The sequence below is a fragment of the Odontesthes bonariensis genome, chromosome 21, assembly GCF_027942865.1.
Source record: "Odontesthes bonariensis isolate fOdoBon6 chromosome 21, fOdoBon6.hap1, whole genome shotgun sequence".
Classification (NCBI taxonomy): Eukaryota; Metazoa; Chordata; class Actinopteri; order Atheriniformes; family Atherinopsidae; genus Odontesthes; species Odontesthes bonariensis.
In genome coordinates this window covers 9,176,622-9,298,878 of record NC_134526.1, presented here as the reverse complement: position 1 = coordinate 9,298,878, position 122,257 = coordinate 9,176,622, and the positions used below count along the sequence as shown (strand labels likewise).

General features: G+C 41.0%; 5 protein-coding genes across 5 annotated transcripts; 3 read left to right on the top strand and 2 right to left on the bottom strand.

Annotated features, from left to right (window-relative positions):
- Positions 1–702: 702 nt before the first annotated feature.
- On the bottom strand, positions 703–8,387 carry dhrs7ca (dehydrogenase/reductase (SDR family) member 7Ca). Its single transcript, XM_075453669.1, has 8 exons — positions 8,236–8,387; positions 6,673–6,756; positions 5,938–6,103; positions 5,742–5,854; positions 4,791–5,001; positions 4,622–4,714; positions 3,073–3,219; positions 703–2,006 (listed from the first exon to the last, which is right to left on the bottom strand). The coding sequence occupies exons 2-8, from the start codon at positions 6,724–6,726 to the stop codon at positions 1,810–1,812; spliced, it is 981 nt and encodes a 326-aa protein (XP_075309784.1). The 5' UTR covers positions 6,727–6,756; positions 8,236–8,387; the 3' UTR covers positions 703–1,809.
- Positions 8,388–10,625: 2,238 nt separating this feature from the next.
- LOC142371327 (splicing factor U2AF 65 kDa subunit-like) lies at positions 10,626–26,608 on the top strand. Its single transcript, XM_075453976.1, has 11 exons — positions 10,626–10,812; positions 14,099–14,246; positions 15,161–15,264; positions 15,871–16,022; positions 16,103–16,219; positions 17,911–18,049; positions 18,136–18,215; positions 21,933–22,055; positions 22,145–22,231; positions 22,886–23,128; positions 24,223–26,608. Exons 1-11 carry the CDS (start codon positions 10,764–10,766, stop codon positions 24,352–24,354), a joined length of 1,374 nt encoding a protein of 457 aa, XP_075310091.1. The 5' UTR covers positions 10,626–10,763; the 3' UTR covers positions 24,355–26,608.
- A 1,353-nt stretch (positions 26,609–27,961) lies between these two features.
- On the top strand, positions 27,962–51,800 carry LOC142370733 (uncharacterized). The gene is made up of 22 exons (XM_075453166.1): positions 27,962–28,221; positions 30,891–30,968; positions 31,046–31,111; positions 31,493–31,644; positions 31,743–31,827; positions 32,738–32,909; positions 36,189–36,378; positions 38,629–38,734; positions 42,827–42,925; positions 43,629–43,685; positions 43,798–43,866; positions 43,953–44,042; positions 44,137–44,246; positions 44,821–45,331; positions 45,606–45,698; positions 46,111–48,216; positions 48,795–48,942; positions 49,037–49,148; positions 49,770–49,929; positions 50,530–50,631; positions 51,227–51,313; positions 51,409–51,800. Exons 1-22 carry the CDS (start codon positions 28,096–28,098, stop codon positions 51,547–51,549), a joined length of 4,860 nt encoding a protein of 1,619 aa, XP_075309281.1. The 5' UTR covers positions 27,962–28,095; the 3' UTR covers positions 51,550–51,800.
- An 838-nt stretch (positions 51,801–52,638) lies between these two features.
- LOC142371489 (uncharacterized) lies at positions 52,639–65,559 on the top strand. Its single transcript, XM_075454162.1, has 6 exons — positions 52,639–53,004; positions 54,873–56,800; positions 57,438–57,531; positions 58,645–58,694; positions 60,711–60,779; positions 62,405–65,559. The coding sequence occupies exons 2-5, from the start codon at positions 54,875–54,877 to the stop codon at positions 60,750–60,752; spliced, it is 2,112 nt and encodes a 703-aa protein (XP_075310277.1). The 5' UTR covers positions 52,639–53,004; positions 54,873–54,874; the 3' UTR covers positions 60,753–60,779; positions 62,405–65,559.
- Positions 65,560–72,023: 6,464 nt separating this feature from the next.
- On the bottom strand, positions 72,024–95,060 carry LOC142371146 (serine/threonine-protein kinase SBK1-like). Its single transcript, XM_075453757.1, has 4 exons — positions 94,883–95,060; positions 79,421–79,646; positions 74,917–75,119; positions 72,024–74,040 (listed from the first exon to the last, which is right to left on the bottom strand). Exons 2-4 carry the CDS (start codon positions 79,590–79,592, stop codon positions 73,225–73,227), a joined length of 1,191 nt encoding a protein of 396 aa, XP_075309872.1. The 5' UTR covers positions 79,593–79,646; positions 94,883–95,060; the 3' UTR covers positions 72,024–73,224.
- Positions 95,061–122,257: the final 27,197 nt, after the last annotated feature.

Here is a 122,257-nt window from a genome sequence, read left to right as displayed (position 1 = left end):
ACTGACACACAGTCGTTCTCTAATAGGTCCACTAGAGGGCGCCAAACAACAACTATTCGTCATACTTTCACCTCGCAACAAAACCTGCCGGTTTAATTCAACTTTGGGGCCACAATATTATTTATTTATTCAAATTCATAATTTTCGTTTGACATTCGTAAAGATGTCAGAATTGGTTATTTAAATATGTTCTAAATTTATGTCCCTTTAATATTTAAAAACTCTTCTAACCATTTTCAACTGGTTTCAAAGTTGGGTTTAAAGTTTTTGAAAGACATCTGGGTTTGTTACACTTTACTGTTTAATTTATTAAATTGATTTTACTTAGTATCAAAATCTGATCATCTAAGCCTGTAGATATTGAAAATAGTATTAATCTTTACAAATCTCAAGTAAAGGTTCTTTCAAAATAGACAGCCTCATTGCAGAGTAATGTATGTCAAACATTTGGATTATGATATTCTTTATTGATTCTTTCTTTTTTGAAAGCTGAGAAGCTTGTGAATGTATTTGCATTATTTGTATTGATATTATCCAAAAACAGTATATCAACATATTTGTATTTGTAAAATATTTAAAAATGTTCTTTTTGATGGGGAAACAATAGAAAAAACACAACCAACTCTATGAAAGGAGAATTCTAGAAGTTAGAATTATTTAGCTTTTTCAGAAAAGTTCATTAAAGAAACAAAAGGAATCATTTTAAACAAAAGTCTGAGTTTCCGACAAAGTTACTAACATCACATTTAGATCCACACACAAAAGACTGACTGAGAAAAAATGTTTAATTTAATAGGCTGTATTTACCACGTTTTTGGGCCCCTGTTGGCCCCCAACATTCATTTTAGTTTCAAGTCCAACTCAAGTGAAAAAACTTCACAAAAAAGTAACATTTATTCCAAATATGAGGATTTCTCATTACATTTCTTTTCAGTTTCACATCTTTTATTTAAAGCAGTGCTTTTGTAATGAAATAATAAAGAATAAACTTCAGCAGTTTGATAAAAACAAGGAAAACAAACTGACAACAAAGCTGACATTCAGTGGAGCAAATTCCCAACTAGTTTGGGATTAAAGCTGCAGTCTGCAACTCTTTTTCAAGCATAATGCCTGGAACTGTCCGGGGATTCTGAAAGTAGTACATTAAATACCCCAATACAAAAAAAAAAAGAGTTTTCTAGGTCCCCTATATGTCCCGCTAGGTCCCTCCAAAGCCAGCAGGTTTGTTTACAAAATTGCAGACCGGACCGGTAAAAGGTAACCAATCAGGTTACGAGCTGGGCTCTGCTGCCTGTCAATCACCGATTGTGCACGCGCGATACAAGGTAGGCTCGTCCCCACGCTTATTTATCTGGACTATTGAACTTCATTACGGGCTAGTCTACTTACTGTGTCTTCCATGATCGCAAATGACAGGTGAGTTGATGAATGAGGATCGTGTACGGGCATCTGGCGTGCACGTAGACGTGCACGAGTTCTCATGTGTTTTGATGGGGCGGGACAGGAAGTTGAATAACTTTTTATTTTTCGGTTAAAAAATAAGCATTTCTTGCATTTTGCGACTACGGAGGTCACCGTTTTCAACTTCAAGCGTTCTGATAGATCATGTAAACTCTTAAAATGCCAAAAATTAGGACTTTACGTATGACAACAACAAATCCTGCAGACTGCAGCTTTAAAGGGATTATGTGGACAGGTTTTTGGGGTAAATATTCTGTCAGTTTCACACACAAACGACACATTATCGATAAAATGATTAGATTTTCTGCATCAATTTATTGTGGTTTCACAGAGTAGGCAGGCAACATCTTACATCTCCTCAGAGTTCTTCACTCCCGCAGCCATCACAGCAAAAAACACGTTGGGGAAAAAGGATCTGGCATATATGGCCATCTTGGGGAGTGATGGAGCAATGAGCACCTCTTTCCTCTTGTTGTTTAGAGTTTTCACGATCTCAGCAGCCGCCTCGTCAGGAGAAACGCCGAGCGGCTTCTTAGTGTACAACACTGCAGAGAGAGGAGACGTTAATGAAGACATACCGAAGAAAATGGGAAATAGATGCAACGATTAATTGAAAAACATGCAAATATAACTGAACAAAACAGCATATAAGGCAAAAACAGAGTTTGTACAATTCTAAGGAGCTTGAAAGTGAATATTTGGTCTGAGTTCCTTTATTTTCCAACACAGCCTGAACCCTCTTAGACGAGCTTTCTGTCCTTTCTTTAAGGAGTCTTCAGGAATTGTTCTCCAGGCTTCTTGAAGGACATCCCAAAGCTCTTCTTTGGATGTGGGCTGCCTTTTGTTCCGTTCTCTGCCAACATGATCCCACCCTGCTTCAGTAATGTTGAGCTCCGGGCTCTGGGGAGGATTCATCCCTCCATCAGACCTGCTGCCGCTGATTTTCAGCCCACTTCTTGTGTCCTTTGGCACAGCTCAGCCTTTTCTCCCTGTTTCCCTTCCTTAAGAACGGCTTCTTGACAGCCACCCTTCCATGGAGCCCATTTCTGATGAGGCTTGGGCCAACAGCAGATGGATCAGCTGAAGGTCCAGATGCATCTCTCAGCTCCTGTGTCAGGTCTTTGCTGGATTTTTTCCTCTTTCTTAAGGACATCACTTTCAGATCCTGTTCATCTGCTGTTGATAGTTCTTTAGGCCTGACACTTCTTCTTCTTTTGTCCTCCACTTGTCCAGTTTCCTCAAATGTTTTAAGGACACACTGCACACCATGCTGAGATATGCCAAGTTTTCAGCAAACAGCTCTTTGGGAATCACCTTTTCTGTCTGACATTTTTCATACACGCAAACAATTAAATGAGATCAAATGATGTGTCTTTGTGACTGTGAGAAACAAAGAGCTTAAAGATACAATTTAAAATCCGTTCTTTGCTAAATTGTCTGTTATGTGTAGACACAACACTGGTTCATCCCTTGAGTTAGAGGCATTTTTTTTATCCTTGAATGATTCATAGGTCAGTGTTAAGTGGTTGAAACAAAAAAACACATTTAAGACAGTTTGGCTACTAAACGTAGCAGAAAACAAAACATTGTGTTTTCTCAGATTTTACTCACGTGACCAGAGGGATTTCGAAGGCGTCATTTGAGAAGCAGATCGGCTTATGAAGGTGTGGTTGATGGTGCTGACGGAGATGCTGTACTCTTCCACTTCAGCTCTCAGGGAATCAAAGAAAGCCTGAACTGCATGTTTAGAGGCTGCGTCTGGAACACAGGGTTTAAGCCTGACTTAAGCCACTTAAAGGGGAACTCCGGGGCATTTGAAGCGTGTTTCCATTGCTAGAGGTTGTCAAATACTGCCAGTAGGACACAGAGAGGTGCGTATCTGCGCTCCCTGTGTGGAGATCGCTCTGTCCGCACACCCTGTCATGCGAGGCTAATACGTGGTGGCTAAGGGGCAAGCGCTAACCCTTCCACGTAAAACAACAACTTGCACACTGCAGAAACGTCACACCACTTTATAAACCATCCGACAATAAAGTCACAAGCCTTACCATCAAAACCATATGCATGGTTCTCACATTACTGGCATGGGGACGTTACAAAACAACTTTATAAACAGCATGTAACTCACCGGCTGGTTGTAGGCTCGCGCATGTGAAAGCCCAAAAGAGTCGATGGAGAATAATCCCATATTCAAAACAATTATATTCTCTAGAAAAACTGCGTTCAAGTATTTAAAACATTACAACAATACATGCCCAGTAATATTGTTGTAATGTTTTAAATACTTGAACGTAGTTTTTCTAGAGAAGATAATTGTTTTGTATATGAGATTATCGTCCATTGACTCTTTTGGGCTTTCACATGCGCGAGCCTACAACCAGCCGGTGAGTTACATGCTGTTTATAAAGTTGTTTTGTAACGTCCCCATGCCAGTAATGTGAGAACCATGCATATGGTTTTGATGGTAAGGCTTGTGACTTTATTGTCGGATGGGTTATAAAGTGGTGTGACGTTTCTGCAGTGTGCAAGTTGTTGTTTTACGTGGAAGGGTTAGCGCTTGCCCCTTAGCCACAACGTGTTAGCCTCGCATGACAGGGTGTGCGGACAGAGCGATCTCCACACAGGGAGCGCAGATACGCACCTCTCTGTGTCCTACTGGCAGTATTTGACAACCTCTAGCAATGGAAACACGCTTCAAATGCCCCGGAGTTCCCCTTTAAGGTTAGGCAGAAGTCGTCTTAGACATTGGTTAGGTTTCAAAACCTAGAGAAGAAGACTAAAGTTTTGTACTCAAGTTAGACGGCACAACTGATTACCGATAAGATGTGTTGTATAGGCCTAATGTCAAATGTATCAGACGGGAGCAGAAACATGAGTGACAGGCTACCGTATGATTAACGATATAGTAAGTAGATGCAGAGCTGGTGAGAGCTGCATTGCATAGCATGCTCAAAGCAATTCAAGAATTTAGTCTTTTCCAGCTATAGTTGTGGCTCCTTTCACCCTGACAAAGGAGGCCAAGTTACTCAAAGGGAAGGTGGAGGAAATACAAAGGACTTTCACAAAATTTGAGGTCAAAGACCTTCATTCCTTTTCCACTTGCCTACCTAAAGAATTAGGAGACTCCTACCTATTTCCCTTCATAAATCTGTGAACTTACATGTTGTGCGAAAAGGCACGGCTATTTTCCCCTGGATGCTGCTCACAAGGATCAGGTGACCACTTCTCCTGGAGATCATGGAGGGCAGCACTCCTGAAGCAGAGAAACCACCAGCACTGTCACATTTTCACAGTTAGAAAAATGGATTTTCACACTTCCAATAGCCTACCTTTAGCCAGTGTGATGGGCCCAAAGTAGTTGTTGTCCATCAGAAGCTTGTCCATCTCTAAAGACACACTCTGTGCAGGAGCTTTGACTTTCATGCTGCTATTAAAGATGAGAATATCCAGGCAGCCATAACACTCCAGGATCTCTGCGATGGCCTCGGGCATGCTGTCCATATCCCCAAAGTCCAGCAGTACCAGCTTAGGGGGGAATGTCTAAGGAAGAAAGTCAAAGAGGGTCAGGAGGTCTGCAAACCTTTGTAGGAGGTGTGCTGATTTCCCCTCACTTTTGTGGAATATTTCCTCTTTTAATTTATGGAAAATGCACTTACTAGAGTGATTGTCAGCGGAGATGTAGAGATGTTTTGGTAAAATGTATTAAGAGAATTATTTAAGCAGAACTTTATTAAGAATAACTTTTTGTAATATTTACTGAAATTGCAACGGAGACAGTCTGTGAATAAATTAGGTTCCTGTGGCTCTTTTGGTGCATCCAATTGGATTTGCGAATCTCCAGTTTGCCTGAGTGAAAACAGCCAATCAGGGGCTTTGAAGGCAGAGCTTAAGCACAACAGAGAGGGAGGAGGAGGGACTTTTAAGTTGCCAAGCCAAACTTCTTTTCAAGGCAGAGGCTGAATTTGATATATGTTCTGTGATGGCAGTTTGTCACTAAAGCAACGCTTCTTGCCCAGTTGTGCTACGTCTCATGGATGGAGAATGCACAATTTGTGTCCATAAGAACAAACATATTGATTTTTGTTTTCAAGTTTTACTAAAAGACCGAATATCTTGTCCAAATAAAAACACTTTATAACATTTGGTAGAAAATATGAGTGTAAGAATAAGACCTGTTACACTTAATGGGATATTATTTTTACAGTGCAGCAATGGTGCTTTCACCTCCAGTCATGTATGAGTGGATATATGAAATCTTGCCTCAGGTCCTGTATACTTACTGCTGTGGGATCAGAAACATTTGCCAACTCATCCGCAAGTTCTTCAAGCTTCTCCCAGCTTTTCCCACAGAGGATCAGCCTCGCTCCTCCCTTGTGAAACACGGCTGCACATTCTTCACACAAGACACAGAGGAACTGAGAAATCAAGTCGTGCTCAGTGATGCTGTGAGAATCTTCACCTTAAATGATGACCTACCTTTTCCAAGCCCTGACAAAGCATCGGTTATAACCACCACCTTATTGCGTACTGATGTTTTGGACAACAGATTGATAATTACACCATAGAGGTAGAAAAATCCAGCTGTCAGAACAACCACACAGGGCACCAGAAGGATAGTAGTGGTCCATGTTGTGTCCATATTCTGAGGGATAAGCCAAAAAAAAATGGTTTGATTTCATTGTAAATATGCAGGAATTTTGAGGAACCAAGATAAAACTATAGACACACAGACATCTTACAGTTGTCAACTGCTTATCTTAGCTTAGCTTAGCTTAACTTAGACTAAGTAAAACAGTTAAACAGGCGCTGATAAAATCAGTTCACCAGTAAATCTAAAGTTCACTAATTAACAAGTATTTTGGCCTTTATTCAGTCCTTTAGTGGTCTTTAAACATACTGGTGGATTTTTTTTACTGTTTCTTCTCTTTGAGTTAAGCTAAACAGGCAGCAAGAAAAAATAAGAGAGCAAACAGTTTCAACTATTCATCCAAAAACACAACTACTGTGAAAACTAAAGTAGTTTTACTTTATAACTATCAGTGTTGAAGTTATCGTCATGAAAGTCACGGTTAGTCAACAGGTTCTTGTGTTAAAGTATGTTTCAGGATGTAAACATACTTTCTTTAGAGAAAATGAATTGGATTTTGGAGATGCAGATGGGATGAGATGATGTCAAACACTATTTGTTTCTACTGAATAAGCATCTCATACCCAGAGGCTCTGCGGCTCTGTTACATTGGAATCCATCTTATCCTCTACAACCATTTTTCTATCTAACTATGAGTTCTTATGGTTCTGAAACAAAGACAGAGAAGGCATTTCAAACATGTTCTTTCACCAGGAATTAGAATAAAGACAGGATCAATTACAGCACATTATCGGTGTTTATATGTGTCGATATATATACATGCAGTACTTAGATCTTACAGTTTCCAAGGGTAAAATCACCGCCTCAGTTCATTAAAGTGAAGCTACAATTTGTAGAAAGAGAGAAATTTTAAATGGGAAATATTTTCACTGATGTCAAATGAAACTTTTTAACTTTTAACTAAAATTATCAGTAATGTTTCTCAGCTTTCCACATATTAATCTTCATTTTTTGAATTGTGTCTGTGCCGATAAATATTACTATGAATCCTCAAGCTCAGGGCTAGACATGGAAGAGACATGAACTTCCAAAAAAACCTAAAATAAACATAAAACAAATGCAAAGAGACACAAAGACATGTATGGAAATGTAAAAGAGCTACACGATACCAAGAGTGACCGGGGAAACACAAAACAACCCCAAAAAGGCTCAACGACCACACAGTGTGATACAAGAATACACGAATGAAAAAGAGACCACAAATGGCTACTGAGAAAAGGAGAATGAAACGATTACAAAACTGACCACACAGACGCACAGAACCAAGATACAAAAGACCACAAAGATACAACACGGAGACCCAAAACAAATACATGATTACAAACCAACTTCTAAGAAAAATTGAATGATTGCAGAGATGAAAAAATATCACAACTAGACGAAAAATAATGATTCAAAGACTAATTGACAACATAGAAATTAAATTTTGATCCCGAAGTGACACAAAACTAATATAAAAAGAAATGAAACAGCGAGAGAGACTGACTTCAATGAGGTGAATATTATCACAAAGAGATGGAAATAGACGAAATTACAAAAAACACAAATGAATTTGAAATATCTGAGGAGAGAAAGTAAAAAAATCTACAAAGGTATATAAAATGACTGTGATAACTGTGTTAGACTAATACAAAGTTCTCTTTTAGGCTTGGGGTGGTGCTGATAAACCAGAGGAACTGGGGGTTGTTTCCATGTTTGTGTCTGGGGGGGCTGTGATCTCAGAGTCCATCCACCACCACCTAATGTTATTTTTCTTGACCGTGCCAGTTTTCTGTCATCTGAAGGTAAAAACCAACACTCACACGAAGCATCCAAATGAAGATAACCTTTTGGTTTAGGCTTACCGTGCCAAGCACCGGCTGTTTGTCCAAGAAGAGGCTTCTAAATATAAACTGCCACTAAAATAGAGCCTGCAACTCTCAATGACACAGTGGACTCTGCACATTATTCCTCAACATGGTCAGTTAATAAAAGAGCACCCTCCATGCCATTCTGCTCTCTGTGTAGAATAAAACATGAAAGCATTCCTACTGTTTAGCTTATGCATTTTGAATGAGTCACTGGTAGATTAAAAAGAACGGATCAATAAGTAGAGAATCATACATTCATACATACAATCATATTACCTTGTAATAAATGAATCAGCAGCCACCACTTACTGCTTGTTGGGCCTCTGCAGGTAGTCGGGTTTAATTCCTCTCCTGAGGAACAGTAGCTGTACGCCTCAACAGAGCTCCTCCGACATGACAGCCAGCCAGCCAGCAGCAGCAATACTTTGGGATTTGAGGTCTTTTAATAGCAGCACAGCTGAGTCGGTTATTTTCCGTGTATGTTGTCAACATGGTATGTATGTTGGGAGGAGACGGGCTTAAATTGGCTGCAGGAGGGCTAACTCAAGCTCAGTGATCTTATGTTGTAAGCTAAGATGCACAAATGCATCCACGTATACTGTAATTTTCTGTTTCTGCTGATAGAATTACAAAGTCTGTATTTTATATCATTGTCCTTTTATATAAGAAGTACAGCAAAGTGGCAAACTCATGCTTGGATTAAATGGTTTCCATTTCTGAACTGGGTAAACGTACTACTGAATGTGGTTTCATGCACATATAAAGAAGCTATGAGCGTCTTTTTACAGGGTGTCATCCACATCAAGACTAAATTAGGAATATATGGTATTCAGTCTGCAGTTAATTTCCCCCATTATGTGAAGTCTAATTTAGCCCCTGCGTATTATTTCTATTCGCAAAGCTCACACAGTCCGCTTGACGGAAACCTGCCACCCTTTGGATTAAGTGAGACAGTCCCAGAACCCCACAGGCTAAATTGACAGTTTCTGCATCTCAGTGGAAAAACTGATGCAGATGATCAAATTTATATAGTAGAGTCCTTGTGTAGAAGTACACATGGAAACAATGAGTTGGCTTTAAGTCAGTAAAGCCTTGACTTGGATTTGTGCTGTCCTATAAAGTGATAGAAACAGAATTGGTGTGTGTGTGTTTTTAAGTAATCATGATGTCCAAAAACCAGAAGCCTGCCACTGATCTTTACACAGGTGCATGCTTAACAAGAGCGCAGAAAGCAGTGCTGTGTTGAAATTGTTCTGTTTTCCATGGGGATCACAGTCATTTGCCAAGAGCAGAAGATCGTGAATCCCTGCCAGTGAAAGGGTAGACTGGGGTCCAACAAGTCCCAAAGGCAGGAGCCATCACACTTTATCTTTTGCAACAACACAGAGAGCATAAATGTCTTCATCTAAAGATTCACCTGCAGTCAGATTTGATGTACAAAGAGCTTCTCAATAACATATGCGTATCAGTCCACGCAGTTACCTCTTTTAGACATGAGTCTTGGGAACTGATCATTTCTGAGTATATTTTATAACTTAATTGACAAAATTTATTTTCTACTAATTGAACCGAGAGACTTTAACATTCCCATCCTGCATAAGGAGAGCAGAAACTCACCATATAAGACATTTTAAGATTACTGTTCATTTTCCACAAGTCTGTAACTGAAACTCTGGGTAAACAACAATTTCAAAACAATTAAGTATATTTATTGAATAAGTTTATTATAAACTTATGACTATGACTTATGACCAACAGCGTTTTGCCCCCAATATGTGCACACATCCTTTAATGTTGGTAAGCAAGAGTTGGTTTCAGGGTTAGGCAGGTCGAGGCGTTCAACTGTGATTGTTTGGTTTAGTGTGGGTCTGAATTTTCTCGATATTAAAGATTAAAGATTAAAGGTCAAACCCTGGATTAATGGTAGCTGTTGTACGTTGAGGAACTGAGAATTGTGTTGGAGTAAGGAGAGTTTGGGGTTAGGACAATTAGACTTGGTGTAGTCAAGGTAAAGAGAGGTCTGGGTGAGTGGAAAAATGGGGAGACATTCAGATGCGATTTTTAGGTTTAGGTCAGGGATGTCCATCAGTGGCAGAACTTCATATGTCCATGAACATAAGGATGTGTGTGTGTGTGTGTGTGTGTGTGTGTGTGTGTGTCCACAAAGCAATTTATTATTACTCTTTTGTTTTTGCCTGTTTTTTTTCGTGGATCACCATTATTTGATTAAGATGATATTAAGATTAAGATTAAGATTAAGATTAAGATCCAGGCAGATTTTGGCTTACATGTCTCTGATTTTGATTTAGAGCTGCAAACTGAGTGAAACACTTTTTTTTCCATTAAAATTTAATCCACTTAAGGGTTAAGTGCTAAAACAAGAAATGAGGCAGATCAAGTTATAATGAAAGTATTTACCAAATTTTGAGCCGTTATAGTGTATGTACATCTTGAGTATTTATTCTTCGGATTTCTTTATTTATATTTCTCATTTTACTTGTTTCTTATTCACGTTTATAATGTAACTGTGATTTGTGTGTATTAAAACGTTTTCTCAAACCCTAACGTCTAAGGCTTTTACTGTGAAGGGTTAGGCGGATGTGGTGTGTTCACCTAGATTCCGCGGAGGGTTTCTGGGGCTTTTACTGTGAAGGATAACCGGATGTGTTGTGTTCATCATCACTCCGCGGAGGGTTTTTTGAGGTTTTAACTGACATAGCGGACAGTTCGCCTCATCTTCCCTGTACCAGACGCTTCACAGCCGCCGTCGTTTTTTTTTTTTCTACTGCAGCCTTACCAATATAATGTCTGATTTCGAGGAGTTTGAGAAGCAGCTGAGCGAGAATCGACAAGGTGAGTGTTTGCTGTCTGTCTGTACCCCAGTTTGGTCTGCAAGCTAGCAGCGTACGTTGGTGCGCACCGTTAGCTCTTTGGTCAATTTTATGAATGAATAACCCAGACGTGACAGCAACTTTAGCGTGCGCCTTTTCTCGCTATGACTCAGCTTGTTTACCCTGTTAGTGTTGACATAATTGACAGTTAGTTCAGCCTCCGCACAGCCGTCATTAAATCTGTCGAGCAGCTCTGAGCGCAGCCTGGGAGCCGGTGTGTGAATTCACCTGCGCGAGACGGCAAAATGCGAATTTATCTCTTAAACCTCACACCATATAATGATAAGATGATGTCCTCCCTTATCAGTCAGCATCGGATCAATGGAAGTTACTTACATTAATGACCTCAGTTCCAGCATCCCCACCGAAACCTTCACAGAGCAGCAGCAAAGAAAGCTGTTATTTTTTATCATGATTGATAATGATTATTACACTTTTTACTGAATATTTGAATAAGAAAAAAAATATTTCATTTCATTTCAAATGAAATGAAAGAAAATGAAATACAGTAGTGTGTAAAAGCCTTGTTCTATCCCTCATTTCTTTATATTTTGCTTCCACGCAACCAGACATTTCCGTAATCTTTTAGTTCTCCAGTTCTCTCTGAAGGTCTTTAAAAGTTTTTTCTTTGGACATTGGCTGCTTTTTCACTCATTTTCAGTCCAATCCTTGTACCTGACCATTGTCAGAGGAATTTGTCTTTAATTGAAGCCACTGAACATTGACCTGGGAATCATTTAAGCATAAAAAAGGCACTTAACCCAAGGGATGAACCAGTGCTGTGTCAACACACTTAGCAAAGAACCAATTTGAATTGTGTCTTTAGGCACTTTGTTACCAGCAGCCTGTTGTAGCGACTCAGTATTTGTTCCCAGTTCTTTAGTTGCATCAATGAAAAATGCCAAAGATAACAGTTTGACAGACAGAAAATAGTATTTTTGCTCCAACAAGGTGATTCCCAAAGAACTGTTAGCTGAAAACTTATCATATCTCACTCAGCATGGTGTGCAGTGTGTCCTTAAAACATTTGAGGAAACTGAACAAGTGGAGGACAGAAGAAGAAGTGTCAGGCCTTAAAAAAAAAATATATATATATATATATATATATCTACAGCAGATGAACAGGATCTGTCCTTAAGAAAGAGGAAAAAATCCAGCAAAGACCTGACACAGGAGCTGAGAGATGCATCTGGACCTTCAGCTGATCCATCTGCTGTTGGCCCAAGCCTCATCAGAAATGGGCTCCATGGAAGGGTGGCTGTCAAGAAGCCGTTCTTAAGGAAGGGAAACAGGGAGAAAAGGCTGAGCTGTGCCAAAGGACACAAGAAGTGGGCTGAAAATCAGCGGCAGCAGGTCTGATGGAGGGATGAATCCTCCCCAGAGCCCGGAGCTCAACATTACTGAAGCAGTGTGGGATCATGTTGGCAGAGAACGGAACAAAAGGCAGCCCACATCCAAAGAAGAGCTTTGGGATGTCCTTCAAGAAGCCTGGAGAACTATTCCTGAAGACTCCTTAAAGAAAGGACAGAAAGCTCGTCTGAGAGGGTTCAGGCTGTGATGAAATGCTTTTGCCTTATAGAATGTATTTCCATTCATAAATCTTTCCTGGCAATATGAAGAAATGAGTGTTTGCTCAAGACACTTTGCACTGCACTGTAAAAAAGGCCAAACATGACTTAGTATTTGTTTTTTTATTGGTCGTATGTGGCAGGGTTGTTGTTCTGATCTTGAAACATTTAGGAAAGTCGGTGTATATAAGCTGTATTGTATCAGTCATTTACAAACCGATCCAGTGATGGCTCTGCTTCAGTCGTTATGAATCAACTTTCCCATGATTGTTATTGTTAGCAGCAGAAATGACTCTCAGAACAAGTCGGAGCTAAATCATGTTGTTTACACTTTGTTAAAGTCTTTAAAATTGGCCAACTTTTATCTCAGAGTTTCTGCTCCTGTTGTGTGACAATTACACACTTCTTCTTCTTCTCTCCTCAGCTCAGCTCTTTTCTTTTCTCCAGTCTTGCTCCTAAAAAGGCAACAAAATATAGTTAAATTAATAATTTTTTAACCCTAAAAATCACACTCAGACGGAGCCAAACATTTGAACACACCCGGTGTACTTAAAATAAGTTTATATATGATGATTTTTGAGAGCTAAACTAAATAAATTTGTATTTAGCTGATTTTTTTTTTTTTATAATGGTAATCTTCCAGTTTGAGGTAATTCTCACAATCTTAAATATCTTTAATTATTAGAAAAGGTGTTTCCTGGAAGTACTTGTTTTCATAGATGTGGTGCCATGTTAAACAAACCTTCCACAAACACAAAGAAAGACTAAATATCTTTGGCCTTTGGAACAATTCATCTATTCATGCAAAAAAACACATGCATATAATGTGAAATGAACTCTGGAAACTTTTATTGATTCGTTAAAAGGTCTGAGGTGCCACACAGTGGCAGTCCACAGTCATTTTTGGTTCGTAATTCTTTATTTAATATATTTAATATTTTATATTTAATTCCTCTGTACACTTATAAAATTGAATAAAAAATTTTTTTGCCAGAAAATGTATTTTCATGTCTGATAATCCAAAAAATATATCATGTTCGGTTCATTAATGAGTTTTAATAACCTTAAGCATAAAAATTCAAGGCAATTATGGAACAATTTGACCGAAAATAATTCACAGACTGCAAAATAATGAATTAAAGCTATGGTAGGTAATCCTAGAGAGCTAGCAAGAGAGCTAGCAAGATTCGAAAGTGTCCACTCCTCTAAGCTCCACCCCCCCCTCCCCATTCCGTCAGTGCTTCATCCAAAGCCGGTAGAACCGCATGCGCACATGGAGCAGGGAGCCGGCAGAGGGGGGCGTAGGCAGAAAGCAGAGGCATCTGATTGGTTTTTTGTAGGCGACCAATCCGAGATCAGCGGGACGCTGATCTCGGATTGGTCAGCTTTTTCTCAGTCCTGCAGCTGCCACAGAGGTCTGATTATTTTCGTCCCTTTTTCTAAATACATCTTGTATAGATTTCTCTCAGGACAGACGGACCATTTCACCCAGTATTACAAAATGTGTTTCTGAACAGGATTACCAACCATGCCTTTAAGTCTTTTTTGCTCCTTTACTTTTATAATAAAATCGACATCTTTTGATTAACCCACTCCGACATTAAATCTGAAAGTAGTTAATAATAAGGAAACAACGGATGCTTTGTGACATATCCAGATTGTTGTTTTCTTCTACCTCAGAGCGAGAAAGGGAGAGGCACAAAAAGCGGAGTCGCAGCGGATCTCCCGGCCGCGGCGACAAGCATCGCAGCCGAGAAAAGCGAAGCCGCAGCCGGGACAAGAAGAGCCGGGACCGCCGCAGCTCCTCGCGGGACCACAAGAAGCACAGGTGAGCCTCACCTGGCGGGATTTCATCTGAAAGGGTGCCGACTCAGCCCTTCAGAAAGCATTTAGGCCTCTTAATGCACCTTTTGTTTTGTGGTAATAGAAAATAAATTTACTTCATTACTTTATTTATTTATTTGCTTCAGCGCCTATTTGAATGAATTCTACATCACAAGTCGTCTAAATAGAGTTTTTCTGAAGCAGCTGCACACATACTGTGTTCCTAACTAAGACTTTTGAGGGGAACTTTACATAATAGGTCTGAGAGGGCTCTTTCTGTAAAGATACACTTCTTTTTCTGACAGCTGATGACTCCAAAGTCCAAAAGATCGATAACTTTTTTTTGCTTGTTAAAGATTGAATTAGGATAATTTATTCAGCCCTGTTTGTTTGCATACATAGTCTTCTATGATGGGGTATAAGTAACAGAAGCTGGAAATGATTAATGGTGCGTTAGCTGCATTCAAATTTGAAACTTAAGTCATTTTATTTCCATTTGAGTCATGCCAGCGACTATTGAAATATTACTTCACACACAGGAGAAGTGTTGGAAGGGTGAGATTGGAAGAAACACACATCGCCAACAAAGTAAGGCGATAGAGAAGAACTTTACAAAATAAAACTGTTCTTTTCATTACTGATTTGCCGATAGTGGTTAAAAAATGTCAGATAGTTGTCAAAAGGACTCGTTTTCACGAAGGCCGGGCTGTCGTCCTCAGATGAATTATTCTGTGGGAAATGTAAAGAAATTCAGTTCACAGAATCTGCTCATCGATCGTTTGCATCGACCAAAGTAAATGCAACTTCAAATAAGGACTTGGGCCACGTAGTCATAGCAACATTAAAAGGTCGATTGAAAAAGCCGAGACACAGTTCGGATGTTTCACTGAGCTTTATGTGTCTGTCTTCTGCATCCAGCCACTCTCCGAGGCGTACCAGAAAGAAAAGGACCTGCAAATACTGGGATGTGCCTCCTCCTGGCTTTGAACACATCACACCAATGCAATATAAAGCTATGCAAGGTACCCGACAGGTCGTCTTTGCCTGTTTAACCTTAGAGTCCTCAGAACTGCTCACGTTTATTCTGTTATAACTCTTAATATATAGCTCTTAATTCACTCAACTGCACATGTTTCCAGTGTGCATAAATCTCAGTCTCTCTTGCCTTGTGGCCATTTTTGTTTCACAATTTGTCATGAATTTACTTACTTAGTTGGCGAGGAAGCCTTGTGGAACGTTTGCAGATAAAGCTGTGATCTGGTCATAAACCTGGGTGAAAAGTCAAAGCCTGGCTCAGGATTTTCTATTAAAGGGGAAAATCCTGAGGCATCATCTGGAAATGTTCAAGATAAGATGGTTAAGAAAGGGCATGGATGGCAGCTGTGTGTGTGATAGTCTTATTAGGCTTAACATTACATTTTACATGCATTTGCTTATTAAGGCTCAGGTGCTGCAGGCAGCTGTAAAGCATTTATGTGCTCTTTGGGATTCATAAAAACAACATTTTTTACACTTTGCAGTTAAATTTGCAGCAGTTTTCCTCTGAACACAGTGTGTTAGTGGTGTCCTTATATAATGACTTGGTTTGCAGCCTGAAGCGAAACCTTATCTGCTTCATCTTTCGTCAGCGGCCGGTCAGATTCCAACAATAGCTCTGCTGGCAACGTCCACCACCACTGGAGTGGCTGCAGCACCGACACAAGTGCCCATAGTTGGAAGTCAGATGACAAGACAAGCCAGACGTCTCTATGTTGGAAATATCCCCTTTGGAGTTACTGAGGTGATGGCTAACGCATGCAGAAGGCAGCAGTGTGTTTATGTGGAGTCTCCAGTCACACTTTGTGATCTCCGTCTCTGCAGGAGTCCATGGCGGAGTTCTTCAACGCTCAGATGCGTCTCGCAGGTCTCTCACAAGCCCCGAGTAATCCCGTTCTCGCAGTGCAGATTAATCAGGATAAAAACTTTGCTTTCTTAGAGGTAGGTGTAGTGCGTTCATCGTGTTTTAAAACATGCCTCGAGATGTTTTTTAAACTTCTTCAGGAGTTGGGAGCTGGAAAAATGTATACAAAAAGGAAATATTACCAAAAGGAGATGCATAAATCACCGTTTTTATGATTTAAGTGTCAAAAGTTTGAAATAACTCAAATCAAATCTTATCAGATGTGACGACATATATATTATATATTCATTGCAAAAGTCGCTAAAAATGATCAAGATATTATATTAAGATCAATTATCAATTAATCTAGAACCAAGAAACCGTTCTTACAACTGCAGCGATTACATGAAAAACAAGACGGATGAGAAACGTTTGAACTGTGATTTTTTTTTTTTTTTTTTTTTTTTTAAAGAAAGAAAGAAAGAAAAAAGAGAAAACAGCTGAAATCAAACAGTATGAACACATGACTGTTTTTAACCATTGGTAACTGCTCGCTGTAGCATGAATCAAAGAGCCGATTAAACTGCAGGTCAGCTCTCTTCTTAGTATTCATGCTCAGCGTTATCACGATCACTTTTCCCAAACAGGCTTTATTTGACTGAAAACATGTCAAAGACGACCTATTACACGCCCCCATTCCAAGTTGGGACTTTGTGTAAAACGTAAGTAGAAACAGAATGCAATGATTTGCTAATCCTTTTCAGCTTATATTCAATTAAATGCTCTACAAAGATGTGATATTTAATGTTCAAAGTGAGACTCATTTTTAATTTGATGCCTGCAACACGTTCCAACACAAAAAGCTGGGACTGAGGCAACTAAAGACTGGGAAAGTGGTTGGAAAGTTCCACAAGCGAACAGGTTAACTAGAAACAGGTGGATGTCATCATTTGGTATAAAAGGAGCATTCCCGAAAGTCCCGGTCATTCACAAGCAAGCATGGGGCGAGCTTCACCACTTTGTGAACCACTGCGTGATCAAATGTTACCACGAGGACTCAGGAACACTTCGGGAAAAAGTTCGTCGCTACGTCCACAAGCGCAAGTTAAAACCCTGGCATGCAAAGCAAAAGCCGTATATTAACAACACCCAGAAACGCTGCTGGAGCACAGCTTAGGCTGAGTTATGCTGACTACATCTCTGACTTTTTCCATTACTATTGATGAAAAAGCATTGTTCACTAGCATCTGCTGCTAGCTGCTGATCTCACCAAAAGGCGGGGTCTCCCCCCTTCCAAACAGGGCTGAGACCAGAGCTGCTGTGCTTAAACCAACAGGTATTTTGCCCAAAGCCTGACACACACTTCTTAATTAGTGTTATGGGTCAGGGGCCAAAAGAACCATCAGATTGGTTATCAGAAAAATTAAAAAGCCAGGGTCTGTGACGGTGGGGTGATGCATTAGTGCCCTTGGCATGAACATTTACACACATCGCCATCCATACAACGTCTATGTCAGGGATGGATTTGCTTATTTCATCAGCGCAAACCACATTTTCACCATTTTCAGAGTTCTGGAGCTGAACTGACCTGCCTGCTGTCCCATTCGTCACAAAATGGAAACATCTGAAGCATTAGAAATGGAAAAATATATCAAAATGTTGAGCAGCCAAAAAAAAAAAAAAATCACTTGGTTTCATTCAGTTTTTATCTACATTTCGCACAGCATCTCAACTCCTTTGAACACAGTGTTGCATCATACATGTGTCTCACTGCGACTTTGCTGTCCAGTTTCGGTCTGTAGATGAGACGACGCAGGCGATGGCCTTCGATGGAATCATTTTCCAGGGTCAGTCGCTGAAGATCAGACGACCTCACGACTATCGGCCTTTACCAGGAATTTCAGAGCAGCCGGCCTTCCACGTCCCGGGTCTGTTTCTGATGCCTTTTCTACCCCCAAAATAACCCGTTCTGTCATGTGATTTTAATTTCTTTTCTTTGCCTGTTGATGCGCAGGTGTCGTCTCCACAGTCGTTCCAGATTCCCCCCACAAACTCTTCATAGGAGGCCTGCCTAACTACCTTAATGATGACCAGGTATTAAACTGACACCAGACTGCGCAGGTGCACTCATGTTGCCTCACCTTTCTCTCACATGCTGTGCTTTTTGATACAGTGAAACTTGACCAAAGTTTGGTTTAAGTCTCTTAAGACATAAAGAATTGAACATGTGTAATACGGCTTCGTGTAGGAGCCAAAATAGCTGAATTAAGTATGTGTAAAAGACAGAAACAGAGTGGTGTATTTGCACAGTAAAAGCAAAAATAACAACATAGGAAATATAACACTGGATTACTTTTATAGTCTTGTGTTTGTGGATATGACTCTGATAGTTTGAACATAATAGCAAAGCTTTGATTTAGCTGAATCACTGATATGATAACAGTCAGTTCCTCATTAATCATATTTGGATAAACAGTGATGATACATTTCTCATGCTAAGCATACTGATTTAAGAAAGGTAAGCAAAGTCTAGTATATTTACATGAAAATCAGATGAAGTGTCACATACTTATTTCTGTTTCAAAGAAAAAGTCCACATTAAGAATCTTTTAAAATAGAAAAAAAGAAAGAAATATATGTTTTGGACGAGCTGTTATTTGCCTTTCTGGATTTTTTCTGTTGTTTTTTGCCGTTGCTACTACAAACGTGGTCCCACCTCCCATCATATCATCACTCCTGCATTGAGTTTTAACTTGGTGAAATCAGTCGATGATTGAACATGAGATTTATCAGTGAAACATGATAAACACATCGTGAGATAATCGTTAGGGGAATACTTTAGAGCGCAGTAGCCCCCATTTTCACACACCCTATATGTAACATCTTCAGTTCTTCTTCAGTACAGTTTGTGCAGATAAATATCTTGATATTTCTGAAATGTTTTTCTTTCTTCCTGAATTATGAGAAGCAGCTTAAAGGTATTCAAACTGCCCCACAACAGGTGGAAAATCAGAAGTTTAGATCCAATTGTAATGCTGCTACATAAGTGACACAGTCTTGGCCTGTTGGTCAAACAAAAAAACTAAGATGTCCTGATGGAGGCACATTTCATTATCACAATATGCTTTATTGGCTAAATTGTAGTCACTTTCAGTGTAGTCATACTTATACATTAGTTCAGGGACATACAGTAGAAACCAGGATAAAGATAAGTGTTTTTTAACAAACATCCAGCACCTAAATGCAGCCGTCCACAAGGTATCTAACGTTAGTAGAATTATTACACAGTATATTCCTTCTAGTTTGGTTTGAGTTGAAGCAACACCCTACTGATCCGACATACAGCAGGTATACAGCAAATAACTCGTGTAAATAAGATCTGAGCTACCTGAAGGGAAAGATTTGGCCTCTTTACGTGTATTGTGAACCTTAAATTCCAACAGAAGTTCAGACCTCGCCTCATAGCGGTGATGGAGAAGCTTCACGTGCAGATTTAACCCCCTAAAAAGTCAGAAAAAAACTCCAGAAAAGCTTTTTTAACGGTGAAATTCAAAGGTGGACTTTTCCTTTGAGAAAGAGGGAATGTTTTCTCACAAGTTACAGTTTACTCTGAGGTGGTAAATGTTTGTACTGAAAAGCAGATAATTTAATTCTAACTGTCCATTCTGTCTCATAGTTAGCAGAGCACGTGCAGCCTGATGTTTCTATTATTCACTGAGTCATTTATATGAATACTTGCAGTCACTTCCACTGCGTTGATACTCACAGCTCTTTCATTTTTGTCCCCCCACTTTGTCCCCAGCTAGGGGCCTGTAAGATCGTTAAGTCTGCGCTCATAATTTGTTCAGTAGTACTCATCTACTGCTGCCATGCCAACATGTAACACAAGGCAAGTAAGACATTCTGGTCCACACACGGATACACTGCGAGCCAGCAGGCTCCCTTACTGGCTACTTTCTCTCTCCCATCATGCTTTTGAAGCGCGCTTAGGACCCCGGTAGCTTATGTGAAGGACTGCTGATCATTAAGATTTGGTGGTTATTATTGGAGGGGAAGGTTATGTGGGACAGGGGTTTATTTAGGTTATGACATTAAGGTAAGAAGCTGATGTGTTGACGTGCTTTTAGGTGGAAGGAAAGATGAAAACCACCAACTAAGATCCTTTTTAACACCATTTACTGCTCAGCTTGTCTTCCAAATATCTCTAGTATTGTGATTTTTGTGCTACATCTACAGTCATGTAAAAAAAAAAGTACACGTTTCTTTTTAATTTGAATTTTTTTATGTATCAAGACGTAATAAAAAAGAAATAATCTGGTTGTGAAGGGATCTTAAAATGAGGTAAATACAATCTCAGATGAACAACAACATTATGTACTGAACAATAACCAAACCAGAATGTAAGAGCAGTGTCTAAAAAACTTACTGCTTTCATAGGAATTAATCAAATTAACTTGATTAATTGATCCTCAGTAAGTGTGAGAATGTCTATAAAAGCAGAAGTTTTGGTTGTTTGCTGGCCTGAACATTCAGGTGTGTGTTAACACAAGACCAAGGAGGAAAAACGTCAGTGACGATATTAGAGAAGCTGCCCATCAATCTGGGAGGGCGTTATAAGGCCATATTTGGAGTCCATCATTCTACAGAGAGAAAGATTATTCACATTCAAGACGGCTGCCAAACCTCCCAGGAGTGGACTCTACAGGCCTCAGCATGTTAAATGTTAAAGTTCATGACAGTACAGTGAGAAAAAGACTGAACAAGTATGGCTTGTCTGTTAGGGCTGCAGGAGAAAGCCTCTTCTCTCTAAAAAGAACATGGCAGCACAGCTTAGGTCTGTAAAGTTACATCTGAACAAACCACAAGACTTCTGGAACAATGTCCTTTGGACAGACCAGACCAAAGTGGAGATGTCTGTCCGACAGCTAAAGCTGGGCTGAAACTGGCTCATCAACAGGACAATGATCCCAAACACAGCAGCAGATCTACAACAGAATGTCTGAAAAAGGAAAGAAGAAAGGTGTTGCAATGGTCCAGTCAAAGTCCAAACCTCAGCCTGACTGAAATGCTGTGGTGGGACCCTAAGAGAGCTGTGCATAAACCGATGCTGCAAACCTCAATGAGCTGAAGCAACGCTGGAAAGAAGAGTGGGCCAAAGGTCCTCCACAACGATAAGTAAGACTGATAACTAATGACAGTGTAATATATCATGTTTCGTTGGTCATCTGAGGTTTTATTTACCTAATTTTGAAATCTTGTCAGCACCAGATAACATAAATAAACGTTGGAATTGAAGGTGGGTGTACTTTCTTTTTCCCTTGACATATTTATAAATATGTCTCAACATCACTCCTGATATGACTTGAGATCATGAATTACTCGCCAATGAGCATCGTCACCGAATAGGAAGAAAAAATGCACCAAAATTGGATGATTCCAGTCCTTTGACTCCCACCTTTTTCCACCTTTGTTTTCTTTTTTCTCGTTAAACTCAGTAATGATTTAAAATAAGAAAATAATCCTTTGGATTATTGCATAATAAGGGCAAATTTCTTGCACTGCTTTCACCTCTTTTCCTTTTAAGAAAAAAAACATAGCAATGCGAGCTCTACAAGATGTCATACATTCATACAGTGTGTATAAATTACTTGAACTTTGTATTCATTCACATTTACATTTATTTCCAATGTTCAATTGGTTAAACTAATTGTGAGGGTCAAATGGACATTTAGAATTCACTCAGTAGACGAACATATTCATGTTGACGGTGATTCTCAGTCTCAGATCTGGCTGTCTGACTCTTGTTTGCAGGTAAAGGAGCTTTTGACGTCTTTCGGGCCGCTCAAAGCCTTCAATCTGGTGAAGGACAGTGCCACATCGCTGTCAAAAGGTTACGCCTTTTGTGAATATGTAGACATCAGTGCCACTGATCAGGTAACAGTGCCTCACTGTTTCTGTGTGATTAGATCATCAGCTGTGCTGTTTGCTCTCCTGGTCAGAGGTCTGTGTTTGCTCTTCATCAGGCCGTGGCTGGGCTCAATGGGATGCAGCTGGGCGACAAAAAGCTCATCGTCCAGAGGGCGAGCGTCGGAGCCAAAAACGCCAATCCTGTGAGTGGAGGCATTTTACAAAATGGTTCCTGCAGGCCTCTGATTTCTGTTTACTTTCAGTCAGTGTTTATACTTTTGCTATGGTGGGGAATTAGTTAGTTTGAGGTTAGCATTATTTGCTATCTTTGTTCTTTTTAACTTAAACGTTTCTTATATAAGGAGTGATGAAGACCAGTTACTTCTTAGTTGTTTTATATCTATATTCATATTCTTTGCTTGATTCAAAGAAAAGTACCATTTCTTTCTCTCAGTTGGAGCTCTTGTGCAGCTCTGGTACTCTGCAAATGTGCCACAACATTTGTTTCTTTGATGAAAAGTGTATGACCATGATGCAATTTTAGAGTCTACATCTCCCAATGTACATTTGAACAACAAACAAATCAATAGGCTCAAAGTTTGTTCTCAAACTTTATGAGTATTTGAAACTCATCAGCTTTGGCAAAATGACCGAAATAAAAACAGTATTTCTCAGCCTCCTGCATACACTTTAGAGCAACTGAAAACTGCTTCCAACATATTAATTAACTCCAGGGATGCCTCAGAGGCAGAAACAAGCTTTAAGGGGATTCTTTTTCCAGAACAAAGAACCTATAGATGACTTTCATTTTGACATATATGCATAAGCTCATGTGCCTTGCCTTCCTCCACCTGCAGACCTCCATCATAGAGACCCCGGTGACGCTACAGGTGCCTGGGCTTCAGAGGCTGCAGAACTCCGGCATGCCTACAGAGGTGCTGTGCCTTCTCAACATGGTGATGCCGGAGGAGCTGGTGGACGACGAGGACTACGAGGAGATCCTGGAGGATATCCGCGAGGAGTGCTGCAAGTATGGAAACGTCCGCTCCATCGAGATCCCCCGACCCGTTGATGGTGTGGAAGTCCCTGGCTGCGGAAAGGTGTGCTAATGCACGTTTAGACATCTACAGAAAACATGGATTCATTACACAGTTTTAGAATGAATTCGCATCCACCCACTACTGAACTGGGCTGTGTTTGGCTTTTTACTTTCAAGTGAAAAAAACATGGTGGCTGTCGGTGGTGAAAAGAGTAAATTATCATCAAAAATAGTCCCTGAATAAAGTTTGAGCCTAAATCTGCTCTTAATGATGTATAAAGTTGATGTTGAAGAGCTCCTTTTTAGTTTTGTCTGATCCGTTTTTTCGGGGCTCGTCCTGGTCCCACAGAGAAGCTGAGGGAGGCGGCTGCGCAGTACTTTATCAGACTCAGCAGCAAAAACTCATTTCTAATAACTCTCAGAGATATTTTTAACTGTTTGTTTTATTAACCTTTTTGCACTTTACTTTATGAAGGGATGAAAAGTGTGCTCAAATTTCAGCAGCTCTGATGCAGAACGGGATTTACGGGGACTTTCTTTTTAAGGAGATATGTCTTCTCTCTTTCTTTTTTAGCCATGAATTGGGCTTATGTTAAGTACTTATGACTAGTCAGTGTCTCACCCGCAGTAAACGGCCATCAGCGCGCTCTCGGTTTGGAGAAGAGGGGAGGAGTTCTGCCGGGAAAATAAGCTAACAGCTACTCCGAATGGCGCCACCAGAGGAGCAAACGTTCACTATCTGAAACAGCTCAGACCTCAGAAATGTCATATGCAGTGAATGCTACACCACCTCTCTTTTGCACCAGGCACTTCTTTACTTTGCCACTATTTTCTCAACCGAAGAACATCCGTGTTACTCCGCATCATTGCCTGCCCAAACAATCCGACTGCTTATAAGTACTTTACAAAACCCCATTTTAAAACAAGAAGAAGAAGAAGCAGCAGGGATTTTTCAAATCGTTTCATGAGGACTTTAATTCTCGTCTTTTTTAAACCAAAACGTAAGCTGGAAAACGCAGTGGATGAAGCATAAATCTCTTCTTTGTGTAAGCCGTGCGGGTTGCGTACAGGCTTACGCATCTTTGTGTTGCAAGACTTGCAGAATATGTCAGAAAGCTCAATATATGCATCCATTTTTCTTTTTTTCCCTTTCAGATTTTTGTGGAGTATGTTTCTGCTGCAGACTGTCAGAAAGCCATGCAAGCTCTAACCGGTCGCAAGTTTGCCAACAGAGTGGTGGTCACCAAATACTACGATCCCGACATGTATCACAGACACGAGTTTTGACAACCTTTCTTTTTGTCAGCTGGGGCTCAGTCAGTTTCTTTTTCTCCTCGGTTAGCGTGACGTTTAGAGACCACAACCGGAAAAAGACTTACTCCATCATCACCTTAACAAACTGGACTGCAGTGTGTGTTTCTTCAGAAGTGAATTACTCCCAGCTTAGCCTAACACCCAAACACTGAACTCATTCTGAGCTAAAATAAGACTGTAGTATACATTTCTAGTAGAATGAATGTGACATGTATCTAACCTAAAGTAATACTGCCTGACAATGCCAGAGTAGTTGTCTAAGGAGAATGCACTATATGAGAAAAAAACAGTCAAATGTTTAGATTTTCCTCCTGAGCACAAACGTTTATTTCTGGTTTAGATCTAGATTCAAAAAGCCATTTTGATGGTTTTTGTGTGGCTGCTACAAAAAAAGATGATTTTTATTTATCTATTTATTTATTTTGTTTCCCAAAATAATGTTTCCTGCTATATGCTCCACATCTTAATGTTCTTTAACATATAAAATGCTGTTACCTGTACTGCTTATGTAGACCAAATGTTGACTTGTTTTGTCAGAAGCTAAATGGACTTTGTTAGAACAGCCTCAAAGGGAATTTTGTAAATATAAAACAGTCACTTCTGGAATTTATTTGATTTGGAAGACACTCTCCATGAATCAACAAACTGAAACATCTGATTTGATGAAGCTGGATCAAAATTATTTGCACGTTGACGTTTGTTCAACCCCTTCTTCTTTGGATTTACTTATAGCAATACGTAGGTGCTTCTCAAAGTCAAGGAAGTCTCCTTAACGTGGCGTTTCATCAGATCTCACCTAAAGATTGTGCCGATGACAAAGATAACTCGAAGGACCTTAGACGCTTTGTACTCCAAGACAAGTGTCCATTCACTTGTAAGCCGCTTAGGCAGGCTTTATAGTGTTTATACTACTCAAAGACCTGTGCTTAAACTCACACACACCATGGTGTTTGTTCGTCTATAATTTTATCAAGCATTTAAAGTTGAAAAATAACACTGTTAATGTCACATTAACACATGGCAGCGGACAGTCGGTGTGCCAAATAGCCAGTCAGAGTGACGCTACGTCCTTAACACTCTGACAGCGCCCTGATGCCTTGTTTCCACTGGAAGTCCACTCATTCCCCACAGAGTTACTGTACTCTCGGACAGACGGGTGAAACTCCATGCAGTGGATCCTGAAGAGTGGCTGCACCAATGTGCCAAAAATTCAAGTAGAAAACTTCATAGTCGTATTGAGCCAATATTGCTTTTAAAGTAACGGTTATCTGTGTACGGCATGGAGTTCATATAACCCAAAAAAAGAGCATTCGCCGGATATAGTCTGTTTATTACAGACCAAACACGTGTCTCATGAAAGCGAGCGGCTTGATGTCCATAAAAATATGCATTTAGATTAATGTCATTTTGTTTTTCTGGTAAAATTCTTCACATTGTGCCCCAACAAAAGACAGAAAAGTGCAGTTTGCCAACATGAAGGACTGTTACGTAGTCAGCTAACAGCTACTAGCTCTTTAACAGCTGTGGTTGTGTGTTGGATTTAACTGTAAGTTAAACCATCGGACTCTTAAAGCCTAAGATAGCCACGACTTGGCAGGAACCATCTTACCAAGAAAGCACCGTTGACTTTGAGAAGCACCTCCTGTTTAGTAACATTTATTTAAATCAACCTGTTAAAATCAGCTGTCACTGACTGCAAATGAAAAGCTGCTTCCGTCCTAAATAAAGATTTATTCCGTCTGCTACATCAGCCACCATTTTTGTTGTGCATTAACTGATGTACGGTGACAATAGTAACTGAGCTGGGGGGGGCTTAATCAGCAATTCTGAACTATCTGTTGTCAAAATCAGAATAACAAAGCCAAATCAGTCTTCCTGCTCTCGTTCAAAGATAAAGCAGATATTGCACATGTTGAGAAAAGCACCTGTAAGTTATGCAGATGGATTACTGATGAATAGATTTTTAAGCACTTATTCTTTGTTGTTTCGCATCTGATGAAGATAATGTCTGCAACTGAAGCTTTCATTTATTACACAATATCTTTAATCTGCAGAAAACGTGCAGGCTCAGATCCAAACTATCTGAGCAAATGAAATTGGAATGAACTGTCTCCTCTGTGGAACAACTACTGTATTTTATACGATTTTTGGACACCCTAAAGTTATTTTTAGTTTGTATAATTCCTGCCACTGCCATTGCCTTGAATAAATGCTTGCCTCCACTGTCTGGATGCTTGTCTGACTTTTTTTTCAGCAGATATTTGACACAGTAAAATAATACATATTAACTGTTTTATTCTTTACTAAGAAACTGAGTCTGAGACATTTTTAATGATAAATTCAGACATATCTGAGCCAACAGACATGAACTGAGTCCTTAGAATACAGGAAAATGCACTATGTAGTATACTTTATAATAAACATGCATAATCACAAGCACATTAGGCGATCAAATTCACTGCCTTCATAAGCTTGGTTCTCACTCAATGTTTCTCTTTTTACAGTATCCCTTTATTTCTAACCCCATGTATGCTGTGGCCTTTAGAAAACCTGACAAAATGTAGGTTTTCTTTGTTCTTTTCTTTCTTTCCCCCTTGTCCTGTCCAGCATTATGGCAGCATAATTGTAATCTGAATACAGTTTTATGCCAAACACATTTGCTTTGCCAAGGGAAGCTTTATGAATGGAAAGCTCCTCTTGATTCCTAAGTACTGCTTATTTATTTATTTTTGTTATAATACTTTGTATATGATAGTGCCAAACCTGAAAAGGGGGCAGGGAAAGAGGGAGAGCAAATAAAAAGAGAGACAAGACAGAGATAGAAAGAAATGATCAGAGACGACAATGAAAAACGCGAGATGAAACCAAACAATTAGCAGCTATATCTGTAGAAACCAAACAGAAAACATCCTACGGCCTCTGTGGGGAAACCAGGTGGAGAACCATTAGGAGCACCTGCACAGACAAACAAACAGAAAAAAAAACACAAGCAGCAAGTACATATAACAGAACTGTGAATATGGATGGTTTGAAACCACAGGACGACACAACAACTGTATAACAAGCATGTGACTGGGTGACTGAATGTGTATGTGTGCATGAACATGCAAAAATATAGTACAGGTTTTACATGAATTGGGCTCAGTTATGAGGCCACCAGTAGCCCCCACGGAGCACAGAACCCGGGCAGCCTATCACAGGGACAACCATGTATCCACTCAGAAGACAGCAGAGGTTTTCTTTTTCTAAAAATCCCTGGTGCTTAAATAGTTAAATTTGGGGACGCTTGTAATTGCTTTTAATAGACGCCAGGTGGCGCAAAATGGCAGTTTGGTTGTAGCCTAGTAGTAGTGGCGGAATTGTGACCCTTTTGGCTTTCCAAACAACGGGCGATAATAACACCCATTAATTTTACATAATCTTTATTAAATTGTTACAGGTCAGTAATCTGGACATTTGCTATCTTTATTTTGTTATGTTTAAAAAAAAGACAAAACCGGCCATGATTTTCTTTTGTAGGTTGTGACCGGATGTGGAATGGTGATTTATATATTACGTCAGACGACATGACCATGACGACAGTCGTCAACAGATCCGTGTTTGACAGATGTTCAGCCAGGATAAACCGCTTCATTCAAAGCCGAGCAGCAGAGCAGGAGGAGCGGCTTGTGTTTGGATTTTTCACCGTGAGGGAGAGCCGCGCCTGACTGCAACATGTCCGGGGAAAAGGCGACGAGTCCCTGCAACAAATTCCAGGCCAACATTTTTAATAAAAGTAAATGTCAGAACTGCTTCAAGTCCCGAGAACTGCATCTGCTGAGCGACCACGACATGGAGCAGGTACGCGAGCATTTAAAGGATGTAACCGCTGGACCAACAGTTGCCGTTTAATCCTCTGACACCGCGTTTCTGACACCGATTTTTACGCCATAAAACAAATTTCTTTCATCAAAATTTTGACGCAGTTGTCAACTTATGTATAACATTAGCTTCCTTTAGGATTCACTCACTGTTTTTAGCTTGAATGTATGCGAAAACGGTGCTATTTATGGAGCATAAAACGAGTTTCGTCTTTGATTTTTTTTAAATACTTGCCTGTTAATGGATTGATTAATGCCATATTAAGACTGTTTTAGACACTTTTGTTTAAATTATTAGCAAAGGAAGGGATGATTTGACTTTGTTTAGCAAATTAATATTTGGGTATTCTTCCTTTTACACAATGTTATTGAAACGAAGGACCCAAACATGTCAGTCATAGTTGGTAGTTGTCTTTGATAATGTGTCAATTGCAGTTTTTAATTAAACTTCAGATTTTTCTTTGCCATATATCCCTTCATGGATTTGTTGCTGATTATTAGGAGTATAAACTTTGCTTCAACCTACCAAAAAGTGTGAAATTACCATAAACATTGGGGAAAGGGATTCCTTCTAAGGTTTGTTTAAAAGGAACTCCAACTAATAAGACCTTTTCCTACTAAAATGTGTTACTTCTCAATAAAATCCTATAATTTATCATACGTTTCGAACTTCAGAGCCTGCCATAACTTTAATCAAAGCAGCCTGGGTCGATGATGAGATCATCTGGTCATGGTCGATGGCTATCATTTAAAATATTGTGACTTTAACAGGCCAGCAGTCAAGATATTGACTCAGTGCCACATGGTGCTACTTTTGGTTGCAGATTACAGTCAAAAGGCAACGAGGGACATAAAAGCAAATCTTTTACAACTTTCTTGATAACAGAAAGAGAAAAGACGGCCTCCTTCCACATCTTCCCTGATTCATTTTCTTCCTCCGTCAAGAAGAAAATGCTCACAAGCCTCACCGATTCTTTCTCGGTTGGAACGCTTCGAAAATACATTTGCTGATGTACTTAAAGTGTTGAGTGAACAAAGTAGTCTTTCAGACAAAAGACCCCTTTCTACTTTGTTGCATAATTAGATTAAAACCGATGCACCATAAGTAGTCTACGCTGTTGACTGTGGATAGGATTACTCTGGTTAGGTTGTAAAATACGAGGTTTTTGTACTTTGAAATCAAGGAGTATTTGAAGTTTAATCTCACTGTGAGAAGTGACTGTAGCTGTTGGATAAATGTAAAGTGTGCAATGAGTGTAGAAGGTGGAGGAGCCTAAATAAGAAGTAGCAGAAAATGGAAATACTCCAAGAAAGTGCCTTAAAATTGTGGTTATATACAGTACCAGAGCACTTATCGTTGCTTGCAAAGAATGAGTGGAAAATCTTGTTTTTTTTCGTAACAAATTGATCTGTTGATAATTGATCAGTTAATATATTACATTTAAAAAAAGAGACGGCTGCTTTTTTTACATTCCCAGAAAGCACTCAGCTGTGGTTTCGGTCAAAAAAAAAAAAATCTAACTGGATATCTGCCAAACAGTGAAAACGATGAAAGCCGATCCACTCACTGATGAAGTAACCTCACATTTCAGCAGAATGTGTCTTTTATTTATTTTGTACGTATTTATCGTGCATTTCAGCTGCCCTGCAAAGACGTGGGAGCTGCAGGCCTGTCATGTCCAGGTGATGTAAGGACACGGCGTCCTGCATGCCTCGCATTGTTAGAAAATGTCATCACGCTCCGTCCCCATACCTGGCTTCACTGTGCCCTGTAATTTCAGCTGCTCCGACAGAGCAGTCGACCCGGCTCTCAGAAAGCTGGCTTTAAGTGCCCCTGTGTCCTCTGCGTTTTCACATGTTTAATCTTGCAAGCTGTGTGTATAATACTTTTAGAGAAAATCGAATAACGTCAGATACTTGGGTTTGTTTGGATGATCAGGGAGCATATTAAGTAATTTATTTAGTCTGAGTGCTTTTCAGCGCAGTAATCGGTACAAGAAGATCTGCATCTGGAAGCAAGACTTTTGGTTGCTTTCTGGTGTTTCTAGTCCAGATAGTATTGACCTTTAGTTTAGTTACCCGCATTTAACAGTCAAGTGGACAGCAAAGGATGCTACAACTATTTACAGTTGTTCAATTTGTCTGCGTTCAAACACCGTCCCGTGCTCTGATCTGGAGGTCTTGGCTTGGATATTTTGATATCTGCCCGCACCGAAGGTCCACAGTCCATTAGCTGTCGCTGTCAGAGGCTCCGACACCAGGCCGTAGCTGATTGGGTTTACAGATAATCAGAGCAGTCACCAATAATTAGTTTAACTATTTTGATAATAAGATTGAAGATATGTATTAAAGTAAATATTTTCCGCTTTCACCTTCTCAAATACGAGAGTTTGCTGCTTGTCTTGTTTGATGATGATATAAATATTCTACACTTGACAACTCATTTTAGAACACTCATTTGGCCTTAAAGAAATAAGAAATTTCGGTGGATGTTTAGAATCTGAAAGCAACTGAAAGGATGCTTCACCTCAAACCTCGGCTTTGTTGTTCTTGCGTAATGTACCAAACAAACGGCATAAAACCATCCCTCCATCGACTCCCTCCTGGGCACAGTGTTTGGTGAATGCTAACTGTTCACTTTCCTTCCAGGCCAAACCCATCTATGGAGGCTGGCTGTGTTTGGCTCCCGTGGGGACCGACTTTGACAACCCCATGCAGAGGTCGAGGGTAAGACTTTGTGGCTTTCAGCATTCTGTAGAAACCACAGCGACGTGGTCACTTTGTTTCCTGTGTTTTGTCGTCAGAAATGGCAGCGGCGCTTCTTCATCCTGTACGAACACGGCAGCCTGAGCTATGCCCTGGACGAACTGGTAAGAAACGGCTCCGATGGTGAAATTGTAACCAAACACAAACACTGAATTGTAACAGACCTGATGCCCTTACTTTGTATATGCATCTGCAGTGTGTTGGGATCACGCAGCCATCTTTAGGCCAGATGTTGTATGCAGAACCGCAGCAGATGACTTTGGCTAAGCCGGTCCTTTAATGCTACCCCCCCCTCTCTCTCTTTGTGATCCCCTCAAATCTAATTCCCTCATCCTTTCATTCAACACTAAACACCACAAACTGCCTTCTGTTCAGCAGTCATTCATCTGATGTCAGTCTTAGCAGCAGAGCCACAGTAAACATGATTCCTGAATGTGCTCTGCAACCTCTGGCTGAGTGATTTCAATGCTCTGATTCTCCTGCAGCCGAGCACGTTGCCACAGGGGACAGTGAACATGAATCTGTGCACCGACATCACTGACGCTGAGCCCAGGACGGGCCAGAGAAACGCTCTCTGCTTCGTCACCGCAGAGCAGGAGATATTCATCCGTGGTGACAGCAAAGAGATCATTAACGGGTCAGTACACCATCATAGAAAGCTTCCAGGAGCTTTAACGGTTGCCCGTCTCCTGCCTCTGACCCGTGTGATGTGTTGTCTGCATTTGTCTTCACCAGGTGGAGTGAACAGCTCGCCGTCTATCTGCGCACAAACAAACAGAATCAGAAGAAAAAACGTAAAGTCGAACCCGTCGCCAATCAGGTAGCAAAGAAAATGTCTGCTGACTACGTGTGTTGCTATGGTTTCTGCCGTTCTTGTTATTTCACACGTGAACATCAGATCCTGATTTTTTTTAAAAACCTCCAGAGGATGAACCTCTTTTTGTAGGCTGTAAACAAACAAAGGATTTTTGTTCAGTCACCAGAGGAAATGTTAAAGCTGCACTGCCTCAAAATAAGATCAGTCTAACAACTGATTTGCAGAACAACCAATCAGCTTTTTTTGTATTTTTTAGGGAATTGATTCAGAAAAAAATCCAAATTGTTCCAAGCTTTTAAAAGAGAGGGTTTTCTGTTTATCTTTGATTGAAGTAAAGCTGCAATTGTTCATTGCTGTCTAATTATTTTAGTTTTTTTATTGATAAATATGGTCTAAAACAACAGAAAACAGTGAAAATACAATTTTATTTTTGAATGATACAGAAACATAACATAAACAATAACTCAGAATATTTAAATGTTTTTTAAAGATTCTTCTGCGTTCTCGTTGCTCTTGTTTGAAAGTGGAGAGTTATGGAAAAAGAGCAGCAAAGGTCCGCAGGTCACGGCCCAAACCAAGACTCTCCCCCTGACTCAGAGTTATTATTAGTTTTAGATTTTTGGACTCTTGGCTAAATAAAACATGCCCCCCTCCTATTTATAACAGCCTTTCTCCATTGCAGGACAGACGCACTTACTGTAAGTTTATGATGCAGTATAATGTAAAAATAAAGCGCTATGAGGACAGTTAAAAATATCAATGTATGTTTAGAAGAAGTTGTTGTTTTCTGTCTGCGTATCCTCACATGTACATTTGTGGGGGCTGAAAATGTTGTTGTATTAAAGATGCTCAATGTGGAAATGAAAGTAAAAATAAATCAAAGAGAAAATAAAAAATGTGTCTCAATCTCCAGGAGCCCAGTCCAGCAAAGATGGCAGCGACTGATCTGAGTTTCCCGCCCTCGGAGGAAGACTCCGCAGAGTCCGGCCAGTGGCACGGAGAGCAGCGTGCCGGTGGATCAGATGTGACCCCCGTCTGGACCGACACCAACGCAGACCCTCCAGGCCCTGAGTGGATCCCCACAAGTACAGCAAAAAGAAAACACATACGCACATCTCAGATCCCAGCTCTCGTGTCCATCAGCCAATCGCAGCCGTTTCCTGTCCTTTTGCTCTGTTCTAACGTCCTGCAGATGTTCACACAGTTTGAGCTTTTTATTTGTGCTTTTGGTTTAACCCCCTTTCGTAACCAGGCATGTTGACCGGGTACAGGGACTCCCTGTCGTGGGAACTGGCTGGAGGAGTTTGTGTTTGAACAGGAAGTAAACTTACATAAACACAGAGACAGAAACACAGTGAGAGATGTGCAGGAAATTGAGTCTCTGACCTTCAGGCATCATTACAGCCAAACAGCAGACATGATCCATAAAAGACCTCTTAAACAAGTTCTAAAAGGCTTGCTGATTGGCACAGAAAAGGTATTCCTCTCTGCTGGAGATTTGCTCTGTGACAAAGTGGACACCAGCGCCCATCTGGCATCAGACTGACTGCAGGGTCTGCAGAGGTCCTGTAATAACTGTCTGGATTATCTCCTGCTGCCACAGACTACAGGCTGCTTCATCAGAGAGACGGAGGTCCAACACAAAGATCCCTCCGTCTTCTGAATGGTGCTACGGCCGTAGTGTATCACACATTCAGATCAGAAACCGATATTCCTCACCCACCATTAATTGAGGCATATTAAGCACAATATGTATGGAAGTCAACAAATAAGTCACAGAGCAAAACAGTAAATCAGACACTGAAAAAATGTCGTTTTTCAGCCTGATTGCGTCCTAAAGCGTTTACAAGACGAGATTAAGGGGGATTAATTTGCTACGTTTGAACTTAGCAGCTGGATTTCCACATAGTCTTCACTTGTGTAATAAGAACCACCAGTTCTGGAGAACACGCAAGTGGTTAGGTCAAAACGATTTATGTAAAAATCTGCTTTTTGTCCAAGAAGCTTTTCTGCTTGATTGTTTGAGTGCACTGAAAGTAGGAACCATAGAAACCACTCATAAAGACTGGGTGCAGCATAAACCCGGCCTTTCAGATTCAGACAGAACCTGTTGGGATTTTATGACGTCACTCAAAGGCAGTTACTTGCAACACAAAACAGAGGCTTTAGGTGTCAAGTGGCCTTCACTGTTTCCACTGGATTCAGAGGCTGAGAAATAAACATTATAGCAAAAACCGACAGGTTCTGTTCAGGTTTTCAGGCTGTTTTCCAACAAAGTTTAGGGTTTAATCATTTTATTTCATAGTGTTTTTGGTCTTAATGGGTTTAAGGGCTAATTCACCAGGTTGGCGTAACGCAGACTTATCCTTTTTGATTAGAATAAACTTCAAATCATGACGCAGCATGCGTTCACCCTTTCCCAGGTTAAAGGATGAATCACTTTTTTATGGGCCAGATATGTTCTCTTCCTCTCAACTTGTTTGCTTGTCAGTGTTGCACAAACATCTTAAATGTCAAAGACAAGTTTGGATGTGTTTTAGTCAGCATTACTTTTAAACACGTGTTTCTCTTTGCTCTGCTGTCTCTTTGTTGATTCACAATGACGTCACTGTTATTAGTCTCTGTGTTTTAGCTGAGTCTAAACAAAATGATAAATTAGCTGTCATGCAGTTCAACACAGTGCGTGGTTCTGTTGATGTTCCCATAGGAACGTCAGCATTTAAACTCCTGGTTACAACAGAAACCAAACATGGAGGTATCTTTACTGCCTTAATGTTACCTTTTATGCAGGTTTTTTTCTTTCCCAAGACACGTTCCACTTTCATACATTAAAATCTCACATTTTAAAAGACAAAAACAAACTAAATCGGGGACGAAGCTTCAAATGATGAGGATTTAACCTGAAAATGGAACCACTCTGCTTAACTTGTAAATGAATTTCAAAAGGAAAGTTGGTTTTAGGATGAGATGGGAGGGGGGGAGATTTATACCTCCTTTTTTCCCTTTTTTTCAAAGTTCTACTTATCAGCACATATCAGTCTCTCACATGGTTGTGGAGGACCTTTGGCCTTTCTCTCTAATGTTGCTTCAGCTCATTGAGGTTTGCAGCATCGGTTTATGCACAGCTCTCTGAAGGTCCCACCACAGCATTTAAGTCAGGCTGAGGTCTGGACTTTGACTGGACCATTGCAACATCTTGCTTCTTTCCTTTCTCAGACATTCTGTTGTAGATCTGCTGCTGTGTTTGGGATCATTGTCCTGTTGATGGCAGTTTCAGCCCAGCTTTAGCTGTCAGACAGATGGCTTTACATCTGACTCTAGAACACTTTGGTATCCAGAGGAGATCATGGTGGACTCAATGACTGCAAGCTGTCCAGGTCCTGTGGCTGCAGAACCAGCCCAGATCATCAGCCCTCCACCACCGTGCTTGACAGCTGCTGTGAGGTGTTTGTGCTGATATGCTGTGTTTGGTTTCCTCCAAACGTGCTGCTGTGCATTATGAGCAAACATCTCCACATCTCAACATTGTTCCAGAAGTCTTGTGGTTTGATCAGATGCAGCTTTGCAAACCTAAGCTGTGCTGTCATGTTCTTTTTAGAGAGAAGAGGCTTTCTCCTGCAGCCCTAACAAAACAAGCCATACTTGTTCAGTCTTTTTCTCACTGTGCTGTCATGAACTTTAACATTTAACATGCTAACTGAGGCCTTTAGCATTCACTCCTGGGAAGATTGTCAGCTGTCTAGAATGTTTTCCACTTGTGAATAATCTTTCTCTCTGTAGAATGATGGAAATAGTTTGGAAATGACCTCATAAAGATCATTGCTGAAGTCTTTCCTCCTTGGCATTGTGTTAACACACACCTGAATCCTCCATGTTTTTTGTTTTTTTTATACGTAAAACCATATAATTGAAAGAAGGTATGCTTTAGTTTTGACGAACAACCACACATTTACACAACAAGGTTTAGTGCAAGTGAACAGGCTTAAAAGAAGGATTATAGTTTACATTAACACGTGGAGAGATGTTTTGTAAGTACCAAATAGGAGGTGCCCTCTTCATGGTGCTAATGGGAGTAAAAATGAAAGAAATGTAAAACACCACATCTTAAAAATCCTCATCTAAAACCTGCCATTTAAAGGTCCAGTAGAGGTTGGTTTTGCAGTGTCGTATTAAAGTTTTTTTGTATGATAGAAAAAAATAAATATTTGATTTTTGGAGAGTCTGGTTTAGCGGTTTAGTGGCAGAGACACTGGGTCTCAGTGTTCTTTAAACAGATACAGACACAGACAAAGCTATGGTTTCATTTTCCTGTTCTGGGTATATATAACAACATGAACCCTCTCTGTGATGTTTTCTCTCTCCAGGCAACACAAACTCCCACCTGTGCCCGGTCTCGAGCGGCTCTCTGACCTGCACTGACAGTTTTGGCAGCCCGGTCAGCTCTCCTGATGACTCCGCTGCTGGAAGCACCAACACTTGTAGCAACAACCAGCTGGCTGAGACAAACAACATCCAAACAACAGCAAACAACCAGAATCAGGGGGAAGACAGAAGGTAGGAAATTAATCAGGGATGTGGTTACTATTTTTCAAAATAATACACATAAATAAATCCACCGACCTCTCAGTTTGGGAGCAATCTGTTTTTTATTTTCTCTTGTATGTTTGCATGTATTCTGTGGCTAACGCTAACAGCCGTTTAAAGTGCACTAGCAGAGGGGAAATGGGTAAATGTGCAAGCAATTAGCACAAAGGATATCCAATGCCTCCCTGTTCCCCCCCCAGTATGAAGCCGAACAGCCATCACACACCGCTAAACGCCAGATCAAAGGTTCGTGCTCTACCCCTCCATTAGAGATCCGACTGCTGCATTTTTAAATTTAGCTGAAAGAAACCCTCCCAGTTAGTGCCCCAGCAGCCTGTAAACTGGTCACATGAGGAGGATTCATGTCAGCTCTTCACTCTTGTTGCCTTTTTGGGAAACAAAAACACAAAATACTTATACCCCCCCAAATAAGGCCAGAAATTCCAAAAGGCTGGTGTAATTAGATATCTGCAGCATTGTTTCTCATGACCTCAACGCTGACAGTCTGCCTGCTTGTCAGAGAGAGCAGACCTCAGTTCAGGCTCAGTTTTAAGGGTTTCAGCGCTGGCTGGACCCACATGAGGCAGGGTCTGTGTTTGGACTCTGGTTGGACTGAAAATGACAACAAAAGTGCTCACTGTCAGCATGTTGTTCAGTCAGTTTTTCATGGAGAGAGTCAAACTTTTGGATAATAGGACTATATTTACAAAATTCTAACTCAAACAAACAGTAACAGATCCTTCGCCCAGCTTATGAGACGCAGCGGGCTTTATTCTGAAACCTCAGTCTGAGGAGGCCAGACTGTTTAACTGCTTTTGGATGTTTGGAAGACTAAAGGCTAAAAACAAATTAGCAAGGAACAAGTCACAAGTGAGGAGTTATTTTACAATGTTTTAATGTTTTAAATATGTTGAGTGTGACTCGGCGCACTGAGTAACCAGTGTTCTCTGAAGCTAACATGAACAAATAAAAGAGACTGTCGAGGATTTGCAGAAAAATCCTTTACATTTTTGTAAAAGTAATATTTATTCTGCCTTCCACTTTTACTTTTAGTTTCATAAAAGCGTAAAATCGGTTTATTACTATGTGTATGTGCACAACCCTGATGATTCACTATGTGTAATTGGTATCCTCCTGAGACCCGAGCTTTGATGTTATGTACATTTTAAATTTCTCCTGGTTATTTGGAAAGAGCAGGGCCTGATAAGTATAAAACTTTGTCCTTAAACAGGAAGTACTTCTTGTGGAAATCTATGGCCTCACCTGAGTGTACAGGGTCTCAGGATGTTAAGAATGAAATTTCATCTCAAAAGTGATTACAAACAGAAACGTGTGTGTGAATTTAATGTGTTTTTGGCATAGTTTTTTCTTTTTCTTTTGTGATTTTAGAATGATTTCCAGGATTAAAAACCGAATTATGTATCATTTTAAGTACTGATAGTATCAACAAAAGAGAAGCAGTGTTGTTTTGGTGTAAAGCTGCATTTTTAAATGAACCGTGTGTCTTATACCATGTTTACATACCTGACATTTGTAAGCAATTAAAAAAATCAGGGGATCCTTCGGAGGGTTGATTATGAATCCGTGTTTATAAAACTGAAAATATCTCGGAAATGCAGCATGTTACTTCTGCCACTGAGATAACACACACCTTCCTTGTTGGAGACACACACAGTCGTGTGTTTCAGGCTGTTTTTGTGTTAATATCCTGTGTGTTACCGACTGTCACTCTGTGCAAAGCACGTATCATTCAGTCTGTCAACAGCAGCAGCAGCAGTGTTGAGTCTCCGGGATTCTGCTGCACAGGCGCTGTTTAGAGTTCATTATCGAGCTGTCATGCTCAGTGTTTCACAGGTGTTACAGGAAATTATGTAAGGGATCACCTGTGTGTGAGGCCACATAAACAGTGTGTGTTCTGAGGAAGTTCCAGGAAGTTTGACTCCTAGGAACTCATATCTTGCTAGACATCAACATTGGTATTTTCGATGGTATTTGCTTTCCTTCTGAAGAACCGTGCTGTGAATTAATCGAAAATTAAACCATGTCAATATGCCTTATATGTTTATTTATTTTCTAATTATTGTCAGCCATGAACTACAAACAAAATGACCTGTTTGCAGTTAGTTGTTAACAGTGTCAAATGAAGAAAACGTGAGTGTACTCAGTCAGTTGTACTCAGTCAGTTCTTAATTAGTTGTTTGTGTTTTCTGGCCCTGACAGCTCAGCCGAGCGGCTGCTGGGACTGGAGGCCACGAAGAAGGAGCCCGGAGGGGGGGCGGCTGTCTCCAGGCAGGGCAGGACGGAGGCTCGCACCAGCAAGCGAGAGGTAACTACACCACACACCCACCAAGCACGACAAACGCTACGACACAGGCAGGTCGAGCCGTGTCACTCCTCTGCATCTGATTGGCTGATTGGCAGGTCAGACAGATGAAAGAGGTATTTCACGTCAGGGTTTGAACTTGCCCCCTCTGTCACCTTTAATGTGATTAAATGAGTGCAACACTATAAATTCACTCCATTTCTGTAGTACTTTTCCAGTTTTGTTGACCCCTCAAAGCACCTCAAACCAAAAGCCACATTCGCAGAGGGAGTGGGAGTCTCCCAGTTCTTCCTGGAGCTTTTCCAGACCATGGAGCATGTTGTCATGGTTTTCACTGGACAGCGACAATATGTAACTCATGAAACATGTTTTGGTTCTCTGACAGAATCTTGTGCTAGTTGTATTTGCCTTTCATGGTAAGTCTCTAAAGGAGCTTGTTATTTAAGCTTGTTCCCTGATTTATGAAGCATCTCTTGATATTATATTTCAGCCAGTAAATGAGGAACCAGTTCAGCTTGTTCAGAAATGCAAATATTTGCTTTATTTCCAGTAAAAACATGAGATGCCAGATAGATGCCACAGCACGACCCAGAAACCTGCAGTGAGTGGATACTTAAAACCACACTGATCAAAATTCTGATTGGTTTGTGGGAAAAAACAACGTCCCTTTATTTTAAAAGAACTCCCATTTCAGAGAAGAGATAAAAGATCAAAATTTACTTCTGAAATCACATTTATTGTTGTAGCGTCATGCGATTTGTCATAGATTACTGACCTCAGCGTCCCAGAATAAAAACGTATTTCCTGACTGAGCTTGTTTGTTTCCATTGGACAGTAATAACCATGAACAGGTAGTGCTGAATAATGTGGTTTTGTAATTATTAAGATGGGTTACTGTATCCAGCTGTACTGGGCTTGCTCAGGGCTCAGTGTGGGCTGTACTGGTTTCTGTAAGACTCAACTAGCCAGGTGTTCTGGATGAAACGCGTCACTCCAACGTTAAAGCTCTGATCTGATCAAACACAGCAGAGGCCCAGATAAAAATTCCACTCAGAGGCTGATTACATCAGTCAGTCTGTGTATAAACCAGAAACCAGACTTGATTCATTCAAGTGTTTTTGCTCCTTTTAAAGTTTTCATTCAGTCCGAACTGTTGAAAACCAGACGATGAGAGTTTGGCATGAAACGCGTGGAAGGACGATCCCGCTGTGTCGAGGCATGTTTTTCCTCCAGCGTGAGCGGGTGCATGTGTCAGCAGGTGGGAGAGAGTCGCTGAATCATTCAGCGCAGCTTTTCGTTTCTGAACAAAAACTGGTTCTGATGCCCTGAAGGCGTTCAGCCCACCGGCTGCAATCTGCAAGGCGGCATTCCTCTGAACAACTTTTTTCGAGGGATTCCTCAGGAGTCAAGCTAGATTCCGTGGATCAAGAGCCACGGATCTTGTGAACTCTTAACGAGACTGTCAAAGCTCTGCTAAAGCTGCAGTATGACACGATGGCCTCTGTTTACTGACAAACTCAGAAAAAGCTCAGAGATACGTAGAGCCTCCGTTTGCTGTTTTCAGCTGCACATCTGTTTGTGAATCATAGTCACTGTGTGTTGTTGGGCTGGACCCCAGTGATTAAGTTGGTGAGTAAACCCTAACAAGTGTCTGAGTGTTACAGTATAACAAAACATGAATCAGAAACATTCCACAGGGTGATACACAAAGGAAGAGCAACCGTTTTGCATTTTCAGATTCTTCTGTTTCCCAAAGATGATTTAAGTTTGTCAGACTACGTTTCTCTGGTAACATATCCTCCCACACGAACATGATCCTGAGAAGGGATTTAGAAAATAAACCAAAGGAGGTCTTTCAGCATATCGTACAGCACAGATGAGCTCAGATTTTCCACGACTAAGACACGGCAGGCATTACAACAGGTTTTATGACGAGTAAACTCCATCACCTAACAGTCTGGCACAGAGCATTTGGCCTTAGATTTCTGCCTGATCTTTAGAATCCATCCATCCATTTTTCTGCCCCTTATCTGGACCGAGCAACAGTCTGAGACCCCAGACCTCCCACTCCCAAGCCACTTACTGCAGCTCTCCTGGGGGGGACACAGACATTCCCAAGCCACCTGAGAGGGATAATCTTTCCAGCAGGTCCGTGGTCTGCCCCAAGGCCTCCTCCCAGTAGGACATGTTTAAAACACCTTCCCGGTGAGTCATTAGAAAGGCACGGAAAACTCCTGGCTCTAATCCAACAGCTGATTGGTTAAGATTGTAGGTGAAATGCAAGTTGCTTTTGTGAAAATCTCGTTTTCTAAAAAATCGAATGTGTGGGTGATGGTGGGTCTGAGTACTGTGGAGAAGAAAGAAGCCTAAAACGGAGAATTTCCAGCAACAGCATGGAGAATTTGGAATTTCTAAAGTGTGAATGAAATGTACAGAGCTGTAAAGCTCTCTGTTAGACACGGAAGCAGTTTGTCACCAGCTGAATGATCTGTCAGTTGTTTTGGTCTTAATATGTCAACAAGAAAAAGCCTCTTACTAGCAGAGCTGAAAGGAGGGATTTTGCCACCTGTCATAGCGAAGTCGGACATTCTTTGGTCAATAAATCGATCACCCTCCAGTGCTTGTATACTGGGACAAGAAGAGTAGTTTAATTATACGGCCCGTCACGTTGTAATGGTGGGTCAGCTGTTAGAGAGGGAAAAACACAAGAAGCATAATATGGCTGCCGACAAGCCATGTTTCATTTTACAGATTCTGGATCAGGTCTGACAGGACGTGAGTGGTTTTTAGACTTCTTGTAGAGATTAACAGGTGTTTCATGTGTAGAATTTGCTGTTCAACTTTACTTTACTGTCTCCCGCAAGCCTAAAGGGACTCAGGGAAGCTCTGAAAGCTGGACTAACTTAAACTTGTTCTACAGATCCTGGTAATTACTTTTTTTCTTAAATGGTTTTATTTACTCCTCTTTGGTTTACGGCCATGATTTGTTTTATTTTTACCACCACGAACATGCCAGTTTTGCTCTGTGGAGTAAGTGCGTGTTGTTGTTATGACAGAAACCAGACTTAACTTACTCCTCCTCCATCTCCTGTAAGTTTGCTTAATGCCACAGGAGTGAAACGCCAATGGTCTTCAGAGCAGCAGCTGTTATTCTTTGACGCTTTCTGACCCATTCCAGAGGATTTACCTTTTAAATACACCAGCGACACGTTTGACCCAATGTTATGACTTATGTGTGTTTGGGTGCGTTTGTTTTGGTGGCCAGGAGAAGGTCAAAGGAGCCTATCTCGAGATTCCCAGAACATCCTCTTCCTCTCCTCTACCCTTCAGCTTTCGGAGGCTTCTTCTCTCAGCAGAAGATAAGCTCTTCCTGAGCTGTTCAGAGATTGTTTTGAAGGCAGAAAACATCACTTCCACACCCTGCAGTCAGAGAGCTGTGTCCCTCTGTCTGTTGTGTCCTTGGATAGTTTTCAATGTAAATGCAAAGGGGGAAAGAAAGCACAAAGGAGGTTCTGTAGCGATTAAAGTGCTCCTTTTTTTCTCATTAAAGTGGTTATGTAAGAGAGAAGAATGAATCTTTTGAATAGCAGAGGCTCAAGTAAACAAAAAAAAGCACCCTTGTTTCATTTAATGCTGTTTAATCCAGACGTGAAACGGGCTGATACGTACTGTTAGAGCCAGCGTGAAACCTGATCACTTAGCAGACTGACCCTCGGTTGGAAGCATCATTTTAAAATGTAAGACACAAGCTGCATACTGTCAGAGACGATGTACTCTCTGAAATTGTTTTATGCATTCCACATCCAAATCTAATCATCTATGTGCAGTTCACTTGGGATGTGAATAAGAGTTTTACAGGCAGCGCTGAAAAGCCTATTTGACTCCCCGCAGTGCTCTCCAGCAGGCCTAATCCTTAAGATGTCATCTCTGCCAAGCACCCAGCCTGCTGGTTACTCTGGCTGATGGCATGCAGGCTGCATCCTGACTTAGAAAACATTTCACGTATCTGCCTCAGTGAAAATCTCCCCCTGAGAAAAGTTGCTTTTTAATTTAAGCTGTTTAATCGTGACTTTTTTTTCTCTTCCCTATCTGCAGAAACTGCAGTCTTGTGCAGATATGGCCCAGCTGGATGCCCCCCCTCCACAGAGAAGAGCCAAGTCTCTGGACCGCAGGACCTCAGACACAGTCATGACAGTAAGGCACCAGAAAGATTCAGCAAGCTCACATTTATATTTCCAGAAAGCAGCACCTTGATGCCATGTTTTCCCTTTACACACACTGTGGTTCCAAATGGTGCTTTACCATGTTTTACTGGGTTGGGTTTACAAACCGAACTGTGCTTCATTTCTTTTGGCTTATTTAGTGATCAGTTGCAGCATTTAGTTGATCTTATTTCCTTTTTTTGTTAAAAGTCAGACAAACAAATAGACTGATAAAACTCACGATGATCGCCCATGATCAAATTTCATATTCCTTTATCTCACAGATCAAGGAATATGAAACGTCTACAGTCCACAAAAGTGCAAAACAAACTTTTGAAATGATCGTCACATCTGTCCCTCATCACCCCGATCCTCTTAATTCAGATTCCTCTCCTCGCCTCACGTCTCATCTCATTTGTTTAATTTGTGCCTCTTCTTCTCATCTCTCCTTCGTCCTCCTGCCTCTGATCCAGAAATTGCTCTGAGCCAAATATTTTGAATGATGTCTCAATTCCTAAAATGTGCCCGGAGGAGAAAGGAGTGAGGAGAGGAGGCTTTCTGAAGGAGCTTTAAGAGAGAATCTGTGACATCTTAAGGGAGCATGACATCGACCACATTGTAAACTGAATAAGAAATCAAATATAAATGTATCATGCATCTACGTGTCGTAGCCACTCTTCTTATCCTCTTTACAGCCGGATTTGTTGAACTTCAAGAAAGGCTGGATGGTCAAACTGGATGAAAATGATCAGGTAAACTAACCACATAAATGATTAATTATAGTTGTGTTGGTGCTCTGAAGGGTTTCCATTCAATCGGTAGTTTTTAAACATCCTCTTTTGAATGTCTTTTGCTTCCCTCTAGTGGAAGAAATATTGGTTTGTGCTCTCAACTGACAGTCTGAGATATTACAGGGACTCGTTAGCTGAGGAGGTAAACGCATTGTTATTTTTCACCACGTAAAAAAGAGGCCGTCAAACCTTTCTCTGCCTCACGGTGTTTTCTGTGTCTGCGTTTAGGCTTCAGATCTCAAGGGTGAAATGGACTTAACAAAGTGTTACAATGTGTCAGAGTATCAGGTGCAAAGGAACTACGGCTTTCAGATCCATGTAAGGCTTCACACCGACCGCTTCCACACAGCACAGTTTCACTTTAAGCTGCTGAGCTGAACAAGTCTTTGAATCAACTGCTTAAATGCCACAGACTCTGAAGGGCGTCTTCACGCTGTCGGCCATGACCGCAGGAATCCGCAAGAACTGGATCCAGGCGCTGATGAAGAACGTGCACCCAGCGAACGCTCCTGATGTAGCCAGGTAAGCAATCAGACTTTATATTTGTAACGGCTAAAGATATTTAATAATTAACTGATCGAAAAAATGGAAAAATACAAACGGGACACAAAATTTCTAGAGAAAAAAGAAACAGGACTCAGTTTAAAGGATCCTAAAAGCGACACAGGACGCACCACAAAATCTGAAAGGCCAGTACTCACTGAAGCAGAGGGTTTATCTTATTAGTCTGGTTGTCACAATGTAAAGATTGATTAAACAGGTAGATTAAAATCTGTCCGCAAAATGTTGGAGGGGGAGCTGCATCGTTTACAGTCACTCCAAATGTTCATACAGTAAATCTCAAAGGCTCTGAGACGGTGAGAGGACGAGACGGAACAGAAAAACAAAGCTCATGTTCATATTTTCATCCTTTACCTGTCTGTGTCTTACATTGGAGAGATAATGATAAGATAGTGTTTCTCCAACCAACAGCCCAGAAGTTGGTTTCTTAATTTAAAATCATTTAAAAACAGAATAAATCTGCAACAATAAAACAGCAGATGCTTTAGAAAAGGGTTTTGAATGTTTTCTGCGAACCACTTTGATTTATTCTCAGTTTATCTGGCCACCACGTTTCCTGCAGCCCACCTGAGGTCCTGCCCAAACCGGACGTGACGCAGGACTCTGCTTCCTCGGTTGTCCCCACAGAGAGAGACCCTCACCCCAAGCCCAGGAGCGTGAAGGAGAGACGGCAGGAAGGCCACTACAAAACCTTCGACTGGGCCGAGTTCAGGCCTCAGACCAAACCGACGGCGGACGCAGAGACCCAGGAAACCAAACCGCTGCGCTCGCTGGAGCTGGACGACCTGGAGAGACGGAGGAGGCGGGAGGAGAGGAGGAAGAAGTACGAGCGCATGCTGGGCTTCTCTTTCGGACAGGAAGAGAGCAGCGAGAAGATGGCGGGCAGCACTGTGCGAGCACTGAGTCCAAAGTCACAGCAAAGAGTGGAGGAGGAGATAGAGGACTGCTGGAAGCAGGTGGAGAGGGCCATGTTCAGAGTGGAGCGGACGGTGCCGCTGCGCACCGAAGCAGAGGTGGAGGAGATGCTGCACAGCTACAGGAAGGGGGTGAGAGCAGAGGTTACCTTACAGCACACAGCATGAAAGAACTGCACATTCTAAACTTCATGTAGATCATTACTTTCTTTTATTTATTTTTTAACCACTCTGTTCGTTTCTCTACCTTCATACTGTCAAAAACACAGCTTTGAATTGTATTATACCACTTTACTGACAATTTATGGTTGCACTTCTAGATGTTTATAATGTCGGCTTCATTGAGCTTGTTTTGGATGAGAGCGATTTTAAACTGTGTATTAACTTTTGAACTTTTGAACTTGAGGTTGAAGATCTGAAGGTCCAGCTGGCTGAGTCGGAGCGCTGCAGACTCGAGCTGGAAGCTCAGCTCGGTGCAGACGGATGCAGTCGGCAGCAGGTATGAAAATGCAGATGCATGAAATCTGCTTTTCAAGGGTGACAGTTAGTGGAAGCACGGGTACTGCTGGGTATCACCATCAAACTTTCCCAGTTTGACCAACTGAAGAACTCCTTACATTTGTATTTTTCATTGATTACTTCTGAAGACATCCAAACCTCAACTTTACCATTTTATGAAAAGCCTGTTTTTACCTACAATGTATTTTGTAAGTAAAATGTTATTTATTGCTATAAATATGTGTTTCTTTACCAAACTTGAAGAAATTTATAAAAACTTCAGGGATTTTGAAGCTCCGGTGAACTTAATACAGGTTTTCACATGATTTTTTTTTTCCCGGGTAGGTTATCTAAGTTGGAGTAACTGTTAATAATTGTCTTCTTCCTCTGTTTTTCCTCGTACTCGTTCTCAGCTGGAGCCTCCACTTTGTTCTGAAGCAGATCTCTGCACTGCAGACGTGAATAAAAAGCCAGTAAAAGGCTTAAAGGATTCATACAAAACCACAGAGCAGTTTGAGCAGCAGCACATCAGACAGGATGTGAAGGAGAAGCTTCACTTCAAATCATCTTCATCAGAACCGCAGCTTCCCAGCATCTGTTTACAAGAACTGGAGGACTTAATTCCTGAGACAACAGACACATTTTTAGTCTCACCTGCATCTGACAGCCAACATGAACTGTGTCAGACTGATGGACCAGGACTAAACTTTGACGATACCTCAACCCATCCCTGGAATCAGCTGGACAGAGGAGACTGTCAGCTGTTCTCCAGCTCAGAAACAAAAATAAATAACAGTGATTTTGACAGTACTTTGACCCATGTAGCTCCAGACCAGTTGTTACTGAAGAGGCTTTCCCAAGAGGTGGAGCTGCTCAGCAGCCAAAACGTGGCTCTCAACCAGCACAACCAGGAGATGCTAAACCAGCTGACTGAGGCGGACCGTGAGATAGAAAGGCTGAAAGCAGAGCTCAGCAGCAGGTACACTGAACCGCATCACCTTCCTGAAGTGGAACAACAGGGAACGATGAGGTTCGAAGATCTGGAGAAGGAGCTGAGCTCGAAGAACCAGGAGCTCCTGGATGCCCAGATGCTGATAACCTCCCTGGAGGAAAATCTGAAGGAGGCAGAAGTCCTGCTGCGGATGAAAAACCGGGCAGAAACCGAAGGATCAGAAGATGAAAACAGAAACAGCGCAGAGAGAACAGAGGGATACCTGCTGCGTTGTTTTGAGGCTACTGAAGCAAAGCTGACGGAGCTGGAAAGGAAGCTCGAACAGTCGGAGCTGACCCGCAGAGAGCTCCAACAGCAGAATGCAGAGCTGAAGGAAGAAGGGAAAGTTTGCTCTCAGAGAGCTGCAGAGTCTGAAATCAGGAGGCTCCATGAGGAGTTTGAGAGGGAGAGACTGAACAAAGAAGAAAGGAACGGGAGTGTTTCTGGTGAAGAAAAGCTCCAGAAAGTGATAGAAATGATGGTGATGAGGCTGAGAGCTTTGGGGAAACTACTCGAGGTCTTTGATGGGTTGGGTTTTGTGAAAGAAACTGAGGAAGAGGAGGAGAGTCCTGCAGTAGTGAGTCAGCTGAGGTGGGAGGAGGAGCTTTGGGGTTTGCTGTTCAACAGACTGAAGGATGATCCGTCCCAAATGAATGAGCCAGTGGACGTGCTAATGGGGAAGGTGACTGAGTGTTTGATGTTAGAGAAACAAATGCTGCTGGCAGGTCATGACCTGCTTCTTCATTCAGAGGAGGTGAGGGGAGGTGTTATGGGGAGATGTGAGAGCGAGGCCGTGGAAGATTTGGACTTCATGTGGAACAGTGAAAGCTTCACGGCAGCAGAAAGCACAGAGACGAACAAAAGCAGCTTATTGGCATTTGATAAGCAGCTGTGTGAGATGGAGCATCTGAAAGTGGTCACACAGAGGAAAATCTCTTTGCTAAATCAGATCTCTTCCATCAGCGCGTCTGAGCTCGACAGACTGCAGCCGGCTGCGGACAGGCTGTACGATTTTTTCTTTTCAGAGCATCCCTGTCCTGCTTCGGTTTTTCACTCTGTAGCGACTGAAGCGCTGTACTGCTGTCGTCTAAACAGGCTGCAGTCAAGACACAAGAGAGACCTGTGCTGCAACTGTGTCAGCCTCATGGAGGAAAACAAGCAGCTAAAGGCAAGATTGTCAGACTTGGAGGAAAAACAATTGGCCTCATTGGGTGCTATGATTAACACATGCTGCCAGACCGAGGAGAGGTGCCACCACGATGCAGACGCAGAGCTGCAGAGCACAGAGGGAAGGCCTGCAGAGGAAATGGAAATCTGTCCTTCAGGAGTGCAAAAGCTCTCAAATGGACTCTCAGAGAAAATGGATGAAGAAGATCAAAACATTGAGACGAAGCAAATTTCCTACTTGAGAAGAAAAGTGAAGGAGCTGGAGGAGCAGCTGTGTGTCTTAGCAGACAAAATGAAAGAAGAGCTTGATGAGAAGATGAGCGCTGAGCAGCGGCATGAGACGGAGATGGAGAAGCTGAAGGTAGGTCGAGCTAATGCTACAGTGAAACTGCTGTTTCCTCTATTTAAGACTAGCACTAACCTTTTACACTCACAAATGATCTGTAGTTCAGGGAGGATTTTTATAAATGAAATAATGTTAGTTCTGAATCATTTTTAGTGGAATCGGCCTCAGTTTTGGGTTAAATATTGTCCTCTGCTGGCATATCTCTCATGAAAAGTCAGACTAAATAATAATATTTATAAATAAATAGTTTAACATTAAGTTGTTTGATGGAAGCTGGATTTGATGGTCGTCTTTTAAGGATGAGGTTTGTGTTGCCTCTGACCTCTGACCTCTGACCTGTGTCGTGTTGGACAGAGAGAAGCGTGTGCACCAAAAACCAAATGCAATAACCTTCATTCAAGCAGGACACACTGCAGGAGTCTGAGCCAGTTTAAAAGATATGATGCAAACATCAGAAATACAAGAAGAAATCCTGTTTATTTATTTCTCTAAGTGCCCATCAACTGATGCCAGATGTGGTTCTCCGTGTTTGTAGAAAAACGGGTAAAAAGACGTAACGTCACGATGACTGTGAGCGTTTCTTGTGCCTTCAGGCGGCCTGTGAGCGTGGCTTTGCCTCCATGGAGGAGTCTCACTTGAAGGTGGTGGATGAGCTGCACCGTGTCCACCAACAGGAGGTGGAGCGCCTCCTGATGGAGAAAGACAGACTGCTGGAGGAGGAGAGCGCCGCCACCGTCACCGGTGGGTCAGAGTTCAGAATTAAATCTGAACAGCGTGAGTCAGGGTTTCTCACAAGCTGCTCACGGTTGGAGTTCCTTCTTATTCCTTTACGCAGCGATCGAAGCCATCAAGAGCGCTTACCGGGTGGAGCTGCAGAGGGAGCTCCAGAGGAGATGCCAGTCAGAGAACGGGAACGCACAGATGGAGGACATTCACAGACATCACAGGTAGCTTTAAAAACCAGTGTAAAACCACTGATGTAAGGACAACGAGTGAGCTGTCAGTTATTGAAGAAAACATGTCAGGCGTAGGGAAAATGTGCAAAGACATACTTCACACAACACCCTGAAAGATCTGGACCGGTCCAGGCTGCAGAGATGACCTCAAAGCTTTAAAAAAAAAACAAAGGTTTTATTTAACAAGTCACAAACTCTCCTCCTGAGTTCTGTGACATTTGATCAAGAGAGTGACAGACAAAGCAAAACAAAAGAGCAGCTAAGGAGATGAGGCAGTATTGTAGGAACTTTAACTTCTCTGCTATTTTCTGACATTTCCACCTGCTAGTTTCTGTAGCAGATTATTTAATTTATCATTGTCTTATTACAATTTGACCCGCTAAAAGAGAGAGTTGCTCAAATGAATATCTAAACCTTTTGTTCAGTCAATACTTAAAGCTTTTTGTGGTGCAGAACAGTCATTTTAAAATGTTTTGGTAAACAGCCAAAATATTGCAAGCGTTATATTAAAGATCTCCCTATTGAAAGAGGTTTCATCATCAGTATTGTGTGAATTGTCCAGCTTCATACGGAGACGTAGATGAGTCTCATTTGTATTTGTTTTGTTTGAAGGGAGGAGCTGGACTCCTACCAGCGGGAGCTCGACGTTTTGTCCCAGCAGTTCTCTCTTAAATGTCTGGAGAACAGACATCTTGTCCAGGCTCTGGACGCTGAGAGGAAAGGCTTGTGTCTGTGCCAGCTGGAAAACCAGGACCTGCGGAGCAGAAACCAGGTGATGCACGCGGTCCTGTGGTCTCCATGTGCCTGAATTTAAAGACTTGTTTATGTGGAGTTTGGATACAATTACAGTAATATTTAAACAGTTCTCCGGCATGGATTATGAGTTGCTTCTTCTTGGAAAATGGAAGTAAATTATGCTTTGCACCATTTGTTTTAAAGGTGCAAAGCACAATTTAAAGTGTACTGTTTAACTATTAGCCGTCCCTGTTTGTAGTGTACCCACAGATGGAAAGATAATTATCACCGCGTCACGTTCATACAGAAAAATGATGATTCTCAGACAAGTGATGAAGTGTTTTTTCTGATTTATTGGTGCATTTATGGGCATTTCTTTATGCTTTGATGCTCAGACTAAATCAGGTACTGGGGATGTAATCGTACCTCCACACTTTCAAAAAGCCGGGCTGCTCTTGGCTCTGAATAAACCTGGTTTCGCAGTCTTAAATCTTGTGTTTTAAAATGGACTTAAATGACTTTACAGCCAACTGAGGCACCTACTGTATATAAAAACAGACAGTTAGTAAAGTATAGCTCATTCTACTGAATTGGACACACAGAAGCCTGATTGTTGTGATGCTTTTGTGTTGTCCAGGAGCTGAGCGGTCACCTGGCTGCAGAGATCACCAGACTGTGTTCGCTGGCCAAACAGGACGCACTGCCGCTCAGTCAGAAGATGGGCGTGTACGAGATGGAGGTGAGTTTGTCCTCTGAAGCGGAGGTAACTGAGTGGAGTCATGTGACTTCAGGGTCCGATTCCACCACATTCCAGAGAAGCAGTTAAATTAAACTTTACTCCGCTTCGTTTGTATGGGTTAAAAAACTTTGTCTAAACTCAGATGAACGTGAGATGCTCCCAGATTTATCGGGCATAACATAACCCCCCTAACTGATCCTACATTAAAAGTTCATAGATCATCTTCAGGGTGAATCTGTGGATGCTCTTAAATCCAGACTTCTCTCTCTTCCAGAACCTACTTCCTCTCATACTTTTTAATGCAGGTTTTAAAAGTTTGATTAGATATTTCTCTTTTTTGTGTGTGTTTTGTTGTTTGATTTTAATTCAGTTTCTCTTTAAGTGTCCGTGAAATTAGATTTGATGTTTCAGAGTTTGTAATCTCCTGGAAAACTACAAAAAAATGCTGATGAGTCATCCTGGAATTAATTAACTTTTCTTACGAATGAAATATCAGCAAAGCTGGAGGCCGAGCGATCAAATTAGAGGGGCTCCAGACTCTTGCTTCCGTTCTTCACAGATGTGAAGCCGGTTTTATTCAAAGCTGTTATTTCAGATCACGCTGCGAGTGAAGGAGTCTGAGGTCCAGTGTCTGAAGCAGGAAATCAGGTCCCTGAAGGACGAGGTGCAGTCGTCACTAAAGGCGAGCGTCGTATTTGTTTATATTCCAGCTGCCGCGGTCATGATTTTACTGACGATGATCTAATGGTGATAAAACTCGTCCCCGTTTCATCGCAGGACAAGAGGAATGCCACAAAGAAGTACAAAGACGTGTACACTGAGCTGAGCATCGTCAGAGCGAAGGCAGACCGAGAGGCTGAAGAGCTGAGAGAGAACCTGCGACTGGCTCATCAGGCTCTGGGACAAACTTCACCATGAGCCTCAAGTTTCTTCCTACTCCTCTTTATTTTCTCTTTGTAATAAATATTTCTGTGTTTGTGTTTAACAGTTACTGCTATAATAAGTGTTCCTGGTTGTAATATATTTTAAATGTGCAGATATTTTGTCAGTCTGTCACAGTTTGTATGAATGCTGTTTTTTTTAAGCAACTGAATATTTGAAATGAAACACCTTTTCTTGCTAACACTTTAACTTATTTTGGTATTGTTAACTGATTTTTATCAATTAAAGCGTCTCAACAGAAACAATCTGTGTCCTTTCCTTGTACGGAGCTTTTATTTTAAATAGTCCAGAAATCCATTTTCACATGAAATCTGCTGTTTTATGTACAGATTTTTTTTTTTACTGCAGAAGGGAATACTCATACTCACCTCTTAGAAGATAAATGTGACTTCTGAGCAAAAATCTTAAATACCTGAGCAGATTTAGGAGCTGAAGGTTGAATTTTATAACAGCATTCATTTATCTTACCAAACATACAAGTAAATGGTTACCAAGGCTGTTCTTCCAGATGTTTGTTCACAAACTGTGTTGATAGAAGTAAAAACGCAGGGCTTTCTCCTGCTAAAATATGAGACACACTTGTGTGTTTACCCCCAAAAAAGATATTGTTGATCATATCTAGGCTGGTGTATGATCTCATAAAAATACCTGTTGAAGTTTGGCTGAAGAGGCCATGTTGATGAACCCCTATTGATCCTTATATGCTTTAGATAGCAGTTTATTCTCTCAAAGTTCCAGAAACAAATCAAAACTTGAAACAAAAACATTTGATGACCCTGATTAATTTTATTTATTTATTTTGATTGATTTTCTTTTTCTACCTGTTTGCATGTTGTTTCTTTTATAGAGTTGGACACTCGTGTTTATTTACCGCTAAACTATTGGCTCAGTAGCTTTCAGGCTCTAGATATTCGGCATAATTTGCACTTTTATCTTTTTTTTTTTTATTTATAAGGGTCCAAACGTAGCCCTGAACATTAAGGGTGTTTGGGGTGTTGCTAGGAAACCGCTCACCTGGAAGCTTTTACTTTGAAGGCACCCGCTTCACTTCCGGTGTCACCAACATTTGTTCGGTCTGACTTGACTCATTAGGATGAAGGTGTCCATGATGACAACTTTAAAATACTAACTGTAACAAGGATGTCTGACACGACCTGCGATATCTACGTCCGTTAAAATGTTTATGGGCCGGTGTTTCGTCGAGTGTCACCTCCGTTCAGGAGCGGCTCATCGAGCTAACGTCAACTAGCTGCTCAGCTAGCATGAACTCGCGCGGCCACTGCTATTGTTTACATCCAGTGCGTATGATGATGGGCCTGGAGAGGCGTGTTAGCTAACTCCGCTACCCGAGCCACTTCCAGGAAAGGTGTCATCCCCCAGCTCGCTCTGTCAGGACCGGGGAGGTCCATCCAAACCACCGCCGCCTGAGGGGTAAGATGGCCAACGGTTATTAACTGTCACATATATCTTTTCAGGGCAGCTCACATCAGCCTTTCCATCACTCACGGATGGGTTTCTAAACAGGCCTACCTGTTAGAAATGGTGCTGACACAACCTATTAATCGACGAAAATGTTGTAATTATCAGATACCTAAATAATCTAATTTGGTTACCAAAATGTACTCTTTTTTTCGTTAAACAAACTACCATTCTTTGTCAAAGTTTCTTTAAATGAATTTGTTTTGCGCTGCTAACCTGACTAATAATTTAAATTCCTAAATTAAAGATTCAGTTAAGTATTGATTATATAAAACTGCGTTTGCTATTAATGAATATTGCTGAATATTTGCTCTATAGCAAATTAATCCCACATGATCTCTTGCACAACACAATGATTCAGATATTATTTATAAGCAGAAATGTTAATAAAACAGTATGAATATAAATTAGTAGATTAACCTATTTTTTAGGTCCAGACTCTCAATTGTGTGTTTGTTAAGTAAAAATAAAGACAAAACATCACAATTTGCAAATAATTTCAACTTTACTTTTTAATTATTTGCAAATAATTAAAGCAGTAATGATACTTATTACTGCAGTTTCACTTGCATTTCACTTGGTTGTTTGATGATGATAAATGACCACAAAAATTGTGAGATAGTCCTAAACCCTGTTATACTAAACAAAGTAATGTAGTTATTGATTTGGATCTAGTCTAAAATGCTCCTTGTGCCTTAAAAAGTAGTGAAATTACCCTCTTTTTTTTGTGTACTTTCAGAAATTAATTAAGGTTAATCAAGTCACAAATTTAGTTTAAAGAAGTATATGCTATGTTACTTTATCTGTAGGATAATCCTTCTAGTCCATGTGTGAACAGTCAAAGTAATATGATCTAATATGGTTTCTGATCTAGACACACAAGCTGTGTTATTAAAAGGAAATAAAGTGAATACTTTTTGTGAGATAGTGGGCTTCATAAAGCCTTAAAGCTAACAGATAGGACAGTGGTGACATTGGAAATTTAGCTTTAGAAATAATCGCTCATTTTGAATCTAAAAGTCTGAAACTTGAAGCAGTGCGTGTCAGTGTTGTTGGGACGGGGCCAACGACACTGCCAACGTTGTGCTATTCTTAATGAAACACCTGGTGAAACATGTGTCAACAGGTCAGTTTCATGTTTGAGTCTAAAATGTTTGTCAAACGTAAAGACTTCGAGGAGATAGTGACTATGTGAAAGACTGCCGGGGAATGTACTTTAAAAAAAAAAAACGAAGCAGAAACACCACATTGCTCACGTGACTCGTCCCGTGTGGCCCAGCAGCATCCGCGTTCGTTTCACCGTGACGTGCATAAACTTATTTTCAAAGCAGGCAAAAAAGCCCTCAAGCGAGTCTATAAACTATGAGGCAAACTTGAGTAGGCTTGCTCTTATGCACAGCTTCAAAACGCACATCAAAGAACATCAATGGAAACCTACAACTGAACTGTTGTTTGATCAACAGATGCTCTGTCCTCTGGACTGAAGAACCTTTGGCAGATTATGAAGCGAAAAATGCAATAAAGAAGTCCTCAAACTGTTGAGCAGCTGAAATTTTCTGTCAAACGAGAAATGAAAAACATTTCACTTCATAAACTGAAGCAGTTGGTTTCCTCTGTAGCTCAACTCTGTGTTACCACAGGAGGAGCTGCTACAACACATTGGCAATCATTTAAGGTTTTAAACTACTTTCAGTCAAACGCAGGCTTTAGATTATTTTGAAATCTTAGGATATACCCAGCTCCATGACAACCAGATATAATATTGATCACCATGAAGCCTTGGCTCAGATTGTTTGAATGTGTCTCTGTGTGCTCTGCAGTGATGGAAGTGTCCTCTCAGGATCCTCCTCTTATGGCTATGGATCTGTCAAAGAGCTATAACCCCCTGACCCACAGCCACTCTGAAGTCGTGGACCTGGCGAAGAAGCCGGAGTGGTACCACAGACGACCACCGAGCTGCAGCACGGACATCACCGCCGCGTACAGATCCAGAGCCTCGTCCTCCTACAGCTCGCTGTCGGCGCAGCCCGGTCCACCCGTCCACTGCAGGGACATGGAGCAGGGCCCCGAGTCTTTGGGGAGCTACATGAGTTCAACGCTCACTCCGGGCCTCGATCTGTACCACGACAGAGTTCACGGCAACCTGTGGCACGCTGGTTTCTACGGAACCGATCAAAGTGGCGGCCCGGTTCCTGAAAGCAGCGGCGGAGAGGAGAGCGACAGCGGCTCGGATGTTATCTTCCTCGTTTCTTCGGCGAAGGAGCCGCTCTTGTGCGGTTCTTTGATCCAGGACGGCGTGGGGCACATCGTGGAGCCTCTGTCCCCCGCCGTGTCCTCGCTGGACGAAGCGAGAGGCTGTTACCTCCTACCTCAGCCCATGAGCTCGCCCAGTCCCGACAGCTCGTACTCAGAGGACTCCTCGGACAGCTCAGTGGACATTCCCGTGCACCACACCAGGCCCGTAGTCCTCCTGTCAGACCTCAACGCCGTTTACGGCAACCCCGTCGATTCCGCCGTGGATATTTCCAGTGACGACAGCGACGTGATTGAAGTTTCAGTCACGAACGACGAGAAGAAAAGCCGGCGTTGTAAGAAAACTCCTCCTCAGAGCGAGAATGGAAAAGCTTCCCCCACAGAGGTGCGACGCAGTTCCAGAATTAAAAAATCTCCATCGGAAATGCCGCGTTTCACCTGCAGCGTGTCGCGGCACAGCTTGAAGAGACAAGTCAAAAACAATGCCGTGGGTATATACCACGAAAGCTGCGACTCGGATGACTTGATGGAGTATGCGTTGAAGTTGTCCAGCTCAGAAGAATCAAACTCGCTGCCAGATCTGCCACAGAGAGCGAGCAGCAACTCGGAGGAATCGGATGTGGACGTCCAGAGTGACGGGAAGTCTCCTCAGAGGGACCAGCAGCCTCGCCACAAAGCTTTGTGCGCGAAACTCAACAATCACACGCAAAAAAAGCCTCTCACTGTTCCTAAAGCTAAGAAGTTAAGAAAAACCAAGCAGGAGCTGAACTGCAGAATCCCCCCAGAGCCGCATCAGAAGGCCACGGCCATCAAGAGCACAGCGGCAACCAAGGCTGCTCGGCGAAAGAGAAGGCGGCGCCCAAACACTGGACCAGCTGCTCCGTTTCCTCCTAGAGAGCCTGAGATCAAGCTCAAATATGCAAAATCTAAAGAAGAGAAGAAGAACAAGAAGTCGGACCGTTTCTGCCCGTTTGTCCACATGGAGCAGAGGCTGTGCAGGGTAGTCAACTATCAAGAGGATGAGGCGGCGGTCCGCAGCGGCAGAGCACAGCAGCAGAAGCAGGCGGCCTCCAGGTCTCTGTCTGGGTTTGTTCCCAGCACATCCTGCTTCCAGCTGGGTCGGCCCGGCTCCGACAGCCGCTGTCAGTCGGTGCAGCTCTGCTGCCTGTGCGGGCAAACCGCCAACGTAATGGGCCTCGGTGACCTCCATGGCCCGTACTGTCCCGGCTTGCTGGTGGACGGTCGGACCTGCAGGACGGAGCAGCAGGAGGATTTACACAGACTCTCTAATAGCTGTTTGGTCAACTCCTCAGACAACGACTGCACAGCTGCTAAAAGTTTGCTCAGGAAGGACAGCCTCTCTCCCACAAAGGTGCCTCTTCATCTGGATGAGTGCTGGATCCACGAGGACTGCGGCATCTGGTCTGCTGGTATCTTTCTAGTCCGAGGAAGGCTGTACGGGTTGGAGGAGGCTGCCCGACTCGCACAGGAAACAGTGAGTGACTCAGACCAGCTTTCTTTATTCAGAATTACAGATAAAACGCTATGTTTTTTTCCCTTTCATTATTCTGATAAATCTCTGAGTTTTACAGGAGTTATTTTAATCTTTCGTATTACTTCAGCCTTTTACCGACCCTTAAAGACAAGTTAAGACTTGTTTTGGGCTTCTTATGATGGAATTAAACTTCTTTATTACAGTCTTATGGGTACCTTTAACACGTCTCTGAAAGTAAGCCGATTGATCTCCATTCTTAAATCTACTGCAGACACATGGATGACACTCAAATTATTTACAGCTGAAACCTGACCTTAACTCTCCTGACAAATTGTTTTCATTCAATTTTTCTCAGCCTCAGTGAAAGTAGGCTTCTTGTTTCCTGATATTCCAGGATGTCCTGGAATAAGCTCAGTGTTACTTTGGATTCTTTGCTTCCCTCAGACTTAAATCTGTAGTCAAAGTCAGCTTTTATCCACTTACCCTTTGAGCAAAGACTTGACTTTGAGATGTTCCCTCATGCTTTCATTGCTTCCCGACAATAATTTCCCCGCCACATACAGCATTTATTGTACTTTGGTCAACGTTTCTTGTGTTTAGATGTGCTTTATGAGTAAACTTGACTTTTCTTTTTCAGATTTGTTCAGCCTGCCAACAAACAGGCGCAATAATGGGTTGTTTCCAAAAGGGATGCCCCAGAAATTATCACTACACATGTGCCATTCAGTCAGGTACACCATCATAATCCAACATTTAAAATATTATGTCCACTTTTCAAGCCTTTTGTTAGCGAGCTGCCATTGTTTCTTCTGCCTGTTAAAGGGACACTATGTAATAAATTAAGTCATTTATTAGCTCAAATCAACATATTCATTCATAAATTAGTCCTCATTGGTGTAAAATTATCTCTATCAACAATCTCACTTATCCTCCTGAGTGAAGAATAACTTGTCTGTATCTACATAGAGCGGGCAAGCTCTATGGAGGCTGCCATGTCCTATGAAAAATGACGAAGTGCCGAGAGGGACATAAAGCACTTCGAATCGCGATTTCCCCAACGCCAGGCCTGCAAGCGGAAATGACGTCATTGTGACGTCATTTCCGCCGAATGGCTTATTACAGCCGCTAATGATAAATAGATTTTATCTCGTAAATTATCCCACTAATAATGCATTGATTGTTACCAAACTTCTGCCGTAGTACACATAGGCTCTTAACTCACAAAACAAGGCATTAGAAAGTTTGTAAGTTTACCGGGAGTTTATTTAAAAGAACACTTTCCAGCAACTACACACTGCTGCTAACGCTGCGTCGACGTCACTTCCGGTAACTCCCGGAATATGACTAATTGCATTGCTTGCACAACAAAGGCTATGTCAACTTATGTTATCTGACATGTTATCTGTCATCTGTATTTATAGTGTTGTTGTATGTGTGTTATGTAATCCTTTGTACTGTGTGTCTTGATTTCTTTTTGTTTGTATGGACCTTGAGTCTGAAGCTATAGCTTCTTGAATCTTGACACATTCCGCCTGCCGTAGTTCAAGAAGTTGCAACGCACATTTGAAAACGCGAGGCGCTAGAGAGCAAATTCATTCGACTTTGCAAAATAAAATTGCACCACTAGATGGGGGAAGAAATTACACAGTGTCCCTTTAATGTGTTCAGCACTCATTTCTTTGATTATTCTCTGTTTTAACTGCTATAAAATGATGGATGTTTCAGGAGCCTCTGCTTCTCTCGTCTTTGAGGGAAGGCCTGAAAAGGCAAATCTGTATAGATTTGTGTGTGAAGTGAATGCTTATGATGAAGCTCATTTTGTGTGTTTTGTGCGCGTTTCTTAGGCTGCATCCTCAACGAAGACAACTTCTCAATGAGATGTCCAGATCATAAGGTAAAGAGAGGATCATTTGTGTTTTAGCCTGACTTTAGAGCTTAATTAAAAGTTTCTTCAGGACTTCAGGACGTAAAAGTGACATAAAGTGACACCATAGTAGAACACTGACACGGTTTTAGTTATTTTACCTTTATAATAAAGTGAAATCCAGTTGTACAATGAACTTAAACTTAACATTTGGACCATCTTTTGTAATGTAATACATTTAAAGCTCCTCAGTCTGTGGAAACGTCCTCTTCAGGGCCATCAGTGTTCAATAGAAATGTTTAGTTTTGATGCTTTGTGGAGAATCCTTTGCAGACCGTGAAGTCAAAGAATGGCTTTCCTCCTTTGAAACACTTTGCCAAGTCTTCACTACAACTGTCTGCAGATGTTTGTTCGGCCTTCTGCAGAAATAGAAGAATATTCCACTTCATTACATTCAGACACTCCTCGCTTTGTTTTGGGTTGCTGTCTGCCTGCATTTGGCTGAATGTGAGCAGACAGTTTGACTCTTTGCTCTTGGGGATTCGTCCCGCTGCTTCTGTCTTCTGTCCGATCATCAATGATTACTGTTGAGCCATTGCTGCTGGAAGCCACGCCTCTCCTCACATCACGCTGCCTCCATGTTGCAGCTTTGCCGTTTTCTCTGGTATTTCCATCCTGTTATTGTGGTGCAGTTTCTGCCTAAAGAATGCTGTTATTCCTAGAGTCGTCTTCTTCTCTTGGCTTTATGTTTTGAAGGATCCTCTATCTGTTGACATTCAGGCCTTTTTTTTGTTATGCGTTCTTTGTTTTGGTCAGAATGAGCCAGAATGTAGATTTCTAATGGATCAGTTTTGTATTTCAGTCCAAGGACGGCCTGTTTGGTTCACGTTTGTCTCCAAATGCCTGATTAATGTAGAAATAATGATGGGATAGCCCATCCCAGGTGATTTTTCATCAGCATCAAAGAGCTGTAATTAATTTGGATGTAAATGCAGAATAAGATTCATTATATAACTGTAGCTTGAGTATTTTCTTGTGTAGCCAAAATAACTAATTTAGTCGGTCTCAAGTGTTCCTGAGCTTCAGAGTTGTCTCGTTTCAGACTGTGAGGAAAGAGTAGAAAATGAGTATTTACAGTGTAAACACAGCTGAGGAATCCCAAACATGCCAAAGAGCTGGTGACGCCACCATCGAACAAAGAAGAAAGGTGAAGAGAAGAAACCGCACTGGCAGCGAGGTAGAGGTCGTCCTTAATGAAGGAAGCAGCTCGAGTCAACATGTTTTTTTTAGAGGAAAGAAAGAAAGAAGTTAAGAGCTTTATAGGCAGACTCAACTGTGTCACCTGTGGATGGAAAAATGGCTTTGATACTGTATGATAATGGATCTGATCAAAGTGAATCACGTTGGTCGGGACGTGAAAACACTGAACATCTCTAACAACTGAAACTCTTTTTTTTAATAATTATTATTTTGCTTCAGTCAAATGAGTTAAAACCATCTAAACCTGCCTTTATCTGTCACCCCCGACAGAGTCTGACTCGTGGTTTCCTTCTACGTAGCTTATTGTTAGCTTTGATGTTAGCTGTAATGCTAAATCCTCATTTGTAAGTGGATGTGGATAAAAGCGTCTGCTAAATGCATAAACATCTTTAACTTGTGAACTTGTTTTTTTATCACCTGCGTAAATGTGATTTCAGCCGTGAAGCTGAGTGAACTGAGAGGAGAAAGAAGTGCTGCGAGAGCTTCTCTCACCAGATATTACTGAGAAACTGCAGCGTAATGGAAAACCTTCAACAGTGTTTTAGTTTGATCAATGAAAGCCCTGAGTTTCCTTTTTAGTTTGAGAAATGTAAAACTGAGGTTCTTAAATTTAAACTGTGGATCTTAAAGAAGCTGCTGTACATGATTCACAGCACTGTGAATGTAAAGTATTTATCTACACATGGCGGCTTTTTAATTTAATTTAAACACTAAATCAACTCTTTAACTCCAGAGGATATCAACTTGAAAAATGGCATTGAGACTGTTTTTTTCTCTACCCAACAGAACAAATCCTTCACAACCGCGAGCAGACGACACAAGAGATGACACAGAAGACATGTGGGGGCCAAGGAGGTTTGTTCACCACCTCTGCTTATTTCATCCATTGCACTCATTTACGACCTGTCGGTTCTCTTCTCACCAGCCGGATTAATCAGTGAACCCAGCGGATACACACAAACTTTTATGTTTAAAAGCTAAACTTTGGACAAAGTGGAACAACACTGAGTCATTTTAGATGACGTTTGGCTGTGCCGTGATGGACCAACATTCAATGGCGTGGTCACGCTTGTCACATGGTCCAGCTTCAGAGTAACCAGTTTCACGTTTTCCATCTTACTTTTCTGACCCTCTTCTTTCTTCTAAAATAAGTGGATCAGGTGACTGATGTACTTCCTTTTTAACCTCGCACAGCAGCTGTGAGAACTTCCTCTCATCACCATTTGGGGGCAGCGTCGCCTTTAAAGGAAACTCACACAGCTTCAACACTCATATCAAATAAATGCACTCACCGGCCACTTTATTAGGTGCACCTGTTCAATTGCTTGTTAACACAAATAACTAATCAGCCAATCGCATGGCTGCAACTCAATGCATTTTGGCATGTAGAGGTGGTCATGGCAACCTGCTGAAGTTCAAACCGAGCATCAGAATGGGGAAGAAAAGGGGATTTAAGGGACTTTGAACGTGGCATGGCTGTTGGTGCCAGATGGGCTGGAATTAAAGCAGTTCTGAAGGCAAAAGGGGGTCCAACCTTTTACTAGCAAGGTGTACCTAATAAAGTGGCCGGTGAGTGTGTATAGATCCAAAGTCTTCTCCTTTAACTGCAGTTAAGTGACTTATCAACCAGAAAATGAGTTTTTTAAGACCTTCACTTATTTGTAGATCGTCGTCACAAGCCTGCAGTCTTTGCTATGACTGAACTTTACATAAAAACATCACATTCAGATAAATATTCCAGCACAAAAATGGGAGAAAAACCAGGCTTCCGAGTGGAAAGTGCAATCAAACAATGACATTGGTTCAGATGAGAAGTCAGAAATAATCGAGATGAAACTGAATTGAAAATCTCGTCGGGTTTCCAGAGTTGTTTTCCAGTCACATTTCGAAGATGTGACGAAAAAAAGGTGAAATTCAAACGATAGAAATCATAAAAACTTACAAAATGATGCAAAAAAAGGTTAATTTGAGGCGTTGGAGAAGATATGAATCATAATGTGAATTATGACCAACCTGTGAATGTTGGGACTCACCAGCTTCTCTCCAGATATGATATAAAATCCCACATATCCCCACAGATTAGGATTCCTTGTTTCTGTTGTTGCTGTCCGTCCTCCTCTGTGTCCTGCTGTTTGAAGTTCAAACAGCAGGACGCCTTCCGTCTGTTTCCAGAGGAAGTTTCGGGACACGTCTCACTTTATTTCTGGTACTTCTCCGGGCTTTTTCAGTATTTTTCCGAGGAGACGGTCTGTAAAAATAGAAAAAAAACAACAACAACAAAAAAACAGCCTGAACAGCATTAATCTGCCCCCTAGCGGACGTAGTTTTGTAATCCGCCAGATGCATAAACTACACAACCGAGCGTGTGAACTGATGTTGGGGAGCTGGAGCTGACTCAGCAGCTCGGGAGTAAATTGGGTTTGTGTTCCGCAGACGTCCTCGTTGACGTGCCGCTGCTCTGTTTGTGTCGTTTGCTCCAGGTCACTCCTCAGATCTCCTCAGGGTGCGACGAGAGCTGCGTGACTTCACCTCGGCTGTTTGGTAACGCTGATTAATGCGTGTGCCGGAGCAGAGGGCCGACTCGTCACGATGGAACCAGGGGCCGCTTTAGCTCCTTCTAAAGGAGGAAAATGTCCTTCGTTTTGTACCGTTTGTGTTCATTCGTAGGTCTTTAACACAGATAAGTTCCACCCATTGGACAGAGCAGAGATGATGTGTGAACGTGTGAGTGAGTGAGTGAGTGCGCGTGTATTTATTCCTTTTTATGAATATCCTCACCTGGAATAGCAGCATCGTAAAGACAGTTTATTATTTGAACATAATTATAATATCAGAGTTTTATTGATCTCTTGTATAGAATATGTCTTATATGTAAGAGGGTACCTTTTCTACAGTTTTTATACTACTTTTCTATTCCTGTTAGTGCTTCGGTCATCAATTAATTTATTTTCCTCTTGTTGCATGCACCCTCGATGTTTTTCTGCCGTGCACTTTAAAGTATGATTTTATATGGGCTGTTATTTATGTCCGTTCTTCCTTTTCGACTAAAAATGATCTGAATTTAACGTAAGGCCGCTGCGCTAAGCTAGGAGTTGCTTCTAAACGCATAGGGTTTCTGTCTAAATGTAACTCAGAGCTCCACATCCCCCCCCCCCCCCCCCGTTAAAGCACATTTACTTTCAGCTCTGGTGTTGGGTTTGGACGAGAGTTCAACCCAGCAAAAAAAAACAACATTTAGTGTTTAGTGAATAAGTGTTTTTGTAGAGGGATTTCAAAAACTGGAACAATTAAAGGGTCAGTTCAACTCCGTCATCACAGTGTTAAAGAAGTAAAGTCGTGTTGTTTTAAACTGCAAAGCTTTGGAGGTGCACATCTGTACATTAGAACATTAGATTAAACAGAAGTAGCTTCAGCTATTTTTTTTAAAAAATGCTCCTGAGTGAAGATTACTCAGTTAAGTGCAGGAAACTATCACCAGGTCACTTAGATACTGAGTAAAAGATGAAAATAGGATGACTTGCAGGCGACTGCTGGAGCTTTCACTTCTTTTTAGGCAGATAATGACACGGGGAATCAAAGGATGGTTATTGTTTGTGGATATTGTGAAAAGAGTCCTATCAGACTCGCGTATAGATTATTGTTCTCTCTGAGTATGAGGCTGTACGCTGGAGTATTTATCCGCAGAGACACGGCTCTGTCTGTTTTATCGTCTCATTTTGCTGAACAGGACGTTTCTGGGCTGCAGACACCAGCATTAAAAGAAAAAAACAAACCTTTCCATTCTGGATTTAGCAGAAGTTAAACATATTTTCTTTATCTTTAGACATTTGCGTGTACAAATTTTGCCGTTTTCCTCTAGAAAGTCTGCGGTGGTGTGTGTGGGAGCCCAGAAAACACAAAGCAAACACGTTCTAGTGATGGCTTTTCACACTTTTAGCAGCCACCGTACTTTCTCTTTAACACTTGGAAGGGGATGTGGATTCTGGTTCTGCTCGCATTCAAAGCGATGCACTCCACCTTTCTGTGCTCCTCCTTTCTGTGCTCCACCTTTCTGTGCTCCACCTTTCTGTGCTCCTCCTCTCTGTGCTCCACCTTTCTGTGCTCCACCTTTCTGTGCTCCACCTTTCTGTGCTCCACCTTTCTGTGCTCCACCTTTCTGTGCTCCTCCTTTCTGTGCTCCACCTTTCTGTGCTCCTCCTTTCTGTGCTCCACCTTCACGTTGTCGTGGGAACGGAAACGTCTGTCTGAGTGACGCTTTGTGTCTTTTTATTTACGAATGACCGCCGCCTGTCTCTGAACACTTTTAGTAAAATTGGAAAATTTCTGGCATCAACGGGTCTCTTTTTCCTCCGTGTCTGGCAGAAGCAAAGCTGTCTGCTGTCTTTCAGGCTGTCCTGTCGCCTCTGCCTCCATCGTCGGAGGCTCGTCGTCTTTTTGATTGAGCTCCTGGTCTGCGGGCTCTGGTCCGACTCTGATCCACCTGCATTCTGCAGCTGAGTTTCCATGAATTCAGCCTCATAAAAAGGCTTTTCCTCCATTTCTGTCTTTGTTAAATTAGATGTAAAAGCAAATGATTAATAAAAAAAACCTAATTTTTGAAAATCTGCAGGGACCTCTTGCTTTTTTTCCTGCCGATATATAATAATACATTTTATTTGAGAAAAACTTTACATCGTTGTGATGGAGTGACCATCACTAGGGTTGTGGGTGTGTTCTGACTGTCACGCCAATGAGCCTGGCTCTTTGGTGTAGTGGTCAGAGCCCCAGTTTAGTACCCAGAAGGCTGGGGTTCGAGTCCCGGCGGCACAACTCTACTCCCCTTCGCTACAATCGTAAAAACAATCTCAAAGTGCTACAGGAGTTGAACCCATAAAAAAAAAGTAAAAAAATTAAGATTTTAAGGATTAAAATGTCTCTTAAAGAAATGTTTTGAGTCCTTTTTTAAAACCAGACGCTATCGGGTTTTTTTTTGTCTCAATATTTCCCTGAATCTCTAGGAAAGTGGTTCGAGGGCTAAGTTAGCATGACTGAGACACAGTTGCCAAATAGAAAGAAACTGAATCTTCAGTTTCTTGTCTGATTAGGTCTGATTAAGACTTTTTGGGGTAATTTTCCGCATTCTGAGGCTGCCTCCATGAAAATGACGCTGCTCATTGTAACCAACATTCAGTTATTTTGAAGCCCTCCAGCTCCCACCTCTGACTGTGAGCTCAGTGAGGTCTGCACTTCATCCTCTGCAAACTAAACTAAAAATTAACTCCAAACTTTCTCAAAGGACCCCAGAATAAGCTGGACGGTATGCTTTTGTGATTCGGGTGAATTGACCCTTTAGTGTCTCTCAGTAACATCTCGCTGCCTTGTGTTGAAGTCGCTGGACTGAATTGTTTTTAAAGAGAATGTTTTAAGTAACGATCAGTTTCAGAGTTTGGTTTCTTGCCTGTAATTTCTATTATTTGAGAAGCTAAAAGATAAATCCTGTTATTTAATAAAAGTAAACCTGTTTCTTTGTCTCAATATGCAGAAATGGATTCAGTTTCCAGTCAAACTGAAGCGCCTGTAACTGTTTTGTCTGTGCAGGAAAATGGGATCTGCAGTCGTTGCTGCTCCTACACGAGAATAAAAAGTTTTACCACTGCAGGGAAGGTTGTTTGTGTTCTTTATGTGATTACAGAAACCTCCTCCTCAGGCCTGGTCACTCCGGGAGTATTTTAAAGGGATAGTTCGCCTCTTTTGACATGAAGCTGTATGACATCCCATATTAGCATTTATGAACATCTTCTTACCCCCGCTGCGTCCTGTGAGCCGAGTTCCAGCTGAGTTTTGGCGTTGACGAAGGTAGTCCGGCTAGTTGGCTGGGGCTTAAAAAATAAAGCGTTTTGCTTCTCAAAACAATATGCGTTCAAAAGAGTAATACATTTGCATCACAAAATCGTTCCCCAGGAAAAAGTCAGACCTCACAATCGCTTGGCGCTATTTTCTCTCCCTTCGTATCACTGCGTGCTGCCGCCTGCCGACAGCCGTGCCTGTTACAGTGTTTACTGCTCGGTCTGCACTTCGGTCTGCATAGTTTACACAGCCCGCAGTTATACGAAGGTAGAGAAAATAGGGCCAAGCGATTGTGAGGTCTGACTTTTTCCTGGAGAACGATTTTGTGATGCAAATGTATTACTCTTTTGAACGCATATTGTTTTGAGAAGCAAAACGCTTTATTTTTGTGGCCCCAGCCAACTAGCCGGACTATCTTCATCAACGCCAAAACTCGGCTGGAACTCGGCTCACAGGACGCAGCGGGGGGTAAGAAAATGTTCATAAATGATGTTGCTAATATGGGATACATATACATACAGCTTCATGTCAAAAGACATCCCTTTAATAAAAAAACTATCCCTTTAATAGCCAAACCAAATGAATCGGGCACATTTTACATACCCATGAAGCAGTGTAAGGTAAATTATATTTATATTGCACCTTTTAAAACCCAAAATAAGGAACGAGTGGGGGGAAAAAAACAATCCTGAAATGTTTATTTTTTAAACTTTTGTGTAACTTTTCTGATGCAGAAACAGGATCGTGGTCGTACGAGATGGATCGCCGACGCCAACAACTGGCCAGAAATCTGCTTCCTGATGTTTGTTTGGATCTCATTTTCTCACCTTAAAAAAAGCCATGCAGGAGCCTCGGTGCTCTCGGTGAGGGATTTGTCTGTGAAAATAAGGTGACAAGAACACAGAGTTCGTACCAACTCTTCATATTTTATTCATAATTTATGGAGTGAAAATCCTAAGTGCTTGTTTTTAGCTGCCAGACAGAATCATCTGTGTTGTGCAGGTAAAACACAGCCAGAGAGGCAAGGCTCACAAAACAAAACATGACGGTTAAACTAGAATACTGGATGCTAAATAGTACATTTCCCAACTACATTTGTCAAATGGTACTACAGTAGTGATATTTACCCTAAAATGTAACAAAACCACCCACAATGATTGATGTGGATTTATAAGAATCTCAGCTCTCTGTTTGTCATCTTTTGTTTTTGGTTTGTAAAAAGAAAACCCGACAGTCGACTGCACAACAGACTTCCTCCACTTTTTGTGTTTTTGTCATTGTTCTGGGTGTCTTTTTACCTCGAGTACTGTGATGTGTCTGACGTCACAGAACAAAGTGATCAGAAAGAGCGAATCTAGCTAATTACGCAGTAATGACTCTTGCTGAGGTCGTAATGACCCTTGCTGAGGTCGTAATGACCCTTGTTGAGGTCGTAATGACCCTTGCTGAGGTCGTAATGACCCTTGCTGAGGTCGTAATGACCCTTGCTGAGGTCGTAATTCTTGGCAGAATTAGCTGTTTTTTTTATTTGACCTAGTGGCCAGCGGTAGTATTACACTTTAAGTCCTTTCTACATCCCTTTTACACACAGTTTATACAGTGTACATTATGGTCAGTGGAGGCTGTTAACATAATGAATTTCCTGTGAAGCGTCTCTGTTGCTGGGACTGATGTGCTCCAAATCCAAAAATATCCCGTAAGTGACTAACAGCGGAGTGTGTGGGCCGTGTGCTGCATTAGTAATACAGAGCAGTTAGAATCTGAGTATTTTCACACAGCTCTGCTTTTGAGTCACGACCCCACTTCAGTGGAAATAATGGCTTCAACACGTCGCAGCTGTGGAGCCTATATCTGGGAGCATTTTGCACCTCCACCTTTCACATCTTTATCACGCTGCTGTGTTGCCCTGCGGCGGCATCAGGACCCCATGTCTTACTTCCTGTCTTCCAGCCACCTTTTTGAAGTCAGAGTAGTCTCACTGCTCTGTCTACGTTTTATTATAGAGGATGAACAGTATGAGGCAGCTTTTTTAGGGGTTTTATTTAATCCAGTGTCTGCTGATGCTCACGTGTCTTTATTTTACGGTTGGCATGGACACAAACATCTGGAGTCATGACAGTTTTTCCCTCTGTTTCCTCTCATATCTGTTTATTGCCCTCGTATTTCGCCTCATCTCTCCCGTGTTCAGTTCACTCAGTCTGTCTCTTATCTCGGTCTCCTCTGATCACAGTCCTGCCTCGGTATCTTTGCTGCTTTTACAGGTGGCTCAGCACTAAATGCTGCTCAAATCAACACAAGGTAAACATGTAACGGCTTGTAAAGTGGATCAGGAGAACGTTAGACACAGAACATGCAGTTTGTGTTTAACCTGCTTATCTGAAAGGAAAGAGAGGATATACAGTACGGTGCAAACATCTTGATCTACCTTTCACAGACTTTTCTTTTTTAAGTGGTCTTGAGCAATAGTTTTTTTTCTTTGGACATTGGCTGTTTTTTTCCTGCTCATTTTCAGTCCAGTCCTTGTACCTGATCATTTTCAGAGGAATGTGGTTTTTCTTTTATTATTCATCCCACTTAACACTAACCTGTGAACCATTCAGGCATAAAAAAAAAAGGTTCCTAACTCAAGGGATGAATCTGTGTTGTGTCGACACATAACAGACTTAGCAAAGAAGCCATTTTAAATTGTAACTTTAGGCACTTTGTTCCCAGCAGCCTGTCTCAAAGACACATCGTTCCTATTTCTTTAGTTGCATCTATGAAAAACAGCAAAGATAACACAGTTTGACTGACAGAAAATTGTATTTCTGCAGCAACAAGGTGATTCTCAAAGAGCTGTTTGCTGAAAACTTGGCATATCTCAGCATGGTGTGCAGTGTGTCCTTAAAACATTTGAGGAAACTGGACAAGTGGAGGACAGAAGAAGAAGTGTCAGGCCTAAAGAACTATCTACAGCAGATGAACAGGATCTGAAAGTGATGTCCTTAAGAAAGAGGAAAAAATCCAGCAAAGACCTGACACAGGAGCTGAGAGATGCATCTGGACCTTCAGCTGATCCATCTGCTGTTGGCCCAAGCCTCATCAGAAATGGGCTCCATGGAAGGGTGGCTGTCAAGAAGCAGTTCTTAAGGAAGGGAAACAGGGAGAAAAGGCTGAGCTGTGCCAAAGGACACAAGAAGTGGGCTGAAAATCAGTGGCAGCAGGTCTGATGGAGGGATGAATCCTCCCCAGAGCCCGGAGCTCAACATTACTGAAGCAGTGTGGGATCATGTTGGCAGAGAACGGAACAAAAGGCAGCCCACATCCAAAGAAGAGCTTTGGGATGTCCTTCAAGAAGCCTGGAGAACTATTCCTGAAGACTCCTTAAAGAAAGGACAGAAAGCTTTTCTAAGAGGGTTCAGGATGTGTTGGAGAATAAAGGAACTCAGACCAAATATTCACTTTAAAGCTCCTTAGAATTGTACAAACTCTGTTTTTGCCTTATATGCTATATTTACATTTATGTTTGCATGTGTTTAAACAAATCACTGCATCTATTTTCCATTTTCTTGGCAGTATTTGAAGAAACGTAACTGTGCGTCACAAAGTTTCCACTGAGATGAGCAGCTGTGTAAAATTCTGACATGTCAGATTTGCCTGAGTCTCACTTCTTGCAGAATTATTTATAAAGCTCAGTAATGTAACAGACATGATACAAGAGAAGTAAACAAGCATAAAATGAATGATGTTACAGAAGGAAGACGTTCCTTTTTCATTGATAGGTTCTGGCAGTCCAGTTCAGTCGGACTTTCAGCTTCTTCTGCACATTCCCACAGATTTCTGTGGCTTTACTTCAAAGAAGGCTTGTCTGGATTCTGTTCAGGCTGCCAAATAGATGTGGATAAATGTGTCCCGGATCACCTCTGAGTCCATCAGGTTTTCACACCTGTATTTAGAACTGCCTACGTGCAATCAGATCATCCAGGACGCATCGTAACATCAGAAGAGAACATTACCTCAGACAGAAAAATCTCTCTGCTCCAAGTAAAACAGCCCCCAAGATTTCCACAGCTCAATGTTGGATCATTTTAGATCTTTCTCAAGGCACCATTTAAAACCAATCTCATTTAATCAATTATGTAAATCAAATTCAAATCAAATCAAATTTATTTATATAGCACATTTCATGTACAAACAATTCAAAGTGCTTTACATAAAATAAAAGCATTGCAGCAGGGAGTGTAAGAAGCATTAAAAATACATAAAAGAATATAAAAAGAAACAAATAAAATCAATATGAAATGTCTAGATGATTCTTATCCTTTTATGCCTCAAAATAGCTTCAGCTCCACGCTGGCCTGATTAATATTGTACAATTTGACTCCACAAATCTGTGAAATGCAGCATGTTCCACTCCAGGCTATGACTTCTGAACACCACATGAACGCGTTACCACGGTTAGAAACCCGATTTTCACCAGAGGCGCTCTGTAAAGAGGTTCAAATGAGCAATAATTAAATTGGATATTTCCTGAGTAGATTTTATTGGTTGCAGTTTCACCTTCTACGCCTCCTTTTCAGAATCTTATCGCATCTGCAGCTGCATTAAGTGTGTTTTTTTTTTTAGAGGCAGTAACGTGGTGTGACCTCACCGTCCTCGTGTCTTTCAATTAGTGATGCATCACGCACCTCTGTGATGAGAAGAGACAGTGAACGCCTCCTCGCTGTTGGTGAATGTGTCTGCCAGAGAAACTCTAATTACTATTCTGATCAGGCAGCGCCGCTTTGCTCCTTCACTCAGCTGCACGTGTTCGTGCTTCTTCCGTTTCTTCCTCCTTCAGATTGTTTTATTGGGCTGATAGGAGGCGGAGGAATCGCCATGCTCATTCTCATCAGTGTGTAAAAGGCTTCGGTTTGGATTTGTTGTGAGAAGCCCTCGGCTGAGCAGGTCAGTTGCTGATGGGTGGAGGGTTTTTAGCTGTAACTTTGACTCAGATTCTCCCTGGGTGGGAGGTTTTGAAGCAGAAGCTGATCATGACACCCCGGCCTGATACATTTCTCTGTGGGTTTACAGCTTCGTGGGGCGTTTTGAGTTTACTAAAGCATAATTATGTGACCAAAACACTGCACGGGTTGGCTTAACTCTCAAAACAAAACAATCTCTGACGGTTTTTGTTGTAGTGTGGGTTTGAACTTGCCGGTAAGGGTTGATATCTTGGCTTTAAATCCACAGTTTGATCAAAGAGAAATGAGAAGCCGGCTCCCACATATCAGTGGTTTCACACTTCAAAGTCCAGGAAAACACAGCCTCGCTCTGGCTCCGACTGCCTTGTTCAGTTTTTAATGAACAGAGAAAAGTCTGAGGTGGGGTAACTGCACACGGCGACAGTATTTCCTGTGGTGTTTCATCTTCAAACTGAGACACCAAAACAACACAGACTTCACAGGGAGCGACTTCCTGCTTTCACCAGCAACAACGCTGGCTTGAATCTGTGGCTCGAGCATCTGTGGCATCATTAAATAAGAGATAACTGCAGCCTCAACTTGAGTCTTCTTTCTTTTGGTACCAGTATCTTTTCTTCACTTCTATTTCTGGTCTGTGATGGAAAAGCTGCTGAAGGGCCCCGTGTTGACTGCGGTTACGGTTGTGTTTGTGTTTGTTTTGGTCTGGGATGTCGTGCTCTAAAACAGCATCTAGTGGCCATTGCAGAACCTTTAAAGGCAACCTATTATGGAAAAATCACTTTTTGTCTGTTCTTGGGAGCATATATTGGGTTGTAGGAAGTAAACAAATGTAAAAAAACAAAAACAACTCTGTTTTAAAAACTTGGTCCAGTTTAGCGATGGACTGAAGAAACTGAGCCACAAAGAGGGATCAGTTCCAACTCTGAGCCTGAACTTAAGAGCAGGGAAATGGATGTATCTGAGAAATAATTCCTTATGCTTTATTTATTGATTCAGCAGCAGCTAACGCTAACAGCTCAGCTGATGAAGATGATGTACACCAACTTCTAAAGAGTTATTGCTGTTACTTTCTGAAAGATGAACATTATTCTGGGCTGTAAGGATCACAATAACATCAATTTAACTGACCTGTCCATGAGGGAAGTTTCTGTTGATGCAATGTAGTAGTTTCAGTGATATGGACTTTTAGCCTAAATTTATGGGGAATTTCTTTAAATCTCCAACTCTCCACAAGCTTTCATGAAAGACAGCTTGGTGTTTGTGGCGTAATCTCATCGACAGACAAATGACACATACATTCTTCTCAATAAGAACAGCAATACAGAAAAGCTTCTCTTTAATTTGGGAGTTTTATTTCAAGAAACGTTCACCACGGTAATGTCACTTCATGCAATAAACACACATAAGAAAGCAAAAATCAGTGATTTCTGAAGCATTTAATCTCAACGTCTTAAATATTTATAGTTTTTTTTTCTGCATTCTTCCAGCTTGTTTCACATTTTCAGGCTTTAAACCATTTAATAAAACAATGGAGAGGAGCGTTGAGGACATTTAGCTGCTGGCGTCCCCCAAAATACTTAATTCTGCTCTAATTCTCAATTTAAAGGTGCAACTTTCTTTTTTTTTTTGTTCTGTTTAACCAACTAAGTAGAAAAACAATTATTACCAACCGTTCCATAAGCTTTTCTCCTATTCACCAGATTACCAAGTAAAGAATTTGTCCCAAACTGGGAACTTTCTTTACCTTTCTTGAAGTTCATGTCACTTAAAGATATAAAAGTGTTCAAACGTTCAGTAACACTCCCAGTACGCCACAGTTTAAAGGGAGGACCGGCTGTAGAGTTGATTGAGACTGTACAGTAAGCTTAGTCACCACAAAAAGACGATAAAGAAGACATTTAAGGAAGGAAAAACATCTACTTTTATGGGAAATCACAACAACAGCAACTACATGATCGTGACAAAAGAAGAACAAAGAAAACTTCACCTGCAGCCAATTTTTTTTCTATGGAACTACATTTTTTATTCCATCTTTTATGTCACTGAAAGAAAAAAAATAAACAGGCTTCAGATATGTGATAAAACAAATCAGAATTATATTAATAAGACATGAATAAATAACTCAAATAATAACACACTGCACATAAAACACGAACACACAAGCCACGGTCGCTTTTATGCACAAAGCGGTTGATTTTTTGGACATATTGCTCGTGGATAATGTGGTTTATGTTAGTTTTGTTTCCCCGCCTCTTCTGCTTCTTTCTTTACACCGAGTTCGTGCTCTGTTCCAGTGACTGAACTATAAACCAGGGACAGGAGGCTCCAGCGTCGCACGCCTCATTTCCTCAGATTCATTCTTCATCAGAAACGAGTGAATCTGCAGTGAAGCTACAACAAACTGTGGTGTCCTTGATGCTGCGCACTGTCCCCACGCTGCCTCACTGCTCTCCTCTTCCTCGCACTCTGAGAAATCTTCCTCATCGGCGCACACGTGCGAGCGGGTAGCCTGAAAGCATCGGTGGGCGTGTCTACACGCAGATCTCGATGGGCGTGGTCACCAGGATGCGTCCCCTCTCGTTGTTGTCTCTGTTGGCTCGCTCGTAGCTGCTGGTGGAGGACGGGGAGCTGTTGGTGGACATGGAGGAGTAGTGCGTGTCCATCATCAGCCTGTCGCCCTTTGTCGCCACGCAGGCGGGCGACAGGCTCTGCTGCTTCAGTCTGTCCACTAACACGTCCTCCTCGGATGAGGACGAACTGATGTCCAGAGGAGGCGCGCCGCCCAATAGACCGCCGCCGCTGTTCCCATTCTCCGTATCCAACATCCAGCACTGGTTAAAGTAGCTGAAAACCTCTTTGACGGAGCAGCGGCGCTCCTGCTCGACGGAGAGGAGCCTACGAAACATCCGTAGAGCTTCATCTGTGAAGCGGCGCCACTGCGACGGCACCGTGCCCGTCCGGCGCCGCTGCCAGCGGACAAACTCCTCGTAGAAGGTGTCATTGGGCATGGCCTTCTCCCAGGGGAAGTTTCCCGTCATCATGCAGAACAGCAGCACGCCAAACGCCCACACATCCGTACTGTAGTCCACGCAGAAACCCTCGTGCCGCGAGGTGTCGCACAGCTCGGGCGCCGTGTACGGGATCGTGCCGCTCACGCGTTTCACCGGAGAGCCGGCGCGTCTCGTCATGCCAAAGTCTGACAGCTTGACTTTTCTGCACTCCGTGTCAAAAATGAGGACGTTCTCGGGCTTGATGTCACGGTGGACCAGCTTCTTACAGTGCAGGTAGTCCAGAGCGATGGCCACCTGATGGACGCAGCGCTTCGCCACCGTCTCTGGGAGTCCCACCTGAACAGAGACAGCAGAGGTCAGGGGTCACAGAAACACCTGGAGCACTTTAAGCAAGGCAGCTCTAATCTGATCTATGCCACTGAAACTAAAACAGGAGTGGACACGATGTGGAGCGACAGCTTAGCGGGAGAAGAAAGGTTCCTGATGGCTCTGACACTGGGGATCGATTCAAAATGTACGATCTGATAATGCAGCAGGCGGAAACGTGTCTTAGGTTTGCTGTCGTATATCCTCGAGTTGCTAGTTGGAGCCTCTTCCAGCCTAATGAGACGAGCTCTGGGAGTGTTCGTGTTTCTGGATCTGTTCAAGACGCAACAGCTTTAAAAACACCTTTTTAAGATTTTGAAAGGTTGATTTATCGCACTTATCTTAAATCAATGCAGTCAATATTATTTTTATTATTGTTATTTATAGAACTAATTGAGGTTAATCCTCTGGGATTTCAGTTATAGAGAAAAATCAAACAAACACTATGTTCCGTCCCAATAATGGTATACAGTATATAATGGGTATCCAGAGGAGTTCACAGTGGACTCAATGACTGCGAGGTGCCCAGGTCCTGTGGCTGCAGAACCAGCCCAGATCATCATCCCTCCACCACCGTGCTTGACAGCTGGTGTGAGGTGTTTGTGCTGATATGCTGTGTTTGGTTTCCTCCAAACATGCTGCTGTGCATTAGGAGCAAACATCTCCACTTTGGTCTGCTCTGTCCAAAGGACATTGTTCCAGAAGTCTTGTGGTTTGTTCAGATGTTAAAAGGTTGCATTTACTTCATTTTGGGACAAAGACTGAGTGGATTACAGACTGAGATTACATTACGATAAACTAAGCTTTATATCTACAGAACAGACAGATTTGAGAGCCGGCCCTTACCTGTGGAGGGATGATGTCAAACAGATCTCCCGCCAGAGCGTACTCCTGAGCGAAGATGTAGTACTCGTCCGTTTCAAAGGCGATGCCGTACATGTTGATGATGAAGGGGCAGGGCGACAGGTACAGGGAGATGCTGTACTCTCTCAGGAAGCTCTTCAGCTTGGTGGTTTTCTTCCTCAGAAACTTCAGAGCCATTTTTGTGCCTGAAATCAAGAACAAGACAGGTTGCATAAGTGGTCCATTTCCACCCAGTTACAGTGTTTGGGGATTTCCGTCACAGCTGCCCAATTGCTTGCTTAATTAAAAACATTTGTAGACTAATTAAAAATCTACACGCAGATTATTCATCTTCTCCTCAGCCTGAACAGTTATGCTCCTGCTCTCGTGTTGAAGTGACATTCACAGCAGTCTTCCCGGAGAGCAGATGATAAGATTAGACAATCGCAGACAACACAATCATTTCACCTTTTACAAGCTGAAAGCGACAACAACAAAAAGAACCCCGCACTTTTAACAGCCTCGACCTGCCTCGTCTATCCTGAGTCGCCGCCGCCGAGACGAGCAGCGAGATGAGATAAATGACCCCAGACAACAACCTGGACGGCTGCCACGTCGGCCTATAATTTCCCTGCACCAACAGTCAGAGTCAGCGGGGACGTCTCCAATACCACCAGATCAGCTCTGCAAAGTGCTTTGTGGGTTTTTCAGAGTGCAGCCACTTTAGGAAGGGTCAGGAGGAGCTTTCTGCCTCTATAATGCACATAGCATTGGAAGACCCTTTAGGGACATTCTGAATTTAACATAATTGAAAGAAAACAGAATCATCCATCAGCAGCTCCGGATTTTCTTGTGGACGTACAGAAAGAAATCAGCTGGCTTATTAAAGAGAAACAAAAACATGTCGCCTCGTAACATCCAGACACAGATTTGAAGGCATTAGATTTGGAAGACGAGCACTGGTGTCACATTATGACCAGTCTGTGTTTGCTCTTTCAAACTAGTGAGTACAACTTCAGATTCAAGGATACATTTGAAGGAAGTTGACTTTTTTTTTTCTTTAATTTGGGCTGTAAAGGGCCTCAGACTTCCAGATCTGCTAGAGACAGTTACAAGTCATCAGCAAAGCAGTGAAAGGCATTACTTTGTCTTGTTTTGTACGAGTGCTGTCATGATATATAAATTCCACTTCATGATTATCTTGACCAGTAGCATTAACCCTAACAATATTAAAGTGATATTGATGGAATTTAAAGGAAACATACTTCAGTCAGATCGATTCATTTCTTTTTTAAGCAAGTAAATTACCCTCAATTTGAGAGCATTTAACAATGTTTTGATTTTATCTGCTGAGATCAAATCACAATATCATCACATATGTCACTCTTTCAATATCACAAATGTTGTGATGGTATATTGCAAAATCCCTGCTTGTATTTGGAATTTCATTTCCAAAAATGCATTAGAGGATGTAAACCGGTCAGGTTACTATTGAAGGACTGTCTGTAAGCCTGTTTGTTTGTGTTACGTCAGACTTGTTTCATTAAAAATGCACCAAAAATCCCCATTCAAAATGATCAAGTAAAACCTGAGGAAAACATTCTAATTTTTTGGAGTTTTAGACTCATAAGGGACATATTTTTCTTTTTTGTCTTTCACAAGTAAACCTCCATAAATCTGTGAAAATGAAAATTACACTATTTGTATTTAGAATGTATTGCTGCATTCAATGGGGAATGGGAATTCTGAGTTGTCGATATTCACCAAAGAGAAATGGAAAAGCAAAATCAGAGGGTTTTCTCAGAGTCGTGGAAGGATCATCAGCGGATATGTTTCTCAGATGCTGCGTCATCGCATCACAGAAAAACCGCCCTGATGTCAAAGATCTTTTGGACTCCCGTCTGTGACACTAAGAGCTCGAATAAGGGCAGCTGGACGTCTTTTTCTCTGTGCTGGAGGACATTTACCTCTAATCCTAAAAGGCAGCTTCAGCTTTAAACGAGCTGGTGTATGTTAAAATGAACAAACTTGTTTTAGACTGCTGAGACACATCTGATTTGTATGGTTTCCATCAAACAGCAGCTTCTCTGACAGTCGTTAAATGTTAGCATGAATAATTAGCGGTTAATTAGGCCTCCTGACCAGTATCCCAGAGGATCGACGCCATCTGCTCTAAGGAACTCGGGTAACTCTGGGAAAGCTACAACTGTGTCTTTTAGAGCAGGAACTAAAGGCAACCCACAACTGGGAAACATAAATATCTGCCCCACTGACCCGTAAGAGTTACTATTTTATGCCGAGTTGCTAAATATTTAACACTATTACTGTGACTGCATGAATGTGACACAAGAACTTATCCTGTGCGTTACCGTTTAAACCCCATCAGGTCAAATTCATTCAGGTAAACAGAGCAAGTTGCATGTGGAATGTAAATATAAGGTTTATTGTAACTGGTTACTGAATCATTAAAATATTTTCACTTTATAAATATATTTACAGATAGATATTAGGCTTATTTTTTAGGCAGCATCTTAAATTCTGATTAATAATTCATTTAATTAATAATTAAAACACTGAAAAATGTTTATTACATGTAAGATTGGAAGTTTTAAATTGTAACTAGAGTATTAAACGTAAAGAAGGCAATGTTTTTTTTAATTTTATTTCTAAAAACTTGTAAATAAAACAATGTATTTTTACTTGGCAATGATTTTTGGACCCTGACCGCAGGTGCAGTTTCTTCTCGTCTGCATTGTGTAGACTCAGATGGGGACATTTTTCTTAAAATGCGCATTTCAGCAGCTGGACAGTGTTAGGAAAAAATCATTTAACTTCTTATTTATAGTTAAAAACACACGTTCCATGTGCACGCACAAAATTAATAAAGAGAAGAGCAATGAAAGAAAAGCACAATAGCTTTAAAAAAAAAATAAAAAAACAAGATTATAAATTAACAAGATTGAATAGAGTTAATATGAGACCTTTTATGGCTCGTTTCATGGATTATAACTGGAAATAAGGAGATGTAGTTCTGTAGGATCCAAGTAAAAGCTTTTATACAAATGAAGCACCTGCGGATGAAACTGCTGCTGAAGCTGAAGAACAAACACTCTTCTATATAAAACCATTTTCAGAAGATGACTAGTTAAAGGGCACCGTCCACCCGTTTATTTCCACTGGTGACTTTTTTTTGTACTCGGACACTGAAGAGCGGACGATTAAAGCTGCACTCGTCCTCTGAGAAGATGTCGGTGGTGCAGGAAAAACAAGGTTTTTCATGCATTCGAGGGTGCACTTCAGCAGCTGGAAAAGGTCAGAATTCATCTCGGTAACAGGCCGCAGCCACTAAAAAACAGGCAGCGAAGCCGCGGCTTTGCGCTCCATAAAAGAGGCAAACGAGAGGCTCAGAGCAGATGGGCAACATTTTGCTTTTAAAGTGAAGCAGATGAACAGATTTCCTGTTTACCGCGTGGTGAGTTTAGGCAATCTGGATTCTGACCTGAGCCAAATCCCTGCAGTACAGTGGCCCGAATTAACCTCAAAACCATTTGACTGTCAGAAATTAATTGTGACAGTAAACACTTCAGAAGCGAACACAAGTGTTTTACTTTGCATTATTATCTTTTAGTCTCATCAAGCTGAACACAAATCATAGCAATAGTGTGGTGACAAGATGAACACAAAGAGGTAAATTATTATTTATTTTTTATTATTTATATTATTTATTATTTATAATAAAACAGAATAGTTATATGGATGCAATATTTTTAAATGAAATATGAGGACACAAATGTAGTAATAATAAGGTAATACAGGATGTTTCCTCCTTAGTATTTGGGCTAGAATCAACCCACCTAGCGTGACAGAGATTACCATATTATAGCGCTAAAAATACATGCCTCACGGACATTTTTAATTTGTTTCAAGGTAATGCTAAAGAGAATGAATGCTTGTTGCTGCAACATGTTTTTTTACGTAATAACCATGAATCTGGGCTGCAAAGTGTTGAAATACCCGCCAAATTTCATGGTAATATCACATATATCTACCAGGCTGTTACCTGGTTATTACCTCTTTATTATCATCTTGTTACCGAGCAGTAATGTAAAGTGCAACTCATAATCCAATTTGCTGCATATGCTGCCCGCTGGATTTGGTCGTTTTTAGGCCTAATTGATTTCTGAATGCGAGTCTTTGAAAATCTTCTCCCACAAAATGATGAAAAACCGATTCACCGTTTCATCTTTAGGTCTATTTTTTTTACTTTTTCAAAGCATCAGATAATTAAAAATGCCACATTTTGCCATGTGAGCTGTACTTTTGTATAATTTTGGGTTCAAGCGGAGGCTTTATTTTAGCTTGAATGTTTTTAATGTTCAAGCTGCATTAATGTTTCGAAGGTTAACATCAAGGGTTGTGATAAAGGCTGACATTTTATAAACCAGTCAAACACATTTATTAGCAGATTAATGGATAAACACTCATCAGTTGCAGCTCCAGTCTTTACCTCTGATTTTGTGGATGACCAGGTCCACCTTCCCGTAGGTGCCCTTGCCCAGCTCCCGGACAACCTCATAGTATTTGTTGATGTCCAGTTTTTCCAGGTTCTGTGCAGCGATCAGCTGGAGTTCCTCCAGGATGTCGACGGAGGCGCGGGAGCCGTGCGGCGACGAGTTCATTGTGGTGGAGGGACGGGGCAGGACGGGCGTGGACTGGTGAGAAGACAGACGTTCCTGTGGAACAGGAGGAGCAGGAAGGAAGGCAAAGTTCACATCCACCCACATCTCTATTCCCACACAACCTCCAGTATATACACCGACCTGATGCATTGTAAAGCCTGTACGTGCATATGTTGCGTTATCACGGGGAAATCAGAACGCTTTCATTACAGGCCACATGAACTGTTGTGTAATCTGTGGAACCTTTGTTGTTCATTTATTTTTGCCAAAGAGGGCTCCATTACAACAAAGAGACCACATGAAAAAGGAAAAACCCTGGATTTTAGATGAATTACTCTCTGATTAAAGCCAATACTTCAAATCAGGAGACAAACGAGGTAGCTGACATTTTTAACATTTATAATTATTCATATCATGTCCAAGACAGACAGAGAAGAAACTAGTTCTTTTTTTTTTCTGCAGTTTGAAATGAAGGCTTTTAAATTACAGGGCTCCAAAATGAACTTGTTCTTTGCATCTAAAATGTGAGCCGTTTTATGAGCGATCTTCAACTTCAACTTTGCCATCTCTCTGATGAACGCAATTTAAAAATCATCCAATTTGGTCTTTCTTTGCCAGTGTTGGCCCTCATCTCATGACCGATCCACACAAATGTGTCTGCAGTAAACCAAACATTTACTGGGCTTCACACAATTTTCACAGATCTTTTTTTTCCAAGGGAAACATCTTTATTTCCGTGACCATTCTCGACCTTTATTGAAATGAAATTCATACTACGGCACTGTATGGACTTTAAACAATTCAAACACCAAACAGCTGACATTGCCTCACAGACATATTTCAGAACAATGAACTGATGGTAATTTTATCATCAACTCCTTCCCTTCAGGTTTATCAGCTCAAACCTGCTATAGTATGGATGGTGGGACTGGATAGTGTAGTGGTAAGATCGGCACCTTTCCTGTGGGTGACCTGGGTTTGTATCCTGCCTACCCGGGATTTTGATTGTAAGTCGCTTTGGATAAAAGCATCTGACAATGCCTAAACATAAACATTTTCAGTTACTTAGCATTACTTTATGGTTATTACAGACTGTTTGGCTCAAAAGGCTGGACTGTGCTGGGCTGTGCTGTAATGAGATGTGCTTGGCAATGTTTTCTCATCAGTAAATGAGTGGTGTCTTCTATTTCTAAGATGCAACATAAATGTGGTGAATAGGTGTTGGCTCAATCTTTGTTTACGCTATGACTTCTGATGCTATTTTCATGCTAGCTGCTTAAAAACAGCTAGCATGAATTTTGATCTGAACTGAAACCATAGACTTTAAAAGCTACCAAATCAAGGGATGAATGATTGTTAACTATGCCAATTCTTGTGTTTCCCATCATCTGGCAAACATCTGCTAATCACAACAAGATTTTATAACTTGAAAACATGAGTGTTTTCTCAAAATGTTATGGCAGTCCATTTAATAGTTCTGTAGATATTCAACCTGAACCTGAACTGAAAGATGAAAGTCAGTACGATTAACTGTCTGGGACAGAGAAATATTTATTCAACATATTTAAACGGTGATGCATCCAATAATTAGTAGCAACTTTCTGCAGACAAATATCACTTTTGCCTCGCAGCAAAAAGCATTGATTTACTTTTTCATCATGTACAGAGATGAAAATAAGAGGTAAAATAGCTGCTCCAGGTGTGAAGTCAGTGATACAACAAGGTGTTTATTTGCATATAGAGGAAAGCACACTGATGAAGGGGGAAGTAGATAAAGAAAATGAGTTAATTAAAACAAGGCAAAGTAGATCTGAAAGGGGAGGGGCTGCTATTTGCGGAGCGGATCCTCTGCAGGTGATTAATGAACCTCCTCCATTAATAAATGCCCAATTCAGATCTGATGGGTTTCTACTCCGTCACGCCTGCTGCCTTCCAGACTCAGTTGATCTGTCTCGCCTTCCTCTTCCTCCTTCTGTTACTGAGAGAAGCCAAGCAACGCTTGTTTGCTGAACGATCTCCGAATGACGGGAGATACTTTGCAGCCCTGATGGCGCAGCAGATTTGTTCCACGTCTAATTAACGGGGATGAGAGGGTGTCGAAGGACACGGGATGCCGGCCACATCCTGTGCATCAGGTCCATCTGTGACGGTGCGAGTTTGTGATGGACGAGGAAATGTGTACACGGAGCTCATGTGAAGAATGTGAAAACAAAGAAACCAAACAACAACACACAGTATGTTCCAGTAGGAAGAACTAGAGTGACGATGAAGCTGTGATGTGTGTCCTATTATAAAGTTATAATATGGAAGAGTTATGTAGAATTAATTCATTTTTAGAATAATACACTATGTTTAAGATACAGTGTGACTGCAGCATTTTGTTATTGAAAAATAAAGACATTTCTATGGTCACTCAATGCTGCCTTTCTGTGCAGGTTATTCGATGATGTATGACTCCTTTCAAGTCTGCCTCTAATGTTTAAGCAGAGGCCACTTCATGCTGTATTACAGTACAGTTACTCAAATCAAACACTCCCTGTTGTTTTTGAGGACATAATCCTCAGGATTTTAAATAAAAACAGCCAAGAAACAATGCATGTGATCCACAGATAACTGTTTAACCCATTGACGCCGGATGTTGCGTAGCGCAACATTGCCCCTAACCCCGGTTGTTGCTTAACGCAACATTGTTCAATTACTGCAGTATGACAACTATGATGTTTTAGAAGTCGTGTCACTGAAGTATACAGTATAACTGCACAATGCAAGATATATTGCAGGGTTTTTTTTATCATTCATTATTATTGCTGATATTATTATTTTGCAATGACGTCTCTATCATGGCCAGTAATGTAGCTGAAGTGGTGCCTACTACTACTACTAATAATAATAATAATAGTAATGATGATTATGATTTAGTTATAGTATAGTAACAGTATAGTAATAGTAATATAATAAATAGCAGCATTGGGTATTATCCTGAATCATAAAGCAAAACTACATGAACCAAATGTCCAACATTGATTAAAAAAAAAAAGTAATACAATCCAGCCAGTGTTTCAAAGGCTGAGATATTGAATTTTTCTTAGGTGTTTTTCAATTAATTGTTTTTAGTTCAAAAAACCCTCAGGCATTGGGGACCTTTTCTAAGAACTGGCTTAGGCATTGAGCAGCCTTTTTTGCAGGTGCTTTAGGCGCCAAAGGGTTAAGTTCTCTCCAACAGATCAGCTTCTGCCTTTGCACCAAATCAGAGCTGAATTAAATTACAGTTAATTACAACCAAACATTTCCTGCTGCCGTGTTGCGTTAATAGCTGTTTAACACTGGAAACACCTTAAAGTTACAGGATCGTAAAATCAGATCAATTTTTCCAAACGGTTCAGAGCCGCAACAACCATTAAATGTCAAAGTTAATAAATCTCCGTATAGAAGAAGTTCAGCTCAGATGACCTCGCTGCTGGTTAAACTACAGGAACAATTCATCACTGCTCTTTATACTTTAACTGATTTCTTCTTTTTCTGTAGCTCCAGATTTAAAAAGATAAAATTAATCCCACACCCATTTGCCCCTGGTCAGCAGTTTTATTGATCTATCTAAAATGCTTTGGAGTCATCAGCCTATTCTTGAATATAAAAATGGAACAACAAAGCAGTGTCCCCGTCTGGAATTCATGTGACTATTTTCATGTCGGAGCTACAGTTTGATGCTCATGACTGAATGTCAAAATAATGCATTCTTTTCTCTTGAGTTTGCTGTAAACTTTGGTTTAATAAGATAAACTTTATGTTGAACTGTCAAACTTCTTTTAACCAAAGTAAAGAAAAAGACAAAGAATAGCTAAAGACGGGTGCAGCAGCTACAGACACCGTAGCAACGGGAGGTACTGTTGTGCATAACCACCGGCTACCAGCAGTGACCGCCATGCTAACACCCAGAGAAGGTGAAAATTGTTGATTTTTTTGCCAAATCCCTGCTGATGCTGAGGGTTTTGATGAAAATGGGGCCTCAAAACTGCCATCTGTAGAGGACTTGATACCACATCAAGTGTCCCATACTGGTGTCACCTATCACAGATACTTCCCTGCCCTCAAGTCAGATCCACTATTATCAAATGTCCTGCGAGTGAGTAATCATATTCTCCTAAACCAAAGTCATGGCTTCAATATTCTGTAACTGTAGAACTGAATTTCTATGTGAAAATCAACAGATTGCTTCCTCTAAGTTTCAAATCAGTTGCTTGCTCCTGCTAATTAAAACAGAGTAGTGGCAAAGCTGATGGTTACACCCTGTGAGATGGTAAAATATATTAGAGCAGCATCCATGTGACATGATGGGAACGGATTGTCTAATTTTCTGTCTATGTCTCAGATAGGCTTGGTAGGCCAGAGGGAAAATATGTGTATTTCCCTTTAAGTTAATGTTCACCAAATATTCCAAGCTGCATCAAATTTAAAGCATTCAAATATGGTGCAGGCTTTAATTATCTTATTGATTAAATCAAAACAGATTGTTTTTGCCAATGTTTTCCAACCTTTGAAAGACTTATTAATGTTAATGGCGGATATTTGCCATAGATTCACATGAAATAAAGTAGCACTGCTTGATGTAATTTTATCTGATTGGCATCATATCAAGTTTCAACTTTCAAATAAACTTTTTTTTTTTTGGAAAAGAATAAAACAAAGCTTCACATCTGGGCTGTCGTGACACGGAAGAGGACGGAAATGGCTCTGATCACAAACGGCATGTGCTGAGCTTTAAAGTACAACAAGCAGATAAAAATGGGGAGTCAGCTGAACCCAAAGGAGCCAACTGGCTGTCCATCACGGGTCCACTCAGCATCCCTCTGACAAGGTCAATACAGCACAGAGGGAATGAGACAGGCCGACTGTGTCTGCATGTTCAAACAGAGAGAGTGCAGCTGCTGGCGGATGAACACACAAGCCGGTTTCATTTTACATGCTGCGTTTGTGAACTCATTTGAATTCAAATTCGAGCTTTTTATGTGTCTGCGCGACCAGCATCACAGCTCCGAGTCAAAGTGACCACATCACCAACACAATAGAAGAAAGTGTGCGTGCGTGCATAAAGAGGTGGATGCAGTCTGCATCAAAGAGCAAGAAGAACACGTTGTTGGTGCGTTTCAACTTCCACGTATTTTCAGGTGTTCCCAAACATCACACGTTGTTTTTTTTTAAGCAAAATGGCTTTTGATTCTACTAAAGCAGCTAAAATATTTTGATAAATTACACACCAATTTTATTGTAGATTTGCATTCTGTCTATTCAGGAAATGACACCTGAAAATGGTTGTTTAAACACTAAAGTTTCACATGAGGTGCAAGTTAAATAGAAATACATTAACATGTATATGAAGAGAGTTGGCATGACGCAAAGTACATCCTGTTTTACACATTTTAAGGTTTGACGACTCTGAAGTACATTGATGATTTAAAGCAAAACTTTATAAGCTTCAGAAAAACATCAATTTAGTTTAGAAACCAATACAACTAGCAGGCCCCTCCCCTCCCTCTCTGCTGTGCTTCAGCTCTGCCCAGAGCTCTGATTATTGTTGTTTCTTCCACTTTGACACGATGATTTTTTGTTTGCTTTATAAACACAAGTTCTGTTTTAGTGACCCTGACTAAGATAACTGACTACCTGACTTCTTAACACTAATTTTCTAATTCTTGTTGGAAATATTTCCAAATATTTACTGGAGATTTGTGGAAAAGAATAATTGGACGGGAACTGCACAGACTTAACTTCTACCACTTTACCACGCTAGATGCTAAGCTAAACGCAGATGCATTTTTGCTGTCTGAATGAACAGAGATCCTTATCATCCATTTTCTGCTGCCTTATTTTAAATATATCTCCATTTCCTGAGAACAACCTTGATATGAATGCAGGCCATGTCTTTCACACCTCCTGAGCATAAGCACTCGCTCACTAGTGCTCCTATGCTGCTGTCATATCAAAGAGCCTGGAGATAAAAAGAAGTCTAGATTATTCATGCAGCCAGCACTAATTAGACGCATTTTCTGTTTGCTGCAGCTCCCAGCGCTTCTTCTCAGGGTACCGGTGTCAGAGCCGCCCCCCCGGGACATCAAGGAGCTCCATTTTCCTTCTTGATGAAGGTCGTCAAACCGCCTTCCCGTCTTTCTTTGCAGAGAGATGCTGAATTTTAAACCTTGCACAGGAGGAATTCAACCAGTGCCCTTCAGTCCGAGCTGTTCTTCCATCCTGATAATGTTACTTGTCTACTGCATGACACAGGAAGTGAGGAGTGCCATCTCACAGTGACAGTAGCCAAGCTCAACATGTCACGCCTGCTGATTGATGATGTTTTGTTGTTCAACTGTAAAACATTCTTATAAGCAAATTTAGGGACTCGTATCATCATCATTTTTGCCGAAAGGAGCTCAGTTATAACAACAACTGACAAGAAGAAAGTCTCGTTATTAATCCTCGACAACACCCATATATATATAGAACTGAAAAATAAATCGATTCTATAATCTCCAGAAGGAGTCCCACAAGGCTTAAGTCTAGGTCCTCTACTTTTCAAACAAAGTTCAGAAACATCATTGCAAACTAACAAGTGGAGCGGATTACACAGATAATCTTTTCACCATGTTCTGTCGGGATGCCTTGGTTCTTGACATTTGTGTGCATGTTATTTTGACACGTACAGCCTGCCTAAACATTGTTGCAGGACAAGCGTTCTCTAACAGCACAGATCACAAGGTAAATTAACCCCAAAAAGAGCACAAGACATTGGCCTGACCTCTCAACTCCATGAGAACAATTTCAATCTATAAAATCTCTAGCAAGCAACCTAGGAGACCCAAAGGATCTCACACCATAGTCCGGGTGCAAAATACCACAGGAGAGACGTTATGTGTCCATGTCCCAACGAGTCAACACCATTTAGTTTAGTCTTTCACACTGTTAAGCAGCCGGTTTTAATGCCATGGGTCATGATGTGCAAGGAACAGATGATTTGGATGACTATGCTAATAGCTAATAGCTCTACTGTTGATTCCTCTTTCAAAGTTCAATGACTTAGACATTAGCTGGATTTCTTTTCACTAACGGAGCAAATCTGAAGCTATGGAGTAAATAAACTAGGCTGCTTAGTGTCGCCAGAAGGTAGCAGAATAGGCTACATTGCTCAGTGTTGCAATTCAGACAAATAAGTAGTTGTCCTTTCTGGAAATAAACCTTGAGGAGGGAACAAAAACAACAGTGGTGCATCCATAAGAGGAAAATGAAGAGAATTACTTTAATCTCTGGTAACATCTGGGATATTACATCATGCCAGTTTAATCTTTGTCAGGTTAGACCCAATTTGCACATTAGAAGAGTTATTTTGTTTTTACTAATTTCATTCACCGTTTCTTATTCCCGTGCTGTCATTGTATCGGTCCAGGAGCAAATAAAAAAAAACACAAATCTGTTCAGAAATCCTACGCATAGATGATGAAAAAGGCCAATTAATAGAATTTCCCACATTTTTAAAGGTGGTGATTTGTATCAATGCTCATCCTGATGCCAAAATACACCTCTTGGAATTTGTAGCAATATTATAGTTTATGTAAAACATATTGAATACCAGCACTGATTAATGTAGAGCAGTCCAAACAGTTTCAGCAATAAGACCTACAGTGTTATACTTTCTGTCAGCATCTCACAGACCAAGTATGAGAGGAATTAGTGTCAAAGTACGTTACTATTGAGTGTTTTTACCCTGCACTAGCCTGATACTTTTAGACACTACTGTGGGGCAAAGTGTCTCATCAAATGATTTACACATTCCTCGTATACTTAAAGACAAAATCCCAGATATTCCTAAGTAAAGCAAACATACTTAACCTCTAAATAAAAATGAATGTGTTGTGTTAAACAGCCTGTAAAGAAAAAACGAGCAGCATAAGCGTGGAGGGTATGTGTGACTAATTCTGCTCTGCTTTTCTTGTACATTTTTTTCTGCCCTTGATACAGAGAAGCTTTATTTTCAAGCAAACTTCAGCTACTGCAAATCAATCCTCTGAGGTCTGCCAAAAAGTCAGTAAATCAATTACAGCTTGTACAGAGAGGGACTGCCAGAGTTTTAACTGGAACAAAGAAAATGGATCACATTGCCGATGTTCTCGGGTCCGTGTAGTTACGTCTAGATAGTCTCCCGATGGATTTTAAGGTCATAGTACACAAAGTTAATCTATTCACGGCCTCTGACTGTTGCTGCAAAAAGATTTCATTCCTGAAATATCGGCTGATCGTGGGAGCAGAAACTCTGCATCTTTTTAAAGAGAGCAGCATCAGCAGAGCTCTCATCACTTTGAGTTAGATGTTATTACCACAGGTGACGCGAGCAAACGTGACAAACCCGACAAAAGTGCTGAGTAATGGTCCCCGTGGTCTGCTGGAAAAAAACTGCCTCAGCCACCTCGTTTGTGTTCAGGCTTGTAAAACATCAGCACCTAATAAATCATTTGCAATGCTCAATCAACACATCGCCTGGCTGAAAATGAACAATTCTGGCTCCCTACTAAAGGCTCCATAAAGGGGAGAAAAGAACAATTTTCCCTGATAAATTAGACTTCAGGTGCGATTTGTGCATCAGAGCAGAAGAAAAATTATGGAGGTTTGCAGTATTTCTATAATTCATCATACCTGCAAACAGTTAGACAACAACTGTTATCTGTATTACAATTAATGACATTTGGTGAGCAAATCCAGAAAAGTATGAATCTTAATCACTTTACTTTTGCTCTAACAGCACCATGAGGCCAATGCCGTGTCTATAAAGTGCCAAATAAACCAAAAACTAACTGATAACAATAACTGTAAAAACACTGAAGAGATAAAAACACCCTGACTGTATTCCATACTCCAAAATTCAGCTTGAGATCACCTCCTTTGTAGATGAATCATACTCAGTTGTCTACATTTAACACCTCAGATATCCTAAAGGGACAGGTAGAGGGATTTTTTAATATTATCTGCCCCGGTTAGTCATTTCAATCCAACGAGTAACTGTTTACCCCCTCTAAAGTAGTAATAAAAGAAGTTATTCCAGTCTAAATCTGGTCGAGACTCATATCAATGGATTTTAATATTGTCGAGCACACTTTTGTGACTTTTGTGACAAAAATGGAGGAAGCTGAAGTCTGATCAAGCATGTTCAAGCCAACATACAAATCTATTTAGCAACTAACAGGGCAGAAAGTAATGAAAAACCATCAGGAGAGCAACGTCCTGTGATCTTATTAATATTATATATATGTTTTCAATCTGGCATCAGTAAAAGCTGGTAAAACCGCCGATGTTTGCAGAGCATCAAATGAATGTACAAACAAATATCAGAAATGACACATTTATAGATGGAAATTTCAATCTACTTTGCATTTTGGTTTGTCCACCAAAGAAAAACATCTGAGTTCTACCTTGATTTTGATTCATGGTCTTAATTTTCTGGTAAATTAAATCATTTTTAACAATGTCTTTCAAGACACAGAGTAGAAATCATAAGCTGCACGGGGACAGTAAAAATTATGGCAAACAGACACAGATTAATCAGTCGGCTGATTAAAAATCAATAGATTACTTGGCATTTTGGGATAATGTGCACTGACCGAATATCTAAGTATTCTGGTTAAATAAACTGAATGCAAACACCTGCACTGAATGCAAACATCTGCACTGTGGCAGATGTGGAGCTTTGTTTTAGGTTGCCTGTGCACATTTATTTAGTCGATACATTTCTGTGTTTAAATTAATCCTCTGCAGAAGGATTGATACTGAACAGATCTATATTAGCAAACTAGGAAAATATAGATATATTATTAAACTGTGAAATATGTGTTCGTTTAATTATATTGGCAATAAATTATTGTGTTAAATCACCCACTAAAATACTCCAACAATAATCAACAACAACGTTTTTGCGTCGAGATGTGGACGTACGATGGGGGAAGGACATAAAATCAGAGTAAACTGCGGTATTTAGAACAGAAAGTGAAACCAAACCAGTCTCTGTAAAGAATCTGATCAAGTCAGGGAGCCCGAAGCTCCTCTGCAGGTTTATCATCAGAATATAAATAGTCTACGGGTCAGTGATTCAACAGAGATGGGATTTGGGGCGTGACAGGTTGTTGAACCGTCTGAGCTGTTGACCTGCTGGGTTATGCGGCTCGTATTGGGATCAACTGTCACCAAGGCAGCTTTTTACCACCTCAGAAATATCAACAGAATTAAAGGTTTCCTCTCCCAAAAAGACCAGGAGAAACTCATCCATGCATTCATCTCCAGTAGACTCGATTACTGTAACGCTCTTTTAACTGGACTTCCCAAAAAGAGCATTAAACATCTGCAGCTCATCCAGAACGCTGCTGCTGGAGTTTTAACCCGGACTAAGAGATCTGAACACATCACAGCAGCTTTAAAATCTTTACACTGGCTTCCAGTCAGTCACAGAATAGATTTTAAAAGCCTGCTGATGGTTTACAAATCCCAGAATGGTTTAGGCCCAAAATACATCTGTGATATGTTCAGAGAATATAAACCCAGCAGAGCTCTTAGATCCAAGGACTCAGGTCAGCTGGTCCAGTCCAGAGTCCAGACTAAACATGGAGAAGCAGCATTTAGCTGTTATGCTGCAAACAAGTGGAACAAACTGCCAGTGGAGATTAAACTTTCACCAAATGGAGACATTTTTAAATCCAGGTTAAAAACATTTCTTTTCTCATGTGTCTATGCATGAAATATCTTTTAACTTATCTAGACTGTTGCCTGATTTTAAATTCATTTAAATGATTTTATTTGTTTCTCTTTATATTATTTTATGCATTTTTAATGATTCTTGCACTCCCTGCTGCAATGCTTTTATTTTATGTAAAGCACTTTGAACTGTTTGTACATGAAATGTGCTGTACAAATAAATTTGATTTGATTTGAACAGAAAGACGCAGACTGGTTTACTGACGGTTCTGAACTGGAGAACATCCTGGTCTCTAACAGAGAGTAGACTTTCCATGCAAAGTCATGCTTACTGTTATTACTGTGTGGCACCGCAAGTGTCTATCTATGCTGAATCAAAATGTGCCTGAAGAGCAATGTTACTAATAATTATATTAATATGTAGTTCTATTGATTTGAAAAGAGATTAATCATTTCCCAAATACAAAAATATCTAATTTCAGCCTCACATTTCACTAAAATCTTTATTTTTGAGCGTCATTTCTGAAAAAAAAAACAAAAACATAAATTTGGCACTTTGAGCTTTGTGAAGATTTTAACACCTTTAAGTAAGTTCTTCAGACAATTAATAATGTATAGAATTAGCAGCAGCAGCCTTTATATTTTCATACTGCTTAAAAGAAAAGTTCCAGCCTGAGTCGTTATGGACTAAAATGTCGTCTGTGCTTGTGGTTTGTCACCAGTTATCAGTCACTGTGTGTGGAGCAGAGTTCAATGAACTCGGGGAACCATCAATGCCAATCATGATTCATATCACTGCGGCAAATTCCCCGAAGCCGAGGAGAACAACCTTTACCTGCGGAGCCACATGAAAGGAATTAATCCATCAGCGCGACAAACATTTTATCTTTCGTTGACAGAAAGTGAGAGGTCGTTCGCCCTCTCCGTCAGTCTCCGAGCAGAAACATTTTGATTAATTACTACAGGCACAATCTTGAATATTGTCTCATTACCGTTTGTCAAAATTGCTGCTTTTCTATTGCGATTTCTTTGGGATGTGGACCCTTTTCCTCACAGTTTAACACTTAAAACAGACAGACATCAATGTATCCTGATAAACAAACAAACAAAAAAAAATAGACATGTTATTATAGATTTTCAAACTATTTCAAATACAATTCATCAAAAATAAACAGCAGATGAACTGAATAGCTGCAGCTTGAGTAGAAACAACCCTCGGGAACATGTTGTTAGTCCAGAACAAGATCCAAAACAATCTAAAAACATTCATTTACTGCAAACTTATGAGTAACTAACTGCCTAAAGATGTGTGCTTACGGTGCAAATTGTCAACTCCCCCAAATGGATGATGATCAACGGGAAGGAATCGAGTCGGATGTGTCTCCAAAAATGGAGGTCTAATGTTTACACGACCTAAGAGAAAACTGAATTACTGTTAGTTTGACCTTATTGTTATTGGGAATCTTATCATTCCTTAAGACTTAAACTAGCCAAGGCACTGTGGTGACAACCACCTGCTCGATCCTTTTTCAGTTGTTCTCATCCCTGGTGTAAAAAGTCAACCTGAAACTTTTAGCTGAGTCCAACATCGCTTCCATGCATGTACTGATAAGACAGTAGTCTAAATAAATGACCGAGCTGAGCTATAACTGTGGCTCGTCTCAGCTGTGCATGAAAACGTAGCGACCAACAGAGGCTCATACACTGATACTGTAGTGATGAGATAAGTCCAGAACAAGATTCTGGAGAACCATCTTGCAGCCGCTGTGACCTGCGTCAACCAGCCGGCAGGAATGCAGCCTGTACCAACAATACAAGCGCGAGCAGATTAAACCTGCACAATGAAACATGTTGGATTAAAACAAAGAGGAAGATGGCAGCAGAAGACACTTTGTGTGATTTGTCCACCAGCTATCCTCGTGTCCTTCGTACAGTCATCATGCATCAAACATGGGCCTGTTTTCACTCGGATGGAAATAAAGATGCAAACCCTCCAGAATCAAGACGTATTGTACGATATTGCTGATGTCTGTGAGTCAAAGCACCAACGCTGAGACTGGAGTGCTTTAACAAAACAAAGTTTGATTTGCGCTCAACTTATAAGACTGTGTTGAATTGTATATTCTCTGGTTTTAGCGCCTAAAAAAGACAGAATTTGATGCTTTTCTCCAAAACTCTTTTAGTCGTCCGAGGCCTCTGAGGCTCCAGATGAGCCAAAACACTGCGACCGCTCACAGATGTGATTGTTAACAATCATCGTCTAACAACTCTGTGCGGTTTTACAGTTCTGGCATATCAGTCAGAGAGGGAACAGCTGGTTCATTTAATCACCCTGACAGAAATGAGCAGGAGCACGAAGATGAAAAGGTTTTGACATTGTAAAGTTTTTTCTAATTTACAACTCAGGGGCCCTCTGGCCACCTCTAAGACTGAAGAATCTGAACAAGGCACTCTTCATCCATCTGAGGATTAACATTCTTCACTTGTCTTTGAAGGGTTTTCAGCTCCAACCTTTGTCTTCGTAACTCTTTAACTCGGAGCCAGAAGCCCGAACGTGTGAAATGTTATTCTCTGCAGCGATAGAACAAAACCAGAGAGATTATTTCCACCGCATGAGCAGCTCTCTCCTCTGGAAATGTTTGTAGAAGTGGGACTACATCGTGCCAACCATCACAGCGTCGGTCTTCACGCTCCCGCTGGGGACGTGGACACGGCTCCCTGTGTGGCGGCTTGCGGCTCGGCCCCTCCGGTGGGACCCAGCCGTTGGATCCTAGAACCCTCACGGAGCTGTGGAGCACATCAAAGCGGCCGGCTTTAACATGCTTGACCTGCAGCGTCTCCTAACACCGAGGCTTTGTGCCTGCACGCTCGGCGGCACATCACTGGGCACTCTGCTTCTATGCCGAGCCGTTTCTGCGGCTGTGAACCCAACGCTACAGTCTGTGACGTTACCCGCTTTGTTTGCTTTAATCTCACCCCATTTCTTATTCCCAGACAACTCTTTCCCCTGCCTGCAGAAGAGTGTTGCAATCAATCATTTTTCAATTCAATCCTGTTTTTAAAAGTGAGACAAAAGGTCCAGGAGAAAAGGTTGTCTGGAAAGCACCCAAACACAAGCAGAAACATCTCAATTCTGGTCTCCAACCTGTAAATTTTAACATCAGAGGTGCAATCAGCTGATTCATCACAGCATCCAACATGACGTCATGTTGAATGATTCACAAAGCCACAAACACAGGGCCATCAGGGGTGCAACAAACTACAATTCTCATCATCAACTGACCACACAGTTCATGGAAAATGAAGAAAATACCAGAACTTTTCCAAACTCACAAAAGGACACGTATGATTGATGTTCGATAGCTTAAGAAATTAAAAATATACAAATAAAACAAGATTTTTTTAAATTTTTCAAGCCAAAATCAAAGAAAGATTTGTAGTTTTTAAGCATTTCTGGCTGTAAAATGACCCGTGTTGAAAATATGAGTTTGATTCATCTGTTGAAGAAGAATTATTGAATATTTTAGCCAAAATGACAATAAATTCTCCAGTTTCAGCTTTAAATAAACATAATTTTATTTAATTATTAAATCAGGGCTGTGATTTTTGTTTAGTTACAGGCTCTGTGAGCCCCAAGCCAAAGGTATTTTCAAGCTAAAAACAGTGACAAATAGAGAAATATTGGCAAATCTCATTGTATATTTGTAAAAGCATTGTTAATCGGATATTTGGATGTTTTTGTTTTTTTTTACTTTTACTGAAAGAAAATGAGACAGTTGAGGATGTAATTCTTAATTCAGCAACATTTTTAACATTTTTCTCCATTGTTTGATCCTCTGAAATTGACCTACAGATGCATCTTCTGCACTTCTGTGAGTGCTGGGCAGTTGTGGTTCGAAAATACCTGATAAATGAATCAACAAAACGATATTAATGAATGCACGGACGTGTGAGCGCGTCTGTGTCCGCCGACGGTGTGTGCAGACATCCACAAACTGCAGCACAAAGACCGGGACTGTGCGGTGAATCGCTGGGCAGCAGACACAAAGCGTGCTTTATCTCCATGACGGCGCGCGGCACATGTGTGCTGCTGGAGTGTGTGCACGTGAGCATGTCGATGGCAAACAGAGAAATGAAATCAGATGTACAAGAGGTTTGATTGAGTGATGAGTATTACAGCCGGCCATATAAATAAGGGCTCGATGACCTCACAGTGGGACACAATAGATGAACAGCAGCTCCATTGTTCTGCTCAGTCATGTCCCGTGGTGCATCTCCAACTTTTACCGCTTGCTCTGAAACAATTTTGAATAAGATTTGCAGCTATATTTGGAGAAGCGGCCATTTATCTGGGCATGTTATTAACAATGCTGGCTGGTAAACACAACGTTAGTGTAGTGCGATGCTTTGGCACGGAGCCGCACAAAGACAGAGGACACACAGTGAGGCATCCCTCTGAAGCTCAGTCTGAGGTATGAAAACACACCTGCAGACATACAGGAGCGTTTAGGTAAGCAGTTGGTCGGTTTTGCTGAGAAAAGGCTTGACAGCACCTCTGGTCCTACCTTTCACTCTGAGCTGCAGCTGTCAGTCCATCCAGGCAGCGCTCCGCTGCGTCTCTGGCTGGAAACGGCGCTCGTCCGCCCGCAGCTTTGTTCCGGAGTGACGCCGTGGAGCTCAGACCTCAGCGGGGACCGGGCAGCCTGCACCGCGGAGCACAGACACCGTCTGACAGCCGCTCTGTCCCCCAGGAGCCGCTCTCTATTGTCCGCCGGCGAACCCGCCCACCGCCGCTAACGTCCAATCAGAGCGCAGAGCGGCTAACGTCCAATCAGAGCGCAGAGCGGCGGTGCGTTCCTCCAACAGCATGTAAGTAATAGCTCCAACATTTTATGTGAAATATGGTGATCAGGTTTAAATTGAGATACTTATTGATATCGATATTTAATGATTAATCAGTAGTGTTGGTGTAAAACAGATTAATAACCAAATTAATAACTCTTGAAAAGCATATTTATCTAAAAATAAACTAAACGTAAACATTTATCATGGTCAAATTAAGTCAAGTTCTCCAGGCTTCTTGAAGGACTTTCCAAAGCTCTTCTTTGGATGTCGACTGCCTTTTGTTCCGTTCTCTGCCAACATGATCCCACACTGCTTCAGTAATGTTGAGCTCCGGGCTCTGGGGAGGATTCATCCCTCCATCAGACCTGCTGCCACTGATTTTCAGCCCACTTCTTGTGTCCTTTGGCACAGCTCAGCCTTTTCTCTCTGTTTCCCTTCCCTTTAAGGACACACGCACACCATGCTGAGATATGCCAAGTTTTCAGCTAACAGCTCTTTGGGAATCACCTTGTTGCTGCAGAAATACAATTTTCTGTCTGTCAGACTGTGTTATCTTTGCTGTTTTTCATAGATGCAACTAAAGAAATAGGAACGATGTGTCTTTGTGACAGGCTGCTGGGAACAAAGTGCCTAAAGTTACAATTTAAAATGGGTTCTTTGCCAAGTCTGTTATGTGTCGACACAACACTGGTTCATCCCTTGAGTTTGGAGCCTTTTTTCTGCCTGAATGACTCATAGGTCAGAGTTAAGTGGCTTCACAAACAAACATATACCTGTGAAAATGGTCAGATACAAGGATTGGACTGAAAATGAGTGAAACAGCAGCCATTGTCCAAAGAAAAACTTTGAAAGACCTTCAGAAAGCCTGGAGAACTATAGCTCAAGACCATTTAATTAGAGGACGCCAATATCTCAAGAGGTGCACAAAACGTAGCTTTGATGAATGAGGAATTTATTTCTCATATAGACTGACTGTAGTGTGTGGACTTTGCTGACTTTGTGAACATGCTGCGCTTTGTTCAGGGTGAAAGAAGTATCTGTGAATCCCTTGTGCTCCTCAGTTGATGGTTTACGATGAGTGAATAAAAACGTGAGTGTGTCCACAGACTCACTCAGAGAGGCTTGTGATGTTTGTCGTCTCCCGGGGAGAGAAAAATGCAGAGGAATTCAAAGAGAAGGACGTGAGCTTTTTAAAAAGTAATGAGTCCGTGACACTGCAGTTCAGTGTATCGATTTATTTCTGCACTGGGAAGCCAAATAACATCAGTAACCCTACACTTTATTTTAGATTATAAAAAGAAAGGTGAATTAATTAATTAATACGGTTTTTGAATCAAAATAATGTTATCAAAGAAGGCTCTTGAGAAATCTTACAGGTTAAGTTGGGTCGTTTTTTAAAAATTCTAACATTTTTGGAGTTTCTTGTTGGGGAATCTTGAAATTCCTGCATTACTGTACTTACAAATGATGATGGCGGGACGACTGAGTCAGAGTATCTTCCAAACAGCAGCTCTTGTGTGTTCCTGGGATGAAGTGGTTTTTATCACCTAAAATAGAAGCTAGAGGAAGGACGACCGGTGAGTCACCCGAGGTTCACCGATGCTTGTGGGGAGCAAAGTGAGCCTCAAAACTAGAGAATGGAGGAAAGGAAGGAGGTGGCCTGGTCTTTCCCTTCACATCATGTGGATGGCTGTGTGTGCTGTTTAGCGGGGGGTAAAGATGGCTGAGTGCGATTCTCTGGGCAGCGTTCTTGTGTCCTGGGTTTCATCTGGTAATCTGATACATACCACCTACATAAATGGAGTGATTTAGAAGGTAGAGCAGTCGTCTGCCAACTCGAAGGTCATTGGTTTGATAAGGCAGAGAGCAGGTAAAGTGGGTATTTGAGGTAATTGGAGGCCGATTGCATCCCGAATTCCTCTTGATAGATAACCCGAGTTTATTGTTTCCACTGGCGCTCAGAGAGGCGGTATACTTTCAGTTTCTACCCTCTTTTGATTTAAGTTGCTTGTCTGGTAAAGAATAAACACCCTGTGTTAGAAAAAGAACATAAGAGTGCTCAAATCCCATAAATGGACCAGCAGTATTTGCATGTTGTCACGTATCTTCTCTCAGACCAGTCTCGTCTCATTCCTTTAGCATTGTCAGTGCTTTCAGTTTTTGATTTGGTGTGATGAAAAGTCAATTTCATCCATGACGTTCATTCAGATATATTTAATATCTACTGTCCCTTTGGTTCAGTTTCTTGGAATAAGGATCAGTATGAAAACAAATTCCTCAACCTGACCAGCCACCTAATAAAGGTAACTATTACTAACCGGTCAGAGGCAGAGAAAGGCAGCTAATGTCTTTGCCTTCCTATGAAAATTAAATTCTTGAAATACGTTATTGAATGTAATGTACATCAGAGGGGATGTGGAAGTGGGTATACTAAGTATACCCTGCACTACACCACTGTTTATTGCCACAGATAACCAGTTTGGTTAGAGATACAGACCAGTTTATGCTTTATTTATGCCTTTCAACATGTTAACCATAATAAGTTATTTCTTGAGTCAAAGAGTGATGCCCAAATATAGTACTAAAATTCTAGTTTTCCAACCAAACCATGGAAAATAAATGGGGCCCTAAAGTTTTAACCCCATTTGAGGTCAGTAGAGGTGTCAAACAAGGGATTTTGTCTCTGGCTCCTTTTAATCCTTGTATGGATTACCTGTCTACACTGTTAAAAGTCTGTCAAACTGGGTGCATGGTTGTCATTTTCTGCTGAACCTCGTTATGTTTGCAAGTGCTTGTGTGGTCCGAGTGGCGCTGGCCTCTCTTTTCTGTTTGCTCTGTGGAACATGATATATACTGCTAATAAGAGTGTTATCATGATCTGTAAAACCAAAGAGGAAATGGTCCTGGACTTTAATTTGCCTGATAATAATCTCAGTGTCTGTAATAAGATCCAATTTCTTGTATATTTTATCACACAACCAATGACAGATGATGAGGACATGTACAGGTAATATCTCATGATCTATACGCAAGCAAACAATCTCCTACATGTATGTACAGATGGATTTAAGAGTTTCGGGTATATTCACCTCTCTACCGCACACTTGTGGTCAAATTACAGGAAAGATGGGCCTATGGAAAAATCAGGTATCCTGGAAAAATGACATGAGAATGTTGCTGGAGATGGGGCAGTGCAAGTCAAATGTTTGTGTCTGCTTTAAGAAATTCAAATTAATAGATTTATTTTCTGCCACAATATCTCAGAAAATGAAATTATTTTGTCTCCAGTGACTTATTTCACCATTCATGTATTTTCAATCTGACGTAGGGACCATGTCCCCTCAATGTTCAACGTAAGGAAACGCATGCCTTCTTTTCTTTTTGGCTTAAATAAACCTTTTGGACATTAAGAAAGGCTAATGTGAGCAGTTTTCCTGCCCACTTTTAGTAAAAGTGCACATGGAGGCACTGCAACAGAACAAAGATGTTCAAAGAAAGTGTTTCTATGTTCAAACTATAGAATCAACCTCGGAAATCATATCTCAGTCCATTTCTAATCCACATAACAGATTTTTTTTTAGAGTTTTAATACTGAAACACATCTTTTTATCAATATAGTGACATAAAATCCTTTTACACATGACTTCATATCGTAAACACATCTCTGAATCTACCTGGAAGTATTAGAATTTGTTTACTTTAATGGATAAGCCAAAAAATGGGGATCAGATTTCTGCACAATACCTGCTTGTTAATGGGAACATGTTGCATTAGAAGGTTCAAAATTCAAGAGTTTATTCATCACATGCTCAGTTATACACATATAACATGCAGTGAAATGTAACCCTGAATCACTCCTTAGACTGTGGGTATATTTTAGCAATAAAGCAGGTTAAAAAGCTAAAATAAAAAGTTACTCGAAATGTAGCCTATACTGAAGCTACACAAAACAAAATGAGTTAATAAACAACAAGCAGCAGTAAAGGAAAGTGGCATTATGGTGTCATTCAGTCGTTCTTTTTTTTTTGTTCTCCCATCTGTTCTCCACTAGATCAGTGTTTTCAGCTCAAACAAAACTAAATCTCACCAGCAAACAATGGTCTTAAATGGAGCTAATGGGAGACCTTTGCTCACATCTTTGTATGTCAGGTGTATTTTATATATTTTTTTTGTTGTTGTTGTTGATTCGTCTCCATAATTCGTCTTGCAGGTTCAATGGCTAAAAGCAGGAACAAATCAATCCTCAGCTGAACATTTTCTTCCAGATATTTGTGTTTTTTTTTTAATTCAGCTGCTGTTTGTAGGTTCACACCTGGCAGTCAGAAATATTAATGATGCACATAAATAAGTAACACCACGAGATAAAGATTTACATAAAGAAAAATACAGTTAAAGGTTCAATGCAGACATCTAAACCAAGAGGACAGAATATTGTGCTGTGTTGAAGGACCTAGTTATTACGTCTCAGTGTCAGAGAGACGCAGACGTGGACCTGAAAGCAGGAGGATAAAGGGCAGAGCGGCAGCAATTTGATTATTCTGCCGCCGTCCTCACCTGTGATGGCCCACTCAGTCTGCAACACATAGTCAGACCATCATTTTAATTCACGGCTCACTGACTCATGGGTTGCGTCACCTCGGCAGACTGCTATTCTGCAGCCGAAGGAATTAGTCCCAGAGGAGAAGCACGATGTTAAAAGGGGAAACAAGCAGCTACGTTGATGGCAAACACATTGATCTGTTTTTTTCCCCCTCTGAATTCATTCCAGAGTTAATCATGAACATGTTAGCAGTGTATCTGTTTGAAAGCCTCTTAAAAAAGCCAAAGTCTTCAATTATTCGTCACATCCTAAATGTTGTTGTGGTCCCGCCAGCTGGGATGGGTGCTTCTGTACAAACTGATGAGCTGAAAACATCTTACATAACACTGCAAATCCCAAAGGACAAGGGTGGTGCTGGGGGACTTTCTCCAGGGACATGTTTCCTAGCTGTTAGTAATTACAGAAGAGCGTATGAGAGAGGATACAGAAGATCAGTGAGATTAATATTTACATTTATTCACACCAATATATTATGAAACAACCCACCTGCCTGAGCTATAAATGGGCAAGTATTGTATGTTAAAATACCAAAAAATTCAACAGTTTTAACTTTTAATAAAAATCTAATTGAAAAATACCCACAAAACTGCAAAAGATAGACTAATTTCTGAATTTAGCAGCTCAAAATCCCACAGATTACCAGGTTATATCTCATTTGTCACACTTGTGTGGGAGATAAATTCTCCCAAGTCTCTCTGCTGTCTTGAGCTGAAGGTTATTTGTTTTAGCCCTAAAGCTACAGAGCTGCCACTTGCTTGTCTTTACCAGATTTGGGCCAGCTGTCGCCCTTCAGCATAATAAAGAGTCTTTAACATGCTTTGTGATTTTGCTGGTGTCGTATAGTTCGTGTTTTGTTCGTGTCAGAGATCTACGAGGTTACAAAGCCTGAGGTCACCAGAGGGAGTTATTCACCCACCACAGCCTAAAATGCCTCATTTTATTTATTTGTATTTGTTTTTCCTTCTTTTACATAAAGCAACACTTTAAAAAAATTGTGAACCGTAAAACTATGTGCTTCTGACTCATTTTGAAGCACATTGAGCTTTGTTATGCACATTCTCGGGCCTGATACCTGCGGGTGTTGAGATACCTCAGTTCATAACTTTGGTTTCCAGCCCATATCGCACAAACACCTCGATAAAATCTCACATTTGCCACGATGAATTATACAAACACACACACAAAAAAAGATATGGTTTCCATTACCATATTATTAGGAAAACAAAAAAAGAAGACATTGTGGCAGATTCAGCAAAGAGACCCAAAACAACTATCAGAAGAGGTGAGGAAGAGCAGATAAAGGCAACGGGACAGGAACAAACATCAGATTGGATTTTACTGCTTGAGAGAGCTCAGAGACAAAACAGGACGGCAAACAGATGTAGATTAACTTTGTTGCTACTGAACCCGTAAGTAATAACTGCTTAGCTCTCTTGTTTGGTGTCGGATCGTGAAAAGAAGTCGATCATTTCTCCCTCTGCTCCGTGCAGGTTGTAAATCACAGGAGACTGAAGCTGGGACTCCTGTCATAAAACCAGTGAAACTGGATCACAGCGAAAGGTGAAATATACAGTATTACAACAGCAGTGTGTTTTTTTTTACATCAGAGATAGAAATGTCACTTTATCATCTCGACATCACAGATAAACCTGTTTGCACCTCAGTTCTGTTTCAGACTACCATAGAAATATGTGCTTTAGTTCTTATAAATTTCATGCCAAAGTCTTTCAGAAGATTGTCTGCTCCTTTGCAATATATATCACTTTAAAGGTAACATACCATTTTTTTATTTTTTTCTGTCCTTGGGGGCATATATCAGGATGTCTGAAATCACCAGGAAGTGTAAAACACAACCCTGGAATATTTTCTTTAGTGCCCCTTTGATTTAAAGTTTCCTCGTTTACAGGGACGATCTAAAATTTTCATTTAAAAAGGACATCTCCTCTTAAAGGGGAACTCCGGGGCATTTGAAGCGCAATCCCATTGCTAGAGGTTGTCAAATACTGACACTAGGACACAGACTGGTGCAAATCGGCGCTCCCTGTGCGGCGATTGCGCTGTTTGCGCAGCCTGTCATGCTAGCCAAATACGTGGTGGCTAAGGGGCAAGTGCTAAACCTTCCACGTAAAACAACAACTTGCACACTGCAGAAACGTCACACCACTTTATAACCCATCCGACAATAAAGTCACAAGCCTTACCATCAAAACCATATGCATGGTTCTCACATTACTGGCATGGGGACGTTACAAAACAACTTTATAAACAGCATGTCACTTACCTCTTGTCGGTAGGCGCGCGCATGTGAAAGCCCAAAAGAGTCAATGGACGATAATCCCATATACAAAACAATTATCTTCTCTAGAAACACTGCGTTCAAGTATTTAAAACATTACAAAAATACATGCCCAGTAATATTGTTGTAATGTTTTAAATACTTGAACGCAGTTTTTCTAGAGAAGATAATTGTTTTGTATATGGGAGTATCGTCCATTGACTCTTTTGGGCTTTCACATGCGCGAGCGTACAACTAACCGGTGAGTGACATGCTGTTTATAAAGTTGTTTTGTAACGTCCCCATGCCAGTAATGTGAGAACCATGCATATGGTTTTGATGGTAAGGCTTGTGACTTTATTGTCGGATGGTTTATAAAGTGGTGTGACGTTTCTGCAGTGTGCAAGTTGTTGTTTTACGTGGAAGGTTTAGCACTTGCCCCTTAGCCATCACGTATTTGGCTAGCATGACAGGCTGCGCAAACAGCGCAATCGCCGCACAGGGAGCGCTGATTTGCACCGGTCTGTATCCTACTGTCAGTATTTGACGACCTCTAGCAATGGGATTGCGCTTCAAATCCCCCGGAGTTCCCCTTTAAGTTCACTCCACCTCTTCTGTAAAGCCTTGTTAGATCAGCTGCAGACCTCACCAGAAAGGCAGGGTGGGGTACTTGCTCAGTCTCCTCCCTGAAAACAGACGATCAACAAAGGGGTGTAAAAACGGGCTGAGACGGAGGCACTGTGCTTAAACCAACAGGTCTTATGACCAAAGCCTGTCTCACACGTCTCAATAACACCTCAGAAAATTGTGTAAAATTGTTCACAGTGTATGAAAAAATGCAGATTTATTCCTGTCAGGTCATGCAACATCATTCTTTTTCTTGATATTTTTGGTGGCCTCTGGAGATGTCTTGGTCAAACTGTTCAGCATGACAACAAATTCACGGGCATGGCTGTGTATGTGCAGGGCTCAGATACCGATTAGTTTTTACAAAAGTGGTGCCACATCCAAGAAAAATAGACACATTTTTCCACTTCAGTACTTACATTAAGACAGTTTTTTGTATCGCAAGTCTCTGAAATGTTTTCAGTGTATGCAAATTCAGGTTTTGTATAGCCAAAAATGTGCTTTTTTGCTTACATTTCGAGGAGAAATAAAATCCCAAGGGACACACTTCACTTCACAAATGATAAAACACTGTCAACAGCCAGAGAAACATCAATTTTCATCATATTTGTGGGGTAAAATGTCCTCTAATTTCAAGCTGTGAATGAGAAATGAACAAACTTGTCTTTAAAAATCCTAAACATGTAGATCGGAATAAAACCCAAAAGTTTGGTCTGTGTCAGTGTTCCTGGAGTTGAGATTCTTGACCCAGAGTATGAGAAAAAAGTCACTTTGAGAAAGACTTGGATTGTAAAATTCTAGATGTTTGCTAGAAACCACCTAGAAAGTCATGTGTGATTTGAATTATAGAAACAATAATGTAGAACACCTCATGGACTTTATCTGAACAGAACACAATGCTTATATGAGCAACACATAATTATTTACATGGCTTTTTACAAGGATTCTTATTTCAGAATATTTCAGATTATCTTGATAATAGAAAGTGTAGACTTCATATTTTTCTTTCTGTTTTGATGTATATGACCAACCAATTCAATAATTAACCTATTATAACTATTTTGTCCAGAACCAAGCCAGTTCCAGATAAATTAATTGAACTTGAATATCCAGATAAGATTTATACATGAGTTTTTAGCCATATAATATCCCTTATTAAATATTTAATAAGCTTGACAGTAAACCAGAGTTTGTCATTTTCTGTTGAGCGGTAGAACAGCTTATTTTACGGCTACTGTTGTCAGACATTAAACACAAACTGAGGTGGAATACGCTCGGGATCAGACAGCTGAGGTGGTTTTCCTGTTGGCGGTCTATGAGCGGATAATTAGCTGGCTGTTGGCTCATTATTGTAGCGTCATATTTGATCAATTCTCTTCAGGGCAGGAATAATGAGATCCCAGTGCTTGGTGGAAACCCTGGCACGACGTAGCTGCCCCAAATTAGTGCAAACAAACACAATCTATCAGCAGGTAAAACAAAGTTCAGTGATATGGATTATATTTTCACCGAAAAGTGCAGCATTAGTGATCCAGGAGGAATTTGGTCCTCACTCACTCCAGCCTTGTTTACCGCCAGACAAAATAAATATCCACTGAACAGCTGGGACTCCTTCAATCAAGGTTATAGCTGCAATCTCCCAGAATGCCACTCTGTGATATGATTCCCTCTCCTGGGCTGACTTCCAGTGGTTTTAATCTCACCAGGAGTCAGACGAAGGGGAGCCGGTTACAGTCCTGTCTGTTGGAGCTTCTCCTCAGATAACCAAACTCAATTTCCCAGCCTGATCACAATCTCTGAGCGCGCCGGCAGGCCGGAGCAGAGGCAAAGATCAGGTGGCAGATTACGGCAATTAATTTAAATGTTGCGTTTGCATAGTAAGAGGAATTGGTCTTACTAGCAATGGTTCGATGCTTTGCTATCAAGACTGATTTCAGAAAAAAAACACAAGAGCAGTATCAGACATTGAGTTTAAGTCCATTAAACTTCAGATATTTATCAGGTAATTGGTCTTATTTTACATAAGATGTTCACCCTGACAGTTCCGCGTTTGCCCAGATGTTGGTGAAAGCTGTCAGTTTAAAGAAGTTTGTAAGCAGAACTCTTTTAATGCATTTTTACTGACTCACATTAAGTGTTAAACTTTGCACACAAATCGCACCAACAGCATTTTCTTCGTACCAGAGTCTCAGTTTGTTAAAAGTATTGATTTGTGTTCTTGGATGTGGCTTATTTTTTAGAAAACATTCACATTTAGGAGCTTAGTTGCACAAAAAGAAGTGTTTGTAAAGTGTTTGTCTTGACTGAACCATCTCCAGAGCAACACAAAACTTTCTGTTTGTTTCTCTTTTGTTTTCAGCCGCTCTGTTTGGTTAGATTTAACAACTAGAAACTACTTGGTTTGGAAAACTTCCAGACTTGCCTCAAAATGTATCCTCTTATATCTTCCAAATGGATAGAAATCCCACCGTTCTGGTTCCAACTCCATCTGCACAGTAACAAATGTGGTGCATGCATAAAAGAAAGATCCCACTGAAATACATTACTTCAGAGTTTTGTTCAAACAAAAAAGCACAACTTATGTCCATTAGCACCAGATCAGATTGTTTTTAAGAGGTTACATCATTCTATTCATATTCAAATGAAAAATTCCCACCTTTGTCTGTCCTTTTTATTTATAATTCAGCCTGTTCTCGGGGGGAATTTTCCCTTTTACCTAAAAACATAACTCTTAAGATGACCAAGCGGTCTCTAAATATCTTAAACTTTGGATATTTAATTGAAATATTTGAATTCTAAAGAATAAAAATGATTTGTTTACAGCTGAAATATGTCCATTTTTAAAATGTGCCCATGTTCACAAAGAAAAATTCCAAGATCATGAATCAGTAGCTTTTTTTGCTTCAAATCTTTGGTATATGTCAGAATCTCTGCTGGATTATGAAATAAAGCTGGTGAGAAAACTGGTCTTCCTTCCGTCTCCCAGCCTCTCGGGTCAAAGGCAGGTGAAGTGAGCTTTTTACCAGCAGAGAAAGCGTCCGTCCCCACGGAGGACAAATGGGAGCAGCAGACACAACACTGCCAGGACACGTGCACAGAAGAAAAATAAATCGTGCTTCCTGAGTGCTTCTTTGACAACAGTGAAGAGAATATTTACTGTCTTCAGTGTTCCTGTCCACCGAAGTGCCTCTCTTTGTCCAAAACCATCCCGCTAATTGAAGCAAGTGGTTTATAATAACCATTAAAGGAAGAAAAACAACAAATCTCAGGCTGTTTTCATGTTACAGCATCAAGACGAGAGGGATTAAAATGATGGAAATCCTCTCTTGGCTGCAAACACGCTGGGGCGATAAACAGTAAATTAAGCCAGCTTCTCACACAGAGCTCGCAGCTGTTCTGGGAGGTAATCGATCGAAGAAAGAAGTTCACACATAGGGCTGCCCCTCTTCCCTTATTATTCTGTATTTATCAATTATGTATTTAAGATAGTTTTAAACGGGATTATGGATCATACATTTTTTTTGGATGCTGTAATTTTCATGATATCTTTAAATCATCTCTAGTTCACTAAACAGAGTAAACATTAAAGGATATTTTAGTTTAGTTTAGTTTGAGTACCTCCTCTTAATGTCACCCCTCATTTCTTTATATTCAACCAGGAAATGGGAAATAGCTGCAGTGATCTATTGAAACATGTGAAACCATAAAGGAAAATGCAGTGTATAAGCCAGAAACAAACTTTGTACAATTATAATTAGCTAAAAAGTCTTTTGTCCGCCACTTGTCCAGTTTCCTCATGTCTTTAAGAACATGCTGCACTGCTGCTGAGATATGTGACCACTTTACATGATGAGAAAACAGTCTTGGCTCCTAAATCTAAAGCAAAGTGCAATATGTATTAAGTTTCATGCTAATGAACCGGGTATTTTGGTTGTTGGGCTTTTTGTTTCTTATGGGATGCTTTTCTTTTTGACCTGGACAGGCTTTTCTAACACCTGTTGTCAATCCCCTCATCACTCCTTCAGTATATATTCTCCTGGTTTTCCTTTGCCAGGTCATCGATGTTGTTTTTCTAGTGGTTCTCAAATATTTCCTCGTTGTCAGTTATTCCGTTGTTTCCTCTTTTGTTTCGTTGTAGTGGCTTTTCTTTGACAGATTTAGCTTATCCTGCCTCGGCAGCATCTTTAGTTGTTTTAATAAAGCTACCCAGACCATCTCTGCCTGTCTTCGCCTCTTCCTTCTGGAAGTTTGTCAATCTTATCAAAGATAAGATGGAGTATTACTTTGTTTTCAAAGTTTAGTTAAATAGTTAAAAGTTGCATATAGTGATGTCACTGGCTGCTCTTTAACCATTATGGAAGCACTTTAGAAGGAGCTTAAACCTGTAAATGTTGCAGCTATCCAGCTGGAAAATCGACTCGTTGACTTACAGACCGAGTAGCTCCTCTGCCGTCGGTTCACTTCCACATTTAGAGAAATCTGAATGTTTGTAAAGCAGCTTTACCTAATTTTCTGCCCTATTGCTGCAGTAGTTTGAGACTGAGGCACATGGCTGATGGCTCCCCTAAAGTCAGAGATGAGTATAATTCAGCATGCCCTATATTTCAGTGTTCCGCCTTTGCATTGCAGAGTGTGTAATTAATGCCTGTGCACGAACGCGCCCGTGTGATTTTCCTCTTAAACACTGAGAATCTCCTAAGTTTGGTGAAGTGTGCAGAGCAGGATGCTCACGGCTCCTCCTGACCCTGCAGCTTGCCGCTCAGAATATTAACACCGTCTGATTATCAGCAGACTGCAGCGACACAAAGACTGTCCACCACGCTGCGCTAAACAATCCAGCTGCATTTCAAACATTCTGCTGTTTGAGCTGTTAGTGTGTCCTCTGAATTATTCCTCTCAGAGTGGACTCAGAATAACAAGAAAACCAATCTAGAGACATTTCCACTAGAGGTTTTGAGGGGCAGTTTGAGCACACGAGGCAGCTATATATATGTATACACACACATATATATATATATATATATATATATATATATATATATATATATATATATATATATATATATATATATATATATATATATATATATGTGTATACACATATATAGTATATATATATATATATATATTTATATATATGTGTATATATATATGTGTATATATGTGTGTGTATACATAGCTGTATATGATGTATCAATATTAAGACAAAGTGACTGAATAAAATATTTCTGCAGTCTTCCTCTGCTTTACAGATTACAGCATTGATATGTATTTGTATGACTCAAAGATTTCTGTATACCAGCAAAACCACTCAAGGTTTAGGGAGCCAGAGCAGTTTTGTCTTGAAGGATGGGCAATAATCCCAGTGGGTAGATGCAAAATGCCCCCTGTAAAATATCACAACTTCAAAGGGGTAAAAACGGCAACAAAATATGAAAAATGACAAAAAGGGTGAATGCGTTCGCAAGGCACTGTACTCGAGTCAGGAGAAGGTGGAGATGACAAATACAGAACTGAGGGAGAATAATAGTATTAGCATTAGTTTTTGAACTGGTGTATTCAGACTCTGCAGTTTCACAGCTTTCCTTTCTGGCTTTGGCTGCAGCAACTGTTGCTTTTAATCTATATCGGATCTTTCAATTCCTCATGTTGGTTTAGGATTATTGTCTGTTCTCCTTGTGATAGATGTGTGGCTCTAGATCCATGTTTGTGTTTAGTCATCTGGTGAAACAATCCTTTTTACATGAGCTCGCTCATAGCCGGAGTCAGTAAGATTAGGATTAGCAAAGTAAAACAAGGGTATGCTGAGGACAGCCTGTCGAAGCTGCTGTGTTTTACAAGCCCCATCTGATCTCCTGTTGTTTTTAGGGTAAAGAAGCAAGCTGTATTTTCATGGGGTGTTAAAACTCTGGCAAGTGTGGGTAAATTAGACGCGAAGATTCCAACTTTAAAGCTGCACTGAATAGTTTTGTTATAAACCAGCCTCCACATGGTGTTGATTCCCTGAAAGGCGTTTTTTTAATGGGTTATAAGGTCAAACTATCTGGAGAATCATTCTACAGTGAGGAAAATTATTAATTAGTGGAAAACATTTAGGAGTGGACGTCCCAGCAAGATCACCCCATGGTCAGACCGCACAAGAGCTACATCTCAGACTCCACAGGCCTCAGTTAGCATGTTAAATGTTAAAGTTCATGACAGCACAGTGAGAAAAAGACTGAACAAGTATGGATTGTTTGTTAGGGTTGAAGGAGAAAGCCTCTTCTCTCTAAAAAGAACATGGCAGCACAGCTTAGGTTTGTAAAGCTGCATCTGAACAAACCACAAGACTTCTGGAACAATGTCCTTTGGACAGACCAGACCAAAGTGGAGATGTTTGCTCATAATGCACAGCAGCACGTTTGGAGGAAACCAAACACAGCATATCAGAAAAAAACCCCACAATACTAACTGTTAAGCACAGTGGTGGAGGGCTGATGATCTGGGCTCGTTCTGCAGCCACAGGACCTGGGCACCTTGCAGTCATTGAGAGTCATGAAAGAATTAAGTAGCTTGGCCTAAATAAACCTAAACAAATGAATCATTTCAGAAAGGACCTTCTGAAAGCCATACTTTTGGTTTTCTGAGTCAGTAAGAGGAGGATTGAGTATATTTGTTCCTTCCTGCTCAGGTTGTGTATGCTTCAAGGAGTCAAACCTATTTAAGAGTTTTTGCCTTTCCTCTGATGAAAGAAAACGCTCGGTGAGAACTGGGTGTCAGATGTTCGTCACATTCAATGGACTCCTCAAGCGTTCCCCGCTCTGCTGAGGAGCAGGTGAAGGTCGTCAGCTTTACCCAACACACTGTGATAACTACAGAGGAGCATCTTTGTGCTGCAGCCAGTGAGTCAGAATGCAGCTGTTACAAAAGCAAATGCCGAGCCACTTTTCTTCCAAAGTGGGAAGAAAATCAGTAATGGTCCGATAACTGATGAGTTACTGATGAGTAAGGCAAGGCAAGGCAATTTTATTTATAGAGCACAATTCATACACAGGGCAATTCAAAGTGCTTCACAGCTACATAAAATCACAAGAAGGCAATAAAATCATTAAAAAGAAATAAAAAATAAAATAAAAAAGGAGTAACTCCTTGGAAATAAATAATTGAAGATAATGTTTTTGAATCAAAATGCACTCAATACTTTCTCTATAATCAATTTTAGATGATTGTAACTGCCACACTTTATTGTATGCCTTATGTATCTGCCTTTCTGCGGTTTGTACTGTTTGCCCTATTACATGTAGTTCTGCACGCCACCTTTAGATGGCACTGCAGTCAACTGTGAAAAAGCAACTCGAAGAAGTCAGACATGTGCAATGCTGCAAGATTAACTCAATAAAGCATAGATGTATTATATTAATCAATCAAGCAACAAGAGAAAAGAGCTCCAAGAAGCTGAAAATAAGAAAATGAGCCTAATTCCTTTTGGTGGCACACAGCCAACGAGGTATGTTTGTGTTTCATCTCGCGACTTTTCTTTTAATAGGTGTACAAGCGTTTAATATCAAGATTCGTCTTTTACTTTGGCAAGAGTTAATTGTTATTTTGTCTGTTTTTCTTTAGTTTTCACGTGTGTGAATGTGTGTTGAAGTGCAATAAATTCATCAGTTGGAGGAAACCACTGGGGAATTACAATTATAGTCCCCCAAGATTAACAACTCAAAAGAACCTGATTAAAGGATAAAGTTTGAGTTGTTATTCCAGTCAAACTGAGTCTCAGTCACCACCCGCCACCTAATCAGCCAGAAGAAGGACTGTAGAAAGAAAGGCAGCAAGGAGTGCCGCACAGTTGAATAAATCCATGAAAGAATAAAAAATATATATATAAAAGTATTGGACTGAATGCAGAAACGCACAAAAGCGGAAAAATGTTTTTACTTAGATTTAGATTAGTTTTTCAGACTTATGCACATCAGCCGGGCTCTCAAGTTTTCAAGTTTGCTTGGAGTGAGATTCGGGCGGGGCAGGGCCGTGTGCGCGGGGGTTTCTTTCGTTTTTTTTGGGGGGGGGGGGGGGGGGTCGTCCCTTGCTAGCCTAGCAAGCTCTGGTGACGCTGGATAGCAGTGTGGGCGGGATAAACGGTTGTCTGTCAACAAAAAAACAGACAAATTAAATTAAGAAAAACAAACATAACCCCAAATGGGCCCCTTGAGCAGTCCCTCTCTGTGTGTGTTTGTTTATGAGTGTTGTAAGTGTTTGTGGCAGATTTTGATGCTTGATGACTGATATTGGGGGCTCCCATTTAAAGCACTGTGGCTCAATGTCAGCCATTTTCACAGTCATGATGGATGACAGAGTTCCATTCAGAGCCAACGTGTTCCTGGTCTTGGTTTTATTGAGCCCCACCATGGAAAAAACCCTCTCTGCATCAGCATTTCAGTGTGGCAGAACTAATACCAGTTTGGCAATTGTAGATAGCCTTATTGGGAATCTGTTCATACCAGTCACCTTTGAAAAAAATTAACCACGGAAGCCTAATTACACTCCTACATATTTTTCATTTTTCATTAAGTTGCTCATGTCAAAGGGTGTGTGCTGAATATTTAGACCTACTACTCCAACGAACACTTTAACCGGCAGGTATTGGTCTTTTACAAAGAGTAGGAAAACTATAGTAACTAATAAAAGATTAAAATAAATGAAGATATGACCTGCTGATGATCCTGACGGTTCTCTTCCACCTCCAGCTCGTCTACAACTTCTGCACGCATTCAGAGCATAATAGGTTATGTCCGCTGTGCATTCAGCCGAAAGCTATTTCAGACCTCACCCGGCAACAAGAAATTCTATTTTGTGATTTGCTGATGGGTTGCTAAATCAAGACAGCTATACCAGAGCTATAGTTCTGAGCAGTGCGAGCGCACAGTAACCTGCCATTGACTCGTTTATAGTATCGGCCATTAGAATTTCTGTGCGACGAAGTTGATCATTTCTCAGCGTGAGAAATGGCATGTGTGGCGTGTGAGCGTGTGTACTTGTTGAAATGCGTGTGTCTCACGCTCAAGCGTGAGATTGAGAGCCCTGCATCAGTGTCATGTGGTGGTTAAAGTTAATACGCCTCAAAGCTGGGGAGGGAGATAACAAACGAAGGCAAAAGAGCTTGTGTGTGTAAGAGCAAATCTTTTTAACTTGATGTCAGAATGGTGAGTTGTGTTATGCCTGGTGATGTGTGTGAGCACACACTGATGCGGGGCTGAGCTGACTGTTTAGCATGTATATTTACAAAGGAGGCACTGTGGCACTTTAGCAAAGACATCAGTCAAGATCAATCAAGATCTTCTCTTTCTTTGTGTTTTTATTGTTATTTCTAAATGGATTAATCTACTGATTGTTTTGTTGACACAGAATCATGTTTTTATGGTACCAAGACCATTACTCGCCCTTTTTATGACAATAAATCATCCTTGAATCCTCGAATCTTTGAGTATTCCTGACCAAGTGGTAACAAAACTCAGCATTTAAGTGTCCTAATGCATCTTTTACTGGAATAATAATCAGTTTCTTACATTTCAGACTCGGGTGATATTAATCTCTGTATATTTTTCAGTTGGACACAAAGACTGCTACACAAATCACTTCAGAATAATCTCCCAGCACATCAAAACGCCAGACAGAATATATTTCAGCATTGGTGGAAGCTGATGTAAATTCACAGCCTGTGTTGTTCAGGTGCTCGGGGAGCATCCTCTGTATTTCATAAGGCTATTCTCTTTCTGCATAAATTAGTGCCTGCAGCTGTAGAGCAGCAGGGCCAAGATAAAAGGCTGAATTATTCCTGACAGTACAGACTAATAACAGCCCTTTTTCTTTTCCTCATAAATCCAGTGCAACTTAATTTTTCTCAGAGATGGATGAGCTGTTTGTTTGCTCAGGACTCCTGCAGAGTTGTGAGTAGTCCACTACTAAAGTGGATACATAGACTTCCATGTTTCTGCTCTGGCTGAAGTTCACTGGAGGAAAATGTCATGGCTGGTTTTGGCAGTTGGAAGCTTCAAAAAGCACACAGAGTTGCCATGTGAGATATTTCATGTTAAATGATCAGAAAGCCTCTGGTTTGATAGTAGAAAAATGCACTTGGCATGTTAGTTTCTACCAAAAAAAGGACAAGAAAAGCTACAGATTGTACACCGAGTGCGGCTTTTTTTGATCAGTCGCCTGCTGTTTGTGCAAAGCAATTCAAATATTTTATGCCTCATGAGAAAAAACCCAGAGATGAATGCATTCCACCTTCTGATGACACGTGTTCAGCAACAGAGGTTGTGTGCGCAGCTTGGCAAACCTCCAGTTTCAAGGTAAAGTGCTTACAAAAAGAGCCGGATTTTTTTTTTTATCCAGCCCTTTACCTTCCATTCATTTTATACACCCGCTTCACGCTGTTCAGAATCGCTGTGCACTGCAGCAGACCCAAACTGAGAACCATTTTTTTTAAGTGTGTAGACCTCTACTGTATCACTGTGCCACTGAATCATGAGAAATAATGATGCAAATCTGCAATCTGGAGTTCCCATTATGTCTCTACTGTGTCTCTGTGGGTTAATGCTAATGTTGTGCTGCACTATTTCATATTTAAGTATTCAAGGAAACAAGAAGTCTCACTATCAGAAACATCAATTCACAGAAAGCTCTTATAGTGGACCTGAGCTGCTCTCCTTACCTTTTCTGTGAAAAGGAAACTGACCGAGCTTTAAATCTCTTAATTATTGAACATGATGTCTTTCGCTCCTGGTTTTTGCACTTCAGGGCCACCATAAGAGAACCTTGTGTGTGTCATTTTTTTACAGTCACTCATACTCGTCTGAGGATAAACCTCACTGACGCTGATGCTTGGCTGACTTCTCCTCCTTTACCACCAATTTGGTGCAGACTTTTCAGCTGAATTATTGACAGAAACCGATGCACTAAAAGATAATGGCACTATTATTGTGAGTTTGTTAACATGCAGAAATGTCTCTGCTCCATTCCAGCTGCATTCATCGTAAAGGGAGTGTTGGCCTTTATGTGTGCTATTTAAAGATCATTACACGATAGCCTTGCATTTTAGTCTCAGCAGGCAGCAGACATATTTGGGGCTAATCTTGGCCACTTTTGACACTTTTGGTATTGAAAGTTATGATGAGAAGAGCTCTTTAACTTGAGCCGGCCCTAATTTGGGTTGTGGAATGCCAGATGTGGTCCACATTCCCATAGAAAATACAGATTTGGGTCATGTCTGGTTGGATGCATTGTGGCGTTTCTGGGGCTTGTGCTGAGCCTCACACAACACGAACAAAAAGTGTCACAGTTGATGAGGAAGCTGGCGGTTGGCCAGTGCAGGGAGACCGTGAACACCCTGCTCACCAGTCCGACCACGCAGGAACACCCAGAGAGGCCAGCCGGGCCGGACAACAACACCTCACAGCAGAAAGCAAACAGGAAGGCAGGACGGGAATGCAAACCAGAGTCCCAGAGAGTCGGGCTTGAAGCAACAAAAAGCACTTCCTCTCAGTGTTTTTCATCACAACCCTTAAACGGGGACACAGATGTTTGCCATTGCAGTGAGAGGTCATCCTTAAGAAGCCTGGATCTGTCACAGTGGTACTGCTTTCACCACTGGAACTGAGCAGGGATGTGACATTAGCACCAGCTGATGGGCAGTTTAAATGATGTGCAACGTCCACCCAGAGACAACTCGGTTAGATAACTGCGCCTCTTCATGTCAACTTAAAAAATGAGATGAAAAGAGCTCATAACTAACTGTGGCAGTCGAAAATAATTCACCTGAATGAAATAAAAAAGTATTTTAAACTGTATCAACTCATCAGTGTATTCATGTGTACTTAATATACTCTTTATTGGATTTATATTATTTTATTATTATTTCACAAGCATATAATCGATTTAATATACTCAAAATGCACTCCATATTTTTTATTATAAATTTTGCATATTTCTCTATAATTTTGGAAAGAAATAATACTATTTTACTATAGTGTATATTGACAGACTTTTTAAATGACTAATTAAGTGTATATCTATATATATATATATATATATATATATATATTTATATTGCAGGCCATACTGAGCAACAACATGGTACAAACAAATACAGTAATATGTTGATTGAAACGTACACAGACTTAGAGCCTAATACTTGCACGGTGCATTCATTCAGCTCTGCTGAGACTGAGCTTTATGTTGAAAAGCTGTCATTTTTCACATATTCTGTCTTATTGTGTGAAATTTGAAGGAAGTTGAGGAAAATAAAGCTGCAGTATCTGTCACACCATCATTAAGAAGCTGTGCGCTGCAGCAGGTGATTAATGACATTAGTGGACGTCTGGAGGAGTTTAGTTTGGTTGCTGATGACCTCCGGTGTCTGTGTTCAGCCTCCTTTCCTGTGTTTTTGTCACTCAGACGACCTTCCTAGTGACGGTTATCGTGGCAACAGGTCAACACTGTGACCAAGGCAACAAGATGATTTAAAAACAGAAGAGGAGGAAGAGGAGCCCTTAAAACTGATAGAAAGTGAGTCATATTTCTGACATTTCTGTTACTAGTACTGAACTTTAATCATCAAGTAATAGACGGCATCCTTTAAAGACATTTATTGTTTTAACTTATGCCGATTTATCCTTTTTTTTTTTACCATAATCCAATTATAAAGTCTAGAAATTTATCCTATTTTATGAAAAAAATAAATCAAGCCGTGTTAAACTGTAGCTGTAAGTAATATGTTCAATCAGCAAACCTTAATAGCATTTAATGAGCATCTAAAGAGCATTTTATAACGCTGTAACAACTATAAATGTGTTTCTCTGAACAAGTCTGTGCCCAACGCAGCACATTCTGGATTTAAAAAGAAATGATAAATTAGTAGAAGTGGCTCATGATTTATCCAAGAAATTATGATCCGTAGTTAATGCTGATGACTTGTACAGCATTTACTTTTGTACATACACTTGAATATTTCAATTTATAGTAACTTTTTACAGTGCAATGTTACATCAGCAACAACTTTTCTCTATTCCAAAACTTTTGGGACGCTGGGTGAAATGTACATGAAAACAGAATGCATGGATTATTAATCAATATTTTATTAAAGGATAAGACCGGTTTTTTGACATTGGGCCCTTGATTTCACATTATAACATGATGCTCTACTCACCCCTGCTTGTGTTTGAACATTTGGAGCTGTTCCGAAGATATTCGAGAGGCGTCTGGCTGCTCTCTTGAGATATTCGGCCATGAAACGGTTTCCTATGGGCAAGCTTATACAGGCACAAACTATGCTGTTTATAATTTATTAATTACTGTACATTAGCACTGATAACGTGGAGGTGCGTCGCTTACTTAAAAAAATCTGGGTTACTGTAATTTTGATTTTTTTGTCGTAAAGTGGGTGTTACTGACGTCCTCGTGGTGCTACTGCCACAGACAGCCCACAGACCTGCTGCCTATTTATTCATTCGGCTAAAATTCAAAATTAGTAACCCGGATTTTTTTAAGTAAGCGACGCACCTCCACGTTATCAGTGCTAGTGTACAGTAATTAATAAATTATAAACAGCATAGTTTGTGCCTGTATAAGCTTGCCCATAGGAAACCGTTTCATGGCCGAATATCTCAAGAGAGCAGCCAGACGCCTCTCGAATATCTTCGGAACAGCTCCAAATGTTCAACAACAAGCAGGGGTGAGTAGAACATCATGTTATAATGTGAAATCAAGGGCCCAATGTCAAAAAACCGGTCTTATCCTTTAACAATGCAACATAGGAAAGGTTTCAGATCCTGAAAGGGAGACATTTTACCATTTAATGAAACATATTAGCCCATTTTGCATTTGAATTTGCTGGACCTTGCAGATAAAACTTTAGACTTCGTGTAAAATGTTGACTTCCAGCCACTCAAATTAAATGAAGGGTTAATTAAAGGGTTCCAGGAGAGGAATGTTGTCCCATTCTTGTCTGATACTGGACTTGATGTTCAGCAGTCCTGGGTATTCTGTGTTGTCTTTTGTGTTCGATGAGCATCGTCTTAGCAGAAACAAACAAGGCCTTCCCTTAAAATGACATCTGGATGGGAGCATATGTTGCTCTAATTCCTGTATACACCTTTCAGCACTGATGGAGCCTTTTCCAGATGTGCTGTGTGCCACTTCCATTGGCGCTAATGCGCCCCCATACCATCAGGAATGCAGGCTTTTAAACTATGGCTTCTTCTTTGCATGATAGAGCTTTGACCTTCATTTGTGGATTACCCGGTGGGCTGTGTTCACAGATGAGGATTTCTGGAAGTGTTCCTGAGCTCATGCAGTAGTTTCCATGACAGAATCGTGTTTGTTTTTAACGCAGAGCTGCCTGAGGGCCTGAAGATCAGGGGCATCCAGACCCTGTGCACACAGAGATGAACCTTTCGATGATGTCATGAACTGTAGATGATAGAATATTCAAAGTCCACAAAGTTTTACTCTGCTACCCTAATGTGCCCTTTTTATGCTCAGTCCTTTTACCAAACTGCCACCAATTAACCTAATTAGTTGTAACATCTTCCTCCAACTGTTTCTTTTCGGTATCACTTTACTTTTCGAGCCTTTCGTTGCCCCATCTGTTTTGAGACGTGTTGCTGCCATCAAATTCAAGATGAGCTCATATTTTTCAAGAAATTACTAAAATGTCTCACTTTTAACATTTCATAAGTAAATATTGGTTTGTCAGATTCAAAATTGTATATTTATTTACACGTTAACGCATCCTAACCATTTTGGAATTGTTGTATAAATTCCAGTTAATGCTGATAACGTTTACTCCTGTGCTCGGACTTGAATATTTCCATTTGATTTAACTTTTGGGAGGAGAATGTCGCAATTGTACAACAACACATATCTATTTCTATTATTTAAAACACACCAGCTCACAAATATTCCTGCATCAGTGGGAGCACTTGGCTTGTTTCAAAGCAGCTACATGTTTGCGTCGTGACTCGTGGGAACAATGTTCAGTTTATTCTGCAGTTTAGTTTTAGCTGCAGTGCAGAAACTCAGACTTTGCAGAGTCGTGGTATTTTCTAGGAAAGGGACTAATTGTTTCCAGTGGACTTGTGGCCTTCTCATTATATTCAGCCTCGATTTTCATTCAGAACGCCAGCAGAGATTCAAACAAACACCTCAGTCCACCAACATTTGCAAACTTAGCTTTTCATGGTTTCATTCCTTTGCACTTCATGGATCATGTGTGGACAGGAAGTATCCGTCATATCCCCTGATTCTTTAGTCTGGAAAATGTCAAATATGTCCACCTGCCATCCCCACAGCTCCAGTTTTCCTGCCTGTGTCTTTATTTGTTGGACCACTCGCAGCCTGGTGTCCTAATGCAGCCGGTTGAGGACCCAATTAAGATTTTAATTGTTACTATTATTAAACAAAACCAGGCTGTGGAGAAAATACGGCCAACAAAAATCAGATTACCTGCAGGAGCACAGTAATAAAAGAGCTGTTCCGATGTATCAAACGGTGACATTAAAGAGATTGAACTGAAACCCAGCAGCAGCGCTCATTAGGAGGCATAAGAAGAGCCATTACATCCAAAACAGGAGGTGCATGGTCCCTGAATTAAAAAAAAAAAAAAAAAAAGGTACTACATGAAATAAAAGGACTGGATCTATAAGATACATTTCTGATTTACAGGAGTGACCTTGCAGGAGGGAAGTGAGCTGAACTTTCCTCTTACCTCCAGTTCTTATTGTAGCCCACCAGAGGGCGCTCTAACCAAACGCGTAACCAGGACCCGTGGTATCTGTCTTTTACAGACTGTTTCCTGCAGTGATGGCGGGTATAAACCGACAGAACCGGCAGCCACGGTGAGCTGAAGCAGCTCAGTCATCGCTCAGACACAGTTGAGAGGATTTGGAAACCCACAGAAGCTCAGCAGGAGTCTGTGCTGCAGACGTGACCTGTGTGTCTGACATAAGCAGGGATTACACACACCTCATGTCATACAGCACTCACAGCTTTTACAGGCTCTCAGCTCTCTGGTGTCTTAATGTAAACAACTTCTGATACCTGTGCTTCATTTCTATTTATTTTAATGTCTCTGCTGCTTATTTATTTAATATAATGTGAAAATTCTTCTTCATTCTTTTGGCTTTTGTGCCATTGTGACGTATCTTTAGTTCCCAAACCATTAAAAAGTGTCATTACAAGGAAGATGAGGGAACAGAACAGTGACCTGTCCCAGCTCCTGTTGAGTGTGTTGCTGGATGAACACTTCAGATGCATTTTACTGTTAATAATCAGTCAAATCAATAATAAGTACTTTGCTAAAGACTGTTTTTCTTCTATCTCTATCTTGTTATTTTGTTATTTTATTATCGCGTGTCTTAGAAAACGTATAAAATAACATTAATCTGACTTTACAGAAGCTGGATCATTAATTGAATCAGTAAAAAAGCATTTATTTTTTGTGTTTTCCCACTTTTACTCTGAGACGATCTGTCACAGCTGCTCGTAAATCAAACGGCTCACACTCGGATCACCTTTGCTGTCCTGCAGCTCAGCTTTTCCTCGCGCACCTTTGTCTCCAGACAGGATTTCCTGTCTGTGTCCGACGGAGGGGCTGAATCTCAGGTCCTGTGCAGATACTGGGACACTGGTACTGGGAGTGAGGAAGCCAGGGACAGCGCCGTGTTTAACTGGTCACCGTGACTTTGTTTCCTGCCTTCATTGTTTAAGATGAGCAGGAAGGATGAGCCATCACAAAACCATCCTGGTTACTCTTTCCTTTTGTCAGTCTGTTGCTGTGATGCACTTTCAGCTGCCTTTGAATCACTACCCACAGCCAGGGGTCCTAAACACTTTAATGCTGTCTGTCCAGTCATGGCACCTTTTCTTCAGGCATGTGGACCAGAGTGTTTCACACTAAACCGAGTTGGAAGTTAAGAGACAGAAAGCAGAGAAAATGAGCCAGAAGCTTTCGTGCACTGGAAAAACTGCCCCTCCAAAAATAAGTAAAAAAAACGGCAAATACAAGACGTTTTTGCTTGAAATAAGCAAAATAAATCTGCCAATGGAACTAGTGAAAATCGGCTTGTCAAGATTTCTTGAAATAAGATGTGATATTTAGGACTTTTGAGATAAAAGTGATCTTGAAATTAGCTTAAAAACCTCTTCAAATGTTAAAAAAAGCTTGTTTCATATGATATGTGACTCAAAACAATTTGTTTTCAAGACTTTTTCATTGAACAAGATATTCCAGATGTATTGTCTTCAAACAAGTCCCTATATCTGGCTGAAATAGTACTTGTTAGGCAGTTGTGTCTTATATTAAGTGTAATGAGATATTTTGACTAGAAATGTGACAAATATACTTGGTAAGACTTTGTAGAATTTGGCAGTTGTGCTGGGTGGAAGATGTGAATGACTCTAACCTCAAAGAACAGACATTGTGTGCCCCCCCCCCCCCCTTTCCAAACCCAAACTGGCAGCTGGGTCCACAGGAACAGGAGGGGCCTCGTAGCTTAAGGCTTTACCTCCCATTTTACTCCTAGAAGCTCTTGGAACCACAAACAAGCATTTTGGGAGCAAAGTGCCCTTTTTAGGAAAACATAAGACTGTAAGGTTCTTCGGATGCGATGAAGATTGGTTGTTAAGAGCTTTGTGATTAAGAAGAGGGATTTTACAGGGAACCAATGAGGGGACTCCAGTATGGGAGGGTTAGGGTTAGATGTGGTCTCTCTGGCTGCTGATAATAATGAGTTACAACAGTCCAGCTTACAAGTAACAAACGCATGTACAGGGTTGTCAGCATCAACCTAAGACCAGATGTTTCTAACTTGAACTATGCTGTGCTGGTGAAAGAATGCTGTCTGAGAGACTTGTTTTATGTGCGAGTTAAAAGACAGATTCTGCTCAAAAATAGCTCCGAGCGTCCTCGCTGTTGTACTGGAAGCCGAGCTAAAGCCATGAAGATTTACTGTGTGATTGGATGATATGTCACTGTGTAAGGCTTTTAGTCCTGAATACAATGATTTCTGTTCACCAAGGTCTTTATGTCCTGATGCAGGGCTGCAATTGAATGACCTGAGGGGAGCATGTACAAGGAAGAAATAAATACATAAACTCACAATGGAACATTTCCACCAGAAGCTGGCTTCTTCCATCCAGCAGGGTGGATGCAAGTGGGCGGGGCTTAGCAGAGGAGGTGGAGGGAACTGGAGGAGTGACGTAAATGTAAGTTCAAAAGAATTGCTGCTTGAATGAATAGTGATAGTAATAGACATGTTGGGCACCAGAGTGGATGCAGAAGCATCACTGCTGGCGCCAAATATGGTGATTAACATGTTTTCTTATTTTGTTGATGGAAACTTTGTACAGTTGATGTTTAAACTGTTTAAATAAATCAAGAAACACACAATGAAAACTACTGTAAGAGTTTATGGAGTCTGATTACACTTAACCATCAGAAGAAGAGCTTTCCATGCAGTTGTTTCAAGTTGTTCTGACTTTCGGGGCAGATATTCGTGGTTCCCGGAAGATCAATTCTGAAGCTCGTTTATGACTGAAAACCTATAAAACTCTCAGCCCTGTTCTCACTTAGTGTCATTACATCAAATCTGCGCCTCCTGGATGAAATGATGGGGCGGTTTTCTGACCATCAGCTGTTCAGCGGCGGTGACGCACACAGGAGTGGATCAGTCAACGTGGAGGATTCTGAGCCGGATAATCCATCTCTGCTCCGTGGGAAACGTGTCCCACTGCCCTTCATTTTCTCATCGTCGAAGCAATAACGGTATTTTCTGGGATGATAGTTCTGTTTGGGAAGTTTGGGGGAGGCTGGATCTTATTTTTTCATTTCTTTTAAAGCTGCTTTGAATGTCAGACAGAGATTATCCTGCGGGAGAAAGAGATACAAACACCACAGTGTGGTTGCACTCAGGTATTCGTGGAGGTGAATCATACATTTTGGTAATGTGAGCAGAGCCTCATTTCCTCTTATTCCCCCTTACAGATAAGAGTGGCTGAAATAAACCACCACAATGGTCCTTCTGTGAGATTTCAGCTCAGAGCTGGAGGATCGCACAGCAGTTTGAGCTCTGACAGAGCCACAAATAAAAGAGCAAACCTTAACCATTCATGCAAATCTGACTGTTTGATTTAATCCCTGGTATCCTTCAGGGAGGTTTGCCTGCACTCAGATGAAACTGAGGACCTACAAACGGATGACTCGGCGGTTACCGTTTATCTTCCCAGTAGTTAGTCAGCTAGATTAGACCGTAAGAAAGAGTTCCTGAGGTGATCCGCTTAACGTGGAGACACACGAGTGTCCCGGCTCTGTGGACGCTCAGTCAAACCTTTTCTACAGATATTCCTTAACCCATTGGCGCCTAAAGCACCTGCAAAAAAGGCTGCTCAATGCCTAAGCCAGTTTTTAGAAAAGGTCCCCAATGCCTGAGTTTTTTTTTTAACTAAAAACAATTAATTGAAAACACCTAAGAAAAATTAAAAATTTTTCGCTGGCTGGATTGTATTACTTTTTTTTAATCAATGTTGAACATTTGGTTCATGTAGTTTTGCTTTATG

Bases quoted from the DNA above. Each gene is read 5' to 3' on its own strand.
- LOC142370733 (XM_075453166.1), top strand. From the start codon at position 28,096: ATGTCCGGGGAAAAGGCGACGAGTCCCTGCAACAAATTCCAGGCCAAC. The intron at 45,332-45,605 runs GTGAGAGCAGAG...TTTGAACTTGAG, and splicing joins TGCACAGCTACAGGAAGGGG to GTTGAAGATCTGAAGGTCCA. The intron at 48,217-48,794 runs GTAGGTCGAGCT...TTGTGCCTTCAG, and splicing joins CGGAGATGGAGAAGCTGAAG to GCGGCCTGTGAGCGTGGCTT.
- LOC142371489 (XM_075454162.1), top strand. From the start codon at position 54,875: ATGGAAGTGTCCTCTCAGGATCCTCCTCTTATGGCTATGGATCTGTCA. The intron at 56,801-57,437 runs GTGAGTGACTCA...TTTCTTTTTCAG, and splicing joins CCCGACTCGCACAGGAAACA to ATTTGTTCAGCCTGCCAACA. The intron at 57,532-58,644 runs GTACACCATCAT...CGCGTTTCTTAG, and splicing joins CACATGTGCCATTCAGTCAG to GCTGCATCCTCAACGAAGAC.
- dhrs7ca (XM_075453669.1), bottom strand. From the start codon at position 6,726: ATGGTTGTAGAGGATAAGATGGATTCCAATGTAACAGAGCCGCAGAGC. The intron at 5,002-5,741 runs GTAAGTATACAG...TTTCTTCCTTAG, and splicing joins ATGTTTCTGATCCCACAGCA to ACATTCCCCCCTAAGCTGGT. The intron at 4,715-4,790 runs GTAGGCTATTGG...TCTCTGCTTCAG, and splicing joins GCCCATCACACTGGCTAAAG to GAGTGCTGCCCTCCATGATC.
- LOC142371327 (XM_075453976.1), top strand. From the start codon at position 10,764: ATGTCTGATTTCGAGGAGTTTGAGAAGCAGCTGAGCGAGAATCGACAA. The intron at 15,265-15,870 runs GTACCCGACAGG...ATCTTTCGTCAG, and splicing joins GCAATATAAAGCTATGCAAG to CGGCCGGTCAGATTCCAACA. The intron at 22,056-22,144 runs GTAACAGTGCCT...GCTCTTCATCAG, and splicing joins ACATCAGTGCCACTGATCAG to GCCGTGGCTGGGCTCAATGG.
- LOC142371146 (XM_075453757.1), bottom strand. From the start codon at position 79,592: ATGAACTCGTCGCCGCACGGCTCCCGCGCCTCCGTCGACATCCTGGAG. The intron at 75,120-79,420 runs GTAAAGACTGGA...TCTTGATTTCAG, and splicing joins GGTCATCCACAAAATCAGAG to GCACAAAAATGGCTCTGAAG. The intron at 74,041-74,916 runs GTAAGGGCCGGC...GTCTCTGTTCAG, and splicing joins TTGACATCATCCCTCCACAG to GTGGGACTCCCAGAGACGGT.